Source organism: Delphinus delphis, chromosome 15, assembly GCF_949987515.2.
Source record: "Delphinus delphis chromosome 15, mDelDel1.2, whole genome shotgun sequence".
In the NCBI taxonomy this organism is placed as follows: Eukaryota; Metazoa; Chordata; class Mammalia; order Artiodactyla; family Delphinidae; genus Delphinus; species Delphinus delphis.
In genome coordinates this window covers 21,890,147-22,011,140 of record NC_082697.1, presented here as the reverse complement: position 1 = coordinate 22,011,140, position 120,994 = coordinate 21,890,147, and the positions used below count along the sequence as shown (strand labels likewise).

Genomic DNA, 120,994 nt, shown 5'->3' with positions numbered 1-120,994 from the left:
TATTTTCATTTATATTAACGAGTAAGATGTAACTGAAACTTCAGAAGTGACTTCTTTTCTGAATGGGATAATAGTTTTCAAACAGGAGAAGAATATTTCCTCAAGTTTTTGTGCTATTGACAATGTGAAATTGATTGATGCAATATACTTTTAAGTTTAATCTCTATTAACATTTTCTCCAACATTAAGTTTACACAGTAAAAAAGCAATACGTCAAGCTCTGGTCTGTAGCATGTGCTGACTGTATGGGGTAAATATTCTTATTGTAGCCAAAATTCAGCTATTAATGTTACTGGGAAGAGATTTGTAGTAGCACACCATGATATAAGATTTTTACTATTCAGATATTATAGATATAAGCTACCACAAAAACACAGATGATGGTAAAATACAGCAAAATAATTAGGAAATGATGACTTTGGTTTTCAATATACTTTATTTCATTGTAAGTGCGTATAGTTTAATTTTTCTAAATAGCTGTATTTAACAACCAATTTGCAAAATTCCTTTTATTTATATATATGTTTATTGAAGTATAGTTAATTTACAATGTTGTGTTAGTTTCTGGTGTACAGCGAACTGATTCAGTTATACATATATACTCTTTTTCATATTCCTTTCCATTTTGTTTTATTACAGGATATTGAATACTGTTCCTTGTGCTATACAATAGGACCTTGTTGTTTATCAAAATTCCTGATAAATTTAACAGTAGACTCTCCAAGCGAGTATGAGGCTTCAGCACACCATTGGTTGTCTTATTACTGAGTTGGAAAGAGTTCTTTATATATTCTAGATCAGTGCTGTCCAATAGAATTTTCTGTGGTAATGGAAATGTTCTATAGTTCTTCACGGTCCAACATGATCTCCACCAGCCACATGTGGCTACTGAGTGCTTGAGATGTGGTAAGTACAACTGACAAACTGAATTTTTAATTTTAATTAATTTAAATTCAAATTAAAATATCCACATATTTAATGGCTAGTATACCATACCCGACAGCACAGTACCAGACATAGAAAGAACTGACTCTCCCTTATTTAGGATAATAATTTCCGGGACACTAATTATAGTAAGAGTTATCGCATAGTGAATACTTCATATGTTCATAATAGTTAAAAGCACAGATTATGGAGTCAGACTGTCCGGGTTCAAATATTTCAGTTTCCTTCTCTATAAAATGGGAATACAAATAGTGCATATTTCACAGAATGGTGATGAGGAGTAAATGAAATAGTGTACATGGAGTGCTCAGTACACTGTCGGGCTATCCCATAAACTCCCAATAATCGGAGTTAGCTATTATTGAGTTCTTAGATAAGTCACTTCCTTTTTTGAGCCTGTTACTTCGTCTGTAAAATTGGGCTAATATTCTCCTGATACAAATGCTGTGCAAATCAGTTAAAAAATCACTCGTAGGTCAGTTATTAAGAACCGAAACAATCTTTGGAGAAAGTTGCCATAATTTTTAATTTTCTAACAAAACCCGAAACCCCTCGAACATTGCTGGCCCTTCCCCACCGCACCCTTCCTATTCCTTTAAAATCGGCCGGGCTGCAGAGAGACGACTGAGTGACAGCGCAATAGGCCAATCACAGGAGGACGCGTATAAGGCCCACCCCCAAGGCCTCGTCCAACCGCGTGCCGGCAGCGCCCGGAATGGGATGGTTGCGAGGCGGTCGGTTCCAAGTGGGCCAGGGTGCGGGGGGGAAGCGGGCCTGTACTCGAGGACTGCAGCGCACTCTGCGCGCGAGGACTGGAATTCCGGCCGCAGCTGCTGGGAGTGACCCGGCCCAGCGGGACGGCGGGGGACTGACCTGTGCCTAGAGCCCATCCTAGCACGCGGGGTCTGCCGCGAATCCCTGGCGTCCCCTCCGGCGCAGTCTTGGAGCCACTTTCCCGAGCGGAAGTCCGCCTGTGTCTCGGGCCCTGGTGGGACCTGCTAGGAGGAATGGCTCCGCCGGGTGAGGCGTTGCGCATGGCTCGACAACGGGGTCCCGCGGCCCGCAGGCCTTGGCGAGTGGGCTCTCGCCCGCAGGATACTAGTGCTCGCCACGCAGGAGCTGGCTAGGCGGGATCCCCTTACCCTGCGGGGCAGGGGCATGGGCCTGGGCATGGGTTCGGGCTCGGGCTTTTGGGCTCGAGGGTCTGACGAAGAGCTGGCCAGCGGGTGGGATTGCCGCGGAGGAGGGGTTGGGTACGGGTGCGGCGCGGAGCTGCGGGTCCCCCCGAGGCCCAGCCAGGGACCGCGGCCGCGGATAACGCTCGGGCTGACTTAACTCATTCATTTGACTTGCGCGGGCTTCCGGGCCAGGAGGCGTAAGAGTGAGCTTTTGGCCAAATCATCCTGTTTTTTAAAAAATATTTATTTACTTATTTATTTGGTTGCACAAGGTCTTGGTTGCGTTAGGTAGGGTCCTGAGTTATGGCATGCGAACTCTTAGTTGCGGCATGCATGTGGGATCTAGTTCTCTGACCAGGGAGCGAACCCGGGCCCCCTGTTTGGGAGCACAGAGTCTTAACCACTGCGCCACCAGGGAAGTCCCTCGTCCCGTTTTTGGACCATGGTTTCCTTTTTAATGAAAGGAGCAAGACAGTCAGTCATCTCTCTTTGGGAGCTTAGAGCATGAGTCCTGAAGTTAGAGTCTCCGGTACAGACTTGGAGTCTGCCACGTATTCGTTAATGTGACCCTGTGCAAGTTACTTAATTTCTCTGCCCCTCAGTTTCTCATCTGTAAAATAGGTTAGTAAAGTTATCTATCTCATGAATTACAGTGAGTGTTAAATCAGATAATCTCCTTGCGTAGCGTGGAACAGTGCGGCACTAAGTAAGCGCTCAGTAAGCTTAACTATATTGCTAGGTATTGAGTGGGCACTGTGCAGGATGGAACCTCATGTAGTCTCACAACAACTTGGGAAATGTGTACTGTTATTATTTCCATTTGACAGACGGAATATCAGAGAAGGGAAGTAACTTGCCCCAGGTAAAAGTGAATAAGTCAGTGAGCTCACTGCTCCATTATTTGAGAGGTTGAGGATAATAGAGCTCCTGCAGTTTGGTTCTCACCTAGTTACGTGTCTTAGGGCAGGTAACTATTTCTGAGACTCAATTTCATGGTCTGTAAACCGCACTCACTTGGATGTTGAGAGGATTTAATGACTAAATGGATGCAAACTACTTAGCATAGTGTGGGCATACCGTACACATGTTAAGTGCTCAAATTTTAGACCCCACAGTTGTTATGATTAATATGAGGTGGGAATATCAGGATTCTGGCACAGATGCTGTGTTAGGGGAACTTACAGTCGACCTGGCAAAAGCTAGTCATAGTTACTCACTAGATCTTAAGGTATTGAGTGCGTGCATACGGGCCTCTCACTGTTGTGGCTTCTCCCGTTGCGGAGCACAGGCTCTGGACGCGCAGGCCCAGCGGCCATGGCTCACGGGCCTAGCCGCTCCGCGGCATGTGGGATCTTCCCGGACCGGGGCACGAACCACGTCCCTTGCGTTGGCAGGCAGACTCTCAACCACTGCGCCACCAGGGAAGCCCAGCATAAGTATCTTGATTCCTCTTTTACATCTTTCAATCCATTATCAATTCTGGCTTTAACTTTGAATTCTAGCCAGACTTCAACCACTTCTCAGTACCTCCATTGCTGTCACCCTGGGTTAGACCACCAGCATCTTTTTTCCTGGGTTATGGCAGTAGTCTTCTATCCTTACTTCTCTGTAATCTCAACACAGTATTGTTTATTCTCAACACAAAGTTCCTGTTAAAATGTATGTCGAGTCACTCCTCTGCTCAAGATTTTCCCGCGGCTCCCATCTCACTTTATAAAAGCCAAAGTCCCTATAATGCCCTGTGGATTTGGCCTCTGCTACGTCTGTTACCTTGTCCTTACTTCTCAACCCTTGCTTAATCCTCTCCAGCCATATTGTTCTCTTTGCTAAGGCGAAAAACACCATCTGCACTCCTGATTCAGGGTATTTGCCCTTGCTTTTCTTGGGATAGTTTCCCTCCAAATTTCTTTATGACTTGCTCCTTTTCCTTGAGGTTTACACACAATATCTTTATTTCTTAGGGCTTCACAGGCTACCATATGTAAAATTACAGCTCTTCCTGATATTCCTTCTGTGCTTTATTTTTCTCCATAGCACTTTTCACCTTCTAAGATGATGAATAACGTTTCATAATTATTTTGTGTAATGTCTTTCTTTTCCAACTAGAATGTAAGCTCCATGAGGTTAGGGGTTTTTGTTCTGTTTCCTGTTGTATTTTTAATACCAAAAATAGTGCTTGGTACATAGTAGGTACTTAATAAATATTTGATGAATGATGATCCACATTATAGATCTCTTTCTAGTTTTTTTCAAGAGCTTTTGCATTCTTTAGGTTATTTAACACACATGAGGACTTAAATAACACTAACACTCATGCCCCTAGTGTAGGCATCCCTTCTACAACATTCTCTAAAAAATAGTGGAGTGCGAACTCCATAGATAGACCTGGGTTTGAGTCCAAGATTGGCTATCTCCAAGCTGTTCTGGTCCTCGGTTTTCTTATTTGTAAAATACCTTTTTTAAGGTATTTAAGGTATTTCTAGTTCAAACTAAATTTGACGCTATAGGCAAAGGAGCAGTAATCATTAATGTTAACCTTGTGATTACTGTTACTTGGAAGGCAGACTGTTCATGAAGCTGCCCATCTGAATGCGTTTTTTTCCAAATGAAAAGTAGAAATGTTCCACTTCTGTGATTTCTCTCTGTCCCCTGGGGCATAATGGATGAGGATTGATTTTTCTTTCCATTTATTCAGCAAATATTAATTCAGTACTGCTATGTGCCAAGCAGTGTGCAAGATCTGGAATTCCTGGGATGAATAAAAGCAACGGTCTCTGTCCTCATGAAGCTTACAGTCTAGCAGAGGAATAAGACATTACACTACTAATTTTAGTTGTGAAAAATTCTGCATAGAAGTGCAGGTTGCTGTGAGCAGATATAGGAACAACAACAACAATAATGTAATAGAAGGAGTAGCTAACATTTATATAGCACTTACCTATATATGTGCCAGTCACTAGCATTTTCTGTATTAACGCATGTAATCCTAACAACCCTGAGGTAGATACTGTTATTATCCCACTTTACACTTGAGAAAACTGAGACACAGCTGGTCACATTGTAACTGCCATGGCCACCTTGCTAAGAAGTGACAGAGCTAGGATTTAAACCTGGCCCCAGAAACCTCGTTGTTTGCTACTTTATAGTACTGGGACCTCATCCAAAGGAGGGCTGTTGGGAGGCTTCTTAAGGAAGAGATACTCGAAATCTGAAAGTCGAAATTAAGCAGGAGAAGGCATGCAAAAGAGCTGGGTGGGAAAGAACACGACTACTTAGAGGAGCAGAGAGCAACAGATGAAAGAGTGGGGGAGGAGATCTGGTTGGGACGGGCAAGGCCACGGGGAAGGATTCAGGATCGGGTTTGTCCTACGAGGCATACGAGTTACAAATGTACTTCAGATGGGAATGGCATGATGAGTCCCTTGCTTTAGAGGCACAGAAGCTGCTGGGAGGACTGTCGTTCAGAGAGTTGAAGACCATGCCCACCACTTCCCCAAGGCATGTCTCCAGGTTGAACCTCCCAGTTCCCTCACCTTCCTCACATAATTTGGTTCCCAGACCTTGGTGTGCCTCATCATTGGAACTTTGTGTAGAACTTTGGAATAGTGTGGAGTGTATTTATTTAATAGTCGTTTCCCCCCAAGGTTCAAGCACTGTCTTCCTGTTGGCCCTGACAATCATAGCCAGCGCCCATGCTCTGACGCCCACTCACTACCTCACTAGGCATGATGTGGAGAGACTGAAAGCCTCACTGGATCGCCCTTTCACAAGTTTGGAATCTGCTTTCTACTCCATCGTGGGACTCAGCAGCCTTGGTGCCCAGGTGCCAGATGTAAAGGTAAAGACCACTTTTGTCTTGGTGGCCTCATGCCTTCACTGGGTTCCTTTTGTGTACTTCAAAACTAACCCTTGCTCATTTGAGGATAACCAAGGCAGACCCAATATAATAAATATTTATATCAGTCTGACAGATCCTTTTTTTTTGTTGTTTTTTGAATGCCCAATATATGTTAGGACCATGCCAGATGTTTTAGTAGAATATAAAGGAGAGCAAGTCATAGATTCTTTAGAAACTTTTTTTTTTTTTTTTTTTTTTTTTTTTGCGGTACGCGGGCCTCTCACTGTTGTGGCCTCTCCCGCTGCGGAGCACAGGCTCCAGGCGCGCAGGCTCAGTAATTGTGGCTCACGGGCCCAGTCGCTCCGCAGCATGTGGGATCCTCCCAGACCAGGGCTCGAACCCGCGTCCCCTGCATTGGCAGGCGGACTCTCAACCACTGCGCCACCAGGCAAGCCCCTCATGCTGTTTTTGAACATATTTCCTTATCTCTTTAATTCCTATAAACTGATAGTTAGCTCTTGAGGCTTAATTATAATCAGGGTCAGTTTTCTTGGCAGAAATAGTTCATAGGCAGTGCTGTGTGCTTCCTATCAGTGGATGCATAATATCTGATTGTTTCATTTTTAGTTATGATAAAGTTGAATCAGTGGATTCAGGTGTTGTCATACTAATCTATCTCCTGTACACAGTATATAGTAGGGACTTGTTTTTTATCCATTCTGGCAATCTCTGTCTTTTAATTGGAGATTTAGTTCATTTATATTTTTTTGTAACTATACTGTTGGGTTTAAGTTTACCATCTTGTTTTCTATTTATCCATTTTTTTCCTCGTCCTTTCCTGTCTTAGATTGAATCTTTGTTTTTTAATATTCCAGTTTATCTCTTATATTGGCTTTTTAGCTTACTTATTTTTTTAGAGGTTGCTCTAGAGATTGTAATATGCATCTTAACTTATCACAGTATACTTTGAATTATTATTTTGCCACATCACGAATAAGGAAGGAACCTTATAACAATATATTTCTCTTTAAACTCCCATCATTTGTACTATTGTCATACTGCTTACATTCTTTCAAGGGTCATGGCCTTGTCCTGTCTGTTGTCCAGCATCTCAGCTTCATCTATTTTGTTCAGTTTTACAGTTATTTATGACAGGCTGGTAAATTCAGTACGTTTATTTCTGTCCTGGTCAGAACTGGTAGTCTCTGTTGATGTCTTGCAATCCATTGCAATTGTTACTGTTTTTGATGCTCAAAATGTCCCGTTTTTGCCAGTGGGCCAGAATGTCTCTCTGTGTGTGTTTTGTTTGTTTCTATGTAATCCAGTAGTCTTTGAGAGTTTCTGATATCCTTGGCTTAAATATTTTCTGGCCGAGACTAGAATCAGTAATTGTTATTATCTATTTATTTATTTATTTTATTTTATTGCGGTATGTGGGCCTTTCACTGCCACAGCCCCTCCCGTTGCAGAGCACAGGCTCCAGACGCGCAGGCCCAGCAATCATGGCCCACAGGCCTAGCCGCTCCGCGGCATGTAGGATCCTCCCGGACCGGGGCACGAACCCGTGTCCCCTGCATCGGCAGGTGGACTCTCAACCACTGTGCCACCAGGGAAGCCCCTGTTATTATTTATTGAATGTCTCATGTGCCAGGTACCCTGGATATGTTATCTTGAGTTGTCTTCATTCTATATGGTCAGAAATATTATCCTGTAATAGAGGAGGAAACGCAAGCTCAGAAAGGTTAAGAAAATTGTCCAGTGTCTGCCAACCATCATCTGCATAATGGCCCCCAGGTTCAAATCCAGCTTGAAGCCTGTTTTTGTAAATAAAAGTTTACTGGAACACAGCCACGCCCCTCACTCACATATTGCTATGGCTGCTTTTGCACTTTAACAGTAGAGTTCAGTAATTACGGAAGAGACTTATCTGGCCCCCAAAGCCTAATATTTACTCTCTGGCCCTTTACAGAAAGTTTGCTAATCCCTGCTATGTGAGAGCTGTGCTTATTCAGATTTCTTCCTGACAGCTATCTCTTGTTGCTGCCCAATATTTCCTTCCTGTGTGTGACTGTTAATGAAACAGACTTCCCTCATGTTGTTTTAAACCCTCCAGGTCAATATACCTCCTAATAAAATTAGTTTTGTTCAAGAGAAAAGAGTACAGGCAGCAGAGTCGCTAGTCCAAGTTTTTAATTCTGGCTCCATCTCTCTGTAAAATGGGAGTTGTGATGCCTTCCTCATGGGATCATTGTAAAGATAAAGTGAAATCATATTATGCCTAGTAAGTGACTGGCCCACGAAAGGCCCTTTGAATGGTAGCTATTATTATAATTATATAATATTATATTATAATTATTTAATAATTGTTATATTATAATTTTAAAAGTTTTGCTTCTATTTATAATTTATTCAGGTGAGTTCAGACAATGCTGGCGCAGATACTGTATGGAAGGCCCACAGTGTCTGTAAAGGGCTTGGGAAAGAGAGAGAACAGACAATTGGGAGACATAGGGTGGAGCAGTCTTGACCAGTAGAGGTTTTGTATCATAAGGTGTAGGAGAGAAAATTGGAATATTAGGCTAATGTTAAATTTTGGCGGATCTGAATGCAGGATGAGAGTTTTCTGCTGGTCTGTTTGAAAATTCTGTGGGACCATAGGATTCCGTCTAGGGGCCTCCTGGAGGAGTGAGGAGTGAGGCACTCTCACTCTAACTGAAATGATACTTTTTAAAATTAATTTATCAATCAATTAATTAATTAATTTTTGGCTGCGCTGGGTCTTCGTTGCTGCATACGGGCTTTCTCTAGTTGCGGCGAGCGGGGGCTACTCTCTGTTGCGGTGCATGGGCTTCTCATTGCAGTGGCTTCTTTTGTTGCAGAGCATGGGCTCTAGGCGCATGGGCTTCAGTAGTTGTGGTACTCGGGCTCAGTAGTTGTGGCTCGCTGGCTCTAGAGCACAGGCTCAGTAGTTGTGGCGCACGGGCTTAGTTGCTTCGCAGTGTGTGGGATCTTCCCGGACCAGGGCTTAAACCCGTGTCCCCTGCATTGGCAGGCTGATTCTTAATCACTGTGCCACCAGGGAAGCCTCAAATGATGCATTTTTATCTGTCTCATGATTTAGAGCTGCACGTGGATTTAGGTTGAACTCATGCCCCTATAGGTTTTCTCTGCTGATGTCATGGGTTTGAGGGCACGTTGGTCAGGGCTGAAGACATAGGCTGAAGCCATCCAGACAGCTGCAGTGCAGTGTGATTTGGGGGTAATTGCGTGATTAGCTGTGGGCTTTTTATTCATAATACAGACTCTAAAGTCACATTGGTTGGCTTCAAGATCTTGACTTCACAACTACACCACTGAGTAACCTGTGCAGCTTACCGAACCTTTCAGAATCTTTATTTTCTCATCTGCAAGATGGAGATAGTTATAGTACTCAGCTCACAAGTGATGGATGTAGGTTGGTTGGCATGGTGATGGCATGTAGTAATGGGTGTAATCAGTATTAGCTCTTAGTAGTACTATTACATGGTAGTAGCAGTAAATGTATGTTGATTGACATTTTAGTTTTTCTCCTACTGTCATCCCCATTGCTTAATGCCTAATGAAGAGGGTGTTCCACAAATATTTGTTGAATTGTAAACTTTAGCTTAATAGAAATGAAAGTTCTCTGAATGTGCCTCTTAATTGGAAAATAAATGGGTTAATCACGTACTTCATTTTAATCACTTATGAAATGTGCTGTGGTGATGGTGTGATGTGTACATTGTAAGCAGTGGAAGGAAGGGAGTTGTATGGATATTTTGGAGTTGGTGAATTTCCTTATTAGAGGTGTACACTAAAGAAATCCATTGAGAGAGAGTCTCTGTTACTGTCACTTCCATGTAGTGGGATGTGTCCTGCTCAGCTGTTGTTGCTTTCAGCTGAGTAGAGAGAACTCCCTCAGTTCTGCTAGATGCACTGAGTTGGTTGTTCTCACAGATAGATCATTAGGGGAGATTTTGGTTATTTTGTCGAAAGAGATTCAGCAGCAGAACTGAGAGGAATGGGGTTTAATAAGAATATGAGAGTAGAGCGCAGCTCTGGGAACAGTGGAGTGTGGAATGAGAGTTGATTTTAGGTGTTATGAAGACTGAACATCTTTCATTTTGGTATCAAGTACTGTGTATGTATATTTTAAAAACATAAGCACATGAGAACGGCGATTTTATAGATTTTTTTAAAAAAATAAATTTATTTTATTTATTTATTATTTGGCTGTGTTGGGTCTTTGCTGCTGCATGCGGGCCCTCTCTAGCTGCTGTGAGTGGGGGCCACTCTTCGTTGCGGTGTGCTGGCCTCTCATTGCGGCGGCCTCCGCTGTTGTGGAGCATGGGCTCCAGGCACACGGCTTCAGCAGCTGTGGCACATAGGCCCAGCAGTTGTGGCTCTCGGGCTCTAGAGTGCAGGCTCAGTAGGTGTGGTGCACGGGCTTAGTTGCTCCGTGGCATGTGGGATCTTCCCAGACCAGGGATCAAACCTATGTTACCTTGTGGGGTTAAGAATCCCCACACGCCGGGCTTCCCTGGTGGCGCAGTGGTTGAGAGTCCTCCTGCCGATGCAGGGGACGCGGGTTCGTGCCCCGGTCTGGGAGGATCCCACATGCCGCGGAGCGGCTGCGCCTGTGGGCCATGGCCACTGAGCCTACGCGTCCGGAGCCTGAGGCCGGGAGAGGCCACAGCGTACTGCAAAAAAGAACAAACAAACAAACAAAAAAGAATCCCCACAGGTGGATCCTTAACCACTGTGCCACCAGGGAAGTCCCTATAGATATTATTGCTTAGCTTTTTATAAGACTTAGGAACATTGAGGGTTATTTTGTATTCATTTTAATGAAAATATTAAGTAAATGGGAGACATACTATGCAAAAATTGTGATGGTAGATTAGATTCTAATGACTGAAATCAGGACACATTAGACAGTGTTCACAGGTTGTCAGTCAATCAGGCACTTTCCTGATCTGTGAAAGGGGATAAGAATATCTACCTTATAGAGTTGTTGTGAGAATTAAATGTGATAATAAGTGTAAAGTGCTTAGCTCAGTATCTGGCACATGGTGAGTGTAAGGTAAGTATATCTGTATCCATTCAACAAGTGCTGAGTGCTTTTTGAGGGCCAGGCACTCAGCCAGTTACTGGGAATAGCAGAGAAGCAGGCACTCCTTCAGGCAGTAATCATTTTATGGAGCATCTGCTATGTGCAAGGTATTATGCTAAGTGCAGAGGAGCTCATTAACTAGTGAGAGACAGGAACCATAAGAGAGAGAGCAGGTGTGAGTACAGAGACACATGTAACATGTAGTGCGTGGAAAGTGCCAGGGGAGTCCAGAAGAGGGAGCTGCTCACTCACCCGGTCTTCTGAGAACACTTACTCTTAGTTCCAACCTTGTACAGGGGGAGTTACCATCTGCGCTGGCTGCTACACGATTCCTTTAGTCATTCATCAGATGTCTAGTGAGTTTCTGCTGTGTGCTGAGCATGATGCTGGGCACCGGGGATTCAGTATTGAACAACAAAGAGAGCGTCTGCCTTTTGGAATGTATACTCTAATAGTGGAGACAAGCATTAGTCGTGTAATAAATATATACATGAATATTTATAACAATGGTAAGTTTTATGAAGGTGAGATGTATGGTGTTATAGGTGTGAAATAGGGGACTTTGACCTGGTCAGGGAAGGCACTTCTAAAGAAATCTCTGAACTTAAATCTCACTCTGTATACCCCTAAATTACAACTCCTTGAGGGCAGGAACTTTGTTGATTTTACTTGTTGTGTATTTCCAGTATCTAGAGAGCACCTGGCAGGTGGTAGTACTCAATAGCTGTTTATTAAATGAAGGAAGGTATGATGGGTCTGAATTCTAAAAGGAAAGTAGGATTTAACCAGGAGATGGGGAGGGAAGAGACTTTAGCCAGAGGAAGTAGCACGTGCAAAGGACCTGTGCAGTTAGGGAGCAGATTACATTTGAGAGACTGCAAGGAGGCTGTGTAAGAACAGAGAATGCGAGAGAGCTAGAGAGGAAGGCCGGGGCTAAGCCTCCGTGCCTTGGTAGTCAGAGGGAAGATTTTGCTTTTTCTCTAAAGAGAAGTTGATTTTAAGCAGCAAGTATCAGGATCTAGTTTTCATTTTGGAAAAGTTTCTGTCCTGCCTTGTGGAGGACAGACTTTCGCAGGGGAATATGGCACAAGATTGAATGCTGGTGGGGTACAAAAGATAACACCTGGACTTCTGACTTTTGCCACATGAATGGATGGTTGGGATTCCTTAGGATAGGAATACAGGAAGAGAATTAGGTTTGTGCAGGAAAGATCATAAATTCGGTCTTAAAGATGTTGAGCTTAAAATGCCTTTGAATCATGTAAGTGGCCTTTGAGAGAAGTCTGGGCTGGGGGTACAAATCTGAGAAATATCTGCATAGCGGTTCTGGATGAAGCCATGGGCATGATTGAGATCACCTAGGAAGAGAGGGGATGGATGAGAAGTGGGCCTAGGAGTTGAAAAACTCCAGTGTTAAATGGTCAGGCAGAAGAGGATGAAACTTGAGGAGCAGCTGAGAAGGAGGAAGAGAGCCAGGGGAGGGCAGGGGAATCCCGGAAGCGAAGGGAAGGGAATGTTTTAGAACAAGGAAGGTTCTATCTAGGGTTAAGGGCATGAGCATTGGAAAATGTCCTTTGGCTTCCATAATTTGGAGGTCATTGGTGGGAAGAGAGAGAAGGTAGCAGCTGGAGGGGAGAGAAGGATCAAGGTAAGTTTTACTTTCAAATCAGTCTTAAGTTTTGTTGATACATTAGGAGTTACCAGTGGAGAGGGAGAAGCTGAACTGACGAGATGGATGGGCTTCCTGATGGAGAGAACAGCCTGTACTAAGCCTAGAGGCTTAGAAGTGCTTGTTGTGTTGTGGGGGCCGTGAGTTGGCTGGAGCAGAGGGGTGGTCAGAGAGCATGTGGAAAAAGCCGGCCCAGCTACCAAGACCTGGTGTGGATGGAGGCTGTCGCCAGCGTGTGCCGCAGTAGCCTGCACAGAGCCTGGCAAGATTACAAAGCCTAGACTGAGAGGAGACGGGAGTTGGGGGCTGCTGCTGGAGAGGAAAGGGCAGATGAGAGAGAGAGATTTACTGTCTTCTTGGTTGCTGATTCAGGCTGGGGAGTTGTAGGGAAGAATGGACTGAGAAAAGCACTCATGTCCTTCACTCAGGAGGATATTTAGGTAGCTGGGCACAGAAAGTTGGAGGGGAACAGATAGGGGATGGACATTTAGGAGGCCATTTTCAGCCTTCACTTGTGAGGGTGAGTGTGGAACTAGGGCAGCAGGAGTTGGAGTTACAGATCCCTGCAAGCGGCCAGCTGAAGCCTCAGATCTGGGTGGGCTTACTGAGGGTCCAGAATATGTTTTGTGAGGTCCCTCATTTTTGCCACTATTAAAACTAAGCTGTCAACATTTTGAGCTTTGAAGCCACAGACCCTTGGTACTGTTTACCTAGATCTGTCTGTGCAAACGAGTAGGCATGATGCTGGTTTTATTCAGGAACAGGTCGTTTTTAATAGTCCCTTGAGAGAGAGAGACAGGTTGTATAGCTCAGACTCTGGAGCCAGGCTGCCTGGGTCTGAATTCCAGCTCCTCCATTAAGAGCTGAGTGACCTTGGGCAAGTCAGTTTCCTCTCTAATGCCCCAGTTTTCTTGTCTGTAAACTTAAGGTAATAGGAGGACGTAATGCATAGATCCCCCTATTAAATAAGAAATGCATATACAGCACTTGTCAACAGTGCTTGACACATTTTAAGTGCTCAAAAATTGGTAACAATGACCATAATCATTGTTTGGGGCCTTGGGTGTTGTTCCATTGCTAAAGCACCAGATGGCGACAAAGCACACATCTTAAGCTTGCCCACATTCTGCTGAAAGGATTCCTTGAGTAGGTTGTTTTCTTCAGATCCCTAATTTGTGCAGTATGAAGTATTTTGTTTCTTTTCTTTTTCTTTTTGGATTCTTTCAGACTTCTGGTTGAAACTCATTTGTTTGAGACTCTTATTTAAGTACTATTCATAAAATTTAAAACAAAAGTTTTTTGGTTGAAGTAGCGCATGCATACAGTAAAATACCAGATAATACAGAACAGCTATTAGTGAAAAGCAACCATCCATCCTGTGGCCCACCTTGTCCTACTCCTGGGAAGCATCCACTTTTAACTGTTTTTATTACCATTTAATTTTGAATAGCTGAATTTTATATTACCTCAACCAAAATATTTAGTGCTATAACTAGCTATTAAATGTTATTTCTTAATATAGTAGGAATAGCATGGGTTTTCTTAAGTGCCTACTCTGTGCCAGGCACTGTGGTGGGAATTTTTCAAAGTCTCTGCTCTCAAGTAACTAGTCCCTGGGGGGGGAGGTAGTTAGTACAGTGTGGTAAGTGCTTTGGGGGAGTGCTCGGGAGGGAAGGCACCTGGCCTGTCCTGGATGAATGTCAGGGAAGGTTCTCTGGAAAAGGTGACATCTGAGCAGAGGTGAAGATGGGACCTGGTTTGGCAGGCAAGAAGGACAAGGGAAAGGTGCTCCTGGCACGGGGTGGGGGGTAGCAGGGTCAGGAACATAAATGGTGAGAGCATGTTATGTCTGGGAAGCTGCAGTGGGGTGGAGGGTAAGATTTTGGAGTTGGAGGTGGGGCTGTGGTGAGGAAGCTGGCACAGAGAGTGAGGGTCAGTCATGAGGGCATTTTAAAAAATATATTTATTTATTTATTTATTTATTTTTGGCTGTGTTGGGTCTTCGCTGCTGCATGCGGGCTTTTCTCTAGTTGCGGCGAGCAGGGGCTGCTCTTCATTGTGGTGCACGGGCTTCTCATTGCAGTGGCTTCTCTTGTTGCAGAGCATGGGCTCTAGGCACGCGGACTTCAGCAGTTGTGGTGTGCAGGCTCAGTAGTTGTGGTGCCTGGGCTTAGTTGCTCTGTGTCACGTGGGATCTTCCTGAACCAAGGCTCGAACCTGTGTCCCCTGCATTGGCCAGTGGATTCTCAACCACTGTGCCACCAGGAAAGTCCCAGTCATGAGGGCATTTTATGCCAGATCAGAAACTTTGAGTCTTGTTCTGAGAAGGATAAGGAACCACCCAAGGGTTTTAATAGCAGAGTAAGGTGGATACACTTGTCACCAAGACAAAGCTTGTGGTGCTGGCCGCATGACAGGCCAATAATCGAGAGATGAGGTATTGGGGCAAGGAATAAAGACTTTGTTCAGAAAGCCAGCAGACCGAGAAGATGGGCTCATGCCCCAAAGATCCATCTTGCCTGAGTTAGAATTCAGGCTCCTTTTATAGTAAAAGGGGTGGGAATAAAGTCAAACACTTCCCGGTTCCCATCAGCCTCCAGAGGGGTTGTGTTAATTTCTTCCTCCCTGCAGTCATTCACAGGTGGGCCTGGTCGGGATGTTTCCTGTGAGCTAAACAAAGATATTTTAGCTTAATGCTCATAACCTGGGAGGTCATTCCCAGAGTTGCGTCATCATGTATAATTTAAGCTTATAGTCAGCATCCCTTTAGTGATTAACTTGTAATAGGATACAAAAGGTTCTTCCCTATTACACTTTTGCACCTCGTAAAGATCACTCTTGAAGCAGTATGCAGAATGGATTGCATGACTTGAGACCAGTTAGGAGATGAGTGTAACAGTCTCCATGAGAAATGGCAGGGGCGTGACATAGGGCAAGAAGGGAAGCCAGAGAGTGGGGATCGGGTTTGAGAGACTCGATAGGCTTGGAGGGTGAGGGAAAAGTCGAGAATGAGTCCTAGGTTTCTGATTTAGGTAGTAGGTGCATGGTGATGCCCGTACATGAGCCAGAACGTCCAGATGAAGAAATAGAAGGTTTCTAGCTTATGTTAGATGTGTTGAACCTGACTTAGCTTTGGAGACATCGAAGTGGAGACACTGCCATTTATTAGCTTTGTCACCTTCATTACATTACTTACCAACTCCAAGCATCAGTTTCTTATTCTGTTAAATGGGGATGATAGTATCTGCCACAGGGTCCTTATGTTCATTAAAAGGAAGAGCATCATAAACACCCCACACAGGTTATGGCCAGAGCAGGTGATCAGTGGAAGTGGTTCCTTTCTAGGTTCAGAAGGACGAGAGTGCCTTCAGGTTTGCTCTTTCTATGAAGTTAGCATTTTGGGATAATACAGTGTTCTGTGGAAAATATCTGCTTGAAAAATGAAATCTTGTGTAGCTCTCATACTTTAAGCCATCATGGATTGCTGAGAATTATAAAAACACATACAGTTTTCCTAATCACTGTGAATTTCACCACTTATCATTGACTTTCCCCCCGTTTAGCAAGCATGCACCTTCATTAAATCAAACCTTGATCCAAGCAACGTGGATTCCCTTTTCTATGCTGCCCAGTCCAGCCAGGCCCTCTCAGGGTGTGAGGTGAGTCCAGCTTCTGACATTTACATTTACTTTAAACTGTAAAGTGTATTTTTAAAAAGGGAAAGTCATGTCAGAATATTTTTTTTTTTTTAGCAGTGAGACCCCATTAAGTGTGGGTGGGAATTCCATTCTTGTGATTTTTTTTTTCTTAAAGAAATAGACTTTTTATTTTTCCCAAGTTTTCACTTTTCATGAATTTTAAATAACTTTTTCCTATAGTTGCCTCTCTTCTGGGAAGTCTTATTTTTTTTCTTTCAGTCTCCCTTTAACATTTAAAAATGTTTAAAGCAAAAGAAGAATGCCCCCACGCCAGATTTCTAGAAATCCATTTTTTTGAACACAGAAGAAGAGCCATATCAGTAGACAAGTGACTTGCCAGAATCTTTTTAAAAGTGTTATGCTGAGGTTTTACAGATATTTAATTCTCGCATCTGAGATGTCGAAGAGGGGTGATCACAGCCCAGGCGGGTGGTGTGACCTCGGCAGTTGCTCTGCCTGCCATCTTTGGCGTGCCTTCCACAGGCTGGCAGCACCTGTTCTAAACTCTGTGTGTACCCATCCTTTCTTAGATCTCTATTTCAAATGAGACCAAAGATCTGCTTCTGGCAGCTGTCAGTGAAGACTCCTCTGTGGCCCAGATCTACCACGCAGTTGCAGCCCTAAGTGGCTTTGGCCTTCCTCTGGCTTCCCAAGAAGTGCTCGGTGCCCTTACCTCTCGCCTCAGCAAGGAGGAGACCGTGCTCGCGTAAGTCACCATCTTGAGCTCTTCTCAGGCTACTATCCTGAGAGGCTTCATCCACTGGTTCCACAAGTATTGTCTGGGCACCTGCTATGTGCCAGGTGCTCTGCTGGCACTGCAGATGTCATATTGTGCTAAGGCAGGTAAGGTCCGTGTCCTTGTGCAGCTCGCCAAGACACGGTCTCCCTCAAGCTGCTCCAGCAGAAGCAGATACTGAGTCCGAGCATAAACACACTGCCACAGAGACACGACTGCCTTTGAGGTTAGGGGCTGAAGCAAGGGTAGGGGTGACCGAGGGAGAGTGGGGCCAGAGAGCCATGTGCATCTCTTACTGCAGCTTGGCCAGGCCATGGTGAGATGTTGGCATTGGAGGCTCCGCCCTGGAGGAGGGCTCACGGGTTCCCTTGGAGAGGTGGGGGAAGTAGGGCCTCAGAGGGGGGAGTATTCTAGGGATCAGACCCTGCTCCTCTGCAAAAGGCTCAGGCGAAGGAGAAGCACCTTATAGGAAGGAACTATACGTTTAAATGTTGCAACTGACTCAAGGATGTTTACTAAAGTTAAAAGTAATAGTATACGTAGTTTTTTTTTTTCCCCTTTGACACTGAAACTCCTCATTTAACACAGTATATGTATTTTTCGTTTTCTGTGTGTCCCCCATTTAATTGCAACCCTGAGACAGATTGGAGCACCTGGACTCCTATTCATTGTTCAACAAGATGTTAGTGACACCAGTTCCCTACTGCAGAATAGTCCAGTTGTTTCCCAGGGTTTTTTCTTTTTTTTTTTTTTTTTTTTTGCTGAGAACCAAAATGTTTCTAAACTTGAAGCTTTGTTAAGGGCAGGGCTCACAGTCAGTTGACGTTCTCCCTGTCACTCTCATGCCCTATTCATATTCACATGGTCAGTAATCAGTGACTTTGGGGCTGGTACGTTTCTCAGGAATGACATTTTCCGCACCCTTTGCCCAATGCTTGGCCCTGTGGTCCTCCTGTTTCAGATTACATTACTTTGATCTCGTCCCATAATCCCTTGTGGAATGCCTCTGCAATCACCACCATATCTCCTGTCATGAGATAACGGTCAGTGCCTTACTCTGATGCCACCTTCTACAGAAAAATCTTTCCCTTTCCCTCTGAGCAAAAAGGAAAATCTCCCTCCTCTAAACCCCAGAACAGAAAGAAGTACAAAGAAAGTACATCCATTTTGGAGTGAGTTAGACTTGGGTTTGAACACCAGCTTTGTTTCTTCCTTGCTGTGTGACTTTGGGCAAGTTAGTAACCTCTCTGAGCCTCATCTGTAAAATATTACCAACAATCCTTACATCATAGAACAAATGTCAAGATTAAGTAAGATAATACATGTGATGAGCCTAGTGCAGTGCCTGGTCTTAACGGGCATGGGACAAATGGAGTTTGTGCTCTCTAGAGCATTTCCTTCTTAGGTCCCTTTTTTAGGGAGCTGGTTACTTCCTTGGTTGTATTGTTTTTTCTGCATTAGATTTTAAGCTTCTTTACTTATAGTGCTCAGAGAGCCTGGCACATGGCAGATGCCCAAGAAAGAGTTAATGAAGGCTGAAACTATACTTTTGTGTTTCTATTCTATCCTCTTGCAAAAAGCTTCAGGTAGAAAGACCACACGCTTGGGGTGAGAGAGAACTGTGTCCAGACTCTTCTACTTAATACCTCTGTGGCCATGAGCAGGGTGTTTAACCTCCCTAAACCTCAGTGTTTCCATATGTAAAACAGGGAGAATGATATCTGTCTCATAGGGTTATTGTGAAGATCAAACTGGCAGCATGCCTTATATAATATTACTACTAATTTACCCTATTTAAGCAAATCTGATATAGATTAGGACTCTTCTAAATGGGCCTTCTACATTTAACTGGACTTATTCTAGGAAACGAATGTTCATAAACTTGTCTAGAATGGTAAAAAACATTAGTAGCTTTGAATGAACAATTTGAAAAGATTCTATTGTGGTCTCTCATAACCCAATTTCTTTGAATCATCTGCTGTTTATTAGCAAGACAGGATCTGCTTTCTTAGCATTTGAATATAGTGCTCCAGAGGGAGAGAAACTGCTGGAGTATAAGTAATTAAAGCCAATGACAAAACTTTTCAAAAGCTAAGTGGATTAATTTCATTCTAAAAACTTCTGAGGTTGTTACCAGCATGACGCTTATTCGTTCCAAAGAAGAGAAAAATGATATCTTAATTGAAAAGTTCTTTCTAGGCTCTCCTAGCGGCCTTTTCTGGGCTCAGCATTTATCACGGGCAGATGTGGGATTTTTATCTTGTTTGGAAATTCAGGTTTCATTTTCTCAAGTCCGTTCTAACAGCAAGCATCCCAGAGGGGTCATTGAACACTCTGGGGCTTCCCTCTCTGTGAATTGTGACTCCTCTGTTTTCCAGCTTACCATCTTAATGGAATTCGTTTTCCATGGAGGGAATCTAAATTGTTACGATTGTGATGAAAGCGGACAGATTCTCGCTCTACATTCCCCAACACACCGACTTGATAAATGGTGGTTTTACACAAAGGCCCGGTCATCCCTTGGGAATTTGGGAACCTTTCTGGGGTGGACCAGCAGTTGGCTTAACCACCAGGGGTCCTCAGCTTTCTCTTTTCCACCCCGAGAAGCACCATTTGTATTTTTCAAGTTATCCACATTAAGAGAATAGAACGTAATAAAAAATCTTATGTGGACATACTTACTACATTCCGCCTTAAAAAGTTTATCTTACAGAAATACACTCATAAGTGGATAAAAATATATGAATAAACCATAAAAAAGAATGAGGTACTGATACATGTTACAGGATGGCGAGCCTTGAAAATGTTACGCGAAGTGAAAGAAGCTAGACACAAAGGGTCACATTTGTATGATTCCATTTATATGAAATATCCAGAATAGGTAAATCCATAGAGACAGAACACAGGTTGCCAGGGGCTGGCGGGGAGGGGACAGGGCAGGGGATGGGAAATGGAGTGAAGCTGTTTAATGGGTATGGGGTTTTATTTTGGACTGATGGAAATGCTTTAGGACTAGATAGAGGTGGTGATGGCACAGCGTTGTGAAATACACTAAACGCCACTGAATTGTTCACTTTCAAACGGCTAACTTATGTGAATTCACTTCAATAAATTAAAAGGTGTATATACACATACAGCCATGAGTAAGGGTTCACGGTTACAGCATTGAACAGTTACAGTTCATCTAAGCAATGCAGTGCTATGTCGTTGTTAATAAGGATGAAATATATTTATATGTCCTCACGGAAAGATCTATACAATCTAAATAAATTGCAGGACAGTTATCTTTTAGGGGTAGGCATTACAGGAATTTTAACTTTCTCCTTTAGTAATGTATTTGAAGTTTTGACAAATAGGTACTTTTATAATCAGGAGTAAATAGTAGGAAAAGAAAAAAAGAATAGATGCTGGTTTGAGAACCAGATCTTCTATTTCTTTCATCTTATTTAATGCCTAAAGGACGGGTGGCTTCCAGGTCTCCGAGCAGGATGGTGACAGCACAAGCGTTAGCTGAGTGTCTACCGAATGCTTCCTGTTTATATTGCATTAATCTGGTTTCAGAAAAGTTGCTCCAAATTCTACCCAACAACCTACGTGTGTAGATTCCACAGTACTTCTTTGGTTTTGGAGTAGGAAAAGTAGAAAAGAGGCAGCCAACCTCTGCCCAGCACAGTTCCTCTTACAACATGGGGATGCCAAATATACCTTCATTCGATGAATTGGCTCCTCTTCTCCCTCTAAGTATATCTCTTCTAAATCTGATTAAGTCTTAGTCTGGTGTTCTATATGTGATGCCATTAGGAACCAAACAGATTTTCAGAGGGGGGGTGACCTGGTGCACCCTCTCTTCTCTCTGCCCTCAGTACTTATGTGGATCCTGCTGCCCAGATTGCCTTCTCTCTAGCTGTAGTGAACTTTGTAATGTAATGGTCTTTTTTTTGGTGGGGAGTGGGGTGGGCGCTGCATCACGTGGCTTATAAAATGTTAGCTGCCCGACCAGGGATCGAACCTGGGGCCCTGGCAATGAGAGTGCAGAGTCCTAACCACTGGACCACCAGGGAATTCCCTGTAATGTAATGATCTTTGTTACATCTTTCCCTAGACTATAAACAAGCTCCTTTGGGACCGAGGCTGTCTTATAGTTCTAAAGAACAAGAGCGGGATATATGTGTAGGTATACCAATACAGGAAGGGGAAATGGAGACTTGCCATTCATTGGGGTTCTATTCTCTACCTTTCAGAACAGTCCAGGCTCTACAGACGGCATCCTACCTGTCCCAGCAGGCTGACCTGAGAAGCATCGTGGAGGAGATTGAGGTACAAATTTATTTTGGCAAGTGAATTTCCCAGCTTCTGTCTTTGAAACTCTTTAGAAGAGTCTTGCAGATAGACATGAATGATTTGTTGCGGCCAGTTACCTTTCTTTTCATATCCATGGCACACTTTCGTTCTTTGTATCAGAGCAATATTTCCTAGGGAATATTTGTTAGGCTCGTATAGTTACACCATCAGTTAGCAACAAACTACTTCAGTGTTTTGTAGGTACAGTCTCATAGTCTACAGATTTTAGAGCCTAACAAACCTGAACTTCAAATTTTTTTCTACTTCTTATTACTTTGTAATCTCAGGCAAATTATTAATGTCTGAGCCTCACTTTCCTTACGTGGTGGTGGTTAGGAACAAGCGAAGTTCTAAAGTGCCTAGTACAGAATTGGTGCTCAGCAAGTGGTCACTGTGGTTTTTGTTATTCCACTACCCTTTCCACTGCCCACGACCTCCTGCTGCTCAGAGACTGCTTCCATGGACCGCAGAGCCGGGGATGACGGGCGCTCTGACAGTGTCATCGCTGGATGCCCCACAGGCACATTAGCTGCCTCGTCATGTTGCCCAGGAGAGCAGTATGTCTCTCTTCATCCTTTAGAGCATTGAATAAGAAAGAGAAATGCTCTGCTCTGGAGGTTGTTTCCAAATGGATGGCCATCGAATCCATCTGTGTCACGATGCTTCCAGGGTGAACTGTGGCTGGGCCCACTGGCCTTCTGCCCAGAGCAGTTGGTGCCTTCAGTGCCATGACTCCTGGGCTTGGGCTTGAGTCGAAGGGGTCAGGGAAGGAGCACTCCGAGAGCTGCAGAAGATACTGTTCTCTTCAGATGCCCATATGATATACGTTACTCTCTGCCTAAGCACCTGTTTTGAGAAAGCACTAAGTGACTGAGGTGGGCTGCAGACTTAGAGTGAGATTTCTCAAAACCGTCTGCACTGGGGTAACAGTGGTTTGTACGTCTCATCTCTGTTATCACTTGACTTCCATTCTGCCTCTGTTTTGTTGTGCCAGGACCTTGTTGCTCGCCTGGATGAACTGGGAGGTGTGTATCTTCAGTTTGAAGAGGGACTGGAAACAACGGCATTGTTTTTGGCTGCCACCTACAAGCTCATGGACCACGTGGGCACCGAGCCATCCATTAAGGAGGTGCCTGTCTATATAACAGTTCTTGGGCGTGAAAACCAAAGGCGTTGTTGGCTTTATCTGCTAAGGGAAGCTTTTTTCAGAGAGGACAATTCAGTTAGCTTTGGGGTGTCTTGGGTTAGGCATTGAGAATGAGAAACAGAAAAATGTAAAGCCTGTTCCTGAGAAACTGGTTGTCAGTGGGATAGACGTGTAAAGAAATTGTTATACTTGCTTTAAATGGCGTACAGACACATCATGAGGTAGAGACAAGAAGGCCAAGTGTATTACTCTCGATCCACCTCCCATTCCTTCCTGATGCTCCTTACTGCTTGTCTCATGAATGCTTTCCATGCTGGTGGCCTGTGCAAATCCTCTTTCTCTTGAGAAGTGCCCTGTACTTCAGAATTGCCTGTTCTGCTCTCTCCCCACTGACCCTCAGCAGTGCCTAAGTCTGAGCTAATCTGTGCTGATTGACATAGTTCACTGAGAGGCATGTGTGTCTACCAGACATCCACCAAGAGTTAATTCTTTTCTTTCTTTCAAGAGGAGCTTGTTAACCTGAAAGAACCTTTAGTTGGAATGTGTGTGGGAAGTCTTGTGAGTAGGACCCTCTTTGTACCACTTGTTTGTAAGGTTACCAACCCTTGATCTAAAGGACTTAAAATACAAGCTGCTGCTGTTTTAATTTTAGGAGGAAAGATTTGGGTTCCAAGTCAGAACTTGCACTTCTTTTGTGAATTATGAATGCATTGTGAGTTCTGTGCTGAGTTTCAAGTAAACAGTAAATAATTACCTGTCTTGAGTAATTTGAATTAATTTTGTATTTTCTCTGGAGGATATGATCTAATAATTTATTCATGTATTGGCCTTTTTATGTTGTCTTTTCCTTCATCCTAAGTTTAGGAGACCTGGAGATACCACACTCTATTTAAATTTCTGTTACGGGTGAAAGTGCAAGAATGTGGGTCTTATAGTACAAATCATTTCGGGATTCTCCTATACACAGTACAGTATATGAATTGGCGATATTCTACATAAAACAACTTAAACTTTTTCTTGCTTTATTCCCAAGCTGCTACTAACCAGGTATTTGGCTGGGATAATTTTGCTGTCACTGCTTTTGACATAACGATTCTGGTGAACACTCCCCCATTTTAATATGTCAACAGCTTACTGATGGAAAATGTAATTGGTACAATTAAAGAAAATTATTTCATGTTGACTGTGAATAACACTTTCGGGAACAGGGAACTCTTTTGTTAGACGGTAGATTTTAAAAAACGAAACTGATTGAAGTGGAAAATGTTTCCTCTTAAGCAAACAACCTCTAGAATTTTAATAATGCCTTTTAGGTTCTACTTTTTTAAAAAATTGCTTTCCGTTTTCCCCTCTAAGCAGCCCATTAGTTCTTAATGGAGAGTTATTTTAGTTTCTTTCTAATGTACACTTTGGCTGTGAAGTTTGGTCTTGTAAACACCAACTTAGCCCCAGCATACTGCTTAGAGGTGGGTTGGCAAGGAAGGGAGCTTGGGTGGGAGGGTGAGGGAAATCAAGAAAGGACATATTTTATTGTGGAAGGACTTTGGAGACAAACAGACCTACATGTGAATTTGGGTCCTGCTTTTTTTCTTTCCATCGTAACTTGTAGGAGTAACTTAACTTCCTTTAGCCTCAGTTTCCTTATTTGGAAAGGATTGATATCAGTCTTTTCAGGATTTTTGTCAAGATTTGAGTTAATGCTTGTAAAGCACCTGTCACAGTGCCTGGCACATACAGGTATGGAACAAATGGGTACTGCTATAGGTGTTTTATAATATAGTTTCATATCTCAGTAGTTATCTAGAAGTACCTTGCATTTGTATAGTAAGCATCCATAAATGGTTGACAGATAAATGCATTAATTTCAGTTTGTACTAGAAGATGGAAAAAAACAACCAAATTCAAGTTTTACGCTTAAATGCAGAATATGTGCTTCCCCCACACCTACCAATTTGGGTTACTGGCTAAAAGACCTTCCAAGTGAACGCCTAGAAAAAGATAAGGAATGACTTGAGCCAGGTGGGGAGGGAGGGGTGGCTGGCCACCTGTCTGACTGCTGCATTTTCCTTTTCTTTCAGGATCAGGTCATCCAGCTAATGAATGCCATCTTCAGCAAGAAGAACTTTGAGTCACTCTCAGAAGCCTTCAGTGTGGCCTCTGCTGCCGCTGCACTCTCCCAGAATCGCTTCCATGTACCTGTTGTGGTTGTGCCTGAGGGCTCTCCTTCCTACACTCAGGAACAGGCTGTCCTACGGGTATGACTTCCATGCCCCACATGCGCTGCTCTGATTGCTGTTTCCAGTGTAAGCCTTCCAGAAATCCAAAGACTGGTACACAGCTGATTGTAACCCCCGTGAGGACAGACCCCTTAAATGAAGAGCAAATGGGGATGGCCACTGGGTGAACTAGTCACAGAATCCTTCAAGCAAAAGTGTGGAGTCCTTACCTCTGGACGGCCAGGGAATTACCGTCAGAGTATTTTAAATAGTATAGCTTTCACTAAACTAAACTAAGTGCTAGAAAATTGCATTTCTGGATTTGTAAGTACAGATGTATAGAGAAGTCTTACTTCTAAAATGTATTTTCCAGTACCCAGACTTTGTAAATATATTATTTTAAGACAGCGTTTTAAATTCCCAGGTAATTCTGGTACTTATAGTTGTTAAAATCAATATCAGGTCTCTTCTTCCTTGGAGCCGACAGTGTATCTTTCTGCCTCTTCAGAACATAGCCATCCCTCTCACTCAGCAATAAGCACGGAATGTTTTGGTGTGTTAACTCTCTGAATAGAGCAAAATGCACACGTTTAGAGTTTTCCATTCGTCATAATGAGGCATTTGTTGCTATTGTTTGGAAACCAGGAATAAGCTAAAATCTTTATAAAAAGTTAGCATTTTATTTATGTCTAAACACACGGGTTCCCCATAAGTTCTTCTGCTTCAGAGGACCCTACAGATACTCTCCTGAAGAAGTGCCCCGTATTCCAAAGTTGCCTCTTCTCTCCCTACCTACAAGTCACATCCCCTCAGCAAAGACTGGGGTGAGAACTAACCTGATTAGCATAGTTCACCATGAGTTAGGGGGAGCTAAGAGAGCAAAGTAGAAAAAAATACTGGCTTTTGAAGCTAGGTAGGCTGGGGTTTGAGTCCTTAGCCATGTGGCCTTTGGCAGTCTTGTAACCTCTTTGTGGCCTCAGTTTCTTCATCTGTAAAATAAAGATAGATTCTGCTATGTCTCAGACGATCGGTGGGAGGATATATATAAGAGCCTAGCCTGGTATCTGGCAAATAGTCGACTTTAAACAAATGAGTGTTATTACTGTGTTATCCATATTACTTCAGTTTTCCCATTGCCCATACCTTCCTATTTTTCTTGCTAATAATTTTGTTTTTTAAAGATACTGTAGTAGTGAAGTAGAGTGGGTAGATCAGGGGATCATTAACTGTGTGATCTGGAGCCAGTCCTTACGTTTCCCTGGGCTCTGGTTTCCTCATCTGAAAAATGAGATCATTGGGTAAGATCATCTTTAAGATCTTCCCCACCGCTAACATTCTGTAATCTGTCCCATTCCCAAACTAATTGTGTTTTCCTGTATTTGATTTCCCATAGATAGTAGACCAAAGGTCAGTGATGGTTTTCTAAAACAAGATGGTTCTTTCCTGGCAGAGCTTGCTCCCTGTGGATGAAGCACCCACCCTAGAAGCAAAATCTGTACTCCCTCAGCTTTTGTTGCTACAGACAATTTTAAAATTTATTTCCAGTTGCAGGTCACCAATGTTCTGTCCCAGCCTCTGACTCAGGCCACTGTTAAACTAGAACACGCTAAATCCGTTGCCTCCAGAGCCACAGTCCTCCAGAAGACATCGTTCACCCCTGTGGGGTAAGAACTGAGCACATCTCTGTAGGGTGCCAATATACTTGTTTTGGAAAGTTAGCCTGCAGCCAGTATAACCCAGATTTATGTGGTTATTACCAAGATCATAAAACCAAATTTACCTAAATTTAGGATTATGCTTTATTTATAATAATATGTCATGAACATTTCCCCCATAGGATTAATATTCTTCTATAGTCTTATCTTCAGTGGCTGTGTTATTGTTATGTAAATTTTTTTAAAAATTAAGGGTCAATTTTTTTTTTTTTTTTGCGATACGTGGGCCTGTCACTGCTGCGGCCTCTCCCGTTGCGGAGCACAGTCTCCGGACGCGCAGGCTTAGCGGCCATGGCCCACGGGCCCAGCTGCTCCGCGGCACGTGGGATCCTCCCAGACCGGGGCACGAACCCGCGTCCCCTGCATCGGCAGGCGGACCCCCAACCACTGCGCCACCAGGGAAGCCCAGGGTCAGTTTTTATATGAAACTTCGTTAAGTATTAAATTAGTAAGTTAATGAGATTGGGAACTGAGTTTTAGAGAGAAAATGCATTTCTTACACAGTTGTAAAGATACATAGGCAATATGTGAAATTAAAAAGCAAAATCATTTTTTTTTAACACCTTTATTGGGGTATAATTGGTTTACAATGGTGTGTTAGTTTCTGCTTTATAACAAAGTGAATCAGTTATACATATACATTTGTTCCCATATCTCTTTCCTCTTGCGTCTCCCTCCCTCCCACCCTCCCTATCCCACCCCTCCAGGCAGTCACAAAGCACTGAGCTGATATCCCTGTGCTATGTGGCTGAAAAGCAAAATCATTTTTACGAATGATCAGTAGAATGGTAAATGACATTGAGGGTTTTGCCATGTAGTTAGAGTTAAGAATTCTCTACCTTTTTTTCCCCTTTAAAATAAAAACTAATATTTTAAAATTAAATTAAAAATAAGATGTATCCTTTTTAGGAAATTCACAAAGCACAGGAAAGTAGAAATAATGCAGAAAGTTACCTACAATTATACTACCCTACACCAACCTCTTTGAACATTTCTACTTTTTTTTGTTTTTTTTAACGTAATTGGTATCCTACTGTAGACTTAGCTGTTTTGCATTTAGTTGTGGAAGACTTGCCCGAAGGAGGTGGGATTTTTAGGAGCTGCGAGGGGGGGAAAATGAAAAGAAGACTTTCGAGACTTGAAAAAGGAGGTCATTTTAGATCGTTTTGAAGTTTGCCCCTCATTATAATCTGTAACTGAGCAGGAGGTGGCCCAGGCGGGTGGGAAGTTGAAAAGTGAAGAAGTGGTGCAGCCCTGGACCATCTCAAGGAATGCCTCACTTTGTAGGCCGTTTGTTATATTTGTGACTTTCCTATGTGAGTTCTTGCTAACCCCACTGTCATTCTTAACAGGGATGTTTTTGAGCTAAACTTTGTGAATGTCAAATTTTCCAGTGGCTATTATGACTTCTCTGTCAAAGTTGAAGGTGACAACCGTTATATTGCAAATACTGTAGAGGTAAGTGCTTTTCTTGTTGTCCCCATCTCCATGTTAATATACACAAGGAAATGACCAAACAGGCACATAGCATTAACCATCTGGTATATTGACTTCACTTATGACCAAGTTAACGTGAATATGTTGAGAGGGATAGGTTTGAACTGTGCTGTTTGACAGACTTAGCCAAGAACTTGATCATAGCAAGTTTTCTTTTATTTGTAAATTGTTCATTTTCCATTATAATTTAGCATTACTATCTTACATAAAATTTAGGAAGTAGAAAAAATTAAAATCACCCATAATTCCACTGAGGTATAAATATTCTTGAGATGTTTTCTGTGGTTGGCCTTGATAGATTTATTTATTTATTTTTAATTAAAAATTTTTTTTTGTTTTATTCCCCATGATAGATTTAGAAAAGTGCTTGATGCTAATTAGGGGATCAAAAGCATCAAGTGACCTGTAGCACCATAGTGAGTCTGTCTGGGTAAAGTACAAAAGAAAATTGGTAATCCTTCATAACGAACTATGTTTCAGATGTTTAGCTGACTCTAGTTTTGTTGAAGATCCACGTGGTTTTTTAAAATTTATTTATTTATTTTTGGCTGTGTTGGGTCTTCGCTGCTGCGCGTGGGCTTTTTCTAGTTGCGGTGAGTGAGGGCTACTCTTCGTTGCAGTGTGCGGGCTTCTCATTGTAGTGGCTTCTCTCGTTGCAGAGCACGGGCTCTAGGCGCGTGGCCTTCAGTAGTTGCGGCACGTGGGCTCAGTAGTTTTGACTCACGGGATGTAGAGCACAGGCTCAGTAGTTGTGGCGCATGGGCTTAGTTGCTCCACGGCATGTGGGATCTTCCCGGACCAGGGCTCGAACCCGTGTCCCCTGCATTGGCAGGCAGATTCTCAACCACTGCGCCACCAGGGAAGCCCCAATCCACGTGGCTTTAAGGATGGAAAGCTATGCCTCACTTATCTGATGCTTTGTGGGAATGTGGTATTTCACATTAGTGGTTTTCCTAGCTAATTGAAGTTTGCCCCTTCAGGCACTGTAGCTTTCATTTTAACCTTTTTGGGTAGAAGTTTATTTAAGATGAATTACGTATTTTCCTACTTTTTAAACTATGGGATATGGTTTAACCTCTTCTTATTCTGGCTTAGGATCATAAGTATGAACCCTTCATTGAAAGCCTGTGACATGAACAGTACAGTTCTATGTGCTTTTGCTTATTTTATTCTTACAACAATCCTAGCAGATGCGTGGAGTCCTCTTCATTTCACAGACGAGACCCAGAGGGGTAGAGTAACTTGTCCAAAACCTCCAGCTTGTCTGTGCTTGGGTGGATCCCCTGCACAATACTGGTTTAGTCACTGTGCCCTAGTGAATATTGAGCTAGCTTAGAGGCTGCAGAGCTGTGTGCAGCTCCAGCTCCTGGCCTATTTATAATATTACTTTGTCCTTACTGCTGTCATTTCTTAATGTTTCTGCCACTGTGTCTTTGTTGCACCTACTTGACCACATTGTCATGCATTCTGTTGGGTCAGGGGAACTTGAAGTAGTACAGTGCCTTTCCCGAATAGTTAAATATATGCTGTTTGTGACAGCTATTTTCTTCACTATTCAAATGTCATTTTCCACTCACTTTTCTTTTTTAATGAAACGCTTTCATTTTGAAACAATTTCAATCTTAAGTTGTAAAAATAATATGAAGAATTCCTGTATACCCTTTACCCAGCTTCCCCAAATGTTAACATCTTATGTAACTGTAATATTATTGTCAATACAAGGAAATTAATAATGATACAATACTATTAATCTATATAGTCTTCATTCAAATTCCACTAGGTATCTTACTGATGTCCCTTTTCTGGTCCCAGATTCAACCTGGGATCACATATTCCTTTAGTTGTCATGCCCTTTTACTCTCCTCCAATTTAGGATAGTTTGTCTTTTGTGACCTTGACACTTTTGAAGAGTACTGGCCAGTTACTTTGTAGAATGTCCCTCACTTTGGGTTTGTCTGATGTTTCCTCTTAATTAAATTCAGGTCATGCATTTTTGGCGAGAATACACCAAAAGTGATGCTCCTTCTCAGTGTATCCTATGAGGCAGTATATGCTGTTGATATGTCTCATTGCTGGTGATGGTAACCTTGATCACTTGGTTAAGGTGGTGTCTGCTAGGTTTCTCCATTGTAAAGTTGCTGTTTTTCTGCTTTATAATTAAGTGTCTGGTGGAGTGATATTTTGAGACTCTGCAAATATCCTGATGATCTTGCCTGTAAGAGTTATTAATGTGGTGTTTGCCAAGAGGTGATTTTCTCTTTCATTCTTTCTACATTATTAATTGGAATTCTACTGTAAGAAAAAGCTGTCCCCCTTCCCCTGCATTTAGTTATTCAGTTACGTATAATACTTTGGATTCATGGATACTTATTTTACTCTGTAGGTTATAATCCATTACTGTCATCTTTTATTTTTTTTGCTCATATTATCCCAAATTTGGCCTTTGGAGAGCTCCTCAGGTTGGCCCCTATGTCACTTTCTTTTACTGAAAGGACAAGGCAGCTAGAAAATTTGACCTTTTCAAAAGTGGGGCATTACTTAACATAGTTAGATTAAACATTTATATTAAAAGTTTGGCAGAAAGGATATTTTCTGGAACTCTAGTCTCTCTGCCTTTTCTCTACCTCATGTCTGACCTTTTTGGGCAGGAGACATCTGATCCTACTCCATTCACTAACACAAGATTTGGATAGAAATGATTGTAGTGTGTACCTTGAACCTTGAAAATCCAGATTCTTTCAATTTTAGTTTCCTGCATTAAGGGGCCTTATTTGCAACTGAGCACATTGAAAGGCAAACTTTTTTTTTTTTTTTTTTTTGGCCTGAAACCTCCTTCCTTCTACCTATACAATCTTGATAACAACATATCCAATATAAGTGCCATACCCATACATCACAGCCATTCTTAACCCTTCCTTTCTTTCCACTTCTGGTCAGTCGCCATGTCGATTCCACCTTTAAGTGGAATGATTCCTTTAAGTTGCATGATTCCTTTGTTCTTCAGCCCCAGTTTTCCTACTTGGGTAGATCCCAAGTAGGTAGATATGTAGTTTCCAGCCAGTTTCACTGTCTTCAGTCTCTGCCCCTTCCATTTAATAAGCACCGTAAACACCACTAGAATTATAAAATCACAGTGTTCCCCTAGTTAAACATTTCTTTGGTTCTCTATTGCCTGTGAATAAGGTCTAGACTCCTCATTGTGGCTTTAGAAGGTCCTCCACAGAGCACATGCGCATCCTTCATTGTGGCTGCATCCCCATCCCCTCAGCTCTAGCTGCTCTTGACCACATACTCATCCTCATATACATTTTATGTGCCCAGTACACGTAAAGCCTTTGGACTTCTCTTGTTTCTTCCATGGGGAATGTTCTTCCCCTCCCTTGCTGAACTACTCATTCTGTAAGGTCTAGTTCAAATATTGCTCCTTCATCTGTGCTCCCATAGGATTTTAATTTTATTTTATTTTTTATTTTGGACTATTTAAAAGCTACAGAAAAGAACAAAGAATAATATAATGATTGTCATATACCTACTGGCCACTCATCTCCCTCAAGCCCTAACATTTTGCTATGTTTTTCTCCTTTGTTTTATTTTGGTAAGAAATAAAGCCCTGTAGATTGAATTTAAGCTCTCTGTGTATTCCTCACTTTTTCTTCCTCTTTCCCCAGATTTGAGGTGTATGTTCCAATGCCAGTTTTTATATTTCTGCTACATATGTATTTTTAAGCAATTTATTGCATTGATTTCCATCTTACCAAAATTTATATGCTTCATTATACTATATGTATCCTCTTGCAATTTGCTTGTTTTCACTCAATATTAAAGACAACTAGCCATATTTACGCACGTAGAACTAGAGCTGTATGGATAAATATGAAAAATTTTCATAAAATTGTCTTCCTTTTATGAATGCATCAGATTTATTAATTCATTTTCTGTTGGACATTTAGACTTTCACTGTTACAGACAATGCTGCTGTGAATATCCTAGTACGTTTGCTTATGCACATTTTGTTTATCTAGAATGAAGTTGTGGGATCGTAGGGTATGTTCATCTTCCAGCTTTATTAGGTTTTGCCAAATTGCTCTTTTCTTCATATTTGTACCAGTATTTGCTATTATGAGTTTGGATAATCTGATGGATAGGAATTGGTTATCTTGTTGTTTCAATGTTTTTCTTTGGTTTCTAGTGAGATAGAGCATCTTTTCTTGTGTCTATGGACCATTTAGGTTTCTTCTTCTGTGAATTGTCGTGTATCTTTTGTCTTTTTCTTTTGGTTTGTTAGTCTTTTAATTATTGATTTTTAGGAGCTACATATATTCTGGAGCTATGTATATTAGTAAATCCCTAGTTATAAGCATCAGACATTGTCCCTCAGTGTTGCTTTATGGCATCTTTCGATGCACTGAAGTTCATTTCAATGAAGCCTAATTTAAGTCTTTTTTTCCCTAGATTTTACTTTTTGTGTCTTTAAAAAATTCTACGCTGCTCCAAGATAAAAAAGATAGTCTCTAATATTGTCTTCTAACAGTTTTAAAGTTTTTTTCCCCGTATATTTAGGGCTTGTCTACTTGGTTTATTTTTGTTGCTGTAGTATTTTACACCCTGTCCATAATTGTTCTTGCTACATTGTATTACTATTGTTTGCTTATAAGTGTTGCTCTTTCACTGGGCTGGGTGCTCCCTATGGGCAGAGACCAAATCTTATTTTTTCAGTGCTTAGCTTCCATCTCAGACCACTTAAAAGAAGAAAAGGATGGAGTGGTCTAAACATTAAAGATGTTTCCCCACATTCCAAGGCCCTTAGAACTATGGTAATTCATCTTCTAGGGGTGAGCCTTTTACCCTACACAAAGTAGCTTCCTTTTTTCTTTCAAATAACAGCTTTACTGAGGATATATGTAATTCACATACCATAAAATTACCCAGTAAAAGTATATAATTCAACATATTTAGTATATTTAGATGAGAGTTGTGCAACCACTACCACCATCTAATTCCAGAGCATTTTTACCACCGCCAAAAAGCAACCCTGTGTCTATTTGTAGACACTCCTTATGCTATAGGAATATATCCTCCTCCCAGTCCTGGCAACTACTAACCTACTTTTTGTCTCTATGGTTTGCCTATTTGGGACATTTCATGTAACTGGAATAATAAAATATGTAGCCTTTTGTGTTTTTAACTTAGCATAATATTTTTAAGGTTCATTCATGCTGTAGCATGTATCAGTACTTTATTCCTTCTTATGGCTAAATAATTTAGTATTCCATTGTGTGGATATACCTCATTTTGTTTATTCATTCATCACTTGATGGACATTTGGGATATTTCCATGTTTTGGATATTATAAATAATGCTGTTATTTACATTCATGTACAGGTTTTTGTTTGAACACCTGTTTTCAGTTCTTTCAGGTTTATGCCTAGGAATGGAATTGCTGAGTCATATGATAACTCTATGTTTAACTTTTTGAGGAACTGGCAAACTCTTTCTCAAAGAAGCTGCACCATTTTACATCCCCACCAGCAATGTGTGAGGGTTCCAATTTCTCTATATCCTTACCAACTCTTGTTATTTATTATCTGTCTGTTTCATTTTGGCCATCCTAGATGGGTGTGAAATGGAATCTCATTGTGATTTGATTTGCATTTCTCTGATGGCTAATGATATTGAGCATCTTTTTATGTGCTATTTGGTCATTTATATGTCTTTTTTGGAGAAATATCTATTTAGGTCTTTTCCCCATTAAAAATATTTTATTTTGTCTCTTTATTTCTTCCTTCCTAATCTATATACTTCTTTTTTCCTTTTCTTATTACATTGTTTGTCTTTTTATGTTCTTGAGTTATAAGAGTTCTGTATATATTCTTTTTTTTTTGTATATATTCTTAATACAAGTTCTTTATCAGATATATGATTCACAGATATTTTCTGACAGTCTGTAGCTTGTCTTTTCCCTTTCTTGATGTTGTCTTCTGAAGCACAAAAGGTTTTAATTTTGATGAAGTCCAATATCTTTATTTTTCTTTCATTAATTGTGATTTAAGTGCCATATCTAATAAACCGTTGCCTAATCTGAGAGCATGAAGATTTACTCTTAAGTTTTCTTATAAGAAGTTTGTAATTTTAGCTCTTACATTTAGGTTTCTGATCAATTTTAAGTTAATTTTTGTATGTGGTGTGAGGTAGGGGTTCATCTTCCTCCTTTTACATGTGGATGTGCAGTTATCCCAGCACCATTTGTCAAAAAGACTGTTCTTTCCCTGTTGACTTGTTTTGGCACCCCAGGTACTGTCTGACAGCTCCCCATTTGCTCTATTTCCTGAAGAGAATAGGGCAGAGTCCCCACATTCCAGCCCTTTCCCCCCCGATCCCTTTCCCTTTCCGGGGCTCCCCCAATAAACTATTTTCGTGCCAGCTACAAAAAAAAAAAAAAAAAAAATCAGTGTGACCATAAATGGTTGCAGTTATATTCCATTAATCTATATTTTTATCCTTATACCAGTACTATGTTGTCTTGATTATTGTTACAGCTTGGCTTTTTGTTACATCAAATCTGGTGTTTGCACAAGCGTTTCTATGGTCGTTGGAAAAATTAAATAAGTACAAAGTAACAGAAATGGCTAATAGCTGTTACTCATGCAATGATAGTAAGCTCCCATAGAGGCCATTGCTGTCCTTTTCCTTCCCAGTGATGGAGTAAGCGTTAAAGATCTCTCTTCATTATGTTAAGCTTTATGTGTGTGTGCGCATGTGTTTGTGTGTGTGTGCCTGCCTGTGTGCACGTGCATGCTCTGACCTCTGTCACATATGCAACTTTACTTTGTAATTTCAGTAATAGTCATGCTTAGAGCCTCAGAGCGGGTCAGCAGGTCCTGTTTACTCTCCTGGGAGATGCTTGACATTGGTCAGAGTGCATTAATGGTGGTTTGGTGTGGAGGGCCTGTAATAGCACTCATTGACATTGGACTTGCTGTCAGGGGAAGCATGGGTTTTAGAAGCTGTCATTAGCATTAATTGCCCCTAATGCACCATCATTTTTGACAGTAATGAGCTAAACAGGGAGGTTATTACTCTCAGCAGAAAGACTGCATTTCTTGGCGTTAAAACATTTTTTGGGGTGTATGTGGCGTGCAGTACAGGCAAAAGAAGGACTAGTTGATGCACTGTAAAGCAGGTTTAGCTGCATTTAAAGTGGCTAAACAAGTCCCTTTCTTATTATAAAAACTAATCCTGCAGTGTTAGTTTGAAGGAAGAAGCAGCTAACCAACAGGGATCCTACTCTGAACTCTTTACAACAGGGTTTTGAAAAAACCTCAATTTGCTTTAAGAGAGTAGCATAAAAATGCTTTTCTTTTCAGTGTTTCCAGAGACCCATTTGTAATAAGATTTTAGGAGTGGAAGGACTTGTTTTAAATGGTTCCTTATTTAAGAACAGCCCTACGGTGTTTCTGTGCAACACAGAAAGCTGTAACTTAGGAGGCCTTTTAAAATTAGGGCTGAGAGCAAACCCAAAATGACTTGAGTTCACTGCAGTTTGCCCTTTCATTATTCCATGTGTCTGTACCGTGAATGCTTACAATGTCTTCAGAACAAACACAGTTGAATCTTGATTAGCAGGCTTTAGTGACCGTGTTATTATTGTAAGTTTATAGTCAGGATTCTAAGTAAAAACCCACAAGTTGATGGCTTCCTTATCACTATAATTAGGATACACTGAGGAGCCTTACACAAGTCTTTAAACATGTTTGTGTTTATTCATCTGTTGAAAGGGAGAGTGATTGTCTTTTAAATCATATTTATTGGGTGGTACTTTTTTTTTTGGCCGTACTGCATGGCATGTGGGATCTTAGTTCCCTCACCGGGGATCGAACCTGTGTCCCCAGCATTGGAAGCCTAGAGTCTCAACCGCTGGACCACAAGGGAAGTCCCTGAGTGGTACTTTTTAATACAGAATCATTTATAAAGAAGAAAGTATTTGTCACACAATGCCAATGCTCAGATAATCCCTATTTTATTTTTATTTATTTATTTATTATTATTTTTTGGCTGTGTTGGGTCTTCACTGCTGTGCGCGGGCTTTCTCTAGTTGCGGCAAGCAGGGGCTACTCTTTGTTGCAGTGTGTGGGCTTCTCATTGCAGTGGCTTCTCTTGTGGAGCATGGGCTCTAGGCGCTCAGGCTTCAGTAGTTTTGACTCACGGGCTCTAGAGTACAGGCTCAGTAGTTGTGGCACACTGGCTTAGTTGCTCCGTGGCATGTGGGATCTTCCCGGACCAGGGCTTGAACCTGTGTCCCCTGCATTGGCAGGCAGATTCTTAACCACTGTGCCACCTGGGAAGTCCCAATCCCTATTTAAAAAAAAATAGGAGTAAAATATGCATGTAGTTAAAAAAATTCAAACTGCAAAAAGGTATATAATGAAACATTAGAGCCTTCTCTCATCCCTTCAGTCCAGTCCCTCTCCTTTGAGCAGGGGTCCCCAGCCGCCAGTACCACTCCGCGGCCTGTTAGGAGCCAGGCCGCACAGCAGGAGGTGAGCGGCTGACCAGCAAGCAAACCAGGCTTCATCTGCCGCTCCCCATAGTTCGCATTACTGCCTGAGCCACGCCATCCACCCGCCCACTCCCCCACCCCCACCCCCACCCGTGGAAAAATTGTCTTCCATGAAACTGGTCCCTGGTGCCAAATGGTTGGGGACCCGCTGCCTTAGAGGAATCCATTAGTAACAGTTAACTGTATATACTTTGAAAAAGAAGGATGCCCATATCATTGAATGTATGCATATCCTTTCTTATTTACACAAAAGTAATCCTTCTATGAAGAGTTGTGTTCTTTGCTTTTGTTACAAAGTAGAGGTTTCCAGCTTTCCCCTTGGGGTCTATTCAACTTGATGGCCTCCCCCCACCCCTCACCCCCCCACTCCCCTGCCATAATTCACCCAGTTGCCTGGACTCAGTGACAGGCGATGTTAAATATAATTCTGCCAATAGATGGCTGTGTATTCAAAAGTAGGAGGTGGTCTCCATATCAGTCCACAGACACCTACGTTGTTCTTTTTAATTGCTCCATAGTAGTTCAAAGTGTATGTGTGTGTCATTATTTCTCTAACTAGTCTCCTCTTTATGGACATTTAGGTGGGATGATGATTTTAAAATCACACTTACAAATTAAATGATTGAGTCCTTAAGAGAATGAGTCGCAGAAGTGAAGAGGGAATTACCTAGTTAATGGTGATGAAGATTGCAGAGTAATTACCCGTGAAAACAGATTATTTTTATAGCATGGAGTATTGCTAAACTCATGCTTCTCCTGAAACCAGAGGACTGCCTAAGCCCTCCTGCTACACATTTCCCACTCCCCAAACAAGGGCTGCCTGAGGCCGACTTGGGTCACAGTTCCTTCTGCTGTGCTTCCATAGCACTTTGTCCATCCCTGCATTAAAGCAGCAGCCTGGTCTGTTATAATTTAGCTTTGCCTTTATGCTTCCCTTTGGGACAGGAAGTGCATCTTGCCATCTCTGTCTGTCCCTGCACCTAGGTGTTCCAGATGCTCTAGGGGGATATAGGGAAGTGGTCTCAGTGGGGTGTCTTGCTAAAAATCAAAGCTCTTTGGCTACTTCTTTGCTTGAGCCGTCCATTCCAGTTTTTCTTCAAATGGAAGTGCTGTTAGTGCCTCTCTGGGTTGAGCTTTATAACAGCAAAGTTGGCTCTGGTTCCAAGCCCTGTATGAGTTGTGAAGCTGTTGGCTCAGCAGAGCGCCCAAGAGCCAAAGTGGAGGATACCAGCCCTCTCCTTGGTGGTTTATTCAACTTGAAGGCCATTTGTTCCCCCTCCCTCCCCCACCCCCCACCGTAGTTCACCCAGTTGCCTAGATTCAGTGACAAGCTATGATGCTAAATATAATTCTGCCAATAGGCAGCTGTGTATTCAAAAGTAGGAGGTAATAATATGCTTATAGCCTTTGGTAGTCTTTTACATTTAGGGTTTTTGTTTTTTTTTTTTAAGCAAAACAGAACACCCCTATTCAACCTGATAATTGAGGTTGTTGTCACAAAATAGTTATTATGGAGGCTGTTAAAAGGAATTACTTGATCGCTATCTTTATCTCTTTTAAATTTTTCTTCTTTGCCCTTGATTTGAGGTTCTCACACCTTGATAGTGCACTTCAGAAAAATGCTGAAGCTCTCCTTCAATTATTTGCCCAGCCTTCTATCTCTATTCCTTGATCCTAACTTAGACTGTAAACCAGTGTGTGTGGCAAGGATCTCTTTAAGCATTACATTCAAGCTTATCAAATATTTGGAAGTCTCACAGATATGTTTACACATTAAAAGTGCCTTGGGATTGCATAATTTGCACATTCAAACTTAGATTTTAAATAAAAAATTTAAATAAAAAAATAAAAAATTTCCCTTGAGGTAGACTTTTAGCATGTTTTCTGTCTCTTTTGGAATTTTATGTTTATTTTAATCTAATTTTTAAATTTTTCTTGTTTACTAGCATTGGCTGGCCCCTCTTTGTGAAAATGTTTATAGGGAACGTATAGAATTAAAGCAACCTAAGAGTTAAGATGGACTGGTTTGTGCTTGTAACAAACTCCAAATCTCAGGGGCTTAAAACAAGTTTCTTTTTTGCCCATGCAAGGTATCTTTAATGTGTCAGCTGGAGACTCTGCTTCACGTTGCCCTTACTCCAGGACCCAGGCTGAAGTAGCAAGCTCCTTTGTAGGTCGTCTATGTCCATGTCAGAGGAGAAGAGAATCACAAACCGACTCTTAAGTTTCCACTTGGAAGTGACACGCTTCTGGGCAGAGCCAGTCACATGGCCATACCTGACTCCAGGAGGGCAGGGAAGTACATTTCTGCCACATGCTCAGAAGGAGAAGCAGAAGTACTTGGTGGATGGCAGAGATGACTGCCATAGCTTCTTAAATCTTCCTGGGCAGACCTGTAGTCTGCTTGGCACAAACTTAAGTGTTGGCTGGGAAGTTGGACAGGAAGGTGCCTAAGAACGTGGACTCTAAGTCAGGATGCCTGAGCCTGAACCCTGGCTCTGCCTTACTAGCTATCTGAACTTGAGTGAATGGCTTCATTGCTCTAATCTTTAATTTCCTCATCTGAAATAGCACTACCTTAGAGTTGTGGTGAGGATTAAATGAGATAATCTTTAGAAGGCCAGTGTCTTTCACATAGTAAACACTCAATAAACATTAGCTGTCATTAGAATTGAGTACTTGTTGATTTAAATTATTTGAAGGTTACTACTTAAGGAGTTTCTCCCTTATTTATTTTAAAGTACACATGAAGATACCTACTTTTTTTCTTTTTGTTTCTTTTTTAATATATACCATTCATTCAAGGCCAAAGAAAGGAAGAAGGGATAAGAATCAAGGAGTTACTTTTAGGCCTCAAGATGGAAGAGGTAGAAATACTACTGGGATGGGTCAGTTTTACTAAAATCATTGAAGACTCCTGTCCTAGGATTATTTTCATGCCTTTACTCACAAGTAAGAGAAAAATTTGGATATGTATATTAATTCCTGGTATACTCACCAGCTGACTTGGCGATTTTCTTCTGTGTTTCACCCTAGCTCAGAGTCAAGATTTCCACTGAAGTTGGCATCACAAATGTCGATCTCTCCACTGTGGATAAGGATCAGAGCATTGCACCCAAAACCACGCGGTAGGTGGGATGCCTCCTGGGTACAGGGAGATTCCAGGCTTGAGCTGGGAGGAGCATGCCTAGGCACTGAGCCCCTTCAGATGTCATTTCTGTGTCAGCAGTGACCCAGCTTGTACTCCAGATGAAAGAGGCTGTCATTCCTCTGGCACTGCATCAGGGTGCTGCTTGGCATCCAGACAAATTTGGGGGTTGTCTATATCAGTGATCAGTCCCTGAGCAACTGTTTATTAACAGTCCACAGCGAGGTAAGGAGCTTACCTCAGAATGTAAGTCTGCGTCAGTCAGCTGTGTTACCAAGCACATTATTTAGTTCAGATGTTGATTCTTTTTAAAACAAGACTTTCTTTGGGGTTTTTTTTTTTTTTTTTTGGCCGCATTGCATGGCTTGTGGGATCTTAGGTCCCCAACCAGGGATCTAACCCTTACCTTTGATAATGAAAGTGCAGAGTCTTAACCACTGGATCACCGGGGAATTCCCTAAAACAAGACTTTCTTAATGGAGGAAGCAGTGTATTAATTTATTTTCTGATGTCATCTCTTTATCTTCACAGTCTTGAACTTGCTTTTAGGGGCCTCATGTCAACTCTCTTTGGCCCACAGTGAGCCTGAAATCAGTTGTACATCTCACAGGTCCTTAGAAGTGAGATGGCAGATACCCAGCGCTAGGGCTGTGAGTCCCTTTCTCAAGTCCATGGAGGGCATCACTGATCAGTCACAGCATTTGTTCCTGCTGAACTCAGAATCTTTTTTTTTTTTTTTTTTTTGGCCGCACCATGTGGCATGTGGGATCTTAGTTCCCCGACCAGGGATCGAACCCGTGCCTCTTGCATTGGGAGCACAGAGTCTTAACCCCTGGACTTCCAGGGAAGTATTTCAGAATGTTTTTTAACACAGACTTCTAGGTAACCATTAGTAATTGATCAGAGTTGGGCCAGAACATTGTATGAAGCCATTTCTCAGCTCTCTCCCAGATCCTCATTGGGTGCGGGGGGGAGGGGGCATCTAGACATCTGGGTGTAGTTCAGACCCCAAATTTACTCAACTGGGGTGGCTATAGATGCCAAAGAAAGTAGGGGAACCTTCGAGGCTGTTTTGAAGATGGGATATTAGCCAGAGACTAGAAGCTAAGCATTCATTCATTCCTTTTAAGTCACGTGGAAGGGCTAGGCTTTCTGCCTCTGGCTTGGATATTTTTATAGTGACATTGGAAATGAGAGCACTGTTGAGAATCCACTGAAATAATGTCTGTAAGAGTGCTTTGCAAAGTTTAATACTCTACATAGATAAAGAGTTGGCATTACTCATAAGTAAATATAAAGCCTAAACATGAAACGTGGCCCTTGTGAGCTCTGTAATCACTTGGCTTGTCTTTTATCCCCTGGCCATTTTAATCTAAAGTCCCAGGAGATAGCTGTGAAAAGAAGAGTTTTCTCATCAAGCCTGCCTTTTGAGAGAATGACTTTTTAAAGCTCAATTTCAGGCAGAAAAATAAATTGAAACGGTGTCCAGGAAAAAAAATGCAGCATTAAAAAAAAGAAAAAACTGTACATACCCTTCTGTCCTTTGCGTCTCCTACCTCCTAGTCTCCCGACCCTGCTCACATATGCTGCTAACGTCGATCCTGTGATTTTTTTTTTTCTCCTTGTGGTTTTGCCAGAGCCCTCCAGTCCGCCTGTGAGCTTGCATGGGGACATGTGAGCCCCATTGGTGCCTGACTTGGTTGAGTTGATATCCTTAGGTCCTTGAAGTGAAAGCCTGGAGCATCTGCGCATAGCATTTTCCCCAGACCCTGATGAAAGTTTATTCTGTGCTTTTCTCAGTCCTGGCTTTATCAATCCAATTTGCCCTCAGGCCACAGACAATTCTCCACTCTGTCCACAACAGAAAAGTGTTACAATTGGGAGAGGGAGGATTAGGCAGTGAAGTGAAGTTTGTATTCTTCTCTCTTGTCTCAGAGATCTGCAGATCCTCCTCTCTGAAAACTTACCTTATAAATGTCTCTTTCAGGGTGACCTACCCAGCCAAAGCCAAGGGCACATTCATCGCAGACAGCCACCAGAACTTTGCTTTATTCTTCCAGCTGGTAGATGTGAACACTGGTGCTGAACTCACCCCTCACCAGGTCAGGAAAGAGCGCAGACGGTTCTCTTGGCCTGAAACATTGATGTACACGATAGTTGTTGCCGTGGTATATAACACTGAGTCGAGAAAATTCCGAATTCCTGCTTTCAGATCTTCGCTCTGAACCCTGACAATCCATCGGGTTCTCCCACATGACACTCTGCCCCTCTTATACTGGTTGTAACCCTGAACCTGGAAGGCACTCTTCTTTTAAAGAGATTAGCTGGCATAGAAAAGATATATTTAAGGAAGATTAGCACTTAATTGAGGCTTTTTTCTTTCTGACTAAAAAACATATATTAAAATAATTTTGAAAAAAGGAAAACCTAGGAAGTGAGCCCAAAGTATGCTTTTGTTCTGGCCAAAGCAGATTTTGTAGGAATCTGAAAACTAGCACTTTTTAACTCGTGCCTCCCTCGTGTTATGAAACCAATAGGCTTCATTTCTGTTTTCCATATATAACATAATGATAATTATTATTTAAAAGATTTTCAAACTGTATCTTTTCCCCAGAGAGTCTGATATGGCCCTTGTCCTCTCAGACACCTCCTTTCCTCCCTCTGTCATCCCACTTGATTGAGAATAACTGCTCTGAGCCCTGCCCCATCCACGGTTGTATTGTAAAGGGAAGTTCAGAGAAGTACTTTGAATGTGGAAAGATAGGAAAGAACGTGGGACCTAGTGGCCTTGGTTTAGGTGCTTTGTAGCAGTACTTCAGCAAGAGCTAGCGGACTTGTGTCCATGCTGAGGGGCAGCTTCAAAACAGACCATGGAGGGGAGTGGACTCAACTTGGAAACCTTTTTGCTTTCTGTTTCTTGTAGCTGCAGCTACTGTGCTTGTGCCCAGGCCCAGAGTGGCTGCCGCCAGCACCGCCGTCCCGGCCCTTCTCTGTTTCTCCTCCCTCCACACCCAAGCTCCAGAGAGCTCGGTCAGGCCACTTAGCCACGACTAACTTTTCAGCCCCTTAGCACTTCCCACCTCCTTCTCAGAATGACATCTGCCAGTGAAACAGCACAAGGGAAGACAGAATATGAAGAGAAGTAATTACAAGACAAAATTGGTGGGATTAGGGTTAGGGCAGGAAGAGTTAGTGAGGAAGTATAACTTTAACTGAATACTCCTCATCTCATCCAAGATTCTGTTTTGGAAACCCTGGCTTACAGACCTCCTAGGTAGAGATGACATTTTGTAGATGAGCCTGGCTGCTGCCTGTGCTTGGCTGTGACAGGAGGAATATCAGGCATCCAGGCTTCTAAATCCCATTCTTGGCCAAGACTGCTGGAGTCAGGAGGCTTCACAGCTCTGGGCCTCTTTCCCTAAATACTTTGATGGTGGTTCTTTGTTGCCCAGGTGTAAAGTAACAAATGAGATTTGTGTTTTTTCTGTGGATCCAGCACTAGCTCTGTGACCATGGCAGCTCATTTAAACTCCGTGCCTCATGATCTGTGAAATGGAACCGATCTACCTGCTTTGTTGAATTCTTTATTTTGAAACACTTGAAAGAAAAGCTGAGTGGATATTAAGTTTTGCTGCAGTTCTAATTTGCAGAAACCTTAGTTTCTTAGGCCATTGGGGGGATAAGGTGATTAGACTCATACCATCATTGATAAATGTTTGTTGACTAGCTAGTATATAGTGGGTCCTACGCTAAATGCTTTGCCTACATTATTGTGACTCTTGACATAGATATACCACATGTAGAAGTTAATCTTTCTATCTTAAAGATACAGAAATCAAGGCTCAAGGAGGTTAAGTAACCTGCTCAGCCAATTAGTAGTGTAACCAAATCTGTTTGTCTTCAAGCTAGGCTCTCTCTGACACTGGGCTGCTTTGCTCGATTAGAACTCTGCCTTGCTATCAATCCCCAAGCCTTCTCTCCTAAATCTTTAGCTGGAGGCACTAGGAAATTGAAAATGAGCTTCTTAAAGTTCCACCTCATTTCCCTTCTTTTCACCCTCTGGTGAAGAAGTTAATTGGGCAGCAAAGTGGCCAAAAGGCTGGCAGAAAGAAGAAATTACAGCAACAGCAAAGGGCTTAAATCATCCACAAACTGGGCATTCGGCCTACAAGTCGTTGAGAATTGGCTGGACCCCTAAGTTAAATTTCTTACACTAGCAAAAAGTGATCTCTGATCTCTGAGCTAGTAAGCAGGGTGGGACGGCCACTCCTCCTGCTTTCTCGGGCAGGCCTGGCAGATCCCAGAGCTCCCACTGCGATGAAAGAACTGACAGCCTGCTGCCTTGTTGATTTGATGTTGGGCCCGGAGGGAGTTTTGAAATTATCAGATGAAGGGTTGCGTTATTGTTCTATCCAGACATTTGTCCGACTCCATAACCAGAAGACTGGCCAGGAGGTGGTATTTGTTGCGGAGCCGGACAGCAAGAACGTGTACAAGTTTGAACTGGATACCTCTGAGAGAAAGCTCGAATTTGACTCTGCGTCCGGCACCTACACTCTCTACTTGATCATCGGAGATGCTACTTTGAAGAACCCAATCCTGTGGAATGTGGTATGTGCCTCCATGTATCTTGACCCAGGCAAGAGTGGCTGTGCTGCAGTCAGACACAGACAGCTCCTCTCCAGGGCATGGGCTCCCTACCCTGGCCTCGCCCTGCCACCCAGGGCGCACGCATTGTGAGGTGAGGGGCTGTGTGCTGTCCCCATTAGTAGTCTTAGGGGCATGCACATGGCCTGGCACGTCTTAGGGGTTTAATAAATAGTGATTGAGGGAATGATTGATGCATAGATTTGCCCTCATGGGTTCTAGCAAATTTCTATAAAAGTTGTAGTAGAAGAAGGTTTTCATAATACAGCAAAGCACTATGGGGGGGGTACATAGATATGAGATAAAGGCTTTGAGATATGGCTTGGCCTCACAGTGTGGGCCAGGGAGGGGCCTAAGATTTGAAATCCAATTCCAATTCAGGATGGTGTGGGACAGTGAATTGTGGGATATGCAAAATGCTAATTAACTAATAACCAACAACTACAAGGTGTATTAATAGTTTACATAGTGTGTTTCACTTACATAACTCACTTTTGACTGGTGTGTTAAGAGAAAGCTTGAAAGACATGGCATTTGAACTAGGGAAGAATTGCAGGGGTTTATCAGAATAGTATCTGGGGGACTATAGATTGATTGCTGGGGGAACAGCCTCCAGAAAAGCTTGAGGTGCTTTCAGTGAGATATGAGTTGGGTCCATTTTGCTGGAGCACCTGAATCTGGTCCAGAGCAGTAGGCGGTGAGGTTGGAAAGGTAGCAGAGGCCAAACTGCAGGCCTTGAGTGGTTGGCTCCCTTTGCAAGACAAAGGGGCAGCTGCATTTTCTTATGTTGTATTCAAAGCTCCTTTTCTTCTCTTGGACTTTGGGCTGCTTTTTGTATGAGAGCACATTTTCATTTCTTTTTTTGGGGGGGGGGGCGTCTGAGACTAAATTACACTTCCTAGGGACATGGAGCAGTTTCTGATTGCAACTGTAACAGCCTGAGTACCAGCTGGGATTTTTGTATTAGGCAGCTCTGTGGGGCTCACCAGACCAGTAGAAAATTGGAACTCTTGGTCTAAAAAGGATTTTCAACAAATACTTATTTTGTTCTTGAAATTTTTACTGCCTCAGTTTGTCGGCTAATGGATCAGAAGTGATTGGACTGCTTGGAGCTTTTTTCAGTTATGGTCCTGGACGTGAGTTAGGAGATACTGTCCTGCTGATGAGTTTCGCCTCCTTCTCTGCCCCTGTGCCTTTAATGGCTGCATTTATTTTTTTAGGCTGATGTGGTCATCAGGTTCCCTGAAGAAGATGCTCCGTCGACTGTCCTGTCCAAGAACCTTTTCACCCCCAAACAGGAAATTCAGGTAGATCCCAAAAGAGTTCTTCACTAAACATTGAAGAGAAATGTGAAGTGGACACAGTGAGAGAGGGCAGCAGACCCCTGGACACTGGCTCTGGTCCCTTCTTTAACCTGTTTATGTGATGTTTTATAGTTTGGTCTTTGCCATCCTGTGGATCAGTCAGGGCAAATATCAGCCCCATCCTAGTGCTTAAAAAACAGGCTCAAGCTGCCCACTGACCAGCTCCCAGAAAACAGATAGTTGGAGACAAAATCAGAACCTGAATCTGTTTTCCTAAACATGCAGGAGGTTTAGCCCTCAGATCACTGCTTGATACTACAGCACACATGGATTTGGCTTTGTTCCTCTCTGCTCCTGCATAGACCAGGGGCCCACAGGTGGACAACTCAACTGGAGAACAGGGCTTTTCTCCCCTAGGCAAGCCCTTCCTCTCTCCTGGAACTCACTTTCTTTGCATACAAATATTAGCAATCCCTGCCCAGCCCAGCCCATAGGACTGTTGTGAGGATCAAAATAGTTCACAGATAAGAAAAGAAAAGCTTTGAAAAGTTTCTGAAGCAGTTCACAAAATAAACAATAATTATTAAACAGTTTGAGCACTGGTTAAAGAAACTGAGGTAGAGCCACTCGGTGGACTGTTTGCAATCGTGAGAAATGATCATACTGCAGTAACAGGGAAATCCCCATTTGAATTAATGTTGAAGTGTTCCAAGCAGACCACTTACTCTTATTTCACTGTTAGAAAAAGGCCAAGGGCCCAAAAGCTAGAGTAGTAGGATTTCTTTTTTAAAATCCTCCTAATGTTGCTATAGCATCGTTTAAGAATGTCAAATGCAGTTAAATAGTGGAAGGTATAAGCATGATGACAGAGGGTGCTGACTGATTTATAGGGTTGGAGTAGGCAGCAGTGACTGCCACAGGCAATGTTAGAAGTCCCTTCATGACAGTGGCAGCAAAGAGGAGCTGAGGTTAAGAAGTTGGGAACAGGAGTCTCAGGTGGAGGAGCTGCCTTGTTATGGAGCTGGGTTGGCTGGACACTGGCAAGCAAGAAAATTTTAAATTATTATACGCCAGTTAGCTAATTTAAGTTGGTTAGCAAAATATGATAGTGCTATCCTAGGAACCCAGAAGCATTATGAAATCCAGAGTCCTGCCTTGGGTGTGTCACCCCAGCCATCCAGATACCCGGGCACCATCTTCCATACTAGGCAAATGCTGCTTGATAGGTTGCATTCTCCAACCTCTAAATGGCAATATGTCTTGGAGGGAAAAAGAGGGTTGGTCAAGAGTAGTGAACTGGTGTAGTGTCTTTGGAAGCAGGCCTCTGGAAGCAGAAGCCCCTGTTGAGAAGAGGCGAAAGGCTAAGTGGCCACTCACGGCCAGGAAGTTTCAGCCTCTGGGAGGCATTTCCTCTTCTTGACTGTCATTGGCGTTTAGTTCCTAGTACATATACATGGCAGCCCCCGCTGGGAAGAGCACGTTTTAAAATATTCCTGGCTTGTCTTCTTTTGGCAGCACCTGTTCCGCGAGCCGGAGAAGAGGCCCCCCACGGTGGTGTCCAATACATTCACTGCCCTGATCCTCTCGCCCTTGCTCCTGCTCTTTGCTCTGGTGAGTAGCTGTAATTAGCATGGGCAGCGTGTGTCTGGCGCCAGACTCAGCAGATGTAGCTGTTCCAAAGGAGGCTTTGTGCTCTGGCCTCAGCACAGCTCCAGAGGGGTCCAGCAGCTGTGACCCAAACCGATGGTCAAAAAATTTTAGAATAACTAAAATTCCCCATTATGGGGGAGCAGCCAGAAAAACTGATCCATTATCAAGGGGCATGAGAAAGTACCCAGTAACCGTTAAAAATGGTAAAAGTGTATAGACGGGGATGCTCTGTAGGAACGTTCAGATGAGGTCAAGTGTGAAAAAAGCAAGACCGGATGCTAATAGCTATAGAAAAAGTGAGTACAGAGGCTGTGCATTTCAGCACTGTTTGGAGCATAAAACTATAAACAACCTAAAGTCCTCATAAAAGCAAGTGTTAAATAAATTATGTACATTCATACAATGGAATAATATGCAGCTCATTAAAAGAATGGATAGGGCTTCCCTGGTGGCGCAGTGGTTGAGAGTCCACCTGCCGATGCACGGGACACGGGTTCGTGCTCCGGTCCGGGAAGATCCCACATGCCGCGGAGCGGCTAGGCCCGTGAGCCATGGCCACTGGGCCTGCGCGTCCGGAGCCTGTGCTCCGCAACGGGAGAGGCCACGACAGTGAGAGGCCCGCGTACTGCAAAAAAAAAAAAAAAAAAGAATGGATAGATTTATGTACTTGTCAACTGATATGACGATGTTGGCAAGATGTTCTATTGAGTGAAGAAGGCAAGGGGTAGGATAGTATGTTTAGTACAGTGCTCTTTGTTTAAAAACCTTAAAAAGGCATCATCTATTAGTGTTGGTCGCCTCTAAGGAGGGGGCCTTTTAGGGAGTATAGAAGAAGGACATTTTTACCTCTTATACTTTAATGTACAGTTTGAATTTTTTTTTTTTTTTTTTTGCGGTACGCGGGCCTCTCACTGTTGTGGCCTCTCCCATTGCGGAGCACAGGCTCCAGACGCACAGGTTCAGTGGCCATGGCTCACGGGCCCAGCCGCTCCGCGGCACGTGGGATCTTCCCGGACCGGGGCACGAACCCACGTCCCCTGCATCGGCAGGCGGACTCTCAACCACTGCGCCACCAGGGAAGCCCTCGTCTCTTTTTAAAAAATTATAAACATAGATGTAAATCCTCAAAGTTCAGAGAATTTTGAGAACTGTATGGAAAACTCATTAGATCTTACTTTTGGAAAGTTGCTTGTGTTCCTAATTCATTGATTGATTTTAATAAAAGAATTATTGGTCAATCTAAATCTGGAAGGCATGCCACAAGCTTTCAGAAACCAGACCTAGGATATGGGCACCTGTTCTTTTGAGTGATCAGAATTTCAAAAAGCATGGAACCCACAGCAAGAGCGTGTGCATCCTCCCGACTGCTGGTGGGTTTATCTCACCAATACTTAGAGAAATTAGCAGGGGTGCCAGTTACTTCATCACAAATACAGGTTCTGACCTTTCAGCCTCATGGTTTCACCTGTTTTAAAATAGAAAAGTTTGCTGTCATTAAAAATGATGTTCAGGTTTGAGTTACCCAAGCGCATTTGAGAGCAGGTGTTGGAATGCCTTTCTAAAGAAAAAAGAGAACAGTTTTTTCTGAGGACTTATAATAGGGTGGTCGTCACTTGGAAAAATTCCCTGTTCTTCAGGTGTGCATGAACTTTTAAGCCCTTAAGGCTGTTTATTGGATTAGCATTGGCATGGCATGTGTTGCCTCCCTTTCAAGTTCTAATGTCTTTTTAATTTATTTCTCCCCATCGTTCAGTGGATCCGGATTGGTGCCAATGTCTCCAACTTCACTTTTGCTCCTAGCACGATTATCTTTCACCTGGGACATGCTGGTAAGCGCCCCAGGCTGCTAATTCCATTTAACCTCCTTTGACATTTTGCCTGCCCACGCAAAAGCCCTGTTAAGTAGCCCCACAGCCTATTAACTATAATGACTTAATAGCATAACATTTCCCTCTTCCTCGTGGCCTTTTACGACAGTTAATATGATGATAAACCTGTTTGGCCCATCAACTTAGAACAGCTGTCATTATATTGGGTTTCATTGTACTAGGCTGCCGTTGGCAGGCCGTTTTACCTTCATTTAATAGCTCTGTTCATTTCCAGAGATTACTCACTTATTGTATCTTTACATTGAGCCATCTTCCTGAGTGAACAGCATTAATGCAGTTTCCAACGGTTATCTTCCCCCAACGTATTGATCTTCACATTTGCTAGCGGCTGTGTCTGGACTGTAGTCGAAAACAGTCCCTTCCACAGTCAGACATGCTGTCCTGCATTGTTCTCTTGAAAACTTAGGACCTAACTGTTACAAGACAGTAAATTCACAAATCAGTTAGGCGTTTCAGAAACTTTCGATACTATTGAATTGGTGACCCTTGCATTTCACTGAGACATTAATATTCTTTTCTGATTTCTTTGACTCTTTCAGGAGTCACCCTCTTTGTGTCCATAGTGTGCTGATTCTGTAGGGGTCCACAGACGAATCCCTTGAAACTCTAGGCAAATGTGTATCTCTGTTTTCCTGGGGAAAGAGAGAGTCTGTAACTTTGATCAAAAGTCTGACAGTGGTCCATGACCTCAGAAAGGGCTAAGAACCCCTGCTGTAGTTCATCTGTCATCCGTCTGGGCAGAATTGACAGGAAGACCTTTCTCTCCAGCCCAGTTAACTGAATTTGAGTGATGGCCCTCCCAGGTCAGGCTGAGAACAAAACCTGAATATAAATTTGTTTAGAGCCATGACTTTTTTTGCCAGAGTGCTTTTTGCATACATTCCCTCATTTGATTCTCATCACAACCCTGATGGGGGTGACCAGGGTAGGAATTATGCTCCTTGTTTGATGGGTGAGAGAATTTAGGCTCAGAGAAATTAAGTGGCTGCGAAGGGCAGAGCCTGGGCCAGAACCCAGGGTCCTCAGTGCCCAGACCTGAGCCCTATTGACTAAACCTTCCTCCTCTGTCCTCCTTGCTTCCTTCCTAGTCACAGTGGCAAATTAGCCCTAAAAATTTTTTTAATGAAAAGAAAAATGATTCATTCCTTTAATCCTATGGGCTTTCATTCAGAATTTTAAAAAATCAACTGAATCCCAAATATAACATGACATAACTTAAAAAACAAACAACAACAAAACCTGCGTTAAAGAACAAAGATGCGAGCTGGAATATGGAACCAAGTTGCTGAGATCTGGTTTTTACCTGTGGATTTCTTGGTAGCCAGGGCTGAGAAGCAAGTATATTGAGCTGTTTATTTTCTGGCATCAGATAAAGGGAATAAAACATGCTGGTCTATAAATACAGACCTCTTAGGATCTGCAGTTACTGGCTTCTAACTGTCCTCTGCCCAGGGCAATGTCACTGTTTGACTTAATTGGCTATCATGACGCCTGTTCTCGTAGCTATGCTGGGGCTCATGTATGTCTACTGGACGCAACTCAACATGTTCCAGACCCTGAAGTACCTGGCCATCTTGGGCAGTGTGACGTTTCTGGCTGGCAATCGCATGCTGGCCCAGCAGGCAATCAAGAGGTAAGGTTGGGGGCGGGCCAGGGACCCAGAGTGGGATTAGAAATACTGTTGTCAGCTCTGTCCACCCAGCTCTTTGAACAGCGGTATGTGGCAAAATGATTCATGTCCTTAGGGGCCAGTGTGACACCTTAATTCAGCCCGATACAGAAGCCTTTTAAATCAGAAAAGAGCCTTGGTGATAAGTTTTAAATACGTTAAAACCACAACAGTTTATGCCCCGGCACATTGAAACAAGAGAAGAAAATAATTGCTTTATGAAGATTAAAATGGGGTAGGACAGGTGGCAGAAGAAGGTTGTTGTTAGCGTGCTGGCTGTATAACAGTTTTCTCCTCTGCTGCCGCAGAAAACCCTTTTCTGCCCTCCTCCCGCACCCCCGAGGAGGACTCTTCTGTAACCACCACAGCCTCCCGGAGCTCTTCCTCCTAAGTATGAGGTCCATGATCTTCCCCCCAGAAACCGTGTCGGGCTTTACAGAGGCCCCCAGCAGGGAGCACTGCTCAGTGACCCGCATCACGTCCAGATAAGAACCAGACAAACTTAGGTTCACACAAATGGTCAGGTCCCCCCGCAATGGCAGCTTGCTGGCAGCTTGACTTTAGAACCTGGCTTAGAAGCAAATTTAAATGTCACGTAGGTATTTCTCATTGATTTAACTTTATTAGAACTTGGGTGATTTCAGCCACATAAAGGTCAATAAGAAAAGGTCAGAATTGCTTTCACCTTTGGAAGTTCACAATTTCAGACGTGCCCTACTTTCTCCTCTCCAGAACTTTTGGTGGAAGAATGTAACACAATAGTGTTAGCCCCCACCGTGCGGCTGCCAGTTAAGTTGGTCAGATCAGAGAGAGACTTGCTCAGAGACTGTTATGGGCGGGAGAGTCCCACGTCTCCTCCCTGCCTGAGACTCCATAGAGCTCTCTGAGTGCCTCACCGTGGATACCAGCCCCAGCGTGCTCCCTGCCCCGCCTGTAGCCGTCCAGATTCCGCTAGAGCTTCCCTTAGCACCAGCAGTGGCCACTGGCTCACTTCTCTGCCCCTCCAGCAGCCTGAACTTGGTGGCTCTGCACTGCATCTGAGAAAGAGCCAGGACTCAGCTGTTTTCTCTGAGCAGAGCCCTGTTCCCTCAGAGCAGCGCGTCCAGGCCCCAGGGAGCCAAAAGGCTGTCCTCTGCTGAGTTCACTCTTTTCTGGAAGTTGCCCACACAAGATGAACAAGATTAAGGAGAGATGGGAGTGGAAACCGTTTGATTTAGGTCCTGCTCAGCGGGAGTTCCTAGTCTGGAAGGCTAACATTGTGTACACTTTCTGGGGAGGAAGACCATGGTTCTCATCCCACCCTCCATTCTTTATAGAAAGTCACAGCCCACTCTGTTGCCGTCTTCCTGAGTCCTAGAGCAAGCTCTGCCCCTGGGGAAAACGATGACTCTAACAGAAGCTCTGGTCGGGTGTTTGCCATTTCTTTCCTCAGCTTATTTCTCTTCTTACTGTCCTTTCTTGACTCTCAAACCCTCTTTCCTTTGGCAGGATCGCTGCAGAGCAGAGCAGTAGATTGGCAAAATATAGGACACTACGGTAAAGATGAAGGGCGACTCATCCCAGGAGCAGGGCCCCTTTCCATCTTGCCCACCTCATGCATGTCAGTTATTTATCTGATTTTCAGCACACTTGTTCCTCCCCATCCCTCCCTAAGCCGAAGCTGAATTCTGAGGCCATTTCCCCACTTCCTGGACCAAGATGTAACTGGACCAGGGCAAAAGCCAGAGCCCTCTGAGTTAGCCCAGCTGATGGTAACTGCAGCAGAGCAGCTCTGACCTGGCTTTGACTGTAAGGCTCCATCCTCCCGTGTGTCCCACGGGGTACTTTATAGACACAGCCCCTCTCTGTGTTCAGAGGAGAACAGAGTTGAGGATAGACAGATTCAACCTTGGACTTCTTAAAAGGGGACACCCCCCCCCCCATTCAGGACATCTAAATTCATTAAATGATGGTCCCATGGCAAATCCTGGCACACCTTGTCACTGTTCTAGGCCTTTTTGTAATATTAGCCTCTGATTGGGCCAAACAGTGTGGTTTGGTGAGACACTAAATTTTGAAGACTGATGGCCACAGATCAAAGCCAGCATCATCAAAACCCAGGTTCCTAGAGCTCAGGATATATGGTTCAGGGCAGCTCCCTGTGTGACTAAAATGTCAAGTGAAATATCACCCGTTCTCCATTGTGTCCTAGGATGAGGATGGGAGTGGAGGAAGGTGAAGGGAGGGAAGGAGAAGAGAGTGTCTGATGCTTCACTGATCAGCTCCTTTAGACCAAGGATTGGCAGAAGTTTTCTGGAAAGAGCCAGATAGTACTTAGGCTTTGCAGGCCATACGGTCTGTTACAACTACTCAACTCTGCCACTATAATGTGCGAGCAGCCATAGACCGCGTAAACAAACCCGCATGGCCATGTTCCAATGAAACTTTGTTTACAGAAGCAGGTGGTGGGCTGCATCTGGCCCGTGGGGCACAGTTTGTTGACCCCTGTACTAGACCAACAAAGAGGAGGGAGGTATTTGAGTTTTCAAGTCATGTTCCCTCTCGTCCTTTGCCATGGAAATGGCTTTCCCTGCCAAAGCAACAAAGCCGTCTAATTTTCACTCCTCTGAAAATAGGAGAAATCAACAAAAGCGTAGAATGTAGAGCCTTTCCACTGACGTGTGAACATAAGCTGGAACATCCAGTTCTCAACACAGGCTTGCTCAGAGACGACTTGCTCAGAAAACGACTACATTTGTTTTGGTTTTGTTTTTTCAGGATTAATTCATATACAGTAAAATTCACCCTTGTTAGTGTACAATTCTGTGAATCTTGAAAGATGTAGTAGACAGTCTTGTAAACACTACCTCAGCCAAGGTACAAACTTATTTCCACACTCCAGTGAGCTCCTGTGTCTCTTTGTGGTCTGTCCCTTCTCCCCACCCGCCATTCCTTAGCCTTATCCATTTGGTTTTGTCCTGAATTACAGTTGCTCTCGCTGAGATTTGTTTTCAGAACTAGTCCTTTCTGCTAAGTATTGAGCTCTTTAATTCTTTAAAACTAACTGGATTCGTTTTGTTTTTCTTGATTTTTAGATAGTCTGCCCCCGCCCCCGCTACCCCCAAACCATACTGCTTGAGAAAGAGGAAAGTCACTTGATCATTTGGACATTTGGGACTTCCTGAGGTTGGGACCTTGTCTTTTAGAGGAAAGTCCCTAGTAGCCAAGTGTTTTTGATCTGAGAACAGGTATTGATTTGATCAGGCGTAACAGAGGGCTAATTTCTTAGCTAAGATGGAGGCTTGTGGGTCACCACCCTTTCTGCTGTTCTTATTTCATAATTAACGGTGTCCTCTCTGCATGAACGTTTCGAAACACACGTACTTTTTTTTTCTTTTTTGGCCGCCCCACGTGGCTTGTGGGATCTTAGTTCCCCGACCAGGGATCGAACCTGTGCCCCCTGCAGTGGAAGCTCGGAGTCCTAACTACTGGACTGCCAGGGAATTCCTGGAACACACACCTGGGAACCTCTGAATGCTGGCAGAGAATTAGGGGCACTCACTTTGGCCCTCAGGATGAGTTCCATGCCTGTGCATGCGTGCCCCTTGGAACTGTTGATTAATTGGTTTGGAGCCTGCCATTCTGCAAGACCGCCTTGTCATCACATCAGCCCTCACCACTGGGGACAGCTGCCTGCTGAGGACGGCATGTGTGTGAGCACCTTGCTTCTGCTCACCAGAACCATCTGAATCACTTACTTGGTGCTGTCATCCTCTGGCTGCACAGTGTCTGTCCAGATAGTCATTTCCCTTCTTGTGTTTCCCCGTCACTTCCTGGAGTCTAGGGGGGGCAGCTGTGGAGAAAGAAGGAATAAAGAGAGTTAGTGTTTATCCCCTCAAACTTTTTCTGTGAGCTGAGTCCAGTTTCTGAGAATCATTCTTTCTTAAGTTTAGACATCGAGTCTGATCACTGACAAGAACATGACCACACGATAGGAATATGGTGCAGATTTCTGTACCGAAAGGTCAGAATGTCATCTTCCAAGCTACGTGAGGGCATGTGTTGTTTGGCAGACCTGGAGTCCGGGAAATTGAAGACGAGCATTCTTCTATTCATCCAGTTGAAATGTACAGTGTCTTTTTGGCCTTGTACTGTGAGAGGTGTGCCTGGAATTACCTCATCTTGTGTTTTCACATACCACACTTACTTAGGTATCATCAGGTGTGTTTCATTGATTATTTAAGATGTTGTCAGCTTCAGTTCGAGCTATCTGTCTTATATTCTTTTGTGAAATGAGATGGGGCATAAATAAATAGAATTAATAGATGAATGAAAAAAATAGATGAATGATTGTTCCCTTATAAATGGGATCTCCTAGTACCTTGGTCTCTCTGTTGTCACCAGTTAGGAGCTGCAACCCTGAATTGAAATATTCAATAATTTTGTGTTTGTCTCCATTTTCTTTCAGAACAGCACATTAGTTCCAGGAAAAAGAAGGAGGTTCTGAAAGCTTAAGTGAATATCAAGAGAAGGAGTCAAGAATAATTCATAGTTTGAGAAGAGGAATGAAAAAAACCCTTTATTTAAAAAGAAAAAAGTCAAAATCGTTTTGCTTGTTTTTCTATTTCCCCAACACAGAGCAGGTACCTGTGAGCCCAGATACTCTGTTTCTTTGGCATGGGGCCCTAGCAAGATGCTGTGAATATTCTAACTTACCCACATGTTGCATTGAAAAGTTGAAATCTGTAATTAATCTGTTACGCAATAAAGAGAATAATAGGAATGAAGACCTGAGAGTTTCTTCCGGTACTTTGGGGCTGATTGGATTCCCAGGGCACATAACATGAGGCCTTCGTTGGGAAGTATGCTTGACACAGTGGCCGGGGTGTTTCTCCAGGACGTTTTACGTTGGTCCTTCTCACCTCTTTCTTTCTTTCTTTTTTTTTTTTTTTGCCGCATAGCATAGCATGTGGGAGCTTAGTTCCCCGACCAGGGATCGGACTCGTGCCCCCTGTCACCTCTTTCTTAGCAGAGCTGAGGATTACCTGGAAAAGCCAGCATCCTTTCTTCATCTCCAGCACTGGGTACCAACTATGTCCTGTCGATATCTGAAGACCCCCCTGCTTTTGCCTGGAAAGTTTGGTCTTGGTGTGCAGTGGGGAAGGGAAGGGATTATCTTAAAAGAAGGCTGAGCCCATGAGCTATCTTAGGTTCTTAGAGGGACACATGCATCTCAAGAATGCCCCTTTGGAAGTTGTGCCCGGGATGACCATTACGTGGAGGTTATACAATATCACTTAGAGAAGTAATATTGAGCAGTGTGTTTATGTGTGCAGACTTCAGTGTTGGGCAAGCCTACTGTTACCACTTACACGCTGAAGGACTTTGGGCAAGTGGCTTAATGTCTCTAAGCCTCCTTTTTTTTCTTCCGTAGAAGATAATACAGTACCTCCTCATATGGCTGAAAGAGTTTCATGAATCTGAAGTGCTTGGCTCAGTGCTTGGCATCTGTCCTAATTGGCCCATAGTTATGTACTTTGGCTCATTGCCTCTACTTCTATTAATTGAAACATAATAGTAGATAACTTTTGAAATGCAGGTAATTCTAGGAGTATTTATTGAGTTTGGGGGGTAGAAATTATTTTAATCAGATTGCTTTCCAGCGTAGCTGGACTTGCCCCTTCAAAATGGGGATTTTAACTGGGGAAAGAGGAAAGGAGATTCTGGAACTTTGGCTGGTTCTGAATGGGACTCTGCAGGGGAGCGGTTGATACGGGCAATAACAGGGGTGCCTCTAAGATAGGAAGGAGACCTCACCTTTCCCAGAGGTTGCAAACCGGTGGCCCATGTTTTATTTGATCCATAGTGTTCTTTGGTTTTTTTTAATTGAGTTAGTTGCTAACATTTACAAATTGAGAAAATTCATATAAAAATCCAATTTGGGGAGTTCCCTGGTGGCACAGTGGTTAAGAATCCGCCTGCCAGTGCAGGGGACATGGGTTTGAGCCCTGGTCCGGGAGGATCCCACATGCCACGGAGCAGCTAAGCCTGCGAGCCACAACTACTGAGCCCGCAGGCCACAACCACTGAAGCCTGCACACCTAGAGCCCGTGCTCCTCAACAAGAGAAGCCACCGCAATGAGTAGCCCACGCACTGCAGCAAAGATTAGCCCCCGCTCGTCGCAACTAGAGAAAGCCTGTGTGCAGCCACGAAGACCCAGCGCAGCCAAAGATAAATAAATTTATAAAAATAAGTAAAATAAATAAATTTATTTAAAAAAAATCCAATTGGGGGTTTGGGATTCTCTGGAAAAAGAAAATCAGAGCCGGCAACATTGGGCCTGATTCCTGTATGACAACAATCAGCTGAAGCTGAATAGCATCTGCTGCCTTTGGGTTGGGCCTGCACTCTCCAGTCTGCCACAGTCCTGCCCCCACGGGTTCCGCCTACTCTGGCATCGGTCCTCCCACCAACTTCTCGCGATTGGTACCTGCCTGGCTCCTGTAGACGTATGACTGAAAGCCTTGCTTTTAAATTTTAGCTTCTTATCCCGCCCTGATGGGAAAAGGTGATGTTGGTCTCCAACTGCTGTTGGGTGGCTCCTAGTGTCCCTGCTTATGGGTGCTGGGACCTCAGCAGCTCAGAGTAGTGGGGAAGGGAGGAGAACAGGAGACCCACCCACCTGGTACTGTCGCACCTGTAACCAGACCTGTATAGTTCTGGAAAACAGACTGGTTGAGGCCTGCTGGACAGAGGTGTAGAGAAGGGACAGTAGGGCCTGAGCATAGAAGTGCAGTGGCTGGAGGGCAGGAGATCAGGAAACAGCTTCCTAGAGAAGGGGCTGGCAGGGCTCGGGGCGCCATGGCCGGTTCAGGACTGGCCTGCAGACCTAGAGGAGCTGGAGAATAAAGCACAGCAGACGTTTGCTACATGCCAGGCTCTGTGCTTGGTCCAGCTGTGGCAGTGAGCAAGACAGATTGTTCCCTGCCCTTGGTTCACTTATATCCCAGAGGGGACAAGGGAAAGGGAGCAGAGTAATCACAAATCTGAAAAGGAATATTTATCCAGAGGGGTTGGGAAGGCTAAGCTGACAATCGAAAGAAAAGAGGCAGTCTTTGCAGAGCTGGGGAAGAACATTCTAGGCAGAGCAGCAACATACGCAAAGGTTCTTGAGGCAAGAACTTGGCGTATCTGAACTGAAAGCAGGCCAGAGTAACTAGGGCGGAGCTAGCAAGGAAGAGAGTATCCTTGGAAGCCATAACAAATATGGATTTTAAGGGCCATGGTAAAGGGGATAGATTTTATTTTCAGACTGACAGCAAATTAAGGGAACTTGAATTTTATGCTGAGATACAGCAGAGGCAGAAACAGCTTGTATGCTGTCTTTCTGGCCCTTCCCACTGGGAGAAGCCTCTTGAAGGCTGCGGGAGAGAGTCCGCCTGCTTGTAGCCTCGTGGTAGGTCTGGGGAGGCTGCAGTTGAGAACAGGCCTAATGAAATCCACTGGATTTGTTGCTCAAATTATTTGCTACTAGCAAAGATGCTTTGCTTGACCAAACTTTAGTCAGGATCCTGAAATTTCTCCTACGCCCATCTGTACTCTTTCTTTTAAAATCTAGTTTTAGCAAGAACCCTTCTAAGCAGTTTAACCAGACCCTCCCACCTCCATGTCTGATCACCCTGATATGTGGTCAGATTCCTCACCCTCCACCATCTCCCAGGTGATGTCTGATCTTCCTGGCCTATCTTCAGCCAGAATCCTGTTAGGTCAGCTTAACTAGAATCCCCTTACCCCTGATGTATCTTCTTGGTAAGTTTCCATCCACTGTTCCCCACCCTGCTCCTTGGCTGTCAGTTCCCACTAGACCATGCTGTATTCAGAATTGAGCTCACATCTATATGAGGTCTCTTTCCCCCTATTGCAGAAGTCCTGAATAAAATCTGTTTTTACCTCTTTAACTGCTGTGCAGCTCTGGTTTTCATTTGACACCACAGTAGTGCCTGGGCCTTGCTTTCTCTATAAAGAGTACTCAGCACAGCAGGTCAGAGTCCAACTGACCTTTCTTCAACCCCCTGAGCCTTAGTTTCTTATCGGTAAAAATGGGATAATACCTCTGAGGGCTTTATAAGGATTAAATGAGGTCACATCCAAAACACAGACTACAGTGCCTGGCACTGACATTGACTCAGAGTTTTCTTGGATTAGTATAGATATTACCATTGTTATTTCCTGTGTGTCGTTGGCAGGAGCCCAGTAAGCAGTTTGTACCAGGTCCATGTTTCTTTGTTGGTTGGTCGAATTCACTTGCTTCCCCAGCTGTCATTTCCTGGAGGGCCTGGAGGCTTGAAACAATACAGGAGCACTGTCCTGGAATCAGGAGTCTGTTACGAGCTTTGCCCCCTCCGGGCTGTAGGACCTCTTACCTCTGCTCTGCCCTCCCCCAAGGGCTGTGGTAGGGAGCACATGAAGCAATGGATGGGAAACCCCTTTGTGAATTTTAATATAAACATAAAGGATTATCATAGCAACAAGTCCCCCATTGATTAGAGCATTTCTTTAGGGGAAAAAAATAATAGCACTCCATCTTAAGTGGGACCCCCCAAAGGAATGGGAAGCTCCCAGTCCCTCTGTGGGGAGGGTTTAAGTCCTGTAAGCTGCCATTAGTGTCATAGTTAATGGAGATAAAGCATCGGAATTGTTGCCATCACGGTCTTTTCCTTTATAACGGCATTCACCTCGAAAACCACAAGTAGCAGCGGGGCCCAGTGCTCGTTATTTCATTTGAAAAACTCATTGGAAGTTGAGAGAGCCCTCAGTCTTTGCTTTTGTTGGGACAGGCGGAGGAAAGAGATGAGCAGGTGGGTCTGGGGGAAGGAAGGGGGGGCTCGGGCTGGCCTGGCGAAACCACCATTCAGCAGCCTCCTCCTTTGTTCTCCTTCCTTGGCAGGTTCTCGGCCAGCCCGCTCAGCTTGGTTGAAGTGGACCGCGGCCCTCAAAGGCCAGCCTTCTCTTCTGAAGGGGGCTTTTGTTGCCCATTGTTGGTATTGTCTCCTCCACGGAGCCATGGTGGCCCCCCGCAGAGCATTTCCCACGCTTCACATTCTTTCTTGGAGGGCAAACTGGGGGCTCCCAGAGAGAGCAGGTGGTCTGAACCGGGTGAAGCCCTGAGCTGGCTTTACAGCCCTGGTGTGGGAGACGGGCCCACGGGATGCGGGTCCAGCACTGTGTGTGCCAGGTCGGAAAAGGCCGGAGATGGGACTGCTCACCTCTGAGTCCCCATCAACTCTGAGATGCTACAGATCTTCTTGTACTTTTAATCCAAACACACATCCCATCATCCAGACGTTTCACTTTTTTTTCTTTTTTTAGATTTAATCTACTTATAGTAAGATGCCCAAATCTTAAGTGTATAGCTCAATGAAATTTTACATCTAACTACGCTAGTGTAACCATTACCCAAGTCAAAATATGGAATGTTTTGATCCCCTCTCGGAAAGTTCAGAGTCTAAGAAGAGGCTATGTGTGGGGTGCTGTGTGGTGGTGTAGGTGATGTGTGTGGGTATCTGGCCCAGGTAAAACTGTTCATGAATAGAAAAAGTTGGGTAATCACTGACATAGGTACATCTGGTCAGTGGCTTCAGCTCTCTGCTTCCCTTTATAGCAAAACTTCTTCAAAGAATTGTCTCTACCAGTGCTGTCCAATAGAAATGTAATGCAAGCCCCAGAGGTGATTTAAAATTTTCTAGTAACCATAACAAATAAGTAAGAAACAGGTGAAATTCAATTTTAATATATTTTATTTAACCCAATCTATTCAAAATATTATTTTAACATGTAATCAATACAAAAAACCTTACTGAGATATTTTGTATTCTTTTTTCATACTGTCTTTGAAATCCACTTAAAGTACATCTCAGATGATATTAGCCACCTTTCAGGTGTTCAGCAGCCATATGTGTTCAGTGGCCACCATATTGGGCAGCCAGGTCTATACTCATCAGCTCTGACTCCTCTCCTGCCATTTTCTCTCTTTTTTTTTTTTTTTTTAAGATTTTTTGGATGTGAACCATTTTTTCAAAGTCTTTATTGAATTTGTTACAATATTGCTTCTGTTTTATGTTTTGGCTTTTTGGCCATGAGGCACATGTGGGATCTTAGCTCTCCGACCAGGGATCAAACCTGCACCCCCTGCATTGGAAGGCGAAGTCTTAACCACCGGACCGCCAGGGAATTCCCCTACCATTTGCTCTTGAACCCACTCGAGTCAGACTTTTGCCTCCACCATCGGCCCAATTTGTTCTTGCCAAGGTCATCAGTGGTTTCCATGGTCACTTTCATGTTCAGTTCTCAACTGACTTGACCCATCAGCGGCATTTGGTACCGTAGATCATTCCCTTCTCAAAACGCTTTCTCCGGTTGGCTTCTGGAATTTCTCTCTTGTAGTTTTCCTGTCATCTCACTGCCTGTTCCTTCTCAGTCTCCTTTGCTGGTTCCTCATCTTTCCTCCCAGCTTTCAATGTGGGGTGCCCCTGGGTAGTCCTTGGACATCTGCTCTTTCTGTTCCTCTTCCTTAGTGATCTAACCTACTCTCCTCACTTTAATGACCATCTAAAGGGTGACGGCTACCAAACCAAACCGGCTGACCAGACCTCTCTCCTGGCTCCAGACTTGTACACCCAGGTGCCTACTCAACATCCTCACTGGAGCCTTTAAGGGGCGTCTCAGACTCAGTATGTCTAAACCCAAACTCCCAATACCCGCGCCCCCCACCGCCAAAGCTCGTAAATGGCAACTCCATCCTTCCAGTTGCTCAGGCCAAAAACTTTGGAGTCATTCTTGACTCCTCTCCAATCCCCACACCGTATCCATCAGCAAATGAGTTCTACCCTAAGAATGTATCCAGCATCTGACCCTTTCTCAGAGTGACATTAAATACAAGTCAGGGGCTTCCCTGGTGGCACAGTGGTTGAGAGTCCGCCTGCCGATGCAGGGGACGCGGGTTCGTGCCCCGGTCCAGGAAGATCCCACATGCCGCGGAGCGGCTGGGCCTGTGAGCCATGGCTGCTGAGCCTGTGCGTCCGGAGCCTGTGCTCCGCAACGGGAGAGGCCACAACAGTGAGGGGCCCGTGTACCGCAAAAAAAAAAAAAAAAAAAAAAAAAAGAGTTACCATTAAATACAAGTCAGATCACGTCGTTCTGCTTAAACTCTGCGATGGCTCCCATCTCACCAAGGGTGAGATTTTTAAGTCCTTACCATGGCCTCCAAGGGTCAGATGAGCTGGCTTCCCGCTCCCTCTTGGCCTCCTTTCCTTCACCCACAGCCTCGCTGTGCTCTAGCCGCACTGACCTTCTGCTCCTCCTCCCTTCACACTCTTGCCTCAGGGCCTTTGTGTTGGGTTTTCGCTCTGCTTGGAATGTTCTTCACCCACATATTGTCAAGGCCAACTCTTGAGGGACTTTACTCAAATGTCCCTCATCAGAGAGGCCTTCCCTAACCACCACACCGCATATTCACTAGAGATAAAATAATCCCCTCCCACACTCCCATCCCATTAATTTTTTCCCTTTGCAATCGCCACCATCTTACATATTCTATACATACGAACCTTCAAGTCGTGAGCTTTCAAATATGTGAACATGCGTTTGTATGTCCAGTCACGTAAGCTAGTTCAAGTGTCTGGCGTACATTGTCACGTGTGTGCATCCTCTATAAGTGGTTGCTTTTTTTTTTTTTTTTTTTTTTTTTGCGGTACACGGGCCTCTCATTGTTGTGGCCTCTCCTGTTGCGGAGCACAGGCTCCGGACGCGCAGGCTCAGCGGCCATGGCTCACGGGCCCAGCCGCTCCGCGGCATGTGGGATCTTCCCGGACCGGGGCACGTACCCGCGTCCCCTGCATCGGCAGGCGGACTCTCAACCACTGCGCCACCAGGGAAGTCCGGTTGTGCTTTTGTGTACTTTGCTGTGCAGTACTGTATAGAGTACAGTAGTTCAGTATCTTTATTTCAAACGCAGGATGTCCGGAAGCAAGCGTAAAAGCAGCGGTGATGTAGCGGGTACGGCTAAGAAGCGCCAGCTGTGGTACTGTACTACTGTACTTTTCAAGGTATTGTACTGTAAAATTTAAAATGTTTTCTTTATTTTTTTGTGCTTGTTTGTTCTTTACGTATTATTTGTGTGAGAAGTATTATAAACCTATTACAGTGCAGTACTCTATAGCTCTATAGGCTAACTTTGTTGGACATGAACAAATTGGGCTTACGAATGCGCTCTCAGAACGGAACTCTTTCGTATGCAGGGAACTTACTGTATTTACTTGTTTTTATTATACTTTCCCGGTTTTTTTTTTAACATCTTTATTGGAGTATAATTGCTTTACAATATTGTGTTAGTTTCTGCTTTATAACAGAGTGAATCAGCTATACATACACATATATCCCCATATCCCCTCCCTCTTGCATCTCTTTCCCACCCTCCCTATCCCAACCCTCTAGGTGGTCACAAAACACCAAGCTGATCTCCCTGTGCTATGCGGCTGCTTCCCACTAGCTGTCTATTTTACGTTTGGTAGTGTATATATGTCCGTGCTACTCTCTCACTTCGTCCCAGCTTACCCTTCCCCCTCCCTGTGTTCTAGAATATAAGCTCTATGAGGTCAGGGACTTTGTTTGCTCACAACTGTATTCCCAGTGCCTAGAACAGCACTTGGCACATAGTGGGAGCTCTAGAAATATTTGTTGAATGAATCAATGGTATTGCTCATAGGTGAACAAAGTCACCAGTGGATGAAGGATGACTTTCGCCCAGAGTAGACAAATATGGCTAAGAGCCCGGTTCTGGGCTGGACCCCCTGGGTTTGAATCCCAGCTCTCTCCTTGCCAGCGGTGACCATGGCAATTCAGTTCACCCTTCTGTGCCTCAGTTCCTCGTCTGTGAGATGCAAAGGATGCCAATACCTCCCATTAGGCTGTGTGAGGAGCGCATGGGATTCTACACGTGAAGCTGCCCGGCTGACACTGAGTGTTTGGTAAGTGTTAGCTTTTTTTTTTTTAATATCTTGTAATACCACTTTGGGAAATGTAACTATGTAAAACATGAAAAATTAGGTTGAAGATAAAAGAAAAATGGAAATGCAGACCAGTATGGGGGAATTTTATTGTATTTATAAAGGAAAAGGTAGGTCAGAAATGAAATAGGATTAATCGGATGCTGTTGTGTCTCAGCTGCAGGCAGCAGGAAACATATGCAGAACCTTCATCCTTGGGAATTCCTGTCGCAGAAAGGAAGATAAATCTCAGTCTGGGGGCACTGGAGTAAAGGCAAGACGGGACAGGACAGCCGGAATAAGGGTGATGGAGACTCCGGTGTTAAGACTGACTATCTGGGTCCCAAAAGGACCTCAGTCTTAGCCCCAGTTCTCCCAACCTACTCCCAGTGAGATCCTGGGCAGTCACTTGCCTGTGTAGAAGCTGCTTCTAATCCCCAGACAGGGTTAGATTAGGTTATTCTTTCCAGCATACACATTCACCACACCCTTTACATCTCTTACCATTTATCACACATTAAATAATCCACCGTACAAGTAATTAATTTCTGTCTGCCTCAGTGTGTTATAAATTCCATGTGAGCAGAGACCATGGCTGTCTCATCCACTGCTGTCCCCCCAGCCCAGAGGCTGGCCATCTTTGGATGATTTTTAAGGGATGGGAAGGTGGATAAATCTGAACTTGTTTCCTTATAGGACTGTTACGTGGACACAAAGTGTGGTTAGTGCAAAAGGATGCCATCTGCCAAATCATTCTACTCTGCACTCGTAGGGTGTAAGAACTCATTCTGCTGTTATGTTTTCTCAGGCCCACTGTGATGTCCTGGTATTTGCAGCAGTTGAGCTGGAGGGGGAACAATGGCTGGAGCAGCCCCCAGGCCCCTTCCTGCTGCTCTATGACTTCGAGCTCTGTGAAGCCTCTGGCTTTTAACCTGCAGGAACAAAGCCTGCATTCTTAGGACTCGGCCCTCCTTAGGGCCATTCTGCCCCACCGGGGCCTGGTGGGAGTCATAAAGCAGGTGAATGATGACCTAATCCCAGCGTGAGAGGCACAGGGGAGGCATTATTCTTAGGGGCATTTTTTAAAAGAATTCTAGCCTTCGGGACCTTGGCGGTGATTGGAGCGAACCCACTCCCTTCACAGAGGAGGGAACTGGGAAGCTGACTTGCTCTGTGCGGAGAGTTGGCAGCAGAACCAGACCTGGGCCTCAGGTGTCCATCCTGCCTCCCAGGCTGGTTCCTGCCCCTCCTGCACTCTTCCTGTCACCCTGCTGCTGCTTGCATCTCCCCAGGACTGTACTTGGTGAGATCTCTGAGCTCTTGGTGTTTAATTAGGCTGGGAAGAAGGTGAGGGGGCACACGGAGAGCTCTGCTGGGAACTGAATTTGCTTAATAGTTTGGTCCAGAAGTGCCTGGCAGAGTCGTGCTGGGACACGTTTGTGCTCACAGTTCAAAGTCAGGCTCTAAAATATAGCAGTTTCTCCAAACAGTAGTGTCATTTGGGGAAACTGTCTGCGAAGTGGAGTTCATGTGAAGCGCTCCAGGGAAGAAAGGCAGGTCTTGGGCCTGCCTGGTCCCTGACTTGGGGCCAGATGCTGCCCCTTCTTTGCCTCAGTTTTCCTCCTCTGTAAAATGGGAAAACTCATTCCTGATCTCCCCTGACTCCTACTGGGATTGTGGGGGTCAGGGAGAGGGGAACTGACTGTCACTCCCGTCTCTCCCTCTCACGAGCGCTGCTCACACTTGTCCACCCGAGGGTGTTGGGAGGGGCTGGTCTTCCTTTGGCTTTACAGTTTTATGAACTTGGTAAGGGATCCAGGGCACGCCTCCTACTACATCAGCATCAGAGTCCCCTGGGACCCTTGTTAAGATGATTTAGATTCCTGGATCCTATCCCAGAACTGTTGAGTAACGTTTCTGGACACAGACACCGAGCCTGGCCTCTGGCTACACACTGGAGATGCAGCAATGGACAAGACCAGTCTCTGTCGCACATTTTCTCCCCTTCTTCCGGTTCTTGATGTGTGGAAGGAGGGACCCCATTCCCAGTTTGCTTGGTAGAGCCCCACACCTTTGGAGATGAGGAGTTTCTTTCCTTTTCCAGCCCACGCTCTGGGAAAGAAACCTCTGAGGTCCCTAAACACACACACACACACATGCACACATGCACATGCACGCACACACACACACATACACACGTATTCCCACCTGTGCTCCTGCAGCAGGGTCACCAGGATGTTCTCCAATGCCATCTGCTTTTGGTCTGCCCACGTGCTGTCCACCTGACGGCCAAGCCGTACCTTTGCTCCTTGCTCCTGGTTTCTCTCTCTATTCGATTAGAAAAAGAGAAAAAACTGAGGTTGCTACTTGAATAGGACGCAGAGAGGCCTGCGAAAGGCCAGGGCAAAGTTAACAGAGCAGGGTGCGTCCCTCTGCCTATTCCAATATCTGGCATAGACTCTTGCACCCAACTGAATTAGACTCAGTGACATTTAAGAAGACAGTATCTATAGGAGTGAAGACAATAGACTATGAAACACATATCTTCCTACAGACGACTTATTAATTACAAAGGAGAAAATGTCAACTTTACAGAGGAGAAACCTGGCAAACATCATGCTAACCAAGTGATCAAAGTTACCATCACCAATGGGACAAATTGACATCACGTGCCTCCTGATAGGATGCACTGAGAAGGACGTAACATCACTTCTTTTGCATAACATGAATGTAATCATGAGAAAGCACCAGGCAAGTCCAATATGAGGGACATTCTATAAAGAACTGGCCTTTACTAATCAAAAATGGCAATGTCACAAAAGACTGAAGAACTGGTCCAGATTGAAAGAAACTAAAGAGACATGACAACTATGATGCCACCTGTGATGCTGGATTGGGTCCTGGATGAGGAACATCTAGTTGGGGACAACTGGTGAAATTTGAATATGGACTCTAAGTGATAATTATACTGTGATTATGTAAGAGAGTGTCCTTTAATTAGATACTAGGAGACACACAGAAGTAGTTAAGGATAAAGGGTCATGATGACTGCAATCCACTCTCAAATGGCTCAGCAAAATAATAATAATATGTATTATTATTTGGGTTTGTGTGTGTATGTCTGGATACAAAGTAAGCAAATATAATAAAAATATTAGGAACTGTTAACTACAGGGAAGGGAATGTGAAAGCCCTTTGTACTATTGCTGCAACTTCTCTGTAAGTTTGGAATTTTTTCAAAATAAAAACTAAAAAGTGGGGCTTCCCTGGTGGCACAGTGGTTAAGAATCCACCTGCCAATGCAGGGAACATGGGTTTGAGTCCTGGTCCGAGAAGATCCCACATGCCGCGGAGCAACTAAGCTCATGCGCCACAGCTACTGAGCCTGCGCTACAGAGCCCGCGAGCCACAACTACTGAAGCCCGCGCACCTAGAGCCCATGCTCTGCAACAAGAGAAGCCACCGCAATGAGAAGCCCATGCACCGCAACGAAGAGTAGCCCCCACTCGTCACAACTAGAGGAAGCCCATGCGCAGCAATGAAGACCCAACACAGCCAAAAATAAATAAATTAATAAAATTTTAAAAAACAAACAAAAAACTAATAAGTGTTCAGGCTGTAGAGTCAGGCTGTTTGAATGCTAACTCTGCCACTCTTTGGTGTGTGTCCTTTAGAAGCTATTAATGTAGCTTCTGTACGATGGGGGTAAGAGAACCTGCTTTGTAGAGTTGTTGGAAAGAGCACATAAGAAGCTAAGAATAGGGACTTCCCTGGTGGTCCAGTGGTTAAGACTTCACGCTCCTAATGCAGGGGGCCCTTAGTTCGATCCCTGGTCAGGGAACTAGATCCCGCATGCTGCAACTATAAGATCCCACATGCTGCAACTAAAAGATTCCCACATACCGCAACTAAGGGTTTTCTTGCCACAGCTAAAGATCTCGTGTGCTGCAACTGAGACCCGGCACAGCCAAATAAATAAATAAATACTAAAAGAAAAATCAAAAGAAACTAAGAATAATGGCTAACACTACCAAGGGCTTACTCTGTGCCCAGCACTGTGCTGGGTGTGTGCAAATGTCCCAGGGTAAAGTCTTTGTTTCTGGCAGAGCCACAGTCAAGTGGTGACTACCACTGGTGTTGTCACTGTTGGAGCCCATCACAGGGACAAGCACATAGTGGGTGCTCAGTGATCATTTATTAGTTAAGCGTAAGCTGAGGTTTGACGTTGGAGCCCTTCTGCTATGGCGAGTCCAGAAATGACAGATGCTGTGCAAGGGGAGAGACCAAACTTGGTCCCTCCAAACCGCGATGCACTTGGGGTATGGGAAGAAGTCACGAGAACGTCAGCTCACCCCTGCTGCCTGCTCATGATGTCCTGGAGAAGCTTGCGGGCAGACAGCTGGGCCAGCACCTTCCGGTAGCTGTTGGTGAAGATGGCGTCTGCGTACCTCGGCATCCTAGTGGAAGGAGTCAGAGGTCAAAAGGCAGGGTGGGAGGCCCAGGAGGGCTGTGCTCACGGGGTCTCTATAAGGTCCTTCTGTGGCCTGTCCCCAGAGAGAGCTGGAACCTGGGCTGAGTGACCTCTCTGGGGCTCAGAGTCTGCCTCCCTCCCAGAGATGAGTAGTGGAGGCTGCCCGAGGAGATAGCTGGGGACCAGCTGGTGGCTTGATTCTGCACCCCCTAAGTAGCAACCCTGGCAGGGCTGGCTTTGGGGTGGCAGGAATACAGCAGGCCCTGTTGTCAGGACTGCTTACCTGAGGGGCTGGGAGGGTGGGGAGCCGTGGGAGCCGCTGCTGAGGGTGAGGGTCACGAGGAAGAACACCCAGAGCAGCATCCTTCACCCCTGTGCTGGCACCTGGGGAGTGACAGGAAGAAAAGGTCAGGTGAAGCCATAGCCACTGGGATGTCTTTTGCTGGGTGGGCCCAGCCCTGGGCTTGGCTCCATGCAAGTTTGGCCCTTGTCTTTTGGAAGCTGTTGGGTAGGAAAAGGAACCCAGACACACCCGGGTTCAAGTTCTGCCTCTGATAGTCACAAGCTCTGACCTCATTTTTTCCATCTGTAAAATGGGCATGATAAGGCTACTCTGCTGACCTCACAGGGTTGAACATAAAATGAATGATAATGGTGAAACTGCCCCTCCTTGTAAGGCCTTATACATGGGATTCAGGCCTCAGCAAGGAACAGGGGAGGAGCAAGCACCTTCCCCTAGTCACCTAAGTCACCCACCAGCCCAGTGTGGCACTGACGGTATTGAACAGGGCTAACAGCTCAGGCTCTGAGTCAGACAAATCTGAGTTCACATCTGGGCTCTGCCGTCAGTAGCTGTGCATCCAGGACTAGTGGCTTCTCCTTTCTGGACCTCAGTTTCTCTATCCATAAAATGGAGTCAATAACTACACCTACTGCATAGGGTCCTTGTGAGTATGAGGTGAGATGAGGCACCTGAAGTGAGCGCTTGGCACGTGGGCAATTCTCCACACACCTCTGCTCCGACGACCTAATGCTCAGGGAGCAGGCTGTCCTGATTTTGTGAGGAGTCGGAGGAAAGGGAGGAAGGCTATACATCTTGCTCCAGATGCTTAGATTTTGCCCTGGAAGAGGCCAGGGAGCCTGGGGAGCCCGTGAGGCAGAATCATCTCATAGATCATGTGATTGTTCTTCATTGGGGCCTGCTGACACCGTGCTCGGCAATTAGGGGAAGAACAGTCTACAGGGAGAGAGCTGCCTCGGCTGGGGCGGTGCCCCTACTGTCAGACCACGGTGTGGAAATGGCGGGCCTCGGAGTGACTCAGCCATCTCAGATCTGGGTCTTCTCATCTCCCAGGGGCACCCCCTCTCAGCAGGATGTGCCCTCCATGGGGATACAGACCCCTCCGGAGGCTCAGCCAGCCCCTGGGAGGGCAGGACCCCTCATGTTCCACCATCTCCCCGCATCACTCCATGTCCAGCTGGTCCTGCTGAGGAGGGGTTTCCGGCAGGCAGGGCCAGCCCTGAGGGAATCCACTTCCTTTCCCGGGCTCACTTGCCCTCTCAGGGCATCACCCCTCTTCTCCCAGACACTGGGGTCTCGACTAACCCAGGGATGCCCTGAGACTCCAGGAAGCACGCTGGGGACTGCTCAATGCTGCCCGAGACCCCTGCACCTCCAGAGCAGGAGGGAGCAGCCAGCCAGGCCTCAATCATCAGCCCCTCTTTGACGTGCACCCCTTCATCCTCCCCGTCCAAAGACAATGCTCCAGTTTCAGCGCAAACACTTGCTGCTGCTGAGTGACAGGGAGCTCACTACTCTAAGCCAGTCTGTCTTATTTCCAGGCAGCTCTTGCTTTTAGGAAGTTTTTCTCGTTGCACCAAGTCCAAGTCCCCTTATCCTGCAAATACTTGTTAAGCGTTTACTATTCTGCTAAGGATTGGGGCTAGAGAAAAGATGAGACCGTGGTGTCGGCCCCACGGGCTGCCCCTTTGACATCCACCTGCCGTGCCTCCCAGACCTTCTGCGCCTTCATCAACACGACAAGCCCTTTAGGTGCGTTTTGCATCTGACTTAGAACTTGACCCCCCAGACCAAGGATCTTCAGTCTTCTGTCCTCATCACACACTATCACACCTGGCCCCCCTTTCCCGACCTGGTCCACTGCTGGAGTTTCCTAAGTAAGGAGATCTTTGGAGGCAAAGGGGTCTCCTTGACATGACCACTGTTCTTCTGTCTCCCAGCTGCATCCTGGGATTTCTCGCGTTCTTTCCTGCTGATCTTGTAATGACCTGAGCACATCCAGGCCCCCAGTCACCTCACTCACCCCTCCGAAGCCCGTGACACCTCACCCCCTCCAGAGCGAAGCCCTGACCCCTGTTTTTGGCCTAAGCTCCACGTCAGCCTCCCCACCCGCTGCCCCTTCTCCCGGGGCTGGCACAAGTGATTCCCAGCCCCTGTGCCCAGCCGGCCCGCACAGCCCACCCTCACACTCGCCCTCGGGAGCAGGTATCACGACCTCCAATTTTACAGCCAAGGAAATGAGCCCAGAGAGGAGAAGGGCCTTTCTCCATGGTCCTCCATCAAATTAGTTTCGGACTGGGCACTTCAGAACGGGCCTCCTGATCCGCACGGCGGCCTCTCAGAAACAAGCCCTTATTCACAAGACTCCCTATTCATGGGGTGCTTCAGAATTCATCACCTGCACATGGGAAACGGTTCTGAGAAGACTGAAAGCTTTTGCTCTTTGTTACTGGTCTCTGGGGAAGAAACAAGGGGGACAAACAGGAACACCTGCTTGGTTGGCGTGTCCCTGTGCACATCCGATGGTTTTAGGGAGTTGAAAATAACCCGATAGTGGCAGACTTTGGGGGGCAAGTCATAGTAAATCCAGTAACCCGTGGTCATGCAGAAGGAGACTGGGCAACCGCATAATCTGGTCAACCAAGAGGCACAAGATTTGCCATAAACGGCTTGCCCCAGGGATGGGTCAAGCCACCACTGTAACCTCTGGGGTATGAGAACCTAATCTATGGAGTGGCAAAATCCCATTAGACAAAGAGGGAAAGCAGCAAGAATTATCCAGTTTCTGGTATGATGAGAATAGAGGTTGTGTCACTAGGACTAAAATAGCTGTTGGCAGGCATCTTCCACCTGGCCAGTCTAAGGAGCTAGAATTCACTGAATTAAATCGAGCATGAGTCTGAGAGCACCACTGACACCCCCTTGATGGCTCCAAAGGCATTTTAGGGTTTATCATCTATCATGATGAGTATCAGTTAGCTCTGCGCAGTGCTTACAAACTAATTCTGTGATGAGATATATTTGAGGTCGTCTGGACTCAGGATAAATGGGCATTTGATTTACATCAGTTGACACTTCTTGCCAGACTTCATGCCAGGATTGCTAAAGGAATTCTGCAGATGAACCTTCAGCTAACAGCAGAGGTCAGGTCTCAAGTGCCAAACTAGCAAGGCCATGTTTGAGCTCCTGGAAAAAAATCTTTTACCTTTCTTAAATATTCTGCTGTGTAATTTAAGAACCCCAAAGCATTGGCGTCCTGATTCAGTTTATAAACTGTTTCACCGATAGGGTTCCGAGTCGAAGGAGATCTAAGTTTTTCGTGAGGAAGCATCTTGAATGGTCATTCAAAAGAGTGACACCCCATCTCCTTCCAGAAAGGGTTTGAGATGGTTTATGGTAAAAGTTACAAGTACTTCAGGACCATTAAAGCCCGGGTCGAGAGACGAGCGTGGGGGTAATGGAGTGCTCCAAGGGTAGATAATTGTGTCTAAAACCTAGAGTAAGGAGCGCGGCTGCAATTGAGCAAGAAAGCAAAACATTATCAATTTCCAGGCAATTATGCTGAATCGGTTCTGAGCGATCGGTACGCGGTATTGATTTGCACAGCCACTTGGTTCCTTTCTGGTCCATGGCAGAATCCCGTGCTTGACAGGAGAATCTAGCCAGGTGATGTCTTGCCCCAGAAGCCCACCTGTACACCCTCGAAGGAGCACTGCACTGAGACCTCATCTGCCCCAGACAGACACCCGGCACGTGTCTGCTGCCACCTCTCCAGGGACTGAGGTCCACGCATTCGAGATAACCTCAAAATGACACCCGCCGTCAAAAGCATATTCCAGAGCCCCTAGCGAGGGGCCTAAAATGTACTCACCAGTCCACGGGCAAAGAGGATGGCAGTGGCCTCTTGGATGTGGTGTCTCTGAGTTGCTCTCAACTTTCGCACCCCCATCCAGCCCAGCCCCCGGGGCCGCCCCCCTCTCACCTCCGAGGTGGTGGGTCTCCCTCTGCTCTGAGACGTTGCTCCGGCTCCACGGGCCCCCGCGCTCGGCGTTTGCTCCAGCGGCTGCGTGGCGCTCCCATCATTTATACCTTCATTTTCCCCAGCGTTGTCAGCGTCAGAGAATCAATTACTCACAAGTCCACCAAAGGATCATTTTTAGCATCACACTGACGAACCCTAATAGGGGAAAGAGGTTTTGCCCCTTGCAAATTAAGGCTTGTAATGAACATTCCCTTTATCTTTGATAGAACAGACAGAGCGGAAAGTTACATTATTCCAAGAGGAACAGAGAGTCTAATACTGCTCCTCTAATAATTGGAGTACTCCTTACAGTGAAACACCAAGGGTTCATTTACTCTCTGAGATAAATGAGCCTTTTAAAAGTTCATATAATCTTGTTTTGTCCGTGTGCAACTTTATTTCACTTCAGGGCAGTCAACTTTACAGACTAAGTGTTTTGTGTTTTTCTCCCCTTAGTGAGGAGAGTTGTTTGCGGTTTCCCTTATCCAATTATCAGGATTTTCCTCTATTTGACTTAACCCACTGTGGTCACAGACTGGTGTAGGCAGCTAGCCCGGGGGGCACCCATAGTCGCGTGTCGGAGCAGCCAGACGTAGATAGTTGCCTCAGAGGTGTGTGAAGTGAGAGGGAAGAGACGGAAATCTTGGGACAGCGGTGTTTCCAGATTTCTCTAGCCTATAGCTAAAGAATCTTCAAGAACGGCATGAAAGTGCGCGAGGCAGAAGCTCTGGTTTCCCATACGGCTGTTGTCGAGGAGTGGAAATAGCCCTAAGGTAAGAGTCCAGACACCTGCTGTCCCTCCTATGCCTGTCCATCACGACCTCGGTGACCCTCAGCAAGCTACTTCTACCCTCCAAGCCTCAGCTTCTATACCATCAATTCCCACTTGCACCCCCAGCGAAACAGCAGAGAACAGTAGCTTTCAAACTTTTAAAAGAGTTTGAACATGGATTTTCTTCGGAAATCTTCTATGAAAGTGCAGTATATAAAACAGATTTTTTTAAACGGGGCTGCTCTGGTCGAAGAATGGAGACTGGAGACTGTCTTTGCCTGCCCCTGGGCAACTCTACGGTTCACATTTAGAACCAGTAATGTCTGAAGGAACCTCCTAGCAGTGGCATTTGTGATCCAGTTTCTTAGCTTGCACTAAGCCATGTTCTTGGTAAACATGGGTTGTTCCCCAGAGAAGCAGGGACTGAGTGTCATGTCGCCCTGAAGGCCCGGACACAAAGTGGTCAGGTCAGGCCAGATCTCCAGGGACTAAGAATAGGCTGACAGGTCACAGCAGCAGGTGGTAGATGGAGGAGTTGGGAGCCCCCAGGGCAGTGGGTCAGAAGGTGTGGGGTTATCTCAGCCAGCACAAGGTGGGGACCACAGAGAGCTGGGCGCCCAGAATGGACACAAGGCCAGGGGACAGATATAGGACACACAGAATTGGCTGAAGAAACCATGGGACTCAGAATTCAACCCCAGCTGAAGCTCTGCGCCAGAGATTGAGCTAAAGACTTCATGCTTGATCTCAGTTTCCTAATCTGTAAAGTGGGAGTGAAGCTCATGAGGCTGTTGGGTGAGGATTAAATGTGACAGTGGATAAGGTACAGGCCTGGAATAGAGTAAGTCTCATAAATTAGCTCTTACCGCTGCTGTCGTTGTTGTTGTTATAAATGAGGAAACAGGCACAAAGAGGCTGCCCACTTTCTCACAGTCACACAGCTGGGCAGCGGTAGAGCCAGGACTCAAAGATTTCTGACTTGCAAATTCAGTGCTCCACAACAAGCTAATGTTTCATGGTCCACCAATTCTTATTTTCCTACTTTTTTTTTTTTTAAAGAACTTTAATGGTTTTATTGAAGTACAATTCACACATCATAAAAGTCATCTGTTTGAAGTCTACGGTTCAATGAGTTTTCATAAGTTTATCCAGTTGTGCCACCATCTCCCCAGGCAGGTAGACCTAGAGAGGGACACACGAAGTGTTTAATTGCTCTGAGCCTCAGTTACCACATCTGTACAATGGGCACCATAATACCTGCCTCCCCAGGTTGTTGTGAGGATCAGAAATATGCTTGTAAAGTGTCTGGTACACTTGGCCAGTGTCAGCTGTTACTGTAGTTCTTATGATCAGAGCTGAGCTCTGAAAGCCGGAAAGGGAGAGCTGGGAGCCATCCTGGGTGATGAGCTTAACTTGCTGTAAATTCTTAAACCCATCAAGGAAGAGGCTGAAGGGAGGAAGCCAGGACGAGCCTTGAGACTGAGAGCCCAGCCCCCTCCACCAGTTCCGTCCTCATCCTCCGAGAGGGGTGGGAACAGCTCGCTCACCACCCGGCTCTCTTCGCAGGACGGGTTTTCATCCAGCGTTAATTAGCGAGATCGGGCCTGTGTGTAAGGGTTGGGGGCTTGAGCTGTGGAAAGAAAGCGCCCCAGAGAAAGGCTGGCTTTAAAAGGCTCCAAAAGGCTGGGGCAGTGAGGCTCCACTGAGAGACAAGCCGTGCATTTGTGTTGCAAATTTGCAGTGTGCTGGAGCCAGCCATTCAAAGAGGGTGATGCTGAAGGCGAGGGGCTTGGGGGTGGGGAGGACAGAGGAAGTCGACAAAGGGGGCCTGTCCGAGGGCCTCAGACCCTGCTTTGTAAAAGCTGCTTTCATTGCCCTCCCTGGATGATGGCAGCGTTCCCAGCCCGAGGCCACCGTGCAGGGACGGAAGGCCTGGACCCCAGACTCCCAGATTCCCTTGACGCCCCCTGCCCCCCACTCCGCGCCTTCTGGGACTGTTTTCATGGAGTCAGCGGCAGCAGATGGCACAGGAGTGCTCATGATGCTGTGTCAGAGTGAGGGGCTAGTGGTTGGCCTTGCTGGGTGGCCTGAGGCAACGTGACGCGACTTCCCTGAGCCTCAGTTTCCCCTTCTGTGAAACAGGGCCAGTGGGGTCCTTTCTCCTACTTCACGTCCTACCCAAGCAGAAGGGCCTGTGATTGGAGGGTGATCCAATCACCATTAGAAGTTCATCTCTTTCTGGAAAAGTCTGCATTTGGGAAGGTCATTGGAAGAGTTCTTTTTAAGAGGTAAAGTCGATTATACTTAGCAAATCAGTTAAGTGACTCTGGGTTGCTCAGAAATGTTACTCGCATGAGTATTTTAAACAGTCACCTTGCTTGGAATCTTGGGGCCTGCCCCAAATCAGTTATTATGGCTGTGAGTCAGGTTGGTTTTCTGGGTTGGTAGACACAGTGCAGGTGCCAGGCATGAGGCACAGGAAGGCTGTTCCCAGCTGATCCTTCAGGCAAGCTCTCCTTGGTGAAGATCTATGTGACCACCCTTCAAAGCACCCTTTGGATCCCGCCTCTGCAAGAAGCATTCCCTACTGGTCTTGCCTTGTGATTCACAGATTTTTTATGTGGTAAAGCAACTCCTTCTCTGAGACCCTTGGGATGTCTGGGACCAGATCTGATTCGTAACTGAACCCCCCAAAGCTTTTAATTTCTTCCAGCTTTATTGAGATATAGTTGACATATATAAAACTTTCTAATCAAAGTGCCGTCCCTAGACCAGGGGTATCAGCAGCTTGTTAGAAATGCAGAATCTTAGGCTCCACCCTAGACGACTGAATCAGAGGCCAAATTCCCTTTTGTTCCAGGATTCTAAAGGCATCGGGCACCTAAGATGGTCTCGGAACGCCCTGGGGTTCTCCAACCAGGGAGGAGGGCCATGGCCGCAGGCAACCAGGAGATGTCGCTCTTCCCTAGTCATTGGCCGTGTCGGGCTTTGCGAAGAAAGCCAGAGGCCCCAAAGCCAGGGCTTTGTCCGTTTTGAAAGCCTAGGAGCACCGAGGGGTCCAGGTCAATTACATCCACCAGGCCATCCTCTCCTCAGCCACCCAGGCTCCCCATCTTTCTCTGCCCAGTTCCTGCCCTGGGTTCTCACCTGTGTTTCCAGTTAGGAGAGGCTGTGTGATCCCCAAGCCCAGCCCCTGCCCCAGGATCCCCAGGAGGAAGCCCAAAGGAGAAAACGCAGCCCTTGGAGCCTCCCTAAGGCCTGGCTCATCAGGCAAGAACGTGGCCGGGTGAGGACGAAGACATCTTTTGGGAGGCCCCTTCTCACTTGGAGTCTGAGTTGTTGCATCTCAGTGACAACAGGACTTGCAGACACAGAGAGAGAAAGTCGAGTGTCTATAGGAAAAACCCAAGGCCCGCCTGGCACTCTAGTTTCCAGTTTCCCATCTGAAATCGGTGCCCAGTGCCAGGGGCGGGGTTATGGCTTCACTTCCCCTCTGTGGTTACAGTGCAGTTAAGGGAGCTCCATTAGCCATGGATGCAGCAAACCTGGCCAAAGAGCCCTTACTCCAGACTGGAAGCAGAATTGCTGGGGTTTCCCTCTGGGGCCAAAGCTCCCCATCTGGCCATATCCTCCTGGCCTTCCCTCATCCTGCATCATTTTTTCTCTGAACATCCAGGCTACAGAGCAGAAGGAAGATCTGTATCCACACTCAGCATCACCCTTGGAGCTGGAATTCTCCTCTAACCTGGGAATCCATCCCTAACGGATGGCGGAGACTTGGCTTCCTAAGTCCTGTCATTCCAGCCTCTGGGTCAGCCCCACTCAGCGCCACCCAATCGTTTACAGGAATCTAGTTGTCCTGGGTCACAGCAGCACAGGAGTATCATCTCTTGATGCTTACCATGTGCTAGTCATGTAACATACATGATCTTCAATAACCTTAAGGGTTAGGAGCATAAAGTGATCTCATTTTATGGTGGAAGAAGCCATTGGGCTTGGAGCCATTGGGTAAATTGTCCAACCTCACACAGACAGTAAATGGGGAAGCCAGGGCTAGAAGCGGCACCCGTCTCCCTCCAGACAAGCCTTACTGCCCTCGCTCCAGCAGTGCTACCGGCTACCCCAGCCTCAGCATTTTTTGGGACCATGCTGTGTGGCTTGTGGGAATCTTAGTTCCCCGACCAGGGATTGAACCCGGGTCCTCGGCAGTGAAAGTGCAGAGTCCTAACCACTGGACCTCCAGGGAATTTTCCAGACTCAGCATCTGACGGCTGATTTCTGCCAGCTCCTCGTGACAGATATCAGATTTCCTTTGAGCAGTATCAGTAGGCTCTCTGTGGACCCTGTGAGGTGGAATGATAAGTGTGATAAGTGAGGATTTCCTATGGCTGATGCCAGGGAAGTTGTGATGGGAGATGGCCCTGTACTTTTCACATGGCACTCATCATGGTGACAGTGACATTTCTGATTAGTATCAGAACTTTGGTGATTTCAGCAGTGAACCTGGAACCAAAAGTCCTGGGCTCACATCGGACCCGATTCACACGTCCTTTAGGTTAGAGATGATCTCAGGCACACACAGGCTTTCCAGAATACTAATCAACGATGAAAATTCATCATTAGTTTATTTACATATTTCATCATTCATTTCAGGCTCTCATCTTTCCTTTGATAATTCATCCATCAGACATCATTGTAGTAAAACCTTGCCGGGAGCTAAGCATTATGTTTGAGATCCAGGAGCCAAGAAATGGTAAGATACAATTTAAATTAATTAATATTTATCAAGTGCCTGCTGGGTGCCATTCACTGTGTCGGGGGCTCCAGGCATTCTGGGGACTTGCTTTGGTGGAGATTTCATTCTAGCTGGGAAGGCAGGCAGGCAGCAAACACATAATTACATACAGTGTGATACACACGGTCTACAATAGAGGTGTGTGCCTGGTGCTATAGGAGCAGAGTGGGTGGGGAATTCACTCTGCTGGGGAGGAGGAGAGGCTTTGCAGAGGAGCTGACATTTAGGCTAGGCCTCGGAGAGACGGGAAGCGTTGATACAGCATGAACAGAGGCCTGGAGGCACGATCCAGGCAAGCAGCTTGCTGTGGCTAGAGTGAGGATGCTCAGCTTTTGTGTGCTTTGGGCCTAGACCCCCCGATGCAGTTGTCTGGGGTAGGGCCCAGGGTTCTGCATTTTCCACCAAGGCCCCAGATGATTATGGTGCAGAGGTGAGAGATGGCAGTCTGAGAAACCCAGGCCTAGTGCTTCCTCTGCAGGGAATGCAGAGGACGATTCTGGAACCATAAGTGGAGGCCAAGCTGTGCAGGGTGTCAAATACCTTGCTAAGGAATTTGGGCCTTTTCTCTTCTCAGCGGAGAGAGCCCATGAGAGGCCTTCAAGCCCAAGAGTGGTGGTTTTGGAAGGAGCATCTTGCCAGCAGCCTGGATGGGGGACTGAAAGCAGAGAGGCCCCGGGGAAGGAGCCCGGGTAGGAAGCTTTTAGAGCTGGCCAGGTCTGCGGGCCTGAGGGCCTGAGCCAAGGCCCACCAAGGAGGTGGGTGGGGCACCTGAGGTAGATTTGAGAGGGCTCTCTGGAAGATGGGACCACGGGCCTGAGGTAGACGGGATGAGGGAAGGGGAGGGGGGGAGGGGCTGGGGGACTTGAGGGCTGATCGGATGCTTTGGGGGGCAGATTGGGAGGAAGAGCAATGAGTTCCAATTTACAAATGTTGAGTTTTTCCGGACGCAAGGCGCCTCCAGGAGGAAGTGGGTAACAGGCTCTTGGATCCAGTCTGGAGCTCCATCTGGGCTGGGGGTGCGGGGAGCCAGCACAGAGGAGGCAGTAGGGGTGGTGGGAGGAACCGCTAAGCACCAAGGGGGGTTCCTGGAGAGAAGACACATTTTCAGGGCAGGTGGAGGCAGAATTGGAAAAAGTGGAGGAAAAGAACAAATTAGAAAAGTAGGCTCTTTGTTGTCAATGTATTATCTCCACTTTGCAGATGGAAAAACTAGAACTAAGACAGACACTTAAATGCCTTGTCCTTGGTCCCTGTGCTCATCAGGGTGGGGCTGGGATTTGAATCTAAGCCTCTTTGGCTCCAGCACCTATATATTCTCTTCTCTGCTGCGACCCCCAGGAGGCAAATCCCATCCCCAGATATGAGATAAACAGATTCATAGATTGGGGGAGGGGCAGATGCAGCAAAAAACCAACTTGCGAGAGAAAGGCAGTGGAGAACAGTGTATTAAGGGAGTGTGTTTTTCTTGACCTCTCCCCACAAGAGTATTTTGAAGCAAATCCCAGACCTCATATCACGTAATCCATAAATATTTCAGTCTGTATCTCAACAAGATAAGGGCTCTTTCTTTAACAGCGTCACAATACCATTATCACACTTAAAGAAAAATCTAACGGTAATTCCTATTAAGTGAACCTACCGAGGGCAATTTGACAAGACCTCAGAATGTGCTTATCCTGAGCCAGTATTGTCACAAAGCCACGATAAGGAATTTAAATTTTCCCAAGATAATTACAGTGAGGGCTGAACAGGGGATTGGAAATGCAGGAGATTTGAGAAGCTTTGGGGGCCCTGGAAAGGAAATGTTATAAAGGAAAAAAAAAAAAAAAGTCTGGAAAGGTTTGCAGAATACAAACGAAAAGAATCTTCTTCCTGACTTCCTTTTCCTCACCCAAGGGCCTGTAGTCTTAAATGTGAAATAGGAACCGGGTCTAAAGTTAAACCAAATGGATAAAAATAACACAACAAGTAGCTGTTAAACGTAAGGAGACAGATTCATTGGGCCGGTTTCCCACCTAGCCTCTCCAGACCGCTCACTTCTTAGATAAGGACTGTCTTGCTGCTGCTGTAAGAACGTTAGCTTCCTGGGAGGTCATGTATATTGTTTATTACCTGGTGCATTAACTGGACTCTGCCTTTCCACTGAGCTTCAGGAAACCTGGTTTATAGGCCCAGCTCCTCTACAAACTTGCTCTGTAACCTTGGCCAAGTTACTTCACCTCTCTGAGCTGATGTGCATCATGAGAGCGTTAGATCCCAGGATCTCAAAATTGCCTTTTAAGTTCTTAATTCTGTGATTCAATGAACAACTAATAAATGGCGCTCATCCCCTGGAGTTTAGAAAGTGTTACCAGGGTTTGGTTCCATGTTACCTCACGTCTGCAAAATGCTTGGCTAACCTAGATGAAGGATGCCATGGAGACACCTCGCTTTTATCATACAGGTTCGTGCTCCAGAATCACCTGGGGCTGCACTTGGCTGCAAGGAGGAAATCCAAAAGGCAGCTCCATATGAGCTCTCAGGAAACCAGCGGTGGATGGAGACCAGACAGAAACTGCACAGAGCCATCCACAGATGGAGCTGGTTGCCTGAGACCCAGGAAGCAAATTGTAGAAATAAGTTTAAATGACAGCCCAGTGGGTTTTTTAATGGCAGGTAAAGGGGTTGATGGATGGCAACCAGGGATTTGGGGCTGAGATGGAGCTAAAGGGAAGGGGCCAGTGAGAAGCTGTCAGCTCACATTGCCATATGTTGCTGGGATTCTGGACCTTGGCCTGGGGAGCTGCATTCAAGCAGAATCTTAAGACCTGGGGTCAGAGGGGAGCCAAAGGAAGATACATGAGAACGTGAGCCGGAAAGGGTAGGGGAGAAACAAAACAGACCTCATCCTGGGCCCGAATAGCAGCCCTTTCCAGAAACCCTGCCCCCGACCCAGCTCCTTGCCATTCTGCTGGGAAGGAGAGGATGTGTAGCGCTCAGCTCCAGCTGCCCTGATTTCTTTCCTTTGGTTCCTCCAGTGTGCTCTGCTCTTTCCCACGAAGACCTTCCGCCGGAGCTGTGTCCTCTGCCTGGAAGGCAACTCTCCTCCTCTGGTCAACTTTCACTTAGACCTCAGTTCAAACCTGCCGCCTCCAGGAAGCCCTCCTTGACCTCCCTATCTAAGACAAACCACTCTGTCTTTAGGTCCTTACACCACTACATACTTAAAAAAAAAAAGCACTCTTCACTGGTTATAATTTGTCATGTATTTATGTGAGCCTTTAAAAATTTTTTTGTTTATTCACTTATTTATAATGAAATTATGGTCTAAATATTTACAACATATAGGAAAACAGAGGATACGTTTATACAAAGCCAGCCTGCAAAGTATTCAAAGGTGCAAAAATGACAGTTCAGTAACTCAAACTACTCCTGGTTCAGCAGACCAGCTCCTTCACTTCCACACATCAATATTCCACACAAAAAAGTTCTTTTGGAAAAATCTGTAATGCTAAGAGAAAGGACAAGTTGCAATTTCCGAATGTGATCCTTTTTTAAATTTCTAATTTTGAAATAATTTCAAGCTTTCAGAAAAATAAGAATGATACAAAGAACTCCCTCCCATATACTTTTTGGCCCAGATTCAACAATTAACATTTTGTCACATTTGCTGCATCATTTTCTGTGTGTGTGTGTGTGTGTTAAATATAATCATACATGTATGGATAATATATTGATTATTTTTTTCTGAGCTTCTTGAGAATAAGTTGCAGACATCTTGCCCCTTTACCCTTATATACTTAAGCATTATTTCCTAAGTACAAAATCATTCACTTATGTAACCACAGCACAATTAAACCATCTGATTCTCTGAACCGTCTGTTTCCTTTTACTTAAATGTAGGCTCCATGAGGGCAGGGGCCACTCTTGCCCACCGCCCACGTGTGCAGCGCCCAGCAGAGTGTCTGGCACAACACTGGTGCTCTAAAAATATTTGTTGAATGTACAAGAAATCCTGAATTTGAAGGGACTTGTCACAAGTATTGTATCCTGCCCCAGCCGTGAACTTTCTCACTTGGGATGCCGTGTGCGTTGGATGGGGTTGGGTGTTTGGATTTGTCTACTTGCCTCCATTTCTGTGGGGAATCAGAATCCCACTGCGGTAAATTATAGTGCCTGAAGATTTGGCTTCTGTCATTTTCAAATCCTCTCCCACCAGCTCTGGCCCTTGCTCAGCCACAGTCTTGACTGACAGACGCCTTTCCTCTGGCTCAGTGGCACCTGTTGGCCATCACACCCAGTTAACTGGCCCCATGAGAGAGTTCTGGCAAAGACAGCCGGAGTGCTGGCCCATCTTCCCAAGCAATTGCTCGTATGCGTGCTGGCTTCGGCTTTGGAAACTGCCCTCTAAGCCCTTGGCCCACCAGGTGCTTTGGGCTACCTTACAACCCATGTGGGTCCTCTGTCAGGACGTTGTAACTCCTTAGTTAACAGAGGAGCTGATAGAGGGGCTGGATGTGCTTTACCCCTAAATACTTAAGCAGTATCCATTTCAGGGCGAGCGGGAGCTGGAGCCCACAGCTCATGGAATCTTGAGTTGGAGAGGCCTTTAGAGATCATTAGGGTGGTGGTCCCCAAACGCCGGTTTCCATACCTCCTGGGAACTTGTTCGAAATGCCCCAGTCCAGACCTATTGAATCTGAATCTCCGGGGATGGGTGGAGCATTTTAAACGGCCTTCCAGATGATTTGGCTACACGCTCAGGTTTGCAACCCACTGCTCTAGGCTGACCCCACCAGTTTTCAAGGGGGGACCTCAAGCTCCAGGAAGGTCACCTTGACGCCTCCTCTCATGCAGGTACCTTCTCTGCTCACTGCTGCATATCTGCAGCTTGCTGGTGGGTTTTTTTTTTTTAATGTTTTCAGAATCATAAATAAGCTTACCACTGGCTATTACATTACCATGGCAACCTGGCAGCTGGCTAGAAAGAAGCAGGTAGCACAGCTGCCTTGGGGTCTCGGCGGCACTAAAGTAATTGTGGATTTTTTTCTCTGTTGGCCTCTGCCTGGCCTCTTCGTTTTTCTCCTCATTTCCTCCTCCTTTCTTCTCCGTTTGGCCCTTATTCCTCCCTCATCTCATTAGGAGCAACATGTGCTCTAATTGTTTTAGATTTTCCAAGGGCTGCCAAATCTAACCTCTCCTTTGAAACTAACAATAATACCACCAATGGGCCCATGTGAGCCTGGCTATTTGACTGCTTTTTTATCCCCATCAAAATGTTGTATTAAAATGTCCTTGAATTTGTTTTGATAAGGTACATGCACAGAGTGCAAAATTCTAAAGGTACAAAATGGCACACATTAAGAGTAAGTTGGACTTCCCTGGTGGTCCAGTGGTTAAGACTCCATGCTTCCAATGCAGGGGCCACAGGTTCGATCCCTGGTCAGGGAACTAAGAACCCACATGTGGCGCGACCAAAAAAAAAAAAAGACAAAAAAAAAGTAAGTCACCCGACTCCGTGGGCTCTAGGTCTTAGCGATCCTTCTCCAGCATTTAGAGTTGCCTCATGCCTTTTAATAGCTGCATATTCCAGGGTGTAGATGTACCACCACTTCTTTAAGTGGTCCCCTGCTGATGGATATTTGGGTTACTTCCAGTCTTCTGCTATTTTCATCCCCATTTTACAGCTGGGAAAGCTGTGATTCAGAGAGGGAAGTGGTTTCTGGAAACTCCCAATGCAATTGTGGGCCTCTGTAGGCATTGCTTAGCTACAGAATCTAAGAAAAAAAGGAAGAGTTGACTGACTCCTGAATTGCAGACAGGAAAGAGCCATCCAGAGACCTGATTTCTTTTCTTGCCCTGCTGAGGTCTTAGCTAGTTCAGTTAAATTCTGCTAACATTGACTGATGCCTGGTGTGTAATTAAATGATTGTGGAAGTGTTTCACATCTGTCTTCGCTGCTAGATGATAATCTTTGTTAGGGCAAAGATCATGTTTCCTTCCCTACTGCATCCCTAGCAAGTACTATACTCCTGGCAAGCACTGGGTGTACCATAGGTGCTCAATTAATACTTGTTGAATGAATGAATGAATGTGCCAGGATTGTGTGTGGTTAAGACAATGGGCTTAGAGGCCTGGGTTTGAATCCTGACTAATTAGTTGTGTAATCCAAGACCCATTACTCAGCTTCTCTGTGCCTGAGTTTCCTCAGCTGTGAAATGGGAACACACCCTCAGTGTTGTTAGATCAAGTGACTGAATGCTGTCAACTCTCCGTCACAGAGCTCTGTACACAGTGAGCGCTCAGCCATTTCTCTCAGCTTCTTCCAGGGTCATGTATGGCAGGGAAATTCTGACGGGGGAACCAAAAGATCTTTTAAGATGAGGTAATTTGAGCTGGGCTCCGAGGGAGGAGTAAGATTCCAGTTTATGCGGCTGGGGCCAGATCTCTTTACTGAGTCCATGCAACTATAAAATGGAGATGACGACACCCAGTTTCTGGCTCCCTCTGGGAAGATGGTCCCACCTAAAGTCCCCCAGGAGGAAGACAGCACACAATTAAAAGGCAGCATCATTATTCAGCTGGAAAACCACCTTCACAGGACAAGTGAACTGAACCCCACCAAATATGATTCGCTTGTGCTGTGTGTAACTGAATATTTAGCGTGGATTTAACCCAGGGAGCCAACTATGCTGTTGGTTTGAGTCAAGTTTAATGAGGCACTTCATAAACGTGGAGGTAATTAGTACCATCCAGATGCTGGTTGCATGTGAAGCTTTTGCTGCTTCCATGGCTGAAGCAGGGAGATGAAGTTCTGGACTGTGGACTCCTCAGGGGGATTTGGAAGTATGAGCTCCGGCCTGGACCTTTGCTTCAGCTGTAATCTCCTCCTATAGATTGAATGTCACCTACTCTGGGAAGCCTTCCTTGATTGCCAAAGGCAGAGTCTGATGCTTCTCCCGGGTTCTTATGTCATTCTGCACACACTTCCTTTGTAGAACTCAAAATATCCTACTGTGTTAGTGTCTATGTCTGTCTCTCCCACCAGAGCCCAAGATCTTGTCTCCAGTGTTTCCCTGACATACAGTTGGCACTTAATGGATGTCTGCTGGATAAAGCTTTTCAGATTTCAAAACTGTGGGAAACCTTGGGTCTCAAGAACAAGTTATAGCATTTGGATTTTCCTGGGAAGGGCAAACCCTCTGTGGTGTTGACGTGTAATCTACCTTCTGATGGAAATTCTGTTTGATGACCTCTTTAATGAGCCCAGCATTGAAATGTGAACCGCACCTCCTTTGTAGCAGACCTGCTCCTGGAAGATCCTACAGCACAGGAATAGGACCTGGGTACCATGGGTTTATAGACACCCAAGTGTGGAATCCAGCCCTTGGTTCACACCTTGTAGAAAGCAAGAGGACAGGCCTTGAGCTATCAAAGTCGGTTATCTGCTGGAAGGCTCCTGGAGGCCCAGAAAAAGAGTCCAGAATGCGGTGAGCCTCCACTGTTGTTTGGGCTCTGCTGGTTCTGAAATGAATGTATTGCTGGCCTTTCTGGCATGTAGAAGATGTCCTCACCATTTGGAGGAAAGCGGCCCCTCGTTTTGGTCCTGCATTCTGGATTCATCAGGATGTACCATGCTCAGCATTCCTGGTTTCTCCCTGGAGCTGAACCTAAGGGCAGAGAAGGAGTTGATGGAACACTGCAGAACTGGGCTCAGGCAAGAACCCCACCCAAGGCCAGGTGTGGCCAAGATCCCTGCTCTGAACAAGGTCCTGGACTCGGAACTCACCACAGTCTCTGGCTGACCCTTGCAGCTGGCGTTGCTGCCTGGGGTGGGGGCTTCTGATGGGTCGTGGTTAAGTTCAGCATCTTTGCTCCAGCAGGGACTGAGGAGAGGGTGTGTGCATCCCATCCACCTGCCTCTTCCTACCTCTTGGGATTCCCACAAATGGGGGTTCAGATTTCGGGCAGCCGAAGTGACAAATACTAGCTTTTCCCCTATTCTGTGAATTCCATGTTGTCTTCTAGTACTCTTCAGAAAGGCTCCATCTCCTGGTCCCAGTTAGTCACTCAACAAACATTCATTTGAGCCTACATGTACCAGGCAGTGTGCTAGGTGCCGAGAGGCAGGAGTGAACAAAGGAAATAGAGTTTACATTCTAGAGGGGGAGAAACTGATGATAAATAGGCAAATAAGACAATTACAGATTGTGATAATGTTATAAAAGAAACAGGCAGGAAGCTGTGATAAAAAGTAAGGAAGGTCTACTTAGAAAGAGAATTTCTGTAATCTATACCCCAAAACTTAGTGGCTTAAAATACCCATTTATTTAGATCATGATTTTGTGGGTCAGGTATTTGGGAAAGACTGGGCTGGGAGGTTCATCTCTGTTCCATGTGGTATCAGCTGAGGTGTCTGGGGCTGCGGAGTCCACTTCCAAGATGGTTTCTTTTTTGCCCACAACTTTGTAGTGAAAAATTTCAAACATACAAAAAAAGTTGAAAGAATTATACAGCACATGCTATACCTACCACCTAGATTCTACACTTAACATTCTACCACCTTTGCTTTATCACACACCTGTCCATCTTTCCACCTCTCCAAGATGGCTTCTTCACTCCCGGGTCTGGTATCTGATGCTCCTCTGATTCCCTTCCTCCCCACGTGGCTTGGGCTCCTCCCAGCTCAGTGGTCTCAGGCTGGTCGCACTTCTTACATGGTAACTGACTTCCAGGCCAGTTAAGTGCCATGCCTGAAACGGACACAACATCTCTTCCACTGTACGCTATGGGTCCAAGCAGTCATGGGGCAGAAGAGCCCCTGTGGGATGGGCAATACTGCTGGAGCCATTTCTAGAAAAAACAATTAGCTAGAAAGGACGATCACAGAAGCCCTTTCTGAAAAGTAGTATTTGGGCAGAGCCCTGAGGTATGAGAATGAGCCTGTCTTGTAAAGAGCTGGGAGAAGACAGCATTCCAGACAAAGACACCAACAAAGGCAAAGGCTAGGAGGTGAAAAAGCAAGTCTTGTGCCTCTACTTTCCTTTGCCCATATCCAAATCCAGCCCATCATCCGGGACCCACATCGAGCCACCTCCCTCATGAAGCCTTCCCAGATACCTCATTCTCTGCTAACGCTTCCCTTCATCCTAGAGCACTCATGCCTGGAGTGCTCATCTGGCTTGAACAGCTTAGCTGGGTAGTACAGTGGTTATGCATGCAGTCTCTGTGGGGACTTGGGGAAGTTGCTTAACTTCTCCGGCCCTAGGTTTCTTCATCTGTAGATGGGAATAATACCTGCCTTACAGGTTTGCTGGGGGGAGGATATTGATATATGTAAAGTGCTGCGCACCTGATGAATACTCAATAGATGGCAGCTATAATTAATCATTTCAAACTGGTTCACCCTGTCGTGTTAATCTAGTTTAGAAAATTTTCTCAGAGAGACACCATGCCTTTTTCAACGTTTTCTCTTTCATCGTGCAAGCAGTGTGCCTCGCACAGATATTATGGATAGGAACAAGCACGCCACAGAGCGCTCCACCATGCTGTGGTGCTAATGGAGCCATGCAGGGCACAGAGATGAGTAAGACTCAGCTGGATCCCTCCAGAAGCTTCCAGAGAGTAAGAAGGTAGCTGTGCTTGCAGCAGCCATGCTGGGGATTTTTCACATTTGGATACAGATAGTAACAGGTTTCAAAGCACCTGCACATCTGTATTAGTTTGCTATGGCTGCCATAACGCAGTACCACAAACTGGGTGGCTTAAATAACAGATAATTATTTTCCCACAGTTCTGGAGGCTAGGAATCAGAAATCAAGGCTGAGGACTGTGGGGAGGAATCTGTTCCATGTCTCTCCCGTAGCTTCCAGCGGTTTGCTGCAATTTTTGGCTTCCCTGACTTGTAAAAGCCTCACCCTGAGCTCTGCTTTCATTTTTACACGGCATTCTCCCTTACGTGTGCATCGTGTCCAAATTTCCCTGTTTAATGAAGACACCAGTCATATTGGATTAGGGCCCATCCTAATAACCTCATTTTAATTTGACTACCTCTGCAAAGACCCTGTCTCCATACATGATCACATTCTGAGGTACTGGGGTTAGTTCTCCAACAAATCTTTTTGGGGGGACACAATTCAACATATAAGACATCTCTGTCTCCTATGATCCTCCTCATTCACACCCCACAGTGAGCCCCTCCAGGACAAGTACCAAGTCTTGTCCTAAATATCTGTATCTTTCCTTCCTTCTTTCTTTCTCTCTCTCTCCCTCCCACCCTTTCTTCCTTCCTTGCTTCCTTTTTTCTTTCTCTCTCTCTTCCTTTCTTTTTTTCTTTCTTTCCTTTTCTTTCTTCCTTTCTTTCGTTCTTCCTTTCTTTCTTTCTCTCTCCCTGCCTCCCTTCTTTCCTTGCTTCCTTTCTTTCTTTCTCTGTCTCTCTCTCTTTATTTTTCTTCCTTCCCTTCCTTCCTTCCTTCCTTCCTTCCTTTCCTTCCTTCCTCCCTCCCTCCCTCCCTTGCTTCCTTCCTCTCTCTCTCTCTTTCCTCCCTCCTTCCTTTCTTTTTTTTTGACTGTGGCGAGCGCAGCTTGTGGGATCTCAGTTCCCCAACCAGGGATGGAACCTGGGCCCGGGCCTACAGCAGTGAAAGCACCGAGTCCTAACCACTGGACTGACAGGGAAGTTGCCTAAATATCTGTACCTCTCAGGCCTCAGCTTCTCCCCACTGTCTTATGCGCCAAGCCTTTCCAACAGCCTTTCCACCTCCCACCATGCTTATTCCTTTTGTGCCTGGCAAATTCCTATTCATTCTTTGTTTCTAAGTTTAAATGTTACCTCCACAGAGAGGCCTTCCCCGATCACCTTTTCTTGATTGTATCTCCCATGCTATTTATTCTCTCATGGTTTCCTCTTATTTCCTCCCTACACACCTCATGGTTCATAAATATACATTTCTTTGTGATTGATTAATGAGGGTGTCAGATAACCCCTGGTCTGTAAACACAGTGAGGGTAGGGACCCAATTACTCACTATTGCCTTCCTGATTCCATAGTGTATGATCCAGAACAGAAACTCCATAAATATTCGTTGAATGAATGAATAAATAATACATCTTTGGATCCTCCATATCATCTCACATAGTATGGGATTAGTGAATGTTGAGTGAATTATAATTATTTCTGTCTGTGTCCTCCAGGAGAGAGTGAGCTCCTTGAGGATAAGATTAGGTCTCATTCTTTTTTTTTTTGTTTTTTTTTTGCGGTACGCGGGCCTCTCACTGTTGTGGCCTCTCCTGTTGCGGAGCACAGGCTCTGGATGCGCAGGCTCAGCGGCCATGGCTCACGGGCCCAGCCGCTCCGCGGCATGTGGGATCTTCGCCGACCGGGGCACGAACCCATGTCCCCTGCATCAGCAGGCAGTCTCTCAACCACTGCGCCACCAGGGAAGCCCTAGGTCTCATTCTTTTTTGAATCTTTAGCATCCAACCCCTCCTCCTTGATCTTCTCTGTACTAGTTATCTATGCTGAAAAAAAATTACCTTGAAACTTAGGAGCTTAAAATAGTAATATTTGTTATTTCACAACTTCTATGGGTCAGGAATTCAAGAGTGATTTTGTTGACTGTTTCTGGCTCAAGGTCTCTCATGAGATTATATTCAAGATTTTGGCCAGGGCTGCAGTTACCTGAAGGTTTGACTGAGGCTGGAGGATCCACTCCCAAGATGGCTCACACACATGGCTGGCAAGTTGGAGGTGGTTGTTGGCAAGAGGCTTGGTTATTATTCATGCAAGCCTCTCCCCAGGGCTGCTTGAGTGTCCTCACAACATGGATCCCTGATGAATGATCAAGAGAGAGCAATTAGAAGAACAATGTTTTTTGTGCCTTCATCTTGGAACTCATACTCCATGATTTCCACAATATCCTATTGACTATATCTGTCAGCCCTATTCAATGTGGGAAGGGGCTATACAAAGGCATGGATACCAGGAGTCAAGAATCACTCAGGTTCATAGTGAAGGCTGATTACCAAGTCCTATTAGATCTCCTTTCTCCCCATTACTTGCCCCACCAATACCCAGTCAGGAACTCTGTACTGCCATCCAAACACTTATCACATTATATGATAATATGTTCAAACTTAAGCTCCACAAAGGCAGAGACTCCATCTGTCTGGTTCAACAACCAGCACAAGCCATAGAGTAGGTACTCGGTGAATGTTTTGAATGAATTTTAATAATTTGCTTCTGTCTGAATTACAAAACTGTGCTTGTTTGTCTCCTCTCTGCATTTCATTGTAGGCTCTTAGCTCAGGGCCTGGCATAGAATTAAGTCTTCTATACAACGTAAATCAAAACTACAATGAGGCATCACCTCACACTGGCCAGAATGGCTATCATCAAAAAGTGTACAAATAATAAATGCTGGAGAGGGTGTGGAGAAAAGGGAACCCTCCTGCGCTGTTGGTGGGAATGTAAATTGATACAGCCACTATGGAGAACAGTATGGAGGTTCCTTAAAAAAACCACAGTTACCATATGATCCAACAATCTCACTCCTGGGCATATGTCCAGAAAAGATGAAAACTCTAATTCAAAAAGACACATGCACTCCAATGTTCACAACAGCACTGTTTACAATACCAAGACATGAAAGCAGCCTAAATGTCCACTGACAGATGAATGGATAAAGAAGATGTGGTACATATATACCATCTACTCTGCCATAAAAAAGAACAAAATAATGCCATTTGCAGCAACATGGATGGACCTACAGATTATACTAAGTGAAGTAAGTCAGAGAAAGACAAATATCATATGATATCACCTCTTTGTTGAATTTAAAAAAGTGATACAAATGAACTTACTTACAAAACAGAAATAGACTCACAGATATAGAAAACAAATTTATGGTTACCAAAGGGGAAGAGGGGAAGGGATAAGTTAGGAATTGGGGATTAACTGATACACACTACTATATATAAAATAAATAAACAACAGGACCTACTGTATAGCATAGGAAACTATATTCAATATCTTATAACAACCTATAATGGAAAAGAATCTGAAAAAGAATATATATATATACATATATATGTATATATGTATATGTATATAACAGAATCTCTGCCGTACACCTGAAACTTACACAACATTGTAGATCTACTTCAAAAAAAAAAAAGGCTTCTATAAATGTGTATAAACATTTGCTGAAATGGGCTGTGATAAAGGGGCTTGAAGAATCGACGGTGTCTGGATCTCACTTCCGTAGTCCTCTCCGTCCAGCTCAAACCCACTGGGTTGGGACAAAGGTCTGACAAAACCCAGCGGCCCGGATCCACCAACCGTAGCAACGAGGGCGGTCGGAGCTGAGCCCGCTGGTTGCTCAGGAGCGTCACTTCCGGGACCGAGGTTGCAAGGAACCACTTCCGGGGGCGCGGTGCGGCGGCGCTGGAGGTGAGTACGGTGACGCCGTGGCCGGTCCCGGGCTTCAGGGCGGGGTAGAGTCGCAGATGCTGAGGTACGGAGAGGGGCTTAAGCTCGGGCGCCGCAGGCGGCGCTGTTCTGCCGGCCCGGGGGCCACTCCGTGCGCGGCGAAAATAACTTCCTGGGTCGCTCTTTCGGAAGTTACTTGGGAGGGGAGTTTGAGTCCCAGGGGGGCAGAGAGCCTGTCTTGCTGTCCCTCAGTGCTTTAGTTCTGAGCAGGGCCAGAACCCGGTGCTCCTCACAGTTGTGACTTGGCCTTTCTTCCCACTGACGGAGCTTTAGGAGGAGCCAGAGTCTTGGAGTCAGTCTGGCTGGGGTTTGACCCCTGAGTGTACCCCTATTGCTATGTAACCGTGGGCGAGCTCTGGTTGCCTCTCTGGTACTCAGTTTCCTCCTCTGTAAAATGGGCGCATAGGGTTAATCTGAGGATTAAATGAGTTGGTGAATGCAAGGCGCTTAGTAAATGCACAGTGCGTGTTCGCTGATTTATTGCTTTTTAAGGGAAGTGGGAAATGAGTATGTGAAACCTCACTTTTTAAGTGGTGGCAACAAATTCGGATTTAATAATTACATTTTGTAGGACATCTGCCCACCAGCTTCAGCCTACTGGCTGCCAGTTTTGACTGCTCTAGGAGATGGCTTGTCTTTTCATAGGACAAAATTCTAACCCAGTTTTGAGCAGTTTTGGGGAATTTGTTGTAATGGGGCGGGTCTGGGTATACAGCCCATGGCTGTAAGGCAGTAATTCCTGACACTGATTTTCTGTACCCCAGTCTGTTTCCTTTGAATTCTCAGGACAGAATTTTTTTTTTTTTTTTTGTGGTACGCGGGCCTCTTACTATTGTGGCCTCTCCTGTTGCGGAGCACAGGCTCCGGACGCACAGGCTCAGCGGCCATGGCTCACGGGCCCAGCCGCTCCACGGCATGTGGGATCTTCCTGGACCGGGGCACGAACCCGTGTCCCCTGCATCGGCAGGCGGACTCTCAACCACTGCGCCACCAGGGAAGCCCCAGGACAGAATTTTTGAATCACTTCATTAGAAGCCAGTGATCCCCTACCAACATCCTTGGAATCTGTTTCTTTAAATCTAAGAGAAGACTTAGTTTCTATTTGCTAAGTCTGGACAGCTATACATGTCTCAGGGGTTATTTATTTATTTTGAAATAGTGACTGTTTTTTCTAATAAACTTTTTATTTGAGAACTATTTTATTTATTTATTATTTATTTATTTTTATTTTTTGGGGGGGCTGTGTTGAGGGTACGTGTGGGCTTTCTCTAGTTGCGGCGAGTGGGGGCTACTCTTCTTTGTGGTGCGCGGGCATCTCATTGCGGTGGCTTCTCTTGTTGTGGAGCTCGGGCTCTAGGCCCGCGGGCTTAGTTGCTCCGCGGCATGTGGGATCTTCCCGGACCAGGGCTCGAACCTATGTTCCCTGCGTTGGCAGGCGGATTCTTAACCTCTGTGCCACCAGGGAAGTCCCGAGAACAATTTTAGATTTACAAAATTATTGTGAAGATGCTGCAGTGAGTTCCCATATATCTCCCACACAGTTGTCCCTATTATTAACATTTTACATTAGTATAATACTTTTGTCACAATTAATGAACTGATATCAGTAAATTATTATTAACTAAAGTCAATGGGCTCTTCAGATTTGCTCAGTTTTCTCCTAATGTCCTTTGTCTGTTCCAGGATCCCACATTACATTTAGTCGTGTCTCCTTGGGCTTCTAGGACTGTGATAGTTCCTCAGACTTATCTCGTTTAGATAAACTTGACAGTTTTGAGTATTACTGGTCAGATACCTTGTAAAATGACCCTCAGCTGGGATTTGTTTGGTGTTTTTCTTATGATGAGATTGGAGTTACAGGTTTGGGGGAGGAAGACCACAGAGGTAAAGTGCCATTCTCATCATATCACATCAAGGGTATATACTTTCAATATAAGTTACCACAGTTGATGTTAACCCAGATCACTAGCTTGAGGTAGTCAAGTTCTTCCCCTGTAAAGTTACTCCCCTTCCCCCACTTTTCCATATTGTACTCTTGGAAGGAAGTCATTATGCACAACCCATGCTTAAGGAGTGTGGAATTATACATCATACTTTAAGACAGATTATCTACATAAATTGTTTGAAATTCTCCATGGGAAATTTGTGTATTTATTAAATCATTTATATCAGTATAGTCTTGGATATTTCTTTTCATACTTTGGGTTATAATCCAGCACTACTTAATTTATTTTGTTGTCCAAATTGTTCTGGCTTTGGCGATTGGGAGCTCTTTGAAGTGGCTTCTATATCCCTTTGACATACCCCGATCAATGTGTTTTGGGTTTTTTTGAACACTTTCTTACTTTCTGTTACAGGTTTATCTTGTGTATTTCCTGCTTCAGTCCTAGAGTTAACCATTTCTCCCAGGAGCCCTGGTTCCTTTTATTGGAGAATGGTATCAGACACCAAGATCTGGGTGCTAGGTGTGCTCATTGCTACTGGTATGCCCTGTTTCTGGGCTCTGTCAGCAAAAGAGCAAGAGATGTATGTGTGTAGACTAATCTCCCTCTTCTTCTCCTCTCCCTCTCTACATATATATATATATATATATATATATATATATATATATACACACACACACACACACACACACACATTTATATATATAAATATGTAGCCTTCTGTATCTATATTAATCTAAATATGAGTTTATACTGATGTCTGCAACACTCTTCCATTTCACATGGATCATTCTAGCCTCCTCTGTCTTAACTGTAACCTTCTACTCCAACTGTAACAAACCTAGCTCCCACCATCTACCATCCATTTACTTAATTGTTCAATTCCAGTGTACATGTATAGTTGTTTTAGAATTGGTAACCTATATCCCATGTGGGAAACAACTTTATTAACTAGAGTACAGTGACATATACAGTTCCTTTTGCCTTTAGTCTTACAAACTCCATCCATTTCCAAAGTTACTGAGGTCAGCACCTGATTCCCCCTACCCCTTCAGTGAAATCGCTTCATCCATTTCTAATACATTTAGATTCAGAATGTCACATTCTGCATTCCATCCTGGATACTTAAATGATTTTTTTTTTAATTCATGTACATTAAAGTTTACTCTTTGTGCTGTAAAGTTTGCTGGGTCTTAGTTGCAGCACACAGGCTGTTCGTTGTGGTGTACAGGCTTCTCTAGTTGAGGGCGCAGGCTTCTCTAGTTGTGGCGCGCAGGCTTAGTTGCCCTGCGACATGTGGGATCTTAGTTCCCCGACCAGGGATCGAACCCGCGTCCCCTGCATTGGAAGGCAGATTCTTAACCACTGGACCCCAGGGAAGTCCAGTTCTATGGGTTTTGACAAATGCTTAATGTCTTGTATTCACCATTACAGTAGCATACAGAATAGTTTCACCTTCAGGTCTTATTTTTAATTTCTCTCTTTCAGATTTCATCTCAGAAATCTTGTTGGCCCTCTCTTCAAAATATATCTACAACCTGAGAATTTACCGCCTCTACTGCTACCTGGTGCAAGTGTGTCTTTTTGACTATTATATAGTAGCCTCTTATCTGGTTTCCCTATTTCCACTCTTGCCCCTCTACATTCTGTTCTCAACACAGCAGCCACAGGGACCATTTAAAAATGAGTCAGATCGTGTCATTTCTTTGCCAAGAACCTTCCAGTGGCTCCCCTTTGACCCAGCGTTCTACTGATCCTACACAGCTGCTCACTCTACTCTCTTCTCCTTGGTCATAAAGTTCATTCCTGCCTCAGGACCTTATCCTTTGCTGTTTCTTCACCTTGGGGTACCTAACAGGAATTGAATTGACTTGTTCTTTCACTTTTTTCTTGCCTCTGCTGAAATGACACCTTCTCAGAGAGGCCTTTCCCTGACTGCCTCATATAAAATAGCACCCCTTATCTCCCTATTTATATTTCTGATAATACTGCTGCCATTACATATCTATATGTGTGTGTTTGAGTGCCTCCGATTGGATGAAAACTCCATGGCAGGACCTAGAATGATGCTCAGTAAATATGTGTCCAGTGAATGAATGCTTCAGACCACTGGTATCTGGCATTCACAGATGAGCCTCAAGGGGTCTGATAACCTTATGAAATTATTTGCCATGTTTGAGAATAAATGGCTCTGTACTTTTTATGAAATTCTGGTGAGGGTATGAGTTTCCCCCCATGTGTAAAAACCTTTGCTCTTAAGCAAGTCTGGAGCATCACAGGGTTAGAGACCTAGCGGGATGTTCAGCGTTGCCCTGACTCACTGGTAGAGCCTAAGCAAGCAGCGTGCCTCTCTGCTCCCCCTCCTCCTTGTTAAAGGAGGCTGTTGGTTGGGGCATCTGCTCTTACTTTAAAGGTGGGAAACAACCATAGGTTTCATCAGTTACCAAATATCTGAGTCAGGCCCTGGAAGAAACTCAAGATGGACCCTGGGTCCCTGCTGTCCAGGAGCTTATAGTGGAGCAAGTAAAAACATTAGACTGTGTCGTACTTCTCAAACAATAAGAAATACATTTTGAATTTTGACCCAGAACATCCTTGCTTGGATGTAGATGGATATAACTAGTTAAAAAAAAAAAAGCTTCAGGACACAATACTCACCCTTACTGATATGATATTTTCTATTGTCATTTACTTAATTAATTAAAGTACTGGTTAATAAAATTAAAGAGGAAAAAATGTCAGCTGCAGCCCCCTTAATGGTTTCCATGGCTCACAAATTGGCCACAGCCTGCAGTTTGAAAACCATTGACCACCAGCTAAGTTTCAGTCGTACCCACCAGCCAGTTTGAATCCTAACTTTGCCACTTCTCAGCCAAGTAATCCCAGGGTAGGCCATGTAACCTCTCCCAAGCCTCGGTTTCCTCATCCTCATTAGTAATACCCACCTCCCAGAGTGGTTGTGAAATGAATGAGATGCTGACTGTAAAGTGCCGTGCACATCTGGCAAATGATTTGCTTACCGCTACTGCTGTGACAGTGTCGGGGGTGGGGTGGGAGGAGCAAAGCCTGTCAAGGAGTCTGAGGGATAAGAGCCTCCTTGTTGGGAGCTGAAGGATGAGTAGGACTCTTGTGACTTCAGTATTCAGGAAAGGAAAACCCAGAAATCCTGGCAGGCAGACTGGGAAGTAAAGCATAGGGGTACAGAGAAAATTAGACAGGAGTTCTAAAGCAGACACAAGATGTATAGAGCATTTTATGTTTTCCAGAACTTTATTACAACCACCCTCTGGTTGTACCTGTGCTGTCCAATGTGGGAGTCTTCTAGCCACATGCAACTATTTATAAATAAAGTAAAATGAAAATGAAAAATTCAGTTCCTTAAGCCTCATTTAAGTGCTTAATAGCCACATGGGGCTGGTGGCTACCATATTGGAGAACATTTCCATCATTGCAGAAAGTTCTCTTGGGCAGCATTTCATTAGACCCTATAAAAGCCTTGTGAGAGGAGTAGATAGGCATGGATTTTTCTTTTAGATTGTATTCAGTTTTTTCAATGATATTCCCCCCACAATTAAAACTTATGAGCCCTTCACTTTAACAGCAGCTATTTACATTTTCTTATGGCCTCTTCTGATCTTTAGCCAGTGAGATCATAGTTTATACATGGCTGCAAGTCAGTGTTTATGTAATTATTTTCTTTTTTCATTTAATATAATTTTGCAAAGATTTTTCTGCTGACCTGATACACCACATATGTACTTGCCATTTTAGCCAACAGGGAATATCCCGTGATGTATCATAATTGGGTTAACTGCTTCTTTATTGTTGGACACTTTAGTTCCTTCCTGCTTTTCAGTATTATGAATAGCACTGCCATGAACTTTTTTTGTACCTGAAGCCTTTTTCTTCTTTTGAATTGTTTCCTTACTGTAGATTCTAGGAAGTGAGTTATTCAGTCAAAGGATATAATCACTTTTATGGCTCTTGTTATATTGCCTAATTGCCATTAAAAAAAAAAAGCCTAAATGCATTATAGCTTTGAATAGATATTATTGTTGTTGTTTGGCTCCTGAGAACATCAAGTCTGTAGGAGGTCAAGAGATTGGCCCAAAGTGTAGCTAATTGCTGATAGAAGCAGGGTTTGTGCCCCCCCCCGCACTGTTGGCCCCATGTTTTTATTGTACTACAAATATTCTTAACAATGTTGCTGTGAGTAACACTAATAAATCTAAGTATTGATAAGCCCACTCGGCTTGTTACAGCCTTAAATGTAAAGTTTAGGGCCAAGGGCATTTTAAAAAAGTATGTATTTATGAGGTGCAACTGTGAAGAAATGAGAGAACTCTTTTATACCTTGCTATTCACATGGTGTAAGGATATAGTGTCCTGTCTGGGCTGTACGTTTCCTCCAGTAAAGCTGTTCTTGCAACAGCCTTGGAATTCACTTCAGGGCCAGTTTCTGAGCCACCGCAAACAATCTGCCTAGGGTCTGAGCGTCATAACCTTGTATTTGACCAAAAATGGTATTCCTGGGCTTGAGGCTCCACCTGATTCACCACACTTGGATCCAGATGCTGTTGGGTTCCTTCCAGAAATCACATCCTTCCTGGGAGGATGAAGATCTGCCAGCTCTGAGGATTTTGTGGGGGGGGGGGGGAAGTGAGCCTCAGGCTTTGAAAGCCATTCACAAAGGAGACAGAAGTGGTGGGAAACAGTGGCCACCTTGTCAGCTCGGGCACATCACCTTCCTAAGTGACTAGGTTGAAAGGTAGACAAATGCGCATTTGCACAAACCCCAGTCTGTTCACTTGGAAGGTTGTTTCTGTCATCCTTTAGTCACTCCTCTGTCATGTTGGGAAAATGTTGCAAAGCAGTGAAGCCGCAGAGCCAAAGTGAAGGAAGGTTTTAGGATAGTCTCTTAACCCAGAGCCATCCATAGGAATATAACGCAGGCCGTGTGTGTAATTTAAAACTTTCTAGTAGCCACATTTAGAAAGTAAAAAGAAACAGGTACAATTTGTGTGTGTGCGTGGTAAAATATCCATAACATAAAATTTACCATTTTAACCATTTTTAAGTGTACAGTGTGTGTAACCATCAGCACTGTTTCCAGAACTTTTTCATTATTCCAGACTGAAACTCTGTACTCATTAAACAATGACTCCCTATTGCCCCTCCTCCATCCCCTGTAACCTATATTCTAGTTTCTGTCTCTACGAATTTACCAATTCTAGGTACCTAATGAGTGGGATCATACAATACTTGTCCTTTTCTGTCAGGCTTATTTCATTTAGCATGTTTTCAAGGTTCATCCATATAGCATGTATCAGAATTTCATTCATTTTAGTAGCTGAATGTCCTTTGTCCTTTGTCTATACCACATTTTGTTTATCCATTCATCTGTTGATAGACTCTTGGTTGTTTCCATCTTCTGGCTATTGTGAATAGTGTAGCTGTGAACATTGGTGTACAAGTATATGAGTCCATGCTTTCAGTTCTGTTGGGCATATACCTAGGGGTGGAATTGCTGGATCATATGGTAATTCTACGTTTAACTTTTTTAGAAATTGCCAAACTGTTTTCCAGTATGTCTTTTCACTCTTTTGATAGTGCCCTTTGATGCACAAAAGTTTTTAATTCTGACGAAGTCCAATTTATTTTTTCTTTTGTTGCCTGTGGTTTGGTGTCACATCTAAGAAGTCATTGCCAAATTCAATGTCGTGAAGACTTCTCCTATATTTTCTTCTATAAGTTTAATAGTTTTAGCTCTTTAGTTCTTTGATCCATTTTGAGTTAATTTTTGTATACGGTGTAAGATAAGGGTTCAGTTCATTCTTTTGCATGTGGATATCCAATTTTCCCAGCACTATTTCTTGACAAGACTATCCTTCCCCATTGGATGGTCTTGGCACCCTTGTTCAGAAATCAGTTGACTATATATGTGGGGATTTACTTCTGGGCTCTTCATTCCGTTCCATTGGCCTAGATCCTTATGCCAGTATCACACTGTTTTGATTATTGTAGCTTTATACTAAGTTTTGAAATCAGAAAATGAATCCTCCAGCTTAGTTCTTTTTCAGCATCAGATGAAATTAATAATTTATTTAACCCAGTATATTATTTCAACATGCAGTTAGTATAAAACACTGTTAATGAGATATTTTATTGATATGTTCTTTTTTAAAAAATTAATTTATTTTTATTTTTATTTATTTTTGGCTGCATTGGGTCTTTGTTGCCATGCACGGGCTTTCTGTATTTGCGGCGAGCAGGGGCTACTCTTCATTGCACTGCACAGGCTTCTCATTGCGATGGCTTCTCTTTTTGCAGAGCATGGGCTCTAGGCGTGTGGGCTTCAGTAGTTGTGGCATGCGGCTCTAGAGTGCAGGCTCAGTAGTTGTGGCACACGGGCTTAGTTGCTCCATGGCATGTGGGATCTTCCCGGTCCAGGGCTCGAATCCGTTCCCTTGCATTGTCAGGCGGCTTCTTAACCACTGTGCCACCAGGGAAGCCCTATTGATACATTCTTATGTTTATACTACCTTCTAAATTGAGTGTGGACCTAACTGAGCAGCCATCTCAGTTTGGACTAGCTGTGTTTCAACTCTCCATAGCCACATGGGGCTCAGGGCCACCATACTGGACAGCTCAGATTTAGTGGAAAGTTGCCTTGTGGCACAGATCTCTGAAAACACAAAGGGCTTTGGAGTCAGGTGGGCCTGGTGCCCAAGTAAGTTTTCCCCTTTCTCATTGGGCTGGGCCAAAGGAAGCCACTCGTGGGTGCTGTGGTAGAGGGGGAGCAGTTCAGTCCTACCAGGGTAGGAGGAGGGCAGTAAGAAAGACATGCTGGGGAGCGGGGGCACGAGCTCAGCCTTGGAGGTAGAGTAGGGGCTTTGCCAAGCAGTCGTAATGGGAAAGGGCATTCTTGGCAGAGTGTGCCACTTGGGTAGAGGCCCAGGATTTGAAAGAGCTCAGTGCTCTTGGAGAATTACAGGCAGGCCTTTCAGCTCGACCAGGGTATTAGGAGTGGGAGACTGTGGTGAAGTGAGAGACTAGACAGGTGGGTTGAGACCGGACCTGCTACCACTGCCCCTGTTGTCCATGTCCCGAGCATCTCTTATTTGGGTTACTGGTAGTAGCTCCCTCACTGGTCTCCCTATGTCCACTCTGTACCCCCCCACCCCGTTTAAAATGTAAATCAGGGAATTCCCTGGTGGTCCAGTGGTTAGGACTCTGCTTCCACTGCCAGGGGCCTGGGTTCAGTCCCTGGTCGGGGAACTAAGATCCCACAAGCCATGTGGTGTGGCCAAAAAAAAAAGTGTAAATCAGATTATGTCACTTTTTTGCCCAAAACCCTTCTGTGGCTTTACATTTTGCTCAATCAAATCAGGAGTGTTAGGGTCCTACAAGGTCAGTCGCCCCTCCTTCTGATTTCACCTTCTACTCTCCCTCCTGTACGCCCCTCTGACCATTTTGGACTCATATCCCTGCCCTGAGGCCTCTACACTTGCTTTTCTCTCTGCCTGGAATATGCTTCCCTGAGATTCTCCACTGGCTCAGTCTCATACTTCCTATCTCTGTCACTTCATTCCTGTCTCTTCTTCAGAGAGGCCCTTCCTGTCACCCTATACAAAGTAAAATGATGCCCTTCTGAAGCTTTTTTCAAAACAGTTATCACTAGATGGCATGTCCTATCTGGATGTGTTCTTTGTCCGCCTCTGCCCCGAGAGAGCAGGGATTTGTCTGTTTTACTCTTCAGTGCTTGGTGTTCAATAAGTATTTGTTGAATGAATGACTGGATGTATAAATGAACAAATAAATAAAACCTGAAACAGAGCAGGCCTTCAGCAAATGTATGTTGATTTGAGATTTTTGTTGAAATGTTTGCATTTATTTATTTATCTCCTGTAACTTCATTTTTGGAAAAATTTCAAACATACAAAAAAGTTGAAAGAATGGTCCAATGACTCTCCATGTTAACATTTCATCGCAGTTGCTTTATATATTCTTGCATGTATGTGGGTGTGTTGGTGGAAGTGAAACCATTTAAACGTCAGTTGTAGAAACATGACATTAACTCTTTGCATTTAGAAGTTGGCTCTGGAGAGCGGTGAATCGGAGGGGACCTCAGGCAGCAGGCAGCTGGGGCCATGGCCTCCGACCTGGACTTCTCCCCTCCCGAGGTGCCTGAACCCACATTCCTGGAGAACCTGCTGCGATATGGACTCTTCCTGGGGGCCATCTTCCAGCTCATCTGTGTACTGGCCATCATTGTACCCATTCCCAAGTCCCACGAGGCGGTGAGTCCTTCCCTGTGAGCCTCCTCTCCTCAGACTGGGTTCTAGGTACTGAAAATAGATATCACAGCAATGAAGGCTAGCAGGGATTATGCGGGGTTTTATTGATTTAGAGTGTCCCTAAATTCCCACCTGGTAGCATTGGGCCATATGGTTCATACCTTATTTGTTCACATGTGCGTTAAGCAGATTTTTATTTAGCACATACTTACTGTGTGTCAGACTCTGCTGAAAGATGTGGTGTGTGCCCTCAAGGAACTTCTAGTCTTTGGGAGAAGGGCAGATATGAAACAAATACACATGTTTCCCTGAGAAGTACAGAGTACTGTGAGGGTGTATAACAAGGGGGGAGGACCTAATCTTACACTGGGGCAGGGGCTGGGTTGTCCGCCCTCCCCCAAGGAGAGGGAACTGCATGTGTAAGGACCCGAGGAATGAAGGAATGGTCTAGGAACTGAATGCAGGTGACTGTGGCCAGAGCACAGAAAGGACACGATGAGAACAGCCAGAGGAGTGGCGGGTCCCCAGGGGTTTTAAGGAAGAGGGTGACACGATCAGATTGGCTTTCTTCTTGTTTTGACTCTTGTTCTATAGGTCTCTGTATTCTGTAGCTCTGTACCCTCCTTCCACCACCCCACTCCCAATTTTCTCACGACCTTGGTTTGCTGGAGAAAGCAGGTCATTGTCGTGTGCCACATCCACATCCAGGATTTGGCTGATTGCTTCTCTGTGGTGTCATTTGACATGTTCCCTTGTTCCGCATATCTCCTGTCAACAAGAAATTCAGTTTAGAGGCTTGATTCGATTCAGATCAAGTTATTTAGTGAGAGCACCTCATAGCTAGTGCTGTGTACTTCTTATTCCATGTCATCAATCAGCACTTGGTGTCTGGTTGTCACACAGAGATTCTAAGATACCTGGGTTCAGGTGATAATAGCTGATCCCTCTGTTATAAAATCTTCATTTTATAACTCTTTCACCTAAATGGTTTTAGCATCCACTGATCGTTGCTTAGATCCATTATTTCCTTTGGCCTTTATTAGCTGGAATTCTTCAATGAAGAAGACCTTTTCCTCATCCCTATATGGTTACTCTGAAATGCTGTTCGTAGTAAAAGGCAGGATAAATGCTTGGTTCTTTCCCTTTATTAGTGTTCAGAATAGTGAGTTTGGGCTCTAGCAACCTCCAATCTTGACCAATAAAGCTTTGATTTTCAGTGGGAACCCCATCAAGTTGTATGAAATATTGTCTACCAAGGAAACCCATTAGAGACTCATTGCCTAGGGTTTTATTGGGGACAGGTCACATAAGCACCCTCTGCCTAGCACAAACCAAAACTCAAGACTTCCAGCAAGAAAGCAGGATTTAGCATAAACCATATTGTTTCCACAAACAGGTTAGGCATAGTGAGCCATTCTTTTTTTTTAGATTTTTTTTTTTTTTGATGTGGACCATTTTTAAAGTCTTTATTGAATTTGTTACAGTTTTGCTTCTGTTTTATGTTTTGGTTTTTTGGCCACAAGGCATGTGGGATCTTAGCTCCCTGACCAGGGATCGAACCCACACCCCCTGCATTGGAAGGGGAAGTCTTAACCACTGGACTGCCGGGGAAGTCCCATAGTGAACCATTCTTATCAGTTCTGGGAATTGTGGGAACCACCCAAAATCCAGTTTCCCAGATGCCAGCCAAAGACCACCCTTGCAAGCTGGCTTTTCTACGGATAGCCATTTTCTTTTCTTTCTTTTTTTTTTTTTAATGTAAACTCTATTCTGCACATCTACAGCATACTTATTATAGTTTTCAAATAATTATGTGTTTTTTTCTCTACTAACAATAAGACTCAGAGTGAAATTTATGATTTCTTTGTGGTTCTTTTTGGGCCCCAAAATATGTCCCATAATTCAGGGTACTATGTTTAGTAAAGTCTTTTCTTCACATAAGTATACTCCCACCATCACATACATTAATTTGCCTCAATTTGTTTTTAATTTTTAGAGGTTTTTCTTTTTGATTTAATTTAAAAATTATATAAAACTTTTATATACAACATTTCCCAAAGTTAAAACTACATAACAGGATGGAGTCACAGAGGTTTCCTTTAATCTCAATATCTTCCACCCTTTTCCCTTTCTCCCTTGATAGGCAACCATTTTTATTTTGATTTATCCCTCCTTTGTTTCTTTTTTATTTATTTATTTATTTATTTATGGCTGTGTTGGGTCTTCGTTTCTGTGTGAGGGCTTTCTCTAGTTGAGGCAAGTGGGGGCCACTCCTTATAATGGTGGGCGGGCCTCTCACTATTGCGGCCTCTCTTGTTGAGGAGCACAGGCTCCAGACGCGCAGGCTCAGTAATTGTGGCTCATGGGGCCAGTTGCTCCGCGGCATGTGGGATCCTCCCAGACCAGGGCTCGAACCCGTGTCCCCTGCATTGGCAGGCAGACTCCCAACCACTGCGCCACCAGGGAAGCCCCCTCCTTTGTTTCTTTTTGAAGAAGTATGCAAATGGATATGTGTGCCTGATATTTATTTATTCATTTATTTTCTCCCTTTGATGCACAAAAGATAGCATCCTACTAAACACAGTTTTACATGTTTCTTTTTTTACTTAACAATATACAGTATATTCTAAAGATACCTATCTTGGAGATGACTATGGCCCAGAGATCCTGCTGGTGTAACTGGGAGGAACCCTGGCAAAGGGGCAAGCTTGGGGTGGGGATGGGGAAGGAGCATGCTGGGTTCAGTTTTAAACAGGTGCCTTTAAGATGTCCAGGTGATTCTGTCAAGTAGGTAGTTGCATCTGCCGGTCTGTATCAGGAGGAGGGTCTGTGCTGAGTGTTGATCAACATTTGAGAGTCAATAAGCTGTAATTAAAGCCATGAGAGAGGATGAGGTCTCTTAAAAGGGAATGTGGAATAAGATGGGGAGAGCCTTGAGGAGCTCCAGCATTCAGGGAACCAGCAGGGAGGAACAGCCAGCAAAGGTGGGGAAAACCTTGGTGAACATAGATAGGCACGTGGGCTCTGGATTGTTCTGTTCATCTGCATTTCTTATTTTGGGGTTTTGAGAAGGAGGTCGTGATTGGAGTTTTTCTGCCCACAATTGTATCACACTCTAAAGACGTAATCCTTGTGCCCTGTGGCTCTGTCCTCACAGATGCAGCGTGCTGCTGGGCATTATAAATAACAAACATTTTTATCGTCATTGGCCACTGATGAAGCCTGCCAAGAGTCCCGAGGGAAGGAGGTGGTGAATGTTCTTGTTTTACAGGCAGAGATGTAGTCAGAGGTGTGTGGCCTTACGGAGAGCCACAGCTCACCTCCTGTTGTATTCTTAACCCTTTGAGGCTAGCCATAGAGGCCCAGGTCCACTTATCAAACTTTCAGAAAAAGGGGTGCCCTATACTGATCTCTGAGGATTTTAGTGACATCTTAGGTCAAGGTCTTTCAAGGCAGGGGGTTGACAAAGGGCTCCACAGTATGCTTCCCCCCCTCCCCCCCCCCAGCCAACCCTGCCGTTTAGACATTTAGAGGTTAATTTTGGACAACAACCTCATCTTTTATAATTTTTTTATTATTACTTTTTTATTGAAGTATAGTTGATGTACAATATTATATAAGTTACAAGGGTACAACATAGTGATTCACAGTGTTTAGAGGTTATACTCCATTTATAGTTATTATAAAATATTGGCTATATTCCCTGTGTTGTACAATATATCCTTGTAGCTTATTTATTTTATACATAATAGTTTGTACTTCTTAATCCGCTACCCCTAACTTGCCCCTCCCTTCTTCCCTCTTCCTACTGGTAACTGCTAGTTTGTTCTCTATATCTGTGGGTCTGCTTCTTTTCTGTTATATTCACTAGTTTGTTTTATTTTTTAGATTCCATATATAAGTGATATCATATAGTATTTGCCTTTCTCTGTCTGACGTATTTCATTTAGCGAAATACCCTCCAGGTCTGTGCATGTTGTTGTGAATGGCAAAATTTCATTCTTTCTCATGGCTGAGTAGTATTCCATCATATATATTTTATATACCACATCGTTATCCATTCATCTATTGATGGACAGTTAGGTTGCTTCCATATGTTGGCAATTGTAAATAATACTGCTTTGAATACTGGGGTGCATGTATCTTTTCAAATTAATGTTTTTTTGGTTGGTTTTTTTTTGGATATATACCCAGGAGTGGCATTGCTGGGTTGTACGGTAGTACTGTTTTCATTTTCTTGAGAAAACCTCCATACTGTTTTCCACAGTGGCCAATTTACATTTCCATAAAGAGTGTACAAGTGTTCCCATTTTTCCATATCCTTGCCAACATTTGTCATTTGTGTCCTTTTTTTTTCTTCTTTGTGTGTGTGTTCTTTTTGATGATAGCCATTCTGACAGGTGTGAGGTGATATCTCATTGCAGTTTTTTTTTTTTTTTTGCGGTACGCGGGCCTCTCACTGTTTTTGGCCTCTCCCGTTGCGGAGCACAGGCTCTGGACACGCAGGCTCAGCGGCCATGGCTCACGGGCCCAGCCGCTCCGCGGCATGTGTGATCTTCCCGGACCAGGGCACAAACCCGTATCCCCTGCATCGGCAGGCGGACTCTCAACCACTGCGCCACCAGGAAAGCCCCTCATTGCGGTTTTGATTTGCATTTCTGTGATTAGTGATGTTGAACATCTTTTAATGTGTCTGTTAGCCATCTGCATGTCCTCTTTGGAAAAACGTGCCCATTTTTTAATCGGGTTCTTTATTTTGTTGATGTTGAGTTGTATGAGCTGTTTATATATTTTGGATATTAACCCCTTATTGGTTATATCATTTGCAAATATTTTCTCCCATTCAGTAGGTTGTCTTTTCATTTTGTTGATGGTTTCCTTTGCTGTGCAAAAGTTTTTAGGTTAATTAGGTCTCATTTGTTTATTTTTGCTTTTATTTCCTTTGCTTTAGGAGACAGATGTAAAAAAATATTGCTATAATTTATGTCAAAGAATGTTCTGTCTGTGTTTTCCTCTAGAAGTTTTACGGTTTCCAATGTTACATTTAGGTCTTTCAGCCATTTTTAGTTTATTTTTGTATATGGAGTTAGAGAATGCTCTAATTTCATTCTTTTACATGTAGCTGCCCAGTTTTCCCAGCAGCATTTATTGAAGAAATTGTCTTGTCTCCTGTATATATGCTTGCCTCCTTTGTCGTAAATTAATTGACAATAAGAGTGTGGGTATATTTCTAGGCTGTCTGTTCTGTTCCATTGATCTATGTGGCTCTTTTTGTGCCATTACCATACTGTGTTTTGTTGGGGGTTTTTTTGCGGTATGTGGGCCTCTCACTGTTGTGGCCTCTCCCATTGTGGAGCACAGGCTCTGGACGCGCAGGCTCAGCGGCCATGGCTCACGGGCCTAGCCGCTCCGCGGCATGTGGGATCTTCCCGGACCGGGGCATGAACCCATGTCCCCTGCATTGGCAGGCAGACTCTCAACCACTGCGCCACCAGGGAAGCCCCCATACTGTTTTGATTACTGCAATTTTGTAGTATAGTCTGAAGTCAGGGAGTGTGATTCCTCCAGCTCTGTTCTTTTTTCTCAAGATTGTTTTGGCTATTTGGGGTCTTTTGTGTTGCCGTGCAAGTTTTAAAATTATTTGTTCTAGTTCTGTGAAAAATGCCCTTGGTAGTTTGATTTCATTGATTCTGTAGATTGCCTTGGGTAATATGATCATTTTAACAATATTAATTCTTCCAATCCAAGAGCATGGGATATCTTTCCATCAGTTTCAGTCATCTTCCATCTCTTTTATCAGTGTCTTATAGTTTTCCAAGTACAGGTCTTTTACCTCCTTAGGTAGGTTTATTCTTAGATACTTTATTCTTTTTGATGTGATGGGAAATGGGATAACAATCCTTAATTTCTCTTTCTGATAGTTCATTGTTAGTGTATAGAAATACAACAGATTTCTGTGTATTAATTTTGTATCTGCAACTTTATCAGATTCATTGATGAGCTCTAGCAGTTTTCTGGTGGTGTCTTTAGGATTTTTCTATCTGTAGTATCATGTCATCTGCAAACAGTGACAGTTTTACTTCTTCTTTTCCAATGTGGATTCCTTTGATTTCTTTTTCTAGTCTGATTGCTGTGGCTAGGACTTCCAATACTGTGTTGGATAAAAGTGGCGAGAGTGGGCATCCTTGTCTTGTTCCTGATCTTAGAGGAAATGCTTTCAGCTTTTCACCGTTGAGTATGACATTAGCTGTGGGTTTGTCATATATGGCCTTTATGAGGTTGAGTTATGTTCCCTCTGTGCCTACTTTCTGGAGAGTTTTTTGTCATATATGGATGTTGAATTTTGTCAAAAGCTTTCTCTGCATCTATTGAGATGATCATATGGTTTTTCTCCTTCAATTTGTTAATATGGGTTATCACATTGATTGATTTGCAGATACTGAAAAATCCTTGCATCCCTGGGATAAATCCCACTTGATTGTGGTGTATGATGCTTTTAATGTATTGTTGGATTCGGTTTGCTAATATTTTGTTGAGGATATTTGCATCTATATTCATCAGTGATATAGGCCTGTAATTTTCTTTATTTGTGATATCTTTGTCTGGTTTTGGTATCAACAACCTCATCTTTTAAAATATAAGTGTGGTACAGACTATCTCATTTTCATTTATCTTGAAGTTCAGAGGAGTAAGGCTCACACAAGTGAATTGTCTTTGTAACTGAAGGTTACTGTATTACATTTTTTTGTTTTTGTTTCTGTTTTTGTTTGTTAGTTTTTCAATGGATCAGTAACAAAAAATATAGTACCATTAATTTAACTTGTTATTGATGCACGATGCCAGCAAATGGTCCTCAATTATTCAGAGATTCTACTGCCAGCTTTCCTCTGCATGCCCCCTTTTCTTACTCCCCGAACTATTAAATAAATGGAAAGGAAAAACAGTATTCTGTGTGTATAAACAGTCTTACAAAGAGAGAGTGAGTGCTAAGACTGTGCTTAGAGGTTGTGCTTAGCAGCAAGCTGGGATTTGGAATTTGGATGGGGAGGGAAAAAGAAAGGGATTTTAACTTGGGGCTGGGGAGCTCTTCTGGCAGAGGGGGACAGCTGTGGGGACTCTAGGCAGCCTTAGGGCAGGAGGGAGGTCCCTGAAAGTGGAAGGTGGCAAGGAGGTGGGAGGAGGTGGACCCAGAGAACAATCTTGCTCTCTGTCACTTCACTTAGGGCAAAATCACCCCTCTTGCTTAGCCTATAGAAGCAAGGTTTATTAGTGGCTTTTTGGGTCAGAAGATAATATTTTTGGCTCCAGATGATGGGAAAGGCTTTGAAAAGCAAAAGAATGTCTTTCCTGTTGTTCTAGTGAGCTGATTTTTTGCAACTAGTTTATGACTTCAGTATTTCAATACTTAGCAGATTATTTGAAAGCTCTTTTGGGGGTAATCAGGGAGGAAAAAAAGGAACACATAGAAATGCTTCCCACCCCACCCCCTTTCTTTTCCATAGTAGGAGCAAGAACTAATTCATAAAATTAAAACCAAAGTCCCTAGAATCCTAAGCCAAATGAGGACGTTTTCTCATTGACGCCTCATTAAACTAAAACCCGAGAAGAACATTTGTTTGAGCCTGATTGAGGCCTGGGCCACACTTAATCCAAGCATTTTCCTGTAGGCTAGGTTCTAAAATATAAGAAGGTAGATCCTTGTACTGTTTCTGTCTATTCCAGGATGCAGCTGTGTTTCATCTCTCATGCCCAGTCTGATTGTTTGTATGGTGGCCATGGTGGAAAGGATTCTGGGGCTGCTTCTAGGCTCCAGAGTAAAGAAATTATTCATTGATGTCTGCCTTGAGCAAGGGACTGGGGAGTGGTAGCGTGAATTGCCTGTCCTTGGGCTGGTGCATGTTTCTCTTATCTGGCTGCACCCACCTGGTGAATTTTCAAAGGCCTGGGCTGTACCTATAGAGATTCTGATTCAGTTGTTCCCTGAAGCCTTGGATCAGTGTTTTCTTAAAGTGCCCAGGTGATTCTGTTATGTAGCCACTGTTCTGGTCCTTAGACCGTTTCCCTGAAGCACAAACCAATTTGGGGAGGACAGGAGGTGTTCAGTTCTACATGTGTTAAGTTTGTAATAATAGCATGACATCCAAATGGGAAAGAAAGAGCCAGTGAGAATTTAGGGAGGGAGACCTGGGAATTATTTTAACCAACATAGTATTATTTCTTGAAACCCTAAGAATGAGTTGCTAAGCTTTTCAAGGGAAATGAAGATTCAGGGAAGGCCTGAACTTGGGGCATGCCCAACCTTGAGGTAGTTTCTGTGCAATGTAGAGGTACTGAAAAGATGTGGGTGCTCTCCCAGAGCAGGGATGCAACTGGGCCTCTGGAAGGAGTGGGCACCAGGGGCCCCATCACTCACTGTCTGCATCCCCTCTGCCTCCCCTTCTGTTCATCTCCTGTCTCTCACTTCTCTAGCCCTGCTTCCTCTGCTCACTGTCCCTGGGGTAAGATGAAACATGGCCACTAACAGCTCCCAAAGTTTCCATCTTTCAGCTGCAGCATCTGGCGGCTGCCTTTCTGCTTGGTCCCAGTTCCAAATTCCCTAGAGAAGGAACTGTAGCTGACCCAGCTTGGGACTGCTCTGGCCAGTGTGAGGGAGGGGAGCATCCTGTGGTGTGACCTCTAGGGGTGGAGGGGAAGGTCATTTCCCAAAGGAACAGGAGTGCTGTGCAGACAAAGCTGGGGGTCTCCATTCCTTTAGCTCTCTTGGAGGTGGGCAGACTAGTGGGCAGAGGGCTAGGAGACTGTGGTCTCCCTGAAAACCCCCGAGTGGTTCAAGGAGGGCACAGAGATTGGGCAGCAACGGCTGAGTGATGGAGGAAAGGCTGCTCAATGTGACAGTGATGCTGTATTCAGGCTGCTCTTCTTCAAAGTTTGGTTTCAGGAGAACTAAATTCTTACTAGGGAGTTCCCAGATCCCTAGGGCATCCCTAGGGCATCCCTAGATAAAGACTGCAGAAGTCTGTGAGCTCCCTGCAGTTGTGTGCAAAAATGTGATGTTTTCATGCTTAGGCATGTTTTCTGGGAGGATAGTCTATTGCTTTTCTCAAAGTGGACAGCAGCAATTTTAATGAGGTGGGAGCCAAATTCCAGGAGTGAAAGAAAGTAGTGAGGAAGTAAAGGTCGGGAGCCCTTCTACCCCTTCCCCACAGCCTGCCTGAGCTTCCTCCCAAGCCTCTTTTGTATCTTTTTCTGCCCAGAATGTTGATCCAGTCAACGCTAAGCAAGCGGGTGTTGACTTTTAGTGCAGTGACTCACGTAGCAGGTAGTATTAGTTCATCGGGCAATTAGTCGTTCCTAGTAGTTTAAATGCTGACTATTCTCATGTCTTCATATGTTTATGTCACATCTGCCCAGCCAGATGCCAGCCCCTGGGCAGGAACCTTCACTTCCACCCTGCCGTCTTTGCGTGATTGCCTCAGTCTCTTCTGTTGAAAGCTCAGAAACTGGGTTCCATCAGTTTCCTTAGAAAGAGACTGTTTTGGCTCTTAGAACTGGGAATTTCAAGGCACACCTGGGTTCAGAAGGTCGCAAGGTCTTCAGAGCTCGGTCTCTCCATCTCCTGGCTCTCTAGGAGTGTCGGGTTCATTCTGAGGCCCTTGCCACGTGTCAGGAGGATACAGCAGCCCCAGTCTGTGTCCTTATCGCTCATGATTTACAAGCAAGAGAAGCCATTTCTCTGCCTATGCTCACTTTCCAGATCTCATGGAAAGCCTCTGCTTGGCTCTGGCTTGGCCACATGTCTGTACTTTGCCCCATAGGTGGGAAGGGGCATTGGGTCCATTTCTGGCCAGACCACATTAAACTGGCCACTCCTGTGGTCACAGTGACTCAGAGTCCCCCAGAACCACATGGGACAGGGCATGGCCCCGATGGAGAGTGGGTGCTGGGCAGACAAAGACAGCTGATGCCCAGCACTGTGGCCCGGCAGAGGAGAGCTCACCAGAATTGATGGCAGGAGTGGTGGCTTTCTATGTGATGCCCACGTAGACTTCACTGTCAACCAGAAAGCCCTGCAGTGTTTGGAGCCCTGAAAGGGATGGAGCCTTCCCGGGGGCAGCGGGGCAGTGACCTAGATGTTCAGGGGGTCTTGATTTTAAACTAGACCCGATTGCCAGCGAAGGCTGCCATAGTAAATAATTAACTTGGGCAGGTGTACACCCATTCTCAACACCTCAGGAGACAGTCTCGCGGAACCAACTTTTCAGTTCTGCCCTGTTTTTTTTTTTTTTAAGCTTGGGAGGTGCTTGCAGTTGCATTGGGCGGCAGGGTGTTTTTTGCTTAACAAGCAGTTCTTGAGAGACTACTGTGCGGTGGGCAGGGCAAAGGTCTAAACATGGTCTCGAGATGTGTACCGGCTCATGGGAGAGATGGCGGAATACACATGGAGCCGCAGACCAGCCGGTGGGCAGGGCCTGCGGTAGTGCTGAATCGTGTCTGGAATGAGCTCCCTGGGCTGTTCTCTCTAATCACAGTTCTCCTCGCCTGCCAAGCGCATCCTGGACTCTGTCTCCGTTCGCCTTGTGGAACCCACATGGACGGCCTCCCCCGCTTGGTTTCAGCTAGTCCTGTCCTCCTCTCAAGGCCAGTGCTAGTCCCAGCCCCGCAAGGTCCCCCAGCCCCCACCCTGCCCAGGGCCTCGGGCAAGAGCGTGCAGCGGGAGGAGCCAGAGCTTCAGCACTGGGCGCCTCCCCCTCCCTGAGCCCGTGTCCCAAGCTGGTATAGGAGGGCATTCATGCCGAGCCCACGCCATTCTTGAGGATCAAGTGAGGCAAGGTGTGTGAGGCTACCTGAGCATAGCACAGTCGTCTTCTTTCCCTGGACCATTTTAGAGGAAAGAAGAGTTTCAGTCTGTGTAGAATGACATTTTGTCCTGATTTATTAGACTAAATACACACTGAGCTGTATAGTGGAAATCATAAAATTCTGTGTGCTTTCCCTGCTGGAGGAGATTTGATGCATTGAGGCACATATTCGATTATTTGAATCTGATGAATAGCAGCAATTTTCTGGCCTTGTAAGTGGCTGTGGAGCTGCTTCATTATTGATGAGGCCTGTGTCACAGAGAGCACCTCCGCAGACCCAGGAACCACCTGGTGGGCTGGGGAGTGGGGAGTGGTTTCTTTTACTCCCCAAAGTGAGATTGCTGAGGGAACTGAAAATTTGCTTCAGAGGAAGCGCGACTGAAAGGTGGGGCCGTAGTGTTCAGGGTCTGCCGTCTGCCTGGCTTGTACCAGCAGCGTGCATTTGAAGAGAAATTAAGTCAGCCATTTATTGAGTCATTCTTACCAGCTAAGAATTAGGAGCTACACCTCTGTGTGGCTAGGACCTCAGCATCCGAATCACGTGTGTTACCGCTGCCTTTGCTTCCCTGTCCCTTGGGGGGAAGGCGGATGTGCCCCACTGGGTTAGTTGGGATGTCTTGGTGAACCTCAGTTTCCTTGCCTGTAAAATGGGGCTCATGGAGATGGGCTTATCAGGGTTATGGGAGGCTGAGCAGCTGATGTTTGTGAAGCACCCACGTGGTGCAGATCATGTAGTGTGCATCCTTTTCTTCATCACCCTGCACTGCCCGGCACAGAGGCTGCATGCACTGGGCACAGATAGATCGGTGACAGGTGCTGAGCACCTGTGCAGAGCATGAAAGAGAACAGAGCATCTGGGAGATACTGGCTGGCCAGTAGCCCAGAAGTGACAGGGTGGGCTGCATGAGAGGGCATGCCCGGGGACAGGGCCAAGGCTGCAGTGGAATGGCTCTCGAGGCCACTCGGGGGTTCTTGGAATCTGATTTATACAAATAGGGACACCTGGAGGCTCTTGGAATCTGTCTTATACCAAGAGGGAACCAGCAGCACGTTTAAAGGAGAAAACAGACTGGTCAGGACGGTCGTCTTAGAAGAATAGGCTCTGAAAGCAGTGTGGTGGGTGGTGAGGAAAACCTTGGGAGGGGGAGGCAGGAGACTGGGGGCTCTGAACCGGCTCAGTAGTGTGTGTCCAGAGGGGGACTGGGCAGAGTTGAGAGCCGCATGGAAAGCAGAGTGGACCGGCCACGGGGACAGATCGGATGTGGAGGCACACAGGGAATGGCGAGAACTCAGAGATGGCTCGGCAGTGTCTAGCTTGGGTAACTGGGTGGGTGACGATGCCAGAAACTGAGCTGGGGGAGAGAGGAGGAGGTCTGGGTTGAGGAGGAGACAGATAATGTGCTCAGATGACTCAGTGACTGTACTCTGTCCACGCGCCCACAGAGAGCTGCTGTCAACTGTAGGAGCAAAGCCTGACTCGAGGAGTGCTAACCCACTTCCCTGACTCCTGCCACAAGCAAGGGGGTTCTGAATGACCCATCGGCAGGATCCGGAACAAACTGTTATTGTCATTCCACAGTCACCTGTGCTTCTAGGCGCTGCTAACTAGGGAGAAAGTAGATGTCACAGTTAACTCTAATTCTTGGTTGCCATCAGCGCCGAGGTCCCTAGGAAACCCAGGAGAGGCTATACCATACAGCCACTGAGAGCTTAGGTTCATCCTGGCCCTGCCGCTCGCCAGCTGAGACCTTAGGCAGGTCACATAACCTCTCTGAGTGTCTCTTCTTTCGTCTATCAAATGGGGCTCGTTATGGCCCTTTGTGAGGCAAAAATAAGATATATCCAGGCCTCAGAACACAGGGCCTGGCATGTTGTAAATAATACTAGCAGCTGTTGTGGCTGTTATTATTAGTATTCTTATTGGTGGCTATATCTAGCCATGCTTTAGGATATGAATATTGGGTTCGAAATCTGCTTGTGTCCTCTCTACTTATGGGAAGAGTGAGGCTTAGTCTAAAGTGCTACATCTTCATGATGATGAACAGCAGTGAGGCTCCCATGCTTATGGGAGATCTTGTGTTTTCTTTCATTTCATTCGTTCATTCAGGAACAATTGAAGCTGTCCAAGGACTTGTAGGGGAGACCATCATGAGCACATGTAGCTTAGTGCTAAATGAGTGGCATTGTAAGGTTCCTGGGTGCCTGGGGCGTTGGGGTGGAGGAGGGGATGCACCTGCTGGAGGAAGAGGAGCAGAGGAGGAAGGCTAGACAGTGAGTAGCAGCCCTTGGGCTGGCCCAAACCATGGGGAAAGGTTTACTGGGTGGCCAAGGAAAGGAGGGTGCTCCTCTTGTTTAGGGGTGAGCAGCAGAAGCCCTGGGGCCTGGCCCAGTGTGAGGGGTGGAGGAGAGCTCAGGGGAGGCTGGAGAGGTGGTCTCCTTAAGCTGCCATCCCAGAAGCAGGACATGAGACTGTGGGTGATGGAAGCCACTGGAAAGTGTAAGGTGGGGGGATCTGCATTTTAGAAAAATTCTTTTGGCAGGTGCACAAGGCATGGCATAGAGAGAGCAGGGAGGCTGGTTGGCAGTGGGGGAACTGAAGTAGGGCCTTTGATGCTCAAGAGAGTGGCCAGGTCAAGGTGGAGGAGGTCTAATCAGCAGGACTTGGTGACTGATTGGACGGAGGGGAGGAGGGGGAGGGTGGGGTTGCCAGGACCCTGGTTGCTATGACCATGGGTGGGGAGGAGGGCCAGGCCAGATGGAGATGGGGCCATGCTCTGTCTGGGACAGTTGAGTTGTAGGTGCCTGGGAGGTGCCACTCCAGTCATCTGACAGACAGCTGGGTCAGGAGAGAGGTCTGGGAGGTGACAGAAAGGATGAGGTGAATGAGAGAAGATCTGTGGCGTAAGGGAAGTAAGGGAAGCACTGGGGACACAGCTGCGTGTCCTCATCTCTGGATTCTGAACTGGCCCCACTGAAACCAGAGGAGGCGCCCAGCTTGAGCTCAGAGGGGTGCTCCATCCCTGGAGATCCTGGTGGGCCTCGGCAAGTTCCCTGTGCATAAACGCTTTGTCTAATCAGGCCCTGTTTGCCCAGGGCATGCAGGGACTGACTGGTTTCCACTGGCCACACAGGTACTGCGCTGGGGATGGTTTCCAGCTCCCAAAGTCTGCAAAGGCATTGTGCCCTGTGGGGTTTGCCTTAAACAGTAGCCTTCCTGCTGGGCTCTGCAGCCATCAGCCTGTGCACTTGACACACTGGCTCCTCTGAGGTTTTGTTTTGTTTGTTTGTTTTTCTAATGGGCTAACTTTTTACTTTTCTTTCTTTCTTTTTTTTTTTTTGCCAAGTTACAAAAACAGTATCAGCACAAGGGGACAGGCTGGGGAAGTCCAGAGCGCAATCAGAGACCTGGCCAGGGGAGGGGCCGGTCCCCTGGTTATCTTGGGAAGATCCCCCATGGGTGCCTGGGACTGGGCTGGGCCTTTACACCTGGTGTCTCAGCTGGCAGGCAGGCAAAGTGGAGAGCAGACAATGATGGCCGGTAAGAGGGAGGTGACAGACCTTTGGACTGGGCCTTAGGTAGGGACCGCCCCGCCACAGCCATGGTCCTGCCTCTTCTGTCTGACGGAGACTCGAGGCTGGGGCCAGGGGCTGACGGTGAGCAGGGAAGGACAGAGGGTAAGGCAAGCTGGCAGCTCGGAGCTGGCCAGTTAAACACGAAGAAATACTTTTCTAGAAACAGCGTGCTCCCTCCTCGTATTCTTAGTGTGCTATTTGTTTTCCCATTTTTAATAAAAGAACACAAGTACCGAAAACATTTCCTTACTATTAGTGCTGGGGACAGTGGGGGTGGGGGTCAGGGCACCTGAATAAAGGGGCAGCCACTGCTCAGCCCGTTTCTTCCATGAGGGGGTTCAGGGCCAGTGTCACTGGATGTTTAAAGTTTTCAAGGAAAGCAAGGACTCCAGATCGAATGGGAAATCTCCCAGTTGGCTCAAATTCTTAAAAATAAACACTGCAGGCCAAGTGAAGTCTGCCTGTGGGCCGGACGAGGCCTATGGACTGTGGTTTGTGTTCTCTGGGCTTGATGGGACTCTGTTAACATCCTGTCTGGCTGTGGCACAGTGTGATTTATCACCCAGGGAGGAGGGGACACCCGACGGGACTGAGGCCACTCCAGAGTCTCCTGTGACATGAGCCTGTGAGACTGTGACAGGCCGAGTCCCTTCCCCAGAGTCCACTTTCTTTATCAGCTCAGTGAAGGCCAGGGCTGGCTCTGTGGTTTTGAACCTTTTTTCAGCAGCAGAACCTTTGTTTAAACCAAATCTTACAGGGAACAAATCACAATGTACATGACAGATAAAAACCAGGGCTGTCCCAGATGTAGGGAGGGTCTGGAGTTCTGCCCTGAGGCTGCCCTCTCCCCTTTCCCACAGGGCACCTCTGCCAGGCGCCGCAGAACTCTGTGTGGTGGCCGCCCTTCCACCCTTCCCTGCCCCAGCATCTGTGCTTGAATGGGCGGAGGAGAGTAGCAGGGCCAGCAGGAGAGCAAGCCACAGTAGGTCTGCCCAGAGCCGGCTCCCCGCCCGCATTCTGCCCAGTCCCTGCCCACCATGGCCCGCCGGCCGCAGGGTGCATTTGCACTTACTGGGGGCTTTCCATGCATTTTTGCCTCCTCACATCAGCCCTCCAAGTTGCGCACCACTGTTTCCACATCACAGGTGGGTAAGCCAAGACTTAGAAAGGGGAAGGGCGTTGCCCACAAGGTCACTTGACTGGAGCTGGGGGAGCCTCGATTCCCCCAGGACTGTGAGACTCCAAAGGCTGCCTCCTCCCCTCGGGCCTCCTCCCTTATCCTTCACCTGCTCCCCGGGGACAGTCCCAAAACATGTGGCTCCTGGGGCCTGGCAGTGACGGTTTCCATCCCTTGTGTCTCTGTGGCACGCTTCCGTTTGCAAAGTCCCCTCAGACATGATCTCATTTTGCTGGTGTCAGGCTTGATTTGTCTAAGCAGGACTCTCCTTTCTGTCACCACACAGGAGGCAGAACCATCTGAGCCCCGAAGTGCGGAGGTGACGAGGAAGCCCAAGGCCACTGCTCCTTCTGCAAACAAGAGACCCAAGAAGGAGGCCAAGAAGAAGCGGTAGAAGAGGCGGCCTGTGGAGCCCGGTGGGCGGGCAAGGGCCTTGGGGGCAGCCCTCCCGGGGCTCAACGTTCTGTTCCCTCAGTTTATCCCGGGCTCAGGGTCTGAGGTGGCTGGGATGCCCTCTGACCACAGAGATCTGGACAGTCACGATAGTTCCCAGGGCCCGGTGGGCAGACCACCACTTCCTCTTTCTTCTGCTTCCATGATGGTTTAGGGCCAAGGGGACTAAAACACCCTGTGAGCAGAGACTGTCTTGGAAGTCTCTTCAGAAATTGGGTCAGCTCACAGAGTTGCATTTTCCTACTGAATCCTCGTGTCCTGCCTTTAGTCACCCACGTTGTAGATCTACACTGCATTTTCGAGTCATTATCTGATGCTGACAAGCCCCGCCCATCTCCCATTATCTGTGCCCCGCAGATCAGATCTGCTAATCCGTCACCTTTGTCTCTGCTTGTGCAGATGGAGCTGGGCCAGCCCTCCCCTGTTTGTTTAGGTCAAGGCGCCAAAGCCACTGCAGTGCTAGGGGTCCCACTAGTACAACAGCCAGGCCTGAAAGATGCCTGGAGTGAGAGCCAGTGGAAGACCCAGCCAGGGTGATGCCCCATCCTCCTCCAGCGCATGGAAGGGATTTGGCTGAATGAGCGTGTTTTCTTGGGCCCAGACTTCCTGAGCATGTGAAATGGGGGAGGGCTTGTCAATCTCAGACCACCCTCTTTTCAGCCCATCATAGCACATTCAACGTGCACCTTTTGGCTTCTGTCTGTGCCCCCTCCCACACCCCCAGTTCTTTCAGGCCCTGACCGGTGAGGAAAAGTCATTTGGGGAAGTAAACGTTAATAAACGGCCCCACACGCTGAGCTGCCTGTGTGTCGCCTGTGCTGATGGGGAGCGCTGGTCCCTCCCCTGCGGGGTGCGGGAAGGGTGCACCCCCAGAGAAGCGGGACAACGGGGCCGGGGATGGCCGGAGCGGGGTCCGTCTGGTCAGAGCAGCTCCGGGACGAATTTTAGGAAGGGTCCAGCCAACTGCTTCGTGTGGCCCTTAGTCACTGGAAATGCGGTGAACGTCCGTGCGTGTGTCAGAGTTTCCACCGGGGCCGGGCCCCTCTCAGTCCCTGGTTCCCGCTGCCTGAGGAAGATGCTGCTTGTCTTCAAAGCAGCTTGAGGAAAACTGAGTTGGAGGCCTTACGTGGCATGGGGTGGGTCACACAGGTCCTGTCACGTGCCCTGAATCAGCCACCAAGGAGAAGCCTCGATCTGTGGTCCCTCTGAACGCCTGGCTGGTTTACAGTTTGCCGAACACTTTCCCAAATGTTGTCACAACTGATGAGGTGGAACTTAAGGGATGAGCATGTGTCATCTCCCTTTTAGAGACGGGAGACTGAAGTCCTGATGACTTGAGAATGCCAGAACTCGGACTTGGGCCCAGTCCTTGGGCCTTTTTTCAACATTTAACAAATATTCAGTGAGTGTCAGCAGGCTGGTGCTGTGATGGGCCAGCCTGCCATGGAGGGCCTGGCAGGATCCCAGCACCCCAGGTTTTAGGAGGAGCCCGGGGACTGGAGTGCCTGCACGACAAAGGGCCAGGCACAGCCAGATCCTAGCAGAAGGGGCTTCTGCTGAGTGTTTCTGTTCACAGACGTTTACTCAGTCTCTTAGATGTCTTATGCCACGCTAGGGCAGGGGATGCAGAAATAAGGAGGCCTCCCAGAAGCCCAGAGTGAGCCTGGACCAGTGGGAGACTGAGACGTGTACACAGCCTGGGTGTGGAGAGCTGTCCAGCGAGGGAGCAGTGGGTGCTGTGGGAGCTGGGTGGGGGCCTCCAGCTTGGCCTTGAGGCAGGCAGCACAGCCGCCTGGCAGAGTAGAGTAACTGAGCTGAGTCTTATGGGCCCAGCTGGAGTTGAGACCGGAGGGGAATTATGCTGGGAGAGTAGGGGCCAGACCTCTAGAGCAGACCTGTCAAGCTAACGGGAGGGGAGACAGCTCTGGAATCACAGGAGCAGGGCCGCCTCGGTAGGTCTGACTCCCTTAAATTGTCTCCTGTAGAGGCTGTTTGCCAGAGAACAGCCCTAGGAAAGTAAAGGTGGTCACCCTCTGCTCCACCAACCCCTTACTCCATACTTGCTTTGGACAGAGCTTGCAGCATTTGGCGCTCCTGGCTTCCAGGACCCCACCCTCGCCTGGTTTTCCTTCTATATCACTGGTTCCTCCTCATCAAAGGGGGCCCAGGTCTCAGTCCTTGATCTCTGCCCACACTCCCTGGGAGATCTCATCCAGGCTCATGGCTTTAAATACCACCAACATGCCTATGTCTCCCAAAGAAATCCCACCAGACCCCTCTCCTAAACTCCAGACTCATATATATCTGACCTCCTACTAGGTATCTCCATTTGGATGCCCAACAGGCATCTCAAAGTAAAGTCCTGACACCAGCAGCCCCAAGTCTGATTTTTGTGGTCTTCCCCTTCTTTTTTAAAAAATTTATTTTATTTATTTATTTTTGGCTGCATTAGGTCTTCGTGGCTGCACGTGAGCTTTTCTCTAGTTGCAGCGAGTGGAGGCTACTCTTCGTTGTGGTGCGCAGGCTTCTCATTGCGGTGGCTTCTCTTGTTGCGGAGCATGGGCTCTAGGCATGCTAGCTTCAGTGGCTGTGGCACGTGGGCTCTAGAGTGCAGGCTCAGTAGTTGTGGTGCATGGGCTTAGTTGCTTCGCGGCATGTGAGATCTTGCCAGACCAGGGATTGAACTCATGTCCTCTGCATTGGTAGGCGGATTCTTAACCACTGTGCCACCAGGGACGTCCCAGGTCTTCCCCTTCTTAAAGGGCCTCTTAATCCTTTCAGTTGTTCAGGCCAAAAGCTTTGGAGCCATCCTTGACTCCCCTCTTTCTGTGACACTCCACTTTTGATCCTTAAGTGGTTCCTTGCA

The 120,994-nt window shown here is 45.4% G+C and overlaps 3 protein-coding genes, 1 long non-coding RNA gene and 1 other non-coding gene across 12 annotated transcripts; 3 read left to right on the top strand and 2 right to left on the bottom strand.

Annotated features, from left to right (window-relative positions):
• Nucleotides 1-1,834: 1,834 nt before the first annotated feature.
• RPN2 (ribophorin II) lies at nt 1,835-55,741 on the top strand. 4 transcript variants are annotated; one of them, XM_060030819.2, is made up of 18 exons: nt 1,838-1,965; nt 5,768-5,961; nt 16,325-16,420; nt 16,990-17,165; nt 21,437-21,512; nt 22,531-22,665; nt 24,762-24,938; nt 26,445-26,563; nt 27,967-28,072; nt 39,705-39,796; nt 41,804-41,918; nt 44,233-44,427; nt 45,684-45,770; nt 47,283-47,378; nt 49,171-49,246; nt 50,810-50,939; nt 52,464-52,511; nt 55,423-55,741. In XM_060030819.2, the coding sequence occupies exons 1-18, from the start codon at nt 1,953-1,955 to the stop codon at nt 55,433-55,435; spliced, it is 1,944 nt and encodes a 647-aa protein (XP_059886802.1). In that variant the 5' UTR covers nt 1,838-1,952; the 3' UTR covers nt 55,436-55,741. The 4 variants fall into 4 exon arrangements, with proteins under 4 accessions (XP_059886804.1, XP_059886803.1, XP_059886802.1 ...); XM_060030820.1 differs by lacking the exon at nt 52,464-52,511 and having other exon boundaries at nt 1,836-1,965; XM_060030818.1 differs by lacking the exon at nt 1,838-1,965 and having other exon boundaries at nt 4,722-5,961.
• Nucleotides 55,742-64,101: 8,360 nt separating this feature from the next.
• GHRH (growth hormone releasing hormone) lies at nt 64,102-68,832 on the bottom strand. Its single transcript, XM_060032729.1, has 4 exons — nt 68,753-68,832; nt 68,351-68,455; nt 66,207-66,326; nt 64,102-64,223 (listed from the first exon to the last, which is right to left on the bottom strand). Exons 1-4 carry the CDS (start codon nt 68,830-68,832, stop codon nt 64,208-64,210), a joined length of 321 nt encoding a protein of 106 aa, XP_059888712.1. The 3' UTR covers nt 64,102-64,207.
• Nucleotides 68,833-83,291: 14,459 nt separating this feature from the next.
• Nucleotides 83,292-91,659, bottom strand: LOC132437568 (uncharacterized). The gene is made up of 3 exons (XR_009522089.1): nt 91,480-91,659; nt 90,018-90,167; nt 83,292-86,007 (listed from the first exon to the last, which is right to left on the bottom strand). It is a non-coding gene; the product is annotated as an uncharacterized lncRNA (long non-coding RNA).
• Nucleotides 83,716-83,788, top strand: TRNAW-CCA (transfer RNA tryptophan (anticodon CCA)). Its single transcript has one exon. It is a non-coding gene; the product is annotated as a tRNA-Trp (tRNA).
• Nucleotides 91,660-91,746: 87 nt separating the features above from the next.
• On the top strand, nt 91,747-118,945 carry MANBAL (mannosidase beta like). Of its 5 annotated transcripts, none has more exons than XM_060032724.1 (4): nt 91,762-91,787; nt 95,258-95,343; nt 101,861-102,069; nt 117,962-118,945. In XM_060032724.1, exons 3-4 carry the CDS (start codon nt 101,920-101,922, stop codon nt 118,067-118,069), a joined length of 258 nt encoding a protein of 85 aa, XP_059888707.1. In that variant the 5' UTR covers nt 91,762-91,787; nt 95,258-95,343; nt 101,861-101,919; the 3' UTR covers nt 118,070-118,945. The 5 variants fall into 5 exon arrangements, with proteins under 5 accessions (XP_059888710.1, XP_059888707.1, XP_059888709.1 ...); XM_060032725.1 differs by lacking the exon at nt 91,762-91,787 and adding an exon at nt 91,833-91,851; XM_060032727.1 differs by lacking the exon at nt 95,258-95,343 and having other exon boundaries at nt 91,747-91,787.
• Nucleotides 118,946-120,994: the final 2,049 nt, after the last annotated feature.

What these genes read in the sequence shown, in the direction of transcription:
- RPN2 (XM_060030818.1), top strand. Translation starts at nt 5,512, where the DNA reads ATGTACTTCAGATGGGAATGGCATGATGAGTCCCTTGCTTTAGAGGCA. An exon ending in GCATCGTGGAGGAGATTGAG is followed by an intron (nt 21,513 to 22,530) that starts GTACAAATTTAT and finishes TTGTTGTGCCAG; the next exon opens with GACCTTGTTGCTCGCCTGGA. An exon ending in CTTTCACCTGGGACATGCTG is followed by an intron (nt 49,247 to 50,809) that starts GTAAGCGCCCCA and finishes CTGTTCTCGTAG; the next exon opens with CTATGCTGGGGCTCATGTAT.
- GHRH (XM_060032729.1), bottom strand. Translation starts at nt 68,832, where the DNA reads ATGCTGCTCTGGGTGTTCTTCCTCGTGACCCTCACCCTCAGCAGCGGC. An exon ending in CCACCCTCCCAGCCCCTCAG is followed by an intron (nt 68,456 to 68,752) that starts GTAAGCAGTCCT and finishes TCCTTCCACTAG; the next exon opens with GATGCCGAGGTACGCAGACG. An exon ending in ATCATGAGCAGGCAGCAGGG is followed by an intron (nt 66,327 to 68,350) that starts GTGAGCTGACGT and finishes CTAATCGAATAG; the next exon opens with AGAGAGAAACCAGGAGCAAG.
- MANBAL (XM_060032727.1), top strand. Translation starts at nt 101,920, where the DNA reads ATGGCCTCCGACCTGGACTTCTCCCCTCCCGAGGTGCCTGAACCCACA. An exon ending in TTCCCAAGTCCCACGAGGCG is followed by an intron (nt 102,070 to 117,961) that starts GTGAGTCCTTCC and finishes GTCACCACACAG; the next exon opens with GAGGCAGAACCATCTGAGCC.